The 144,179-nt window shown below is 39.3% G+C and overlaps 1 protein-coding gene and 1 non-coding gene across 2 annotated transcripts; one reads left to right on the top strand and one right to left on the bottom strand.

Annotated features, from left to right (window-relative positions):
- Window positions 1-28,333: 28,333 nt before the first annotated feature.
- Window positions 28,334-139,507, bottom strand: DCHS2 (dachsous cadherin-related 2). The gene is made up of 20 exons (XM_027676882.1): window positions 137,690-139,507; window positions 91,987-92,178; window positions 85,058-85,289; window positions 72,224-72,460; window positions 69,886-70,905; window positions 68,399-68,574; window positions 67,871-67,970; window positions 62,283-62,440; window positions 60,489-61,329; window positions 59,343-59,582; window positions 55,349-55,483; window positions 54,893-55,102; window positions 52,811-53,668; window positions 47,056-47,166; window positions 43,679-43,890; window positions 42,078-42,229; window positions 39,323-39,453; window positions 37,537-37,820; window positions 33,675-33,813; window positions 28,334-32,230 (listed from the first exon to the last, which is right to left on the bottom strand). The coding sequence occupies exons 1-20, from the start codon at window positions 139,505-139,507 to the stop codon at window positions 29,604-29,606; spliced, it is 9,873 nt and encodes a 3,290-aa protein (XP_027532683.1). The 3' UTR covers window positions 28,334-29,603.
- Window positions 35,857-35,962, top strand: LOC113964670. Its single transcript, XR_003533254.1, has one exon. It is a non-coding gene; the product is annotated as a U6 spliceosomal RNA (small nuclear RNA).
- Window positions 139,508-144,179: the final 4,672 nt, after the last annotated feature.

Below are 144,179 nucleotides of genomic sequence, written 5' to 3'. Positions count from 1 at the left end.
GAAAGGCTGTGACAGGCAGAAGAATACAGTGTCTGTCTTATTCTGTGGGTATTCCATCATGGCATATGAAACGCCTATTTGTTGCTCTGTTTATACAAAATTAGGTTTATTGACTGTCACAGACACACACGAATAACACTGTAGGCTGAAAAGACATCCAGAAAAGTCTGAGTCACAATGCAACTACATTGCATCCTCTGAAGCACACATGGACCTTTAGGGCATCATCCAGCAAAGCACTTAAGCGCTCTACCTTTAAGCATGTGATCAGACCCACCGATGTCTATGACAAACAACATGCTTCCTTGCACTTCCTCTGCATGGACATGGGAGATGATGTTTTACCACATCCGTGTATATTTTGAATAATAGGTAAAATAGTATCCTATGTCCACATTTGTGCTGTTTTCTATCACTGATAAACTCTTGAATTCTTATAAACAGGTAACTTGGCACTGAGCATATTCCTCTCTGAGAACTAGATGCTCACTAGGCCTGAGGTTTTAAACCTACACCATCCTTCAGTCAGTCTTGTACAAGAAATACAGTGATTTTTATTTTAATGGGAAACTGTTAACTGGATTTTCATTAAAGTTTCACATATGAGAAGTGTGTCATCGCTCATTTGGAGGGAAGGACTTCTAAGCTCCTGCAACTAAAGTCTTCAAAAGAAAATGCCATGCAGAAATATAAGCAGAGTGATTTCAGCATCATTTCCTGGACATCAACAGTAAAGCAAACTGTGACCATTTAGATAACTAAAAGATCTGGATTAATGTGTCATGATTCCTGTAAATTTCTCCTATGAATAAGAATGCTTTCAGATTAAGAACTGGTAATTTATCTCTACTTGCTGCTCCACTGTGGTTACTTCAGCTACACTCCTACGCTAGGGATCACAATAGGGGGTGATTGCTGGCATCTGACATCCACTCCCCCCCCCCCCCCAAAAATAAGACAATTTTTTTACATGGCGAATGGGCAGGAAAGAGAGGAAGGAATATAATTGCTAAAACATAGGCTGTACTCAGAAATTGCTTTTTTTTCCCTCCAAGTAATATACATTGGAATCTCAAGTAAATGGAGTGTATAATTCTTTGTGAAATGGACACAGAAACAAATACTCTGAAACACAAACCAGCACATGCACAGAAATGCATATATATCTGTGTTGTACTCAGACACACAGAGAAACTGTAATTCCTTTTATCCACTTAAGTATATGTCTTCCCCTAACATCTTACTTTCTGTACTTTCAAAGTCTTGTTTTTTAATTAAGAACACCTAATTTATTTTTTTTTAATGACAAAGCCACAGCAGACTTGTGGTAGGCTTCTGGAGCGTAATTACCCGATTCCACAGCACCAGTCCCTTTTCTTTTTGGATGGCAGTCACAGACTCCAGATGCCAATGTACTGAGGCTAATTTTTTCCATCAGCAACATTTAGCTATTTGGCAGGATGCTCTAGAATTTTTGCTGGCTGCCTCAGAGCAGTTAAATGGCAGCACTCTCCATATATTGCCTGAGAAACTGATTTACCTGGGTGGTATTTTAACCAGTGTTTTGTCTTACCCATACATTTTATGCAATAGCTTCCTACTAATACACATGCCTCTGAATTATCTTCTCATTAGATTTCCACAAAGACATACTTTTATTTGTAGTTGGACTCCTGTGCTTAAATGTTCTTTCGTGATTCACAAGATCCTGTGGTCACAAATCCAGGGTACCAGGATTCCTGAACTCCTGTGCTGAGGGATAGTGGAAGCCATGCAATTAATTTGCTCAATTCACCAGCCAACCTGAGAGAGACAGAAGGGAAATGATTTCAGCCTGATCTCAATTTCAAATTGTATTTGTTTCATCAGCATATTTCCCTTCTCAATGTTACTTCCAGTTGACTAAAACATTCTATATGGTTCAAAACTTTTAGAACAAACTACCTTCTAGGTGAAGAGCTATTAAAAATCTATTTCTTTTCTAATTTGCCTAGCAAATGTTGAAAAAAAAGGTACTGTTCTTGGTTTGTTTTTCCTTTTTTTTTTCCTGACCAGAAGCATTCATGGAGTTTTCTATGAATTCACAAGAAAAATTATATGCCTTGCAGCTTCATTTCTTATCCATAATATGTAATGAACTTCATATTATATCATACAGCTTATATAAAAATAAAATATTTGTGCTAAGTTCACATATATATGTAAAAACACGTAAGTACATACATGCATGTTATCAGGAGCCCAACTTGAAAATATAGTTTACTTGAAAATATATAATGCCTAAGCTGAGTGACATAAAACTGGACCTCAGTAAAGGCAAGTAGAGGGCAAAGTTCAGTTGGGAGAAGGGCAAGACTGCAAGGAGAATCGAGTCTCTTGGTGTCCATGTGGTCATAGATAACGGGACAGAGCTGCACCTGGGGATGCTTAGGTTAAGCACCAAGAAAAAAGTTCTCATGATGATCTAGTTAAATGTTGTCCAAATGTGCTTGTGGAGGATGGAGATAGTCAAGATCAGACCCAGGAAGTGCCTGTCGGAAAAGGTTTGGGAGTAGATGATGTTCCAGGGTGACAGGGGAGAGCATCTGTCTGGTCCCTGAGCCCATACCTCCACCACAGCTCTGTGAGCCTGTGACTCCAGCCTTGCTCTCCTGGCTGTCCTCACCTCTTTCTTTCACCAGAATTTGACTCCCTTGCAAGAGACAACAGGCCATTGCTTACATCCCCTACAATCAAAACATCAGGCACTTTCCAGGGAACGATGAACGGTTGTCTCTCCTCAAAGGAAGCCAACAATCCGCTGCTGTTCAGCTGAATGCTGGATGTCTTTCCCATGAGCTGTCACAATGATTAAGCCTTCTGCGGGTTTGTCTATTAAACCTTTGCATTTTAATTAAGGGTCTGGGAGGAGGCCTATTTTCTTTGGAAGGGGAAAGATGTAATTTTCATTTTTTCCCTCTGGTGCTCCCTCCTCTTGGGAAAGTTCCCCCATGGAGCTTAAGTGTGGATAATTTGCTTTCTGCATCAGAAAAAGCATCATCTGCAGAGCACATATTCCAGTGGACAAAGCATCCCTTGGCTTCAGGACACATGCTTCAGCGCAGGCACATATCCATGGAGTGGCAGGTAGCTCTCCTCACTGCCCTTGATGGGAAGCTCTTGCCCTTTCCACTGCCTGTGCACTGCTCCAAGCAAAAAAGGAGGTCTCTTATCTGTCACTGCACAACAGGTGACTCTCTGCATCTGTGCTGTGTGGTTGCAGAAAATGTCAGGTAAAAGCACCAGTGACCTGCTGTTCATGTGCACTCAGAACCGTCCATGTCTCTCCAGAGTGATGGCACTGCTGGGTTGGCTTTACACTTTATGATGGGCTTTCTCCACATGAGAAACAGGTTCTTCATCACAGGACTGTTCCTTCTGTGCATCTTTTTCTGCAATCTCGGCTGGTTTCAGTGCTGTCAGAGCCTTCACAAGAGCTGTGCCTACCTCCCCTGGAGCTGATGACAAGCCACATGAATGACCACAAGAACATTTTGTCTCATTGCTGTGCCTGGAGTCTTTCTCCTCTCCACCCCAAACCACAGACTTACCAGAGCTGAGGAACGAAGCTGAAAAATTAAACCACGTTTTGCTCTGTGTCTGAAAAAAACATAGTAAGCAGACACATTTTGTAGAAAGTAGTAAACAATCATTTTTTTTGGTAGGACTGAGTGCATCTGAATGACAAGAAATACCTCTTGAGCTTTCTCTGAAGTTAGATTTCGTATGCATTCCTGACATGGTAGTATACAATGTCCATTTTTTCACCAACATACCATACTAGGAAAAAGGATGATGACTAGAAGTTACTGTAATTTTTATTTTAAATTTATGGAGGGCAGGTCCTCTTTAGGACGAATTGAAAATCTTCTTTCTGCCTTCACCAGTTATTCAATTTTAATGAGCTGGACTGTGCCCAAGTGTTGGCAAACCACCTGCAGATTGATGCCTCCTTGCTGCAGTTGGAGCCCTCAGGGAAGAGCTGGCAGTACCAGGGCTCCTGCTGAAAATCCAGAACAGCTGCTCCATCCATTGATAAGTTTCACAAGGAGCCTGCCACTAGTTCTGGGCACCTACATGCTCCTGAAAATCTGGCTCCACTGCCAAATACGACTTCTCCTTATGGTGTGAAAAGTGCATAACTTTCTTCCTTAGCAGAATTTAAGAAGTCTCATCCCTGTGCCAAATGTGATATTGCAAAAGTCTAAGGAATTATATATAACCTGCAGCCTGACTTCCAGAGCTACTTATTTCAATTTCCATTTAGCTCAGCTGGGTCACTTCATTCTCCAGTGCCCTTGGCTCAGTTACATTGTCTTACAAAAGATACAGTTACAGATGGAGACCCAAGGGTTAAATTGCATAGGGTATAAGATCAAGATAAACCTATGGAGGCCTAAAGAAGTAATGGCTATATATCAGCTGTTACCTCATGCTGGCATTCTTGGATCATGCAATAATGTGAGTTCTACATACGTGCTCTGTCGATACTGTTATTTGTCCCATGAAGTGTTTCTCCTTGGCCAGCAACAAGTCAGATCCTGGGACATAAATCCCATTGCTATTTTATCACCAGCTGCTGCCATGTGGAAGATAAAACTTGCTATTTCCCCTGCCTTGCTGTCAGCCCATTCTCTCTCAGCAGCTTGTCAAATGCCATTCGCAGATTACACAGCTTTCATCTACCCAGCAGTGGACGCCTGCCTGCTGTGATTCCACATGCTCACAACTGTAGGTCATAGGGAAGACTCAACACCATTCACCTCCTGATGCAGCTGATGATTGCTCCATCGTGAAGCCCATTGGTGGGCCACTGGGAATAGGAATATCCAGTGCTCCTGGTGAGCAGCAACATTGGTGTTGCAATGCCATTGCGTAAATTTCAAACTTGAGGCTGCAGCTTCTTGTGTTCTTAGCCAGGAACAGTTTGACAGCCGCCTTTGTACCAGCTGAGCTCCAACTCCACAGGGCTTCACCTTTACAAGACCAGCAACAGTGGAAAGGAAACACAAAGAAATTGCAGAGAACGGTGTGACAGGTGGAGGGCTTTGCTCAAGGGTGGCAGTGCCTCATCCTTCATTTTTACTGCGTTATCTGTTACAGATGTCTGTAGGCTATGGCTTCCCAGAGTCCTGTAAGATCAGGCTCTGAACAGGAGAGACCAGATGAAAGTCTTTAACTGAGTAAGAGAAATCAATTACCATGATAGATGAGTTGTAGCAGTTGGAGGTGAAGAAAAGAAAAACAGCTAGTGAGCTCTCCTACAGCACACAGCAATAGTCCATGTAAAGCAGCTGTAGTTCCCCTTCAGGAGGTGTTTCCAGCCATATGAAACACCCATGGCCAGCAGAGTAAATGCCCACTGCCAGCCAAGTGTAGTGCCAGGAGCAGCTCCTGGCTGACTCACAAACTTCTGAAAATAAAGCCTTGAAGAGATCATATTGGTTTTCACATATTTGCATGACTTGGTGCTTAGAAAGTAGTCATCCATCAGCAAGGAAAAGTGGTGGTGAACAAAAGATTTTTTTCCCCTTTGATAAATCTGCTGATTTACAAATTTTTTTTCATTATTTTTTCAATGAAAGTGGGTAAAATTAAAAAAATAATAGCACTGAGTGTATCACATGAGAGGTGTTCACATGAGAGGCTCTAACAATGTCAGGTCTTCAGAAAGCATCAAGCAGTAGCCTTCTGAAAATGAATCCTTTCGAAAGTTATTTGGTATAGGTATCCAAGAAATTTGACCTCTAAAGTAATAGTTTCTTTTAAGAACTCTTTTTATAAACCAGGACTTATTCCACTATAATTTTGATGTAGCAATAATTAATCAAATTCTGCTAGATATTTGTATATATAGTCATATACGAGATCATTACTTTCTTACCTCTTATTATGCTAATGTTAATATTCAATTGCTTGCATAGAACAAGTTTAGTCATTATTTTAGATATAAAATAACTTGATTTTGTACTAACCCCCTTGCCTATCTCCTATACTTTCTACACAACAGAAGTACTGAAACATAGCACGTTTTAATATCAAGAAAAATACTATATCTGAGGTGCTTTTTCAGTGATGCTTTTTCAATGAGAAAAACTGGCCTTGCCAGATATCAATAGTGGCCATGTGTTAGATGATGGAGTTAGTTTCAATGAGCTTGTTTAATTTGCAATCATACACAAACTTAACAGTAAACAACATCAGCAAATAATGAGCAATTGATGGAGAGCATTTTTTACTAGGGACAACAAACATGAAAGTCAAGATGAATCCATTACTTCAATTTCATGGACAATGGGAATTAGAAACAGGCTGCATACATTCTGTTTTAACTTAGAGAATAAAATGTTTTCATTGTCTAAAATCTAGATTCATTTTCAATAAAACTCAAAACTTATTTTACTTCCTCCTAGTGGTTTTTTCAAAAAGTCCACAAGTAGGGATAGCTGTCTTAAATATGGCAAACTAATTTTTTTATTTAGATAGATGTGAGACAGCAAACAACTTTTTTTGCTATTAATTGACAGAAAAGATGCAATGGATCAACTCAGCTCAGATAAATCTTTTCATGTTTAACATGTGTTTTGAAAACACAACTTTGCAACTGATTGATGTGAATAAAATTGGCTACACTTTCCTTCTTCCGTATTAGCTAGAAACATCTATATTTAACACCTAATATACTAATTTCAATGCCTTGTGGCTTCCTCAGGCAGGTTTCTCCTATGTACCAGCCCCAGCGCATATCTAAAGGTGCCTACAGGACACCACAGTGAGAGTGACAGCTCGTGGTATTTTCCTGGTGACAGAGTAGTAGGTGGAAGCCCCATTTCCATTCTGCTGTCACACCTGGCAGTTGAGTGACTTCAAGCCACCTCTCCATATCTCCCTGCCTTTCCATCTCCTGCAGGAGACAACAAGGCTCACCACTGCACTCTGTGCTCCATGACTGCCTGGTGCCAGCTCAAGGAGCCTCGCTCGGTCCCTCTGTGCCCCACACTAAAGCAATTACACCAACAGACTGTCAGAGAGTGCAAAAAAAAGATGCAAAATCCACTGAAAACAGCCAAATGAGCTCAAGCATTCAAAGTAACAACTACATTCACAGAATAAGAAAGAAAAGGCTGCAGCATAAGTACCCCCACAGATGTCAAATGTGCATGGGAAAAAATAACACAGCTCAGCAAAGCAAGGGAGAAAAGCACACTAGGAAGAATGTAGGAGCAGCAAGAAAGGTTTGCCCTCAAAGATAAACAATCAGGAGGATGGTAAACAAACCCTGGAAAAAGAGAAAAAAGACAAAGAACAGATGGTGGTGAATAAATAAAGCCAAAGACGTAGCAAGGATTACAACGATTTTTTCTATAAACATCAGTAGAGGAAAGAGCTCATAAGAATGGTAAAATATTATTTATTAACTCACAGTTTGTTCATTTTATGGTGCCCGCCTGATGTATTGACAGGCGTATAAGCCCCGTTCCCATAAAGAAAACTCACTTTTCAGGTGCACTGCTGCATCTGGAGGGAGGTGTTTTGTATTTGTTTTGATGTGGATTTTTGCCTATATCCACAGGCTGTCATTTTTCTGAGAATATCCCCAAATGCTGCAGGGAAAAAAACTACCACAGGCAGTTCAGTTTGCAGCTAGGACCAAGCCTCTCTAAAAAATTATGTTTTCTCAGTTCTTCAGGGAGGATGACTGTGGATATCACAGGTGGGACATTCAGTTTAGAGGACTGAATTTCTTGAAGCAAACAAATGTTTGGGGAAAGCTTGAGCTCTCTGAAGTTGGAAAATATTCTTGGTCTGGATGAAAACAGAGGAAACAGTCCATCCTTGGTATGCCAAATATTTCTGCAGCAGACATGTGCTAATAACTACCTCACCTAATAGCTATTATTTATGAAACTGCAAAAATGTGTTATTTTTACCAAAGTAACAATAGTGAGACACATAGAAGGACAATACATCCTGGTGACTGATGACTCCACAGAGGGACATTGAGACAGACATCTACCCTGCAGTACAAGCTCTGTGTTAGGCCATGGGCAGAAGTTGCGGCTGAATCAGGTTATCTTGCACCCTGTGGTCAGTTTGAAGGCTGAGGTCAATGAGAAATCATAACTGATAAGTTAGACTGAAAGAGCTAGCCGAAGAATTACATTTACTGACCGCACTGGATCCTACAAAGGCTATTTATTACCTGCCTAACTAATTGAACTTACCACTGATGGCATGGCCAGCCCCTGCAGTGCCTTTTACTGTTGTCTGGACCTGATGTTTCCCTTGCAAAGCAGCTGTCAAAAAACTGAGTCTACTTCTGTTGGCAGTTGTGCTTTCTGGTATTTTACGTGTTGTGGTTACCTTGTGCTATTTGTGTTACATTGTTATTGACTTCTTTCTGTGGTACCCCTCTTGTTTTCAATAATTTAAAAAATCCATTGTAAATGTGTTGTGTTCTGAAAGGACAAATCACAGTGGTTTGTTGTTATTGGGTTTAACCTTCATCAGTTCCTATTGCAGCCTTGCTCCAGTTTCTCTGGCCTCAGTTGCCACAACACAAACTCTAGCCCTCAGTTTTTTGTCTTAAAAATATACATGAGAAGCAAGGCTATGTTACTGCTGTTCTGACATTTCTATATGGATTAGATGTGCATAGATGGGTGGATAGATAGATAGACAGATAGAAAGATAGATTAGACAGACAGATAGAAAGATAGCTACATAGATAGATAGATTAGATAGACAGACAGATAGATAGATAGATAGATAGATGGATGTGTGGTTCTCTTCAGGAGCCATTGTATTATTTACTAACATTTTTCCACGCGCAGTGGATTGAGTACAGAAGAGGTTACTATTTACATATCCAAAACTGCACTTCGTGACAGATTGACTAAAATCATGCCTCCTGTCTGAAAAGCGACACATTAAGTATTGCATGAGCACAATAAAACCTCAAACGCTAGGTATGAAATGGATAATATTTAATGATAAATGATAAGTTGTCGAGTCATGTCTGACTAAATTAGATGCAACCTATTTCTGTTTAGCTATGTTCCACTCTAGCAGGGGGACTATGCTAGGGAACTATAGCAGTGGATTGACAATACCTGTTTAAAATGAGAACACAGTTTTTGCAGTAAATGTCAACTGAGAGAAACTTCATTCACCTCTGCCCCGTTTGAGGGCAGGGATTTTTGCTGGTCACCAACATTAGCTCTTTCATTTACCAGGGTTTGTATCCTTGGCATTTGTCATCAGCTTTATTGGTTTCATCTATTCTTTTAAGGAAAGAATGAAATGGCTTTCCTTGATTATATGCTTTTGAATTGATTCAGACTTATGATTTTGAATATGCTTTCCTTCATGCCCAAGGAATCACCCACCATGCATCCTAAGAAAGTCCTGAGTGGGACAGGTGGGAGGTGTAGTCCCAGCTGGCCTCACTATCAGCTTCAACAACTTTCTAAAGCATCAAGCCCGAGGCATTACTGGCCACCCCAGCCTGTACTCTCTCAGGGACCAGACATTTTCACAAGGTTTTGTACATCCAGCTGATGTGTACACTTCCTAGTTATTTTTCTCAAATGCTGTACAAAATCCTTCTGCAAACACCAAACCTCTTCCATGCCTGTATTCAGTCTCTACACATCTGTGTGTTTGTCATCTGGAGGTGAGTGGAAGGAATTGCAAAGGCCCCTTTTGGCAATGTCAGGATGTTATTTGTGCCAGTTAACATGGGCTTCCCTCAAATAGAGGCATTAAACCTTTAGCTCCACAGCCACAGCTGTCTTCTTTCTTTAGAAGTTTTTTTACTATAAAACACTCAAAAGTGTTTGTTAGTGTCTGCAGTGCATAACCTGCTGATTTAATGCTTTAGGTTTTAAATCAAGTTGACACATATATCAGTCTTAGTAATTCATTTGTGGCTGCATAGAAATATTCCCAAACATACACATCACCCAAAACAATTCATTCTGAAGAATGAATGAAGAGAAAGAAGGGCCTTTTCCCACACAGAGCATAATGATATGGTAAAACACATCAACCTTACCACATGGAAACTAGAAGTTTAAAGGGATAAAAAAAGAGATTAGGGCAATTAACAGAAAACAGGTTAGTGCAGTGGCTCCTGAACACCATTCTACCCATACACCTTGCAGCTTACCAAGTGTCATGGAGGATGCCAGGCCCCACATGGACAATACTGTGCTGGTTTTGGTACTTTTTTTCCAGGCATCCACTGTTGACCATGGCTGGAGCAGGACATGGGACGGTTGATATGACCTTCACTGCCTTCTTTAGGACCTGTGGATACAGCAAGCCTTCCTGCATCTGCCTCTGGAGCAAAGTTATGACACTCTGGGAAGAGGTCACCAAAGCATTTGAGTTGTGTCCTTGGCAGCAGATACTCTTTGCTCTTTCTTCTGATGGTACATGCTCCAACTCCAGGACAATCACAGAGTAAGACTGGGCTAAGTGTGCACGTGGATGCAAAGAAAAGAGAATCTTTTCAAAGCCAGATATTATCAGTGTCTTTCCACTCTGGGACTATGATGAATGTTTATGCTCACAGCACTGACTGTTCATTAGCAGAAACTGTCATTTTTTCATCTGAGATCACTTAGCTGAAGTGTTTTGCCAGTAAATTTCTGGCACCTCTCTTCGTGAGGAATGCCAGACAGCAAATTGCTCACCAGCTGTATCTACACTTTTAAATAATTGACAATTCCATTTTGTTCATTTTTAGACATTGATGTAACTGACAGTTCCTTAAGAGATGTCTCTGTGCTCAAACTGAAGGCATATCTGAAGAAACAGCCACTGGAAGTGCAATATTTCTTTTTCCTCTTCCGCCTTAATCTAAATACCTTCAGCTTGAAATGTCAAATATTGGACTCTGTCATATTCTTTATCTCTGTATGTATAATCAGAAGGAAACAGATTTCCAAAGATGACATTTTTATTGTGAAATAACCTGTTGATTTTTAAAATAATGTTTTAATTTCCTCTTCATTTTCCCAAACTCTTCACAGTCTACCCAAACTAGTTTTGAGTTTTCCAATGCTGTCCATCATTGAAAAATAAATAAATCTGAGCGCACATTATTGAAATTGTAGCATTGGGACCTTGCTACAATCTCTGACTTGTTTCTTTCTAGAGGAAAACCTGGTTGAGAAGAGCTGGAGAGAGAGATTAACTGGAAAGGGACAAGGTTGACAGGAGGTTTGGAGCCAAGTTTTGTGAATGGCAATTCTGAAGGCGGGAAAGATGTTGTTGTGCTTCCTCAAGGGGGCTACTCTCTGTGCTCGCCTGATCTCTTCCAGGCTCTTGTGACTCAGCCATCATACAGAGCAGTTGGGTGTGCTGGTCTGCAGTTGGTGGCACACAAACTGGAATTCAACCTTTCAACGTAGCTGGGACTTGACTGATCAACATGGTGGAAGACGCGGGTCTAAGCCCTGAACCAGAATCCAGAGCTAAGAGACAACTGAAGGAGTTGAGCACAGGCCCAACCTGCTCACCATATGGAGAAGGCAAGCAGCCACATGCTGTAATCCCACCCATCCTGTCCAACAGTCACATATCTAAATATCCTATTAGACTCCACGGCAACAAAGAAAATTAGAACAAAAATGTAGAAATCTTGCAGATCAGTAGATGTGCTCTGAGCTCTCGAAAACTTGGATTAAACTGTGTACCTTCATAATGTTGGTGGGGCAGGGAGGGAACTTTGGCCTTAAAATCTTTAATTTATTATCATATCTAAGCTCTTGATCACATTTTTGATCATATATATAACTCAAAAGGGTGTATCATGGACCCCCTGTGATGGGGTCTTTACATAGTTTTGCATAAGAGATTAATGATTTTACTTGGCTTGTTTATAAGGTTCTGTTGACTCGAAAAGTATGACTTTTTTTTTGGAAGAAATGCTTTTCTCTAAAAAATGTTTGTTTAAATCAACCAAAATTCTTTGTGATTTGACTGATATTTTTGGCCAAAAATAATTAGACCTTCAAGCAATTCAGAAGTTCAAATGTTTTGATTTTTCATTAACTTGAACTGTTTTGCTTCCTGCTTTACTAAGAACTTTTTAAAAATAAAAATGCTTTTATTAAACTCTCAATCCATTTTAGGTGGTGGTCATGATTTTACAATGACACAATTCATTGAATCTTTTTCACCACTTCCTCTAGTTTTAGGGGTTGTCTATCAAACCCAAAAGCTTATTGTCTTACCATCTCTCCCATTCAGGCAGCCAGGGATAACCATTGGCCCTGCTTACTGAAATTTAGAAATACATTCTTAGTGAGACTTGATGCTGCAAAGCATTTATACTCCCTAATCCATCTGATCCATAAGGAAAGAGTTCATAGGCAAAGTAGCAATGCTGAGAATGCTCAGGGAGCTTATGATCAGCTTATGCTCCAAACCTATGTGCACAATTACCTTAGTTTTCCTAAAGCTGGTCTGTTTTTACTTACATGAGACTGTGTGTCTAGAGCTTCTTTTATTTCATTAATTATATCACACAGGAGGTTATTCCTCTTAAAGCCCTCTTGGCTCTACTTCTCATCCTAGTAGAGGCAGCTTCTGCCCTGTGAAATGTGCTCGTGCTACTGCCTCCTCCTAGAGCTTCATTGTTTTACAGTCAGCAGTCACCTGGGAGGTAAAGGCCTTAATCAGCAGTTTAGAGGCCTTTCTCATCTGACCAAATCTGGATTTATTTGGTGGCCAGCAGGAAAACTTCAGCAGAGGGGAATGAGTGTCACTTAGCGAGGCTGTTATCACTCTCATAGCTCAACTCTGACCCAAACCTATATTCAACACACTTTGAATAACAAGTACCAGAAAAGGATGGAGTTTGCACAGCAGTCATTGTGCCAAGTACAAACATGAGAAAGTCCCCACACCATGTAAGATCTCCTTGATTATAGATGCAAGGCTGAAGACTCAGCTCACATTTTCTTAGAGAATTGTACAGGCATATTGAGTTAATCCATTAGCCACCATGATTTCTAGCTCTTTCCTTGGACTGCAGAGTACTGACAAATGTGGCCAGCACTGCACCAACACAGAATGCCATACCAGAACCAAAAGTATCTAACTGACTACTTTTCACCATAACAAATCCCTTGATTGCTCTTCATTCACTGGTCTCTAAGTTAACTGCCACTTACTCTTCAGGCCATTGATAAAAGGTAGCAAACTGCACTGATGCGAGATCTGATCCTATTAATTTCATTGATTAGGTTGTAGAGATTTTATACTCCTTTCATGTCAAAACTAAAATGCAGCCTGGAAAAACAAATAAAATACCAGACAACTCATATCAGTACAGCAATCACTAGCAAGTAAATTCACAACCTCATCACAGCTCTATCAAATTAAATTAGTAAATTATCTTTTCTCCTACCCCAAGTCTGTATCAGCCTTTGTGAACTGGCATTATGTATTTAATTGCTGTTTAATTCCCTCTTGAGTCACATCTCAGCCTTTCCAGTGTTTTGTTCAGACAGGCTGACCTGAGTAGTGACTCTGGTTGTTTCTATTTCAAGATTGACTTAATATTTAAATTTATATGAGTTTCCCAGGGTGTGGGAGACCACCTCATTTAAAAAACAGCCTCTTCTCAGGTAGCTCTTTACGAACTCTTATGATCTAATTATTGAGACCTGTAGGTTAACCTACTTGACTATGTCAGTGGAAGGCATTGCATGATCAGCCAGCATAAAAGCATTGCTTGCTTGCCTCTTCTATCTGTCACTTCCAGTCTTTCCCTGACAGGAACTTCAGAGCTAAATCTTTCTGCTTAGCTTCATCCACTGTGGCTGACCCAGATGGATTAACAGCTTGAATCATTCAGCAGCAGAGCCAGCTGCAAACCCAAGAAACAATTCCCAGCTTCTTGTCTTCACAAAGCCACAAGAAGGCAAGACCTTCCTCCAGCCGTTCTGTGCAGAAGCTCACTGAGAACAGACGCAGCATGTCCGTCTCACTCTGAAGCGGGATGCTAAAAGCACTCAGGATATTTGCAATGACAGCAGCCACAGTGGGAGGGCTAAGCCTGTGTTTTTTTCCATGGAACTCAGGACAAAGCAGTAAACACTTAATCTTCTTGCAGGAAGCCTCTTTTCATGCTGCTGTTGCTTTGTTCACCCAAGTTTGAGTGTATTGGATCAAAGGTCCATCTAAACCAGCAAATCCAGTTTTTCCAGAATATGTTCCCAAGCTCCAGCCAGTTGCAGTTGAAGGATTTCCTGAGCCAGAACCAATGTCTTTCTATGAAGATCTCTGTGCAGGGTTTTCTCCCACAGGTTTTTGCAGGTCCTTGGCATATATACGTGGCACACTTTTGTTGCTATAGATACATTAATTCAAAGCAGACTACGTATCATTGATAAGCAAAATGATTATTAGAATGGCTGCTTGGTAGGGGCCAAATGGTTGCATAAGCAAAATGAATTCAATTAAAAGTCCATTTTTCTCACAACCACACTCTTCTGAATCACTCATTGTTCAGGCTGAAGTTTTCCATGCCTAAAGAGAGGGGTTTTTTTCTTATCCCGTTAAAGTCAAAGCAAAATCCCTGCAACCATTTTTAGGTTATGGGAGAGTGATTCTAACCAAATTTTTTCCAGAAGAACTACAGTAAAAAAAGATGAAATTTGAAACTCAGCCATGACTGAGTAATCAATGAAAATTAGTGCTCTTGCATGCTCTGAAAGTAATTGGCTTTAATTTAGCAAAGTTGTGGCTTTTCACAAACAGTGTGCTGTATACCATGTATACTCATGGCTGAGATGTCTACAGGTGGATGTACTGCAGGGGTCAATGAGCACAAGATCTCTATGTTGCTGTGGAACCTGCCATTCACTGAAGTCACCCTGTAGAAAAATTAATTCTATTTTATGGGTATGTAGATCTGAGCTAATTCAGCCCTTGAATTTCTTCCCATCTCCATCAGGTGTGAGGGCTCTGTGCTCAGACTGTGAGAATAGGGAAGCACAGGTGAAAGGGAATGAATCAATAAACCAACTATATTTTCTAAGAGCTTTACAACATTTGAAAAAATCTTCTTCTTACTCTTTCCCTCTGGGAAAGAAAACCTTGCAGCAGCTCATCTTCAGAGGGGAAGGGAGAGTCCTTCCTCATAAAAACCCTGGTGGTTAGGGATGCTCCTGAAATACAAACAGTGGTGATTAGGACCCCTTAAGATAGGTCTTACCTCATAACTCTTAGTTCTTGGATGAGTCTTTAACTCTTTTGCAGTCAGCGAACAGGATGAGTTCTGGGTGAACAGAGGCCATTGGAGATTCCTGCTGTTCTCTGCGCATTCTGTGAGACACTGATGGTGGCCAAGTCATTTTCTAACCATGACCAATTTCTTTAGGGAGTCAACAAAGTTAACAGCTCATTGCTCAGCAGCACACCTCCAGAGGCACCTGTTGCCTCAGTAAGGAATTCACTGACTGAGTAAATAATTCAGAGTAGACAAGAACCCTGGCAGGGCCAAATGCTTAGAAAATAGTTAGGCCAGTGACCAAGGCAGGCTACTTGAACCTCCCTCTCTGCTTCTTGGAGGGAATATTTCTTTTAATGGGGGCCACATCTGATTATTTTTAAAGCTTCATTGTGCTTGAAACAATACAAGAAATCGCGTAAGACAACAACCAGCAAAGGAACAAACAGAAAACAGCCCCGGGCCTCATGCAATGACATTTTCTGAGAGTTATTCTGAAATATCTTGATATACCTAGGCATCACTCATTTACACATCTTTGTTTACTTTACATGAATAAATGGCTCCCACAATGTCTGAAAGGTTTCACTTCTGGCATTAATCTTCAAAGAAATTCTTACAAAGCAATTTCCTCCCTTTCAATTTTTAGCTCTTTTAGCTCTTCCTCTTCTGGGAATCATTTCCTTGGACAACTAATTACACAAGAAACCCTTTTTTGACAGAATTTATAAATGCAAGAATAAAGAAAGATAACACCATTCCGAGTCACCTGAAAATTGCTATTGTGCCTTTTTTTCTATTTTTGAAGTCTTTAAAGCATATGGATGATACATGACAGATTACAACCTTGAATTTATGCACCACCAGGAAATGCCATTATCCATCAGCCAATACTGAAACACAAAATTCTAGAGGTTATTTATATGATTTACACCCACTCTATATTATTTTTCTTTTTCATCCAGAGCTCATCAGTTTAATATAGTTATCTACTTTGTCCTTCATCAAAGCACACAGTGCCACGTTCTGAACCCTTTGAGAAAAAATGTACAAAAAAGGTTGTCCAGGTAATATCACATAGAAAATTATGCAGGAGTATGATGTTAAAATCCCTTTAATATTAAAAATACTATTCTGGATGCCTGGAGAAGGGTTAGGTATGAAGAAAAAAAATTTCTTCAATTCTGTAAAATCTTAGGTTTTCATTGCTTTACAAGTTTCAGTTCTTTTGCAAAGTTGCAGCTATAACTGAATAAAAACTTGTTACACAAAACCAAAGACAAAATATCCATGGCAATTATTTTTTCTTTAAAAATACAGAATTCTTTTTGATATTAATTTTAGCAGTATTCAAGATTGAAGTATAATAAGTATCTCAGAACAAGCAACTTCTGTGTTCTTTCCAAAACATCAAAAATAGTTTAATGCTGGGTTAATCAACCTCTAATTACCAGTGAAGAAAGGACTGGAATACTCTGAAGCATCTCAGCATAGGCAAGCAAGAACCTAATGAGACCCAAGAAAAAAGTCAGTTTTTAAATCCTTTGGCAACATAATAAAGTTGTTTCTGTTAGAAACCCTAAATTTCCTTTTCTTTTATTGGCTCCCAATCCCACTAGTCGAGTTTTTAATTTTTGTCACTTGCCATAGAAAGACTTTGATCATGTGTTAAATGATTTTACAGTAAGTGGGCAGGACTGCAAGTAGCAAGATACAGAACAAGGAACTTATGCTCAAGAGCTTCATTTTGATGGGCTGCTTTTGATCTCACAAAGACCAGATTACAACTTTGAAGTCCATCCTAGCAGTGGGTGGATCACCTCAGGAACCGACCAGAGAACAAAGCACATTCCAAAGGCAAACCTGGCTTAAAACTTTTGAGCCGCAATTCAGGGACTTCACCAAAAAAAGAAACCCAATGCTTGTGCCAAGCCATCTAACAACCACAGAATCTGGGAGAGTGTTCAACTCACTTCCTTTTTTATCTGTTTGTCCAGTTGCCAGCTTTCCCCAGGTTTGTTCTTCAGCAGCCACTGTCAAAGAGTTATTTCTTGAATTGTATTCTGTTTTGCCTATACCTTGTGCAAATGACAGGAACTGCTTAACATTTATGGGAATGTAACAGAGAAAAGAATTTGAAATGCTTCAAAACTGAGGAATCGGAAGATGAAAAAACGTAAGAAAAGCATTCAAAATGTCTACAATAAAAGAAAGAGAAGGAAAGAAAAGAAGTTAAAGATTATTTTTCCTTTGGTGAAAGCCAGCTAGGAATTCTTGAAATTCTTCAAGCGACATTGAGCTACATCTTCTAGATCTAAATGTGAAACAGGATTTAAGCACATGCTTACATAGATATTTCAACCACTGACAATTTCTGTTCCCACAGGAAGACTTCCTCTTTTCTTATCATTTCTCTACATCTTCAACAGTGTCTTCATTAAAGTTGTTTCTGAGTCATAAATTTGGTTTCTGAGTAGGGAGTTTTCTGAGAATCATGAAGTGTTAGATTTAATGCAGAGGAAAGCATAAAATGATGTAATTTTTCATGTTGTGAGCACTCTTCCACGTATTGAAGAGATCTGTCCTGGGTGTGAATTCCCACTGAAGCCCTGAGGGAGAATTGGATTCAAATGAATTATTCCCAGATGGCTAAGTTACATTTTCATTACATTTATTGATATTGAAAACAAGGAAAATTTGTGAATAATGTCAAGAGGAAAAGATGTTAGAGAGAAGAAAAGGAGTGGTACTTCTCTCTCCTGTATCCCCTCTTAAAACAGGCTCCTGGCTTGAAGGCCACTTAAGGAAGGACACTGTTTGTATTGTGTTTGCATTGCAGCACTGACCAAGAGCAACATCCATAGGAAAAAAAACAGTTAATTAAAACACCAGCAATCAATTTAAAACAACAGCAAAGCCTATTGGGAAAGTTCCTGGGAGGAGATACTACTCTTGTATTTCCTCCAAGATTTCCACAGAAATACATAATATCCAATGATTGATTCAGCCCTTGAGCTACAGATAACACTTTGCAGACTATCAGCTGATAGGAACTTGGGATCCAGCTGTGGTAACTTCTTTCATATGCACAGAGGACTCAGACCCCAGTCCATGAGAGCAGGGTGACACCACAAGTGTCTACAAGTGACTACTCTCCTCTCAAAATAAACTATGAATCTCACCCTTGGAATTAGCCTGCCCAGAATAAAAGCTACCAATAAGCTTAATGACACTCCTAGGTTGCAAACAAAAGATTTAATTCCATTAAAAAGCCAGGAAGTCTCTTCCTACCTAACTGTTTATGGTTAAAAAAAAAAAATCTCTGTCTGTAGCTGATCATGAGATATTTTGCTTTAAGAGGCATGCCAAAAGTTCTCTCATTTTTAGAGGTTTCTAAATGCATTATTTATAAGTTCCTTTACTCTCACAGAGTTCTTTACAGTTGGAATTGTAGTATTAACGGAGCTTGGCTTTACAGGCAGAGACAGAAATAGAAACAATAAAACTTTAAAACTTACTAAAATATTTTATGAATAAGCTCTTGTAAAATATCAGGCATCTACAGAGCACATTGTGGTGTGAAATACTCCAAAGGCCTTATTGTTGCTTCTTGGAGACAACATGTATCACTCACTGACAGCATCTTCAGTCAGAAATACTGAATCTTTCCAAATACACACTGTGAAACTTTCTAAAACCACATTCCAAAAATGTTACAATTTTTAAATATATCCCATACACATCTTTCATACTTCCACATCTATAAAATGGAGTGAGATGATTCAGTAATACAACATTTAATAGCAAAATGTGCTTTCAGTCATCTGACTACAGGTCCTCAGTTTGAGTTCAAATCCCAAAATAATTTTTGGCAGGAAGAGATATTGCAGGGTGGGGAGAAAAAGAGGCAGGGAAACAGAAGAAGGAAAAAAGGTAGATTCATGAAACTGGAAGCTTAGTAAAATGTGCCTGCCTTTGAGTTTCCATGCATTATTTATGAAATGTGAACATCTCTATTAAATTTCAAAATACCTTGATGAAAATTCAAACAAAATATTTTTAAATATTGGAATCCCTGGGCAGATTTTGAAACTACTCAATTGGTCCCAAACTCACATCAAGAAATGGCAGTTCTAGATAGCCTAATGGATTAAACAGAGTTCTGTGAGTTATGGTACTTTGAACAGTACTGAAGTCCATGCCAAGATCCTGGACACCACCTGAGAATCTCAGTACATTCTCTTTTGTACTTGCATTCATGCTTTATGCAACTTTTTCAAATGGTAGTATTTTCTTTCTCTGTGCAAACAAAGATAAATTCTTTCTTCAAATACAATTGTGTGAAGCACTATTAATTCATAAATGTTCAATACATCTTTCTGGTTTGTACTTCTGAAGAAACATGACAAACCTCCAACATTATTTAGGGACAATAAACATTGTCCAGTCCATTAGTAAGTGAAGGAATAGTCATGTTACAAAGGTCAGAGAACAGATACCAGGATGAATATGGTTGAATCAGCAGCTGGGGTACTTGGCATTCAAGAATCAAATAAAAATTGGCTGCAAATACTTCAGGTCCACAAATGTTAAGATGCAATTATTTTTGATATTTAAGAATACTGGAATAACAAATGAATGAAATGTATTTCAAGGAGCTGAATATGTAGCTTCTGATGAGAGCCACAAAAATTTCTGAAGGACTGGAGAAAATTACATATGGTGTGACAGTAGAAAAGGTTAAATAGAGATTAAAATAGATATGGTTACAACGACCAATCATATCAGAAATTCAGGTGCCTCTTAATCTAAAGCAGAGCAAGGTATTATAAGAACCAATAGTTGGAGGATGAAGTTTGAACAATTCACATATGAAGTTAATCCAAATTCCCTCTTGTACACTGACCAAGCTCTGTTCCAATCAGGCTTCTTTCTGCCACTGGCTCTATTGGAAATATTAAGCAATCCAGAAAAATCCATCTGTGAAACCAAGTCCAGAAAAATCTGTCTCTACCAATGATTTCACTCCAACTCTAGTTTTCCCTTCCAATATACTCTGCAACAAATGTATCACGTTGCAGTTCTAGAATCAACTCTTACTTGGCACTGTGTCAAGTGCTTTTCTGAAACTCAAATACATGAATTCCATTGAATTTATGTATTGAGCTGTCTCCTAAAAAATGCAGGGTTTGGGCACCTGACCTACCCTGAAACCTGAGCACAATACCATTGCACCTGTGTGTCATGATTTTTCTCCAAAGCTGATTCTAATCCAATGGAGTTAACTGTTCAAGGGCTGGGTGAATTTCCCCATCTTTGCTAGGGGGACTCCATCATGACTTTCTAGTGGCATGCTTTTATCCTTTTCTGTTGGGCATGCTAACTCCACACTCACATACTCTTTCACAATCTTAGGACAAGGACTTTTATTTCCCCTCTCTTTGAGCATGCTGTTTTCATCTCAGGCATGGTCTCTTTTCCTTCCCTGCTCTTACTATTACCTTTGTCCCGTCATTCATCCCATGGTCAACATCAACCTCATTTTCCAGGGTTCTTACTTTGTTTTTATGAGCAAACAGCCTTTGGCATTTTGCAGTTATTTTCTGAAGTCTATTCACTGACTTTTTGTAATCCTTACACTTTGCCCCCTTTAAAACATAAACATAAGGATAAAACATACTGGACAGTCCATACCCTGGGTTTTTTTTCCCTGAATAATGTTTGCTATCCAGACAGTTCCAACTAATGTTCACATCTTTAGCTGGATACAATTCCAAACTTCTTCAGAATTCAGACTGTTGGGTCCCAATGCCTTCACCTCTATATTTATTTGCTCTTTGAAGTCAGTAATCCTAGAATTTAGCTTACATGACACAGTAGGGAATATGATCAAACCTATTTTAGGGAGTGTAGCTATGTCAGTACAATGTTCCACTTGAGCTAGTAAACTGTGAGTCTGTTAGCTGGAGTAAAGAATGTGGCAGCACATCTTCAGATATTCAAATCAGCCCATTCAGAAGTATTTTGGTTCTCTTTTATGGGTAGATACTGTTGTGTAGACATAATTGTTAGTTACAGACCAATTCCTTCCTTTCATCAGAACAGGTGTTGGGGTTTTTTTAATTTAAACAAATAACTTTTGGTTACAGACATAAGCTTGTTTTCCACAGTTAAGTCTTCCATAACATACTAATTATTTATCAAAATAAAAATTAATATAGATCACCTGTTGTCATTAACTTTGTGAATAAATATGTTAGCTCTAATGATCCTAACATGATTAGCAATATTTGTTTACCAGATATAAATATATTATTACAGAGAATCATCCAGCAGTACAGTAACAGAAAATCTTATGTGTGCATATATACGTGTGCCTAAGCCAACCTTACAAGCCATAGCAGGCTCCGGAACCAACCAAAACCTGCTCTCCCTGGACAGCACAAATGCTTTTGATACCCATGTTCTAACTGTAGTTATTATACTTGATTTCACATCTTGCACGAGCAGTTGAAGTTTCACCGTGCTGCAAAGTATCTTTCTGAAAAACATACAGGAAGCTCAGTTGTGTCTAACCTCATTCAATACCACACCTGACCTTTCATAACCCACTGAATCATCTACCTTTTCACTATTATTGATGGTAACACTTCTTTCTTACAGTAACAGAATAGTTTAGGTTAGTAAGGACCCCTTGAAGTCTTTAATTCAACTTTGTGTAGTAAGGACCCCTTGAAGTCTCTAATTCAACTTTGTGTTAAAAGCAGTGCAAGCTTTAAAGTTATATTGATTTATTTAGGGCCCTGTTCAGTTTTGCAAACCTCCAAATCTCTTGTCCATTCCTCTTGCCTCTGTGATTCCTTTTTTTGTTATTGCCTCCTCACTCACCTGATTTTTCTCATCCATATTACAGAACCAACTTGAGGAACTGTGTGTGTCCTCCCTGACCTTCTCCATATTGTTTTCCCCCATTCTTTACCTCTTCTTGGCTGACCAGCAGAACTCTGCTGAAGGTGATTGTTGTAGTTTAGGGACAGTATTCTCCAGTTTAGTGCTCCTACTGCTCCACTGCTGCTCACTATCCCCTTCCTCCTGCGGCAGGATGAAGAGAGGAATTAGAGGTATAAAAGATAAAGATCATGGGTTGAGATAAGAACAATTTACTGGAAACATCAATGAGATAAGCAAATGAACAGTAAGAGCAACAATACTAGTGACAGAAAAGAAACTATTCACACAGAAAAACCCACCTGATAATAAACAACATCAGCCTCATTTTCTTGACCAGAAAGGAGGTGGTATGGAATAACACCTGTGCCCTAGCCATGCCCCCTCCCAGATACTGCAAAAAATGAACCCTGTCCTGGCTGGAACCAGGCCAGTCATCTAGGCTGCAAGGTCCTGAAGCCCCAGCTTTTCACTACTAGCCTTGACAGACTCAAGCAAACAGTTTCTTTTGTCATGAGGCTGCAGGTGAACAAAGGAAGCTTTTTTTTTCCTCAGAGTTTATTTCTCAGTGCCAGGTCTTTAACATGCAACTCTGTTCCTGGCAGGTGGAACAACACTGTCTTCTGGACAGCTGCACTGGCTAGCACTCAGTTCTTCTTAACAGGGAATCCTCACTAACAGAGATCTGCTCTGTGTCTGTATGTATCTTGGCTCTCCCTTTCAACTCCAGTTTATCCCATCGTCTCATCTCTGTCATAGACTTTTACATATCACCCTCTTTCTTCATTGCCGAGACTCAGAACATCTCTGCTTAAGAGATACACACAGTAAGCAAATGTACACACATTTCAGAATAATGTAATCAGAAGTCACTGGAAAGCTTTTGTTCAGATTCATAATTAATCTCTCTCTTAGGGAGAATACCCCAAAATCTGTCTTTTTGTTACTTACTTGTGGCAGTTTTTTTGTAAATTAAGAAGCTCAGCAGGTGACAGCTTCGATGGCATTGTACCGGTCTGAGCTATTGCAATAAAGGATCACTAATTCTGCCATGGGAATTGCTAGGCACTTTTGCTTATACCTGTGAGAATTATAATTGCTACAAAACATGAGCTGTAACAAAGGACTAGCAGGTCTGCATTTTACAAAGTACTACCTAGCAGTATTGACTAACACAAGATCTTCCTAAGCAGTCAATGTCTCAAGCAGGTGCGTGAATTGGATGCACCTTTTACTCAGTCTCATGTTTTAAAATTCAGTTACCAAGACGTTCTCCTTGCTTCATCATTTCATCTTTACACTAGTTGCAGTAATCAAATTTCCTTGCTGCTTTTTGTTTTTGTGGTATAAACATCACTACTTAACGTAAATCACAGGAGACCTCATTAAACCCCACACAGAAACTACCAGTAAGAGGAAGCTTGTGTCATCAAACCCTCATTTATCTCTAATAATGATGGAACATACCCCATTCTTTTAACAGGAAACATTAACATCTTGGTTCCACACCGTAACTGATTAGAGATCAGAATGCCTAATTTTCAGTTATTAAAACTAAGTTAAAAGAAATATATGAGGGATGAAAATGGTGAACACTGGAACATATTAGAGGGATATGGAAAAACTCTGAAGGAGAAGTGGGGACTTCAAACATATCATTGATCAAGCATAGTTTATGACCTTCAGCAACAAAGTTACATGTAGTTTACTGCAATTTGATCGCCAGAGAATAGAGTAAGCCACTGAAACTTATCAATCTCACCCAGTGAATGTGTGATCAGCCAATGGCACAAGATGCTCCACTAGTGTCACAGAAGACAGAATTCAAAGTGCAAAAGATATATGACTGTGGAGTTCGACTTAAAACTGAAAAAAACACATGCATCTCTCAAAAAGATCAAAAAACCCAACAAAACTCCAAACCCAAAAAAACACCAAACAAAAAACAGCTCCACAAAATCCCCCAAACCCTAACAACCACTCAACAACTCCCAAATCCTTCCTGGCTACCTTAACAGTTATTAGGATCATTTTGAAGATTAATTCTAGCCAGTACTTGACCTCAGGTGAAGTGCTTACAAAACAAAGACAAGTGCAGAAATTCCTGTCTGAAGGCATGATTATTCTGTGCGTTCGGTAAAAGCAGTAGCAAATCAGGCAGCCAAACGTAGTTTACATAAAAGTACAATGAGGAAACAGTAGGTGACCTTTCCCTTACAGATCTTCTCAGACTTCTTTAAAAGGCACTCCAAAATAAGCACATAAAGCAAGGTTTGCATCAATCACCATGAAGCATAGAGGAACCACAACTTCAGATCACAGCCCCTCACTGCATGCTGGTTCTACTCTCTTTTCCAGGCTCTTGATGTCTCTTTTCTTAATGCTGCTTCCTGCTGGTTCACAGCGCTTTACACTGGGGAGACAGCTCTCCACTGTCAGGGACTCTTGTGGGAGAACCAGGAACACACGTATGTTGTCGATTTCTTCCAGGTCCATTTTTTATTCAAGTCCCAGTGAACTCACTGGAAGAAGTCTTGGGGTGTTGGATCAGAACCCAGTATTTTAAAAGCCTTTGAAATTAAATGAACTCTACAGTTTGTTAAAAAGGAGACTCTAGAAATGAGTCTGCATCCAGCTAGATGGGGCTTGAGACATGACTTTCTGAGGTCAACGCAAACAAGTTTGACTTGCTACTCCTTTCTTTGGGTTATATTACCAGTAACACCCTTTTAGAAACTCTTTTGAATTTCCCATTTGAAAGTTTCCAAAAAATTATGGAGGCATGTAGATTAGGTAACAGCTAGTAAGTAGGAATCATGTGGCCCTATCCACTCTGAAATGTCACTTTTATACAATAGCTACTGCTAGCTGACCAGCTCTCACAATCAAGAGCTTAACTTCCATTTTCTGAGTTTTCTGAAAGTTTTTCGTAAGCAATTAACATGCAGTTTTAGGGCAAGGTGACCAGTAGGTGACCAGTACTGTGTAAATACCAACCTTCCAAAAAAGTGTTAAACATAAGATTATTTTCAATAGGATAAGGTTACACAGATGTGACCAACAGTTTTAAGTGTAGTTTACAGTGTGGAAATCCTTTGTTTTACACATGATACTCAAGAAATCTGAGTTTTCCAATTGTAATGAGATTTTCAATTGATATTTTGAATACCACGATGGATGCCTTCAGGCCTTTACTATGTCATCTGCATTTTCAGGCATGTGGCTTGGCATCTAATGTTTCATCCACTGCAGGACTTGTTTGGTCAGTCGAACGTTTATACAGTAACAAGTCAGCAATTGTGATTTTTATGACTATCATCAGCTAAAGGATTTGGTATTGTCTACATTGCTCAAGTAACCCATACGTGTAGAGAAGTATAATCATTTTGCAATTTTAGCGTACCCTGCTGCCCCTCTGTATTCCTTACAGATGCTCTTCTGTTACTTTTTACACATTTTAGAAGAAAAGCATCTGATGTTTTATGAGGAGTAGTCCTAGCAGCAATGTAAAGTGCAAGTCTAAACCAGAAAGTTTTAGATCTTCATTTTTCCCTTCTATGAGGCCCCTTTTCTTTTGCTTAGGCATCCACATTTTTTTCCAATGTTTTTAAAATGTTGCATGTATTTATGGAGGAATTTTCAAAGCCACCAAGAGGATTTTGATGTCAGGCTGCAGTTCTTCTGAATGAGATCTGAATATACAAATCCATACACAGACTGAATATACATTAGGCCTTCTATACATGCTGGAGAACAGTTAACAGAGCTAGCAACTAGGCAGCACCCAAAAGTATACTCAATTTGATTCTGCAACACTCTAGTTATTCCAACCAGATCATCTTGTGACAGATACTAAGAAGCAAGTAAAGTCATTTCACTAGCCAAGTAAGCCAAATTGTAAATATAAACCTCTCACCACAGTATATTCAATTACAAAGCTGCAACTGCCTCCTATTCCAATTAACGATTTTACAGGATTTTAAGGAACAGCACCTTTCATTCACAGCCAAACAGTGCAATTCCCTCACTGCAAGGATTCAATTCCTCTGTGTCCTTCATCCTCAGGGGCTGGTTTTCAAGGCAGCACTGCTGGGAGGCAGTCTAATCCCAATTGCCTCACATGCCTATGGTAGCCAACTGGATTGCCAATTGGTCTTTGACTCCATGAGCCGTAGAAGTATAAAGCCATATGGGCACAACTGTCAGTCTGGTGCTAGTAACACTTTTTTTGTCAGAGCAGCATGTTTGTAGTTTATACATCTCCCAAAGAGAACAGTTAAATATAGTTCTTCAGGAAGCTACATGTCAATTACAGAAAACAAGTGACATACAGCACAGAGAATGGATGACAACCAAATGTAAATGATAGCAGGAATTGTCAGTGCAATAGAGTCAGCAACAAGAGTTTATTTTTATCGGAACTATTTTTACCTATAATTGATTTAGGAACAATTCCTATCTTCAGTTGAAGATAAAAGACAAACTAAATATGGACTTGTGTAGGTAACTAGTGGTTTTAGTATCATTTTAGACAACAGGCATACATTTTTATAATCTGTAAATGATGGGTTCCCTAAAAATATGAAGGTTTTCCCCCTTTGCACAGAAATCTGCTTGAACATCAATATAATGATTACTACTGGTGGATGGAATTTTTATATCCATTTGGTAGTGATTTACACCAGTGTTTTCAAGGCTGCCAACAAGCAAATCCAGAAGGCAGGCAGCCAACATTCCAGAAGAGACAACTGTCTTTTATTTTATAGCTTATGCTTTTTGAGCTTAATATGATTTTCCACTAACAAGTTCTGTACCTTCTCCCAAGTGCTAAAACTGGTGTGCAGAATTGCAAAGTAACACACCCTCTTCAAGGCAAGCTAATATTAAACTCATGGTAAATTATAGAAGTTATACTGTTTACTTAGGGATAAAAACAGTAAGGTTTAAAAGAAATGTACATGATTTATTGCAGACACTTGTTTCAATGGTTGTACTTTTAAGTCTGACTACAATGTGTTGTTTCTCATTTCATAAAAAATTAACTAATACATAAGAGACAACGAGAACATTGCTGTTAACACTTAATAGGAACAAAAAGTATGCATTGGTTATATAATGTGTTTGATAAATAGGATGCAAATAATATCAAATTTGATTAGAAAGGCACCAAAAACAAGCTGTGCAAAAAATGCATAAACAGAAATAGTTTTCACATTTTTCAAGAACTCTTGGAGGTGGGCAAGCATTAGCATGGTGAGGGCCAAATAGTGTCCTAAATATGATGACTGATGCTTTCTAATGATTTCTAATTCTAACAGCATTAGAACTCTTGCAACAGCAATATTAGCAAAGAAAAAGCTACTCATCCATTAGCCTAGACTCTATACATGAAAGGAAGTCCTAGTTACCAGCTTCATATCCATCAATGTGAAGGATGAAATACAGTTTTGCTATATGAAGCATTTATTCTTCCACTGATCACACATTGGAAAGATGATCCCTGTCAGGATGGCATGTCCTCATTGCTCCTCAGGGCAACAGCTGCCACTTGCCCATGAGCATCTGAAACTAACAACACATTCGCTAAGTTCTTGACTTTATAGAAAAGGTATCTTTGTGTGCCTCCCGAAACTATAACTGCACAGAAGTGAACACCCAAAGAACACCTTTCATTCTATTAGAAATTACTGTACAACTTAAGACACGTAAGTCAAAAGTAAACAGGCTGTAGATGACATAATGCTAGCAAGTGGAGAATAATATTCATTCTGAAATAATGTCCTTAAACTGATACCCTATTATTCCCAGTTCAGATTTGAACTGGGAATCAGTCCTCTTTTTTGCTTTCCTCTCCCTGGCACAGGTCTGACTATAAAACTTACCATTCTGTCTTCTTTCTTAGTAAAATTTGTCTATCCCAATGAATGCCTAAGCTATGTCTTGTTTCCTACTCCACAGCAGTACAAAGAAAAAATGCCAGTTTTAAAAGACACTCTCTTGCATAGCAGTATGGATCCTATTCTATATGCAGGGTGTACGCTGACAGTTTAGCCTCAGAAATAGGATCTTATTCAAAGACAGGTTATGAGCCCACAGGCTGCAAGTCTTGACATACACAACTGAGGAAAAGCAGCCACTGCACATCTGATGCTGATTCCACAAAATCACTCAGCCTAACCACACTATGCTTTCCCTCCACCTGTACAATGCATACTTCTGTACACATCCAAGTCGTAGCAGATTACCAGGCACCAATTAGACACTCCCCTATAGCTCAGTTTTAATCCACGTGATGCAAAGGACTTTTAAATATACATTGAAGAAAACCCAGTTATTCTACATGTATTTTCTGTGTATTTTATTGATCTGATACAATATACAAGCATACACAGCATGTGTGTGTGTCTGGATATACATACATACACAAAATGCCAAATGTATGATACATACAACAAACATGTCAGATTGTCTGGTCTTGCACAGATCTTTGGTCTAACACAGGACCAAAGACCAGGGTGGACACATACAAGACCTTCAGAACTGTAACACTGTCTGTGCTTACAGCTGCCTGAGGACTAGGACAGCTTCTGTAACAGAACAGAAAGACAATAGGTATCTATTTGTGATGTAGTAATAGATAAGATGGTTGCTTTTATCTTATGGTTATTCTGTTTTCCAAGGGTGAACCGTTATTCAGATGATTGTGACTTGCTGGCTTTGAACCAGGAGATAAACAAAAGGTGCACAGAAAGTGCTAATGAGTTTCCACAGCACAAAGATAGCTAATAAAGCCCAAGTAAGTAGGCATAGCAGATGATGAAACCACACTAGGCACAGCAGGTTGTTGGGACCCAGGGGCTGAGATTTGGGAAGTCTGGATACACACTAGAGAAAGAGCTCTGTAGGAATCCTTGCTCTATTCTTTGCCCACCTCCAAACCTGCTGTACTTACACATCCCTCTAGTACCCTCTTCTAATACCCCTATAGAAGCAGTCAGAACCCACCAGCATGCTAATGAATGTTTGCCAAAATAAATAATTACTTCCCTTTATTTGTTATTAATGTATTTTATGAGAAAAACAGTAAAATTGGTCAAGTTGGTTATCAGGCACCTGGCTGTGTGTTTTACATATGAAACCACAGGTGAGAGCTGAAAGAGGAGAAGCCTCATGGTCTCACAGTGTATTCTAGGAAGAATAAGGTGTACAGTTACCAAGTTCGTGGTTATTTTATATTTTAACTGTTACAGCTCATGGAAACAAAGAATACTGGTGACATAGCTCTGACAGGCATATTTTGCTGTTAAAAAATAACAAAATATATTTTAAGCCATATTTTTTACCATAAAATATGTCAGCTAATAACCTAGACCTGAATTTCTTCCTCTGTTGCAAGTTCACAGCTTGGATCAATAAGACATGTTCCTATCATTTTCCCATCAGATACTACTGGAGAAGCAGTAGGTGTCTGCATAGTAAGTAAAGAGAGAGAAGGAGAAAAACTTGGGGTCATGGTTGGTGGAGGGTATCCAAGATTATGGATAATGGGAGAATGAGCGTATTTATTAAATGCTTGCCTTGATGTTATATTTGGCATTCTTGGTGGCACTGTCCTTATGCCAGGCTGTGCTACTGATGTTATCAAGGGAGGAGGGAAAACAAGAGATTTCTTCTCCTTGGGGAAGCTGTGAATGTGTACGTTTTCATCTTTCAGTTCTGCAATATCATTAAACACTGAGGCAAGAGATTGAAATCTGGGTTCCCAGCTGAGTACATAATTCCGGTTATAACTACGGGCAAGATCCTCACCAGAGGTGCCAACAGTTGCAAGTGAATCACACCCAGAGTCTTGCCTATCTGACATCAGGACACATTCTCTTGTGAGGTCTGTCATTATACCTTTCTCTTTTATTCCAATTTTCTTAAGCGTTTGAGACAAAATTTCATGTGCATAGGCTGTGTCAGAGGCTTCTTCTCTGCTTTCTCCTTTAATGGTCTGCATGTTCTCCGTGCTTTGCATGGTAGCCACGCCATCCATTTCTCCAGACTGATAGGAGAACTGATCAGACTCTCTTGGGATCCCTGAATCTGGCATTCGCGAGCTGTACTCGCTCAGTGCTGAGCTGGTGTTTTTTCTGCAAGGATACTCATTGATCCTTTTTATTTCCTCATCCTCTGCAGTTTCTCCTTCAGCAGAACCATGGCCACTGGAGTCTGAATGCCTGCAGGGTACATCATCATCCTTCCCCTCTCCAATTCTTGCTAGGCTCAGCCATTTTGCTATAGCACCCATGGGAAGCATACTGCTCTCAGTACTTTGGATTTTCTGGCAGTCCTTATCTTCTCTTGCTGAATTCACATCAGTAGCTGAGGAGGAAACTGCTTCTTTTTTCACACAAGCATTCATCAGATCTTTTCGCTTATGTCTCACAGTAAGTGCAATAAGACCGACCACAAGCAGCAGGAACACTATCGATGAGATGGAAACACTAATGGTCAGGCTGTGTGCTGATGCTGTGAGATCAATATCAGGAGAACTGGAAACATTTACAAAAACAGTGCATATTGTGAACTTTGACTCAATTTTTGGGCTATGAGCTCTTACCAACAATTCCAGACTACCATCATTCTTTTTGATGCCATTTTTCTTTCTGTGAACAGTCTGAGTCAAATAAATATTACCACTGGTTTGATTCACAGAAAAGAATGGAGAAGATTTTAGAAGAGAGTAATGAACAACTCCATCCAGTCCACCATCACTGTCTGATGCTGTCACTCTGCCAAGTAACTGGCCTGCTTCGTTCTTCTCGGGGAGATTAAAAAAATAACGTTCTTGTGTAAACACTGGGTCAAATTCATCTCTCCCCTCAATATCTACCTGAACTGTAATGGTAGCCAATGAGTCACCTTTGTCTTTTGCTTGGATTATGAGGCAGTACCTATTCTGACCTTCATAGTCAAACATTTGCTTTGTATGAATATCTCCTGTCAAAGGATCAATGAAGAACATGTCATGGTCTCTAGGAGCTTCACGATGAGCCAAACATGAAGACTGAATGGAGTAGGTAATGTGCCCGTAGGAGCCTTTATCAAAATCTAGTGCACAAACAGCGCACACAAAAGAAAAGGTAGGCATATTTTCACTGACAATGCAGTTCAGACTGGGAAACAAAAAAAGTGGGGCATAATCATTGTCATCTAGGACACTAACAAAAACAACAGCGAAAGCCATATTTTTTACATCAGCTCCTCCATCTGTGGCTTGGATGATCAAAGTGAACTTCATGGTATCCTCATAATCCAGCATTTTCATCAAATCCATTGATCCTGTTTTCCCATCCAAGCGAAAATGTCCCCTGTCGTTTCCTGAGATGATAGCATAAGTGATCTCTGCATTAGTGCCTGCATCACAGTCATTTGCTGAAACTGCAGTGACGTGACTGCCTATAGGGATGCTTTCTTTGACATGAACATGGTACTCCGGGCTGCTAAATACTGGAGCATTATCATTAACATCCAGTACAGTTATTATTACAGTAGCAGTTGAATTCAAGGAGGGTATTCCACAGTCAGAGGCAAGGAGGACCAAATGGTGAGAAGAAGCTGTTTCCCTGTCAAGAACATTGCTCAAAACCAGACTGCCAACAAGTTTGTAGGATGTTTCTGACCCCATGACACTTGTTTCTATGGAGAATAAATTCTCAGCATTGCCCTCAATAATAGAGTATTCAACATACGTGTTTTCATGGGTCCAATCATAGTCGATGGCTGAAAACATGAGGATGCTTTCTCCGACTGAGGCATCCTCACTCACGCTGAGATTGTACAGAACCTTTGTGAACTGAGGGGCATAATTATTTACGTCTTCTATGTGCACCTCTATGGAAGTAACTGCAGTGAGAGTGGGACTGCCACCATCCATGGCTTCTATCAGAAGATGAATAGTGGAAATATTTTTGAGCTGCATCACTGGTCCTGTAGCAAACACTGAACCTGAAAATACAAAAGAATTAACAAAAGGCCACACTCCACAGGCAAGTAAATGAGATTCCAAAAGCTGAATCTAAACAGTCATATTTGGAAACAACTCAACTGTAATGGTTGCACAAACCATAGTAAATCTCTTGCATCCTGAGAGTAGTGGGTCAACAGCTCAATGGATGGACACTGATGGACATCACTGACTAGTGGTGTCCCTCAGGGGTCTGTACTGCGACCAGTACTGTTTAATAGCTTCATCAGTGACACAGACAATGGGATCGAGTGCACCCTCAGCAAGTCTGCATATGACACCAAGCTGAGTGGTGCAGCTGACATGCCTGAGGGATGGGATACTATCCAGAGGGAACGTGGACAAGCTCAAGAAGTGGGGCCTCATGAAGTTCAACAAGGCTCAGTGGAAGATCCTGCACATGAGTTGGAGCAACCTTTGATACCAATTCAGGCTGGGAGATTAGGGGTTCAGAGCAGCCCTGTGGAGAAGGACTTGGGGATACTGGTGCATGAAAAACTGGACATGAACTTGTAATGTGTGCTCACAGCTCAGAAGGCCAACTGCATCCTGGGCTGTATTAAAAAAAATGTGGCCAACAGGTTGAGGGAGGTGATTCAGTCCATCTACTTTGCTCTTGCTGGAGCCCACCTGGAGTACTGTGTCCAGCTCTGGAGTTTTCAGCACAGTAAAGACACAGACTTATTGGAATTAATCCAGAAGAGGGCCATAAAAATTATCAGAGGGCTGGAGCCCCTCTCCTGTGATAAAAGGCTGAGATAGCTGGGATTCTTCAGCCCAGAGAAGGGTCCAGGGAGACCTCATAGTGGCCCTAAAGGATGCTTATAAGAAGGATGGGGACAGACTTTTTAGTAATGGCTGTTGTGATAGGACAAGGGGTAATGGTTTTATACTAAAAGAGGGTAAAGCTAGAGTAGATATAAGGAACTATTTTTTTTTTATGAGGGTGGTGAAACACTGGAACACATTTCCCAGAAAGGTGGTAGATATCCCATCCCTGGAAAAATTCAAGGTCAGATTGGACACGACTCTGAGCAACCCGATCTAGCTGAAGATGCCCCTTCTCATTGCAAGGGGTTGGACTTGATGACCTTTAAAGATCACTTCCAAACTATTTTGTGATTCTAAGAACTCATAGCTAACACTGTGAAGTCAAGGCCTCCCCACGACAATGAAGTATCAAACACACATACTGCAGCTAGAGCAGCAAAAATATGCATGGTTCTGGGACAAACTGAGAACTCCAGTCTTTGATGCAATCAGTTCTTCACTGATAATGGCAGATTTAGCCAAAACATATGCATGGACTTTGGCCACCAAAAATTTCCAGAACTCAACTAATTGCTGGCAAGAGGTGAGGAAGCAATAGGACTCTTCAATTTACACTATAAAAGCTGAAATAAAAAGCCATGCTTACAGACTCACCATTCTTGTGATCAATGGAAAATCCCTCAGAAGAAGAGAGGATTTTGTAGGAAATCATTCCATTATGCTCAGAATCTCTATCTGTTGCAGAGACTGTCAGAACAGAGGCATCCATAGAAATGAGCTCTGGCAAGTTCACCTGACATATAAAGCAAAAATAGAGCTTAATAAAGTATTTGAAACATTAAAAAAATACATTTGCCTTTATTTGATCTTATTAGAAAAAAACACACACAGTTCCCAGCTTTGGAAAAAGTTTTACTTACCCATTTTCTTCTGGGGCAAAACTATGAAGAGCTGAGATATTGAAAACTATGCCTTCAATACAGCCAAAATTCACAGTACACTTTAAGCAGTAGTAAAATCCATCTAGCTCATTATGACAGTGAGTTCAGAGAATAAATGAATCACTTTTTTCAAAATTACATTAATGGACTGCAACTAAAAGCTTTTCTTCTTGCTTTCAAAAACACCTTCATTTCCATACATGGAATACAGTCTGCAGTCTCTGGCTGGAATATATATGCTTGACCACTAAAGAAAATCCAACACATGCACCCTGAAAATTCCAGCACTAGAGCACTGGATTATTCCTAGAATTTAGTATTTCAAAATTCTCCCTTTTTTCCTCTAGGAAACCATGAAAGTCCATTCCCTTTTTAACAACTTTCATTATTTGAAGTCCAGATACAGTACTTTTGTGACCAAAGTTTCCTTCCACCGTATAAATCTAATTTCAAATGAACAGTATGATATAGCAGCTACCTCTGTCATAACTTGAAGTGTTAGTTTAAATAATTTAAACAGAGAGCTTATATGTATATAATAACCATACATATATATTAAACTATATATGAGGAGTATAAATATGAAAACACTTGAAAGGACAATAAAAGGATAAAAATACAGGATGATGAATAGGGAATTATACATATCATTGACCAAAAAGCAGCACTTTATCTTGCTCTCCAAGCAACACATCCAAACATAAGGATTGTGGAAAAGAGAAGCTCAGCTGTTTATGTTAACATGGTCAATAGAGTTACACTGTTTTGCATCAGTTAATAATGCTGCCTATAATGTCTGCTCCAATCTACAAAAAAATTCCTAGCACTTGCAGAAGAAAGTACTTGCCTAAACTATTATCCAAAATCAGACACATAGGAGGGTTGAAGAAAACTAAGATCTAAAAATCACTTGAGCATTAATAGTGCATTTTTTTCCAGAATGTAGATTTATGAGTACAAGTGGGAATTTTACACAAATCCTGACAACCTGAAAGTTTTACAGGTATCTAAATGACTAAACCACTGCGCCTGCACTTGGTCATAGATTGAAAATTCTTTACTAAGCCAAATGTTTGCACTTATTTCTTGAATAAATCTGTCTGATATTTATAAATGAAGCATTATTCAATCCAAGTCTTCTGTTGTGCCTCATATTTTTGGCTCTGAAGATGTCCACCACACACAAAAAGCACCAGATCAAACAAACAGCTCAGTTCACAGGATTGCAGAATGGCTGAGGCTGGTGGGCACCTCTGGAGGTTATCTTGTGCAACCCTTGCTCAGAGCAGGGTCACCTACAGCAGGGTGCCCAAGACTGTGTACAGATGTGTTTTGAATATCTCCAGAGACAAAGACTCTACAACTGATCTGGGCAACCTGTGCCAATACTTAGTCACTGCTAGAGGTTTAAAAATAAAAAGAAAAAGGTGTTTCCTGATGCTTAAATAGAATTTCCTATACTTTGATTTGTGCCCACTGCTTCCTGTCCTGTCACTGGACACCACAGAGTGGAGTGTGGCTTGCCCATCTGGCTTGCCCATCTTTACTCCTCCCCACTATTATTTACACAAATTGGTAAGACTGAGCTTTTGCTTCTCCAGGCTTAACTATTCATGCTCTAGGCTCTCCTGGGCCTCAGTCCAAGCTGCACAGGCCTAGTCCCACACCAACAAGTCCTAAGGAAACAACTGCTCTGGCACCCAATTTCTCCTGTGGCAGTTTTATAGCAGCCAACCTTAACCTGAAGCTCCAGGCTTTGTCTCTCTCCCATCCCAAGCCCTAACTCCAAGCTGTTACCTGTGCTGAGCCTTAGACCATGCCCCACAGTCCTACGGCTGATGAAGTCAGGGCAAAACACTTCTAGCAGCCTACCCTTGAGAGTCTTGTGTGATATCACGCTCACTTTGGCAGCACATATACTAAAACTGCAATGATACAAAGAAGTTAGCATGACCCCTGTGCAAGGATGACTCGCAAATTTGTGAAGCATTCCATACTGTTTTAGGGATCTGGGGTGCTGGTTGGCAGCAGGCTCAATGTGAGTCAAGAGTGTGCCCTGGCTGCAGAGGCAGTAAACTCTACGCTGGGCTGCATCAAGCACAGCATCACCAGACAGTCAACAGAGGTGACTGTCTCACTGCATTCAGCCTTGGTGTGGCCTCACCCTGAGTGCTGTAGGCAGTTCTGGGCCCCACCCTTTTAAGAAGGTTCTTGAATGTGTCCAGAGGAGGACAACAAAGCTAGTAAAAGGGCTGGAAGGCATGTCTGATGAGGAGTGTCTAAGGACTCTGGGCTTGTCTCATTTGGAGAAAAGGAGGCTTAGAGGTGGCCCCATTGCTCTCTGCAGCTTCCTGAAGAGAGGAAGTGGAGAAGGAGGTGCTGAGCTCTTCTCCCTGGTAACCCAGTGACAGGACACGTAGGAATGGCTCAATAGCTGTGCCAGGAGAGGTTCAGACTGGATGTTCAGAAGCACTTCTTTACCGAGGGGGTGGTCAAACACCAGAACAGGTTTCCTCAAGAGATGGTCAATGTCCCAAGCCTGTCAGTGTTTAAGAGGCATTTGGAAAATTCCCTTAAAAACATGCTTTAGCTTTTGGTCTGCCCTGACTTGGTCAAGCAGTTGGACTGGATGATTTTTAAATGTCCCTTCCATCCCAAATTATTCTATAACTCAATGACCCTGAGATTAGCTCAGTTGGCTAGAACATGGACTAATAACACTAAGGTTGCGGGTTCAATCCCCATACAGGCCACTTATTTAAGAGTTGAAATTGATGATCCTTGTGAGTCCCTTCCAACTCAATATTCTGTGAAATCTGTGATTTCATTTTATACATACTCTAATTTCTTTAATCATCTCAGTGGCCCACAGCTGTCCATAGTCACTAAGACTGCTTTGTTTCACTGCTAGACAATTTGATTTCTACAACAGTATAGCAGTTCAAATGCTTGTCCAAAAGTCCAAAAGCTGAGCTCTGCACCCTCCTCAGTCCAGTAGGGGTAGCTGGGGAAGTCAAAACTCCTATGCCTCACTCCCTAGATGAACGCCATTACTGTTAGGCAGGGTTACACATTACAAACTATAAGTGCATGAACTACCATAGGGGCACACTTGCTACACCTCTGTGGAGCTGTGTAACTGAAAAGGAAGAAATTCGTGCCATAGTAACAGGGCCAGAATAACTGTATCAACTTCTTTAACATTCTCTCAGAAGAAGGAAGTTCTGAACACTGAACCCTGCTCCCCACTGGTTTGGATAATATCCCGTAACTCCTAGTGATGAATGCATGGTGTATGGAATACAGCTAGCATTCACACCACTTGCCTTCTGAAGTCAGAAACCACAAATATTAAAACAGAACAATTCCCTCAGTTCTTTTAGCAGAACTCTTAGGAAGGGGCTGGGGTTTCCCAGAAGAGCTCTGCTCTGTTTCTGCTCAGAAATAGTTTGCAGAGACCTTTCTTCTCGGTGCTCAAATGCATTTTTAAGACAAATATAAACAAGCACTCCTACTATTTATCATCATATGTGGAAAGATATCACATGTTTGTTGTTCATTTGCCATGTTCTCACCTGATATGAATCCTGAGTAAACACTGGTGGGTTATCATTGATGTCCAAAACAAGGATGGTGAGTTCTGCTTCTGTTTGATGCACAGAATCTGAAACTATGATTTTCAGCTTATAAACAGCAGTTTCTTCAAAATCTAATGGTTCCACTACTGTGACTACACCAGTGTGTTGATCGATGGCAAATTTAATTCCAGGACTATCATAAATAAAACCAAACCGAAGTGCTGGCCTGGAGTCTGCGTCACTTGCTGACACCCGAGTCACTATAAAACCAGGCTGGGCATCTGAAACAATAATTTTGAGAATAAGTCATGGCTAAAAGATGATGTTACAATTTCTGAGGATTTTGCCTATTTTGTAATATTGAATCTTTGATATATGTAAACTTTCAGTATAGCTTTTGATGTATTTTAACTTTGTGTTTCACAATAAGCACAGTATCCAGAAACGATATTGAAAGAGTAGTGGATTTCTTCAAAGGTATGTGCTGTATCCCAGTTTTAATTTGGGTTTTCTCTAGACTTTCTCAGATCCAGTGTAGTCATAACTGTTTCTTTGCTACCAACAGAAACTTACATGGTTTTCCACGAGCATTTAGGTGACATGAATTTATTGAACAACGTTCCAAACCTCCACAAGAATATTTAACTGAGGCATCAGAGACCCCTGGTCTGTGTAGAACCAGCAAATGCAATTCTGAAGCTTTTCCAAAGGAGGAGGCCACTAGAGATAAAGGAGACCTCCAGACAGACCTACATGGCACAAAAATATTAAGGTCTATCAAGGTATAATCCTATGAGGTTGAGAAACTGGATACAGACAGCTTTGTCATGGGCTAAGTTGACAGTACCGGTAACTGCAAACTGAACCTATCAGTGATCATTTAACAAAACCTGGAACTAACAGAAGCTAAACCATTTCCCATTTGCATGCCTGCGGCATGAGGTCTCAAAAATACTGTGTCATATCCTAAAGCAACTGTTCTTAAATGGCATACAAAAAGCTAAATAAGTAATTACTATTTACAGCTGCTGTGCATCCATGAATTCTGTACTTGTCATTACCAGTGGGAGCTAAATTTAGGAAAGGCTAAAACATATCACTAGAAAGACAGCCTTGATATCTTTTCTTAACAGAAGTACTGGGGTTTCAACACCTAAGTCTTTATAAATTTTCTGTTGTGTATCTTAACGCATTCACATATATGATGCCTGTATTTGAAAGTTGCAGGCTTAAGACTCAAGATCTGCCAATGTTGAGCTAACAGCACACAACATACCAGATGTATGCTGGGATGAAAACTCGGGAGGTCCTGGGTCCTCCTATTTATGATCATCAACTGGATCAAGTTATAGAGCATTTTAACACTTCATTCAAATTTACAGAAATTATTTCTTTCATCACAATGAAATTCAAAATGTCTCATTTCTAGCAATGCTAGTTTTACCACCAAGCATTTTTATTGGAAAAAAGTGGAAATTGAAGACATATGAAGGATATGATACTGGAGTCCAAAATGAACAGATTACAGTTGTATTTCTGCGGATTTTTTTCTCTTTCTGAATTGCCTATGGTTTTGTTCCAAACTATTCCTAAACACAATGTCCAAAGATTAAGAATAATGCCTCTGAGAACAAAAGCAAACCACAATTAATTTTGATATTTCAGCTTTAATACTATCCATTACCCTTTTTACTAGTTGTTTGGTTACACCAATCACCAAAAGCACTACCGTTATCTCACAATTCCCAGTCTTAACAAAACTTAGCTGTACTATCACACTTACTTTCTGGGACCTCCACTTCATCTAGCAGTTGGACAACTGGAGCATTGTCATTAACATCTAACACTTCTATCCTCACAATACTTGTAGCAGAGAGTCTGGGGTTTCCTTTATCAGCAGCTTGTATGACCAACCTACAATGAAAGGAAGCAATAATTGTCACTTTTGGTCAGAAATCACTGAATTATCCACCAATGTTATAAGCAGGGGAAATTTTAAAACCAAAAAGATCAGCCATTTCTGTTCCTCATTGCAACTCTGAAATTCCATCTTTCTTTTTGTAAGGTTGACTGTCCAGAGTTTTATTTTTTCATCTTTGAGCAAAAATGTCCAGGAGATTCTACAGTGCAAAAATATATTAAAATCATACAAAGAAAAGGAAGTGTTTTTCTGTATTCATTTCATCCAATTACATACCAAATGCAGGTGGTTAAACAACTCTTTTAAATAAGACACAGTTTTTCAGTTGGTAATTCAGAGCAGGAATTAAAATGTAAGTACTAAATTATCCTTTGGAGGAAACTATCTCTCTTCATTGTTTATAAAGGGACAACAGGGATGTGAAAATGGGGTAATACAAAAACATCCAAACCAACATTCAGCCAAAATGCCTGCAGACACATCGAATAGTCCTTCTATTACGTTATAAATGTAAGTGATGAAGTGAAAACCCTGAATACATGCACCATTTGACAATGGCAAGGTTCCCGCTGATTTTAGCAGGAGCGGAATCTCACTGCCAGATTAGAAGAGTTGGCCTGTACACTTCCATATTACACCTGCATAACGAAGGGTAATAAAGATCAGACAAAAAAAAGAAGCTACGTGAAGGGATATACAAGTCAAAGCTGGGCATTTCAATTAAATGTTTTATACAATAACAATTGTTTACATGTCACACCATATTGCCTGGGTCTCCCTGAAGATCTTTTGAATGCTTTATTTCTCCTTCTTTCCTCTAAGTCACAGTTTCTGTTTAAAGTGTCAAATAGATGTTACTACTTAAATGTTCACACGATAACATGGAATACCAAGGCTGTAACTCAAGCTGTGGATTGCAGCACTTCCATTCCTGAACCACATCAGCTCTGCTCTGGATGTCCTTGTGGTTTTTGACACTGACAGAAGACATAATTTGAATTGCAGACCAGTATTCAAGTGATCATGCAAAATCCCATACAGAAAGTGTATTTTTTCTAGAATGAATATTTTACTAAAAATAATCACTTTCTCAGGTTTCAGGAAAAAAACCTCTCATAAAAACATCTTAGCCAAGGCATTAAAATTCCGTCAACACTTCCATTATAAGTCCTATTATAAGGGACCTAGAACTTCTGGGGATGCAAATGTTTAATTTAGATAAATAAACAACTCCTTGCAAATTTGAAAGAACCGATGGTAACATTTTGAAATCAAACAGGAAAACAGTTTTGAAAGCTTCTTTTGCTATTCACTTATCACCTAACAATGTGATTAATACAGATTAATAAAAATGTGATTAACAGATTAATAACTAATTATAAAGAGAAGGAATATGAAGCTTCATATTCCTTGAACATACTGTCAGTTTGAAAGGCTAGAATTCCAACATAAATGCTGAAATAAATCAGGTTCCCAGTTAAAGACAGATATGAGAATTATTATGCTCATATGCTCAATATTTCACCAACAGCAAACATTCTTCCTTTGAAGGATTTATTCAGGTGTTCTTTTAAAGTACCTAGTTACAAATAAAATGTGTTACACTATTTAAATTACTAAAAATCAGAACTGGTGTTTTTGATTCAGTGAAAAACTGAAAAATAAACTTCAAGTTAAGTGTCCTATGTATTATGTTAAAACAACATATTTTTTTAGGACATTATTATTAAATTACACTGATACTAAGAAAACTCCCCCACATACTCTCTCAATCTTTTTGATGTCATTTTCTACAAGTTATTCTCATACATAAGAATTCTTATTGGATGTTTAAAACTTTGAGGTCCCAGAGGACAGGAAAACTTGCAAATATTTTAACTGATGTCACAACCATATGTAAAAAAACTTGTAATTTCTACTGACACATACAAGAAATCACTTTTTGCAGAGACTGTCATACTTAAAAAGGGTCTATTAATGAATCTGCATACTCATATTTGTCTTCAAGGCATGATTTATTTGCTTTCTAATTCCAATTATGGCATGACCTGCAAAGAAAAATTGTTATGTCCACTTGACCATGTTTATTCACAGTTTCTTGAAAAACAGGAAAAAATATTTAGTGCAAAACAGCTTATAGTTGGAAACAGTTTACAAAAGCATCTTTATCAGATTATGGAGAAGAAAATTTAAGTATATTCTAATCTAAAACCAGAATATATCCCTATTTCTTGTATTTGATTTGATGTTTTCTCTGTGTCTTTACATATTTATAAAGAATGTTCCCAGAGAGGGAATGGCTGTACATTTCTTCATAAATTAAAATCCAGGAACTGTCATTGTTCCTTAGTGAATCATCACACTCACTTATGTCAGTAAGTGTTGCCATTAATTAAACAAGACTGTATTTCTTTCTCTAAATTTGATAAGTATGCAAGAATCCATAGTACAATTGGGCAGCTTTAGTGCTGTTCTCAGTGCTGTCTGGCTTGCACCCAGGTTCTGAGGGTAATGGATATCAACGGGAAACTATGAAATATGAAATATGTAATATGAGCATTTTCAAGTTAGAGTGAACAAAGAAAAATACATTTTTATGAGAACCTTGCATACAAACCTGTAAGATGAAGTGTTTTCGTGATCTAGGCCTGTATTAGTCGCTAGAATTCCTCGTGCTGAATCAATTAGAAATGTTGCATTTTCATTACCAGATAAAATTGAGTATTCCATTTCTCCATTCAGCCCACTGTCAAGGTCAGTTGCAAATACCTGTTTGTGAGCAAAAGTGAGGCTTAATTAAAAACTGCAGAATGCAATTTCAGAAAGCAAACCTTATACTACAGTCAGATATTTCTGGTTACTTTCCTTTCAACTGCACAGATTTAAATAAATCATCATCTTTGTCCCCAGCATGAGTGTCATGTGAGGTCACAAAATCTGCTCATGAACTGCAATGGGCTGCACATGAATGAGTAATTTGAAATTCAGCTACAGAAAGTGTTAGGGTTGAATATAATCATTTTACTATTAGGTTGCTGTTGGAATGCTGTCCCTGCTTAGTACATAAATATGCACTTTCTCAGTGGTACAGGACTGACCTTAAAGTATTGCTGCTATACAAACAGACAAAGCATAAAATAATTAAACTATTAAGTTTTCGGATCTTTCATGGAATAGTAATTACCTTTTAAAAATACAAACCAGAAAACATAAAAAGGGGAGAAGCAATCTATAAAACCAACATCCATCAGCAATGAACAGGTTTCTCAAAGACTCCTCTGACTCTTTGAAGAGTCATCTTTGTATTTTTCTGGTTGCTGAACAAGCATTATAATGAGTATGGGATCCAAACCACAGCAGAGGCAACCAGTCAGATTGAATAAAGGAAACATAATAGAATGTATTCTGTCATAAAATTTTGATTACACATCTGGCTTGACTGCCTTTTGATTTTTCTTCATTCCTGGACATATGTTTCTCTAAATACAATGTCCATCAGTTTCTAATCACTTTGCCCTGGAGGCATTTGTAGCATTCCATTTATTTATTCTCTAGAGAAAGAATATCTTTAGTACCAAACATGACCCTCACTGTGACCTGACTTGCAATGCAAGAACATACACTGAGGAAATTATGCGTTCTTCTAGACCAACTGATGTATTCTTTTGCTCTAACATGGCCAGATGGAAACACTTTGGGAGAATGGATCCATTCAGAGGAAGAAGTGTTTGCACATTTAAATTAAGACAAGCTGCTCTTTAGGCATCAGATTTTAAATTGAACACTTGGGTTTGACTCTACTAGTCTAATGAGTAGAAAGTATTCTTTGTATTGCTATAGCCCTTTCAGTAGATGCATTATTACAAGACCCAGTCTCTATTGTAACCAGAACCACAGATTTCAATAGTATTTTTCAACTGCTTGAAGATAGAAACAGAAATTTTTTAAAAAGAGAATTTAAAGTCCAGCTGCACAACTATCAAGAAGACACAGAATTCTCTTTCAACTTAAACCTGAATGAAAGATCTGAAATGTCATCTAGAAAAAAAACTTAATTTAATATTATAGATATCCAAGCAAAGTAGTAGCAACATCAAGAACCCCATTCTCAGTTTTTAAAAGACAGTGGTCCAGAACAGACCTAGCAGGATTGTAGTCACGAACAGATCAGTCAAACTTGTTTTTAACTACAGCACTGGGCTTGGAACTTCCACTTACCTGTATGATGTCCATTTTGGGACTCTGGCCTTCCCATACTGACGCTTTGTAATAGCTTTGTTCAAATTTAGGTACATTGTCATTGACATCTTGAATCAAAACTGTCACTCCACAGAGCGCTGAATTCAAGCTATTTTCAGCCAGAACTGTAAGATGCATTTTACACTTAACTTCATAATCAAGAAACTTTGGCTCTTTCACTGTGATTGTACCTGGTTTATTAAAAGAAAAATAAAAAATCTCAAGATGTGACATGTATTCAGGGAAAAACATGCACAAATACAGTTATGAAATTCCTAACATATATGGTCACCTCCACTGAACACATGACAGAATTCCAGCAAGCTCTCCATCATGTCCTTCGTCTATGTAACATCACCCCCTACACATGCACAGCTAAGTTTTCACCAATCATCGCCATGTTGGCAATTTCCTAAAACAAAGCAAATTTACTGGTAGAGGGATAAAGTGGCTGTGTGCTCCTTGGCACATGACAGTAAGACTGCCATGTCAGAAGAGACTCTTGTCCCTCATCATCTAGCCCTCCATCTACATCCAAATCAGGCAACAGCTGTAGCAATTTATGTATCTGACTGACACACAGGTAAAACACTGACTCTTTCTGATGCAGTGAGCTCCCTCACCCCAACTATTATTCTATCAAAAATAATAAATGAAAATTATTGAGACTACAAGCACAACTAGACATCTCCACATTAAACATGAAATGTTCTTGGAAATCTGCAGTCATTGTTTCAATGTTCTAGGTAATATACTCATAATTCTCCATTACATCTAAGCATCAAACATACTTAAGTTCTGTATTAATTTAATTGGAATCCAAATTCAGTTTTCTATGGACTTTTCAGTAACGATGCCATGACTATCTATATCCCAAACTTGGGATAGCATAAGTGCTTTTTATTTTTTATTTTCTAAGATAAGTAGCAAAGATTAACTCTTGTGTATCAATCTGTGTCTTGAACATAAGGATTTCAAAGCTGGCATGTGGTGTCTCTTTAGCACAACACGTAAAAATTATCACATTCTGTATACAGAGGAATAAAAACAGACACTGGCAGAAGGAATACACTTCAAGATGACAGAGAGTAAACTGAAAGACTCAAGTGTAGAGTGGAATAAATAATCAAGTTTGAGGTACACCAGCTAGGAGGAACATATGAAAGAACCAGAGTTGCTTATTATAAAGAAGTGCACGCGAAGAAGAACCAGGATAACAGTCTTCAAATATATAAATAATAGGGGGGTTGCCTTTGTCTTATGTCTATTGTTACTGGGTTAAGAAGTAATAAGTTTAAAAGATTTCAGCAAACATGAATATGAATAAAAACTTTCCAATTGCCAAGACTTGTTCAGATTATTGAGAGGGTTTGCAGAATTGTTATCCCTGATGGCTTTTAAGAACATTACAAACTTCTGTCAGATTTTGGCACAATTGATTCCCCTTCTGTATCAGAGGACAGACTAGTTCATATCTTTGAGTAATTTCCTACTATACTTTGAAGGGGTTAATAGCGGGTCTATTAGCTCTCAGGATGGAGATATCGACTGGGCAAACTTTTGGGTATATCCTTGATGATAAGGAAGTCAGTACGCAGCCCTAATGGAGAAAACAAAGGCAGACTATAAAGTTGGTAACCTAGGATGTGGGAACTGCAATAAGGCCTTGAGCTTTGCTAAATGTATTGCCCATAGATCCTAGCCAATGAAAACGCTGTTGCTTGCTTACCTAAAATAAGGATACTGCTGGTTGCTAGCAAGGGGTATAAAAAAGCAGATGAGAAAATAAAGAGGGAAGACATCTTTTCTGCACATAACTGACTCCTTGTATCTTTATCGGCCGTCACGACTCTACACTGACAATACTTTCTATGATTCTACAACAGAATAAATCCCCTTATAATGATTGAAAGTCTTCTTTAAAGTGTGGTTAATTAACCTCAGTGCTTGAAAAGACAAGTAGAGCACACCTTTGGCTGTTCAGAATACGTAACATAGAAAGGGCATCAATACAGTTCAAAATACTTTTGCTGTAGAAGCAATGGATAGAGAATTACTGGTGTCAAAATTATTCTGATGTAAGAGCTGCTCTCAGAAATTCCTAAAGGCTACACTTCAGTTAATGTTTTCTAAGAAACAGAAGAACAGTTTCAGAGGAAAGAAAACAGAAGAAACCACAATGGCTCAAATGCCTCAAAAGAAGACTTGTGACACATTCGCTACTATAGAAATTCCACTCCTGTTTGTGAAGAAAGTGCTTATGAGACTCTTCAGAGCATCATGTAACAATTTTTCAGCCTAGCTTGATGAAAAAAAAGGAAAATCCCATTTGATTTTTTTTTTTTTGGAGGTGATACTGGAGAAGATTCACTTTCTTGGGGATAAACTTATCTGGGTTTAAGATATTCTTTAAGACTAATCTCTCTAGCTTTATTTCAGTGACATAAAAAGGACTTGAAAATCAAGAGTATGCACTTTAAGTGCCCCTCATCTAAACAAAACAAAATAATTTTAATTGTCCATCAGCATCAACCATGATAAACTTTACAGTGGTATGCCACTTGATGCCTGGAGACATCAGGATAAGCAGATTAAAGCTGCCAGAAACTGAGGGAGAAAGCCACTCGTTAAGAGTACAACCTACATTATTTCTGAGGAAAACTCCTTACATTGTCTATGCCATCAGAGGAGGAAAGACTACAGCTATTCAGAAGGCAAACTCTATTCTTGCAAATGTTTAGGAGCTGACAGGCAACAGAGTAGTTATGCTGTCTTATGAACCTTAGATGACAAACACGTAAAGACATAGGGGGAAAGTGCTGTTACCTCCTGCACCTGAAATTCCTGACTGAAGAGCAGCTAAAAGCAGACCTGCTGCAGAACACAAATACAATCACAAAAAAAAAAAATGAACTACTTTAAAACATGTCAAGGTTTGCCTGAAACAAAGAGCATTAAGCTCAACAAGGTTCTAATGCTTCTACATTAGAAGTGTTATGAAGGATTTTGTTTATTGAGTTTTCAGGCAACTTTATGATGAGAAACAAGATGGAATTTCAGCTTGGATCGCAAAGCAGTAGTTTATCCACCCCCACATCTGATGACCAAAGTTAATCAGAACGGAGTGTCTTAAACAGATATGCTGGTGTTCAGTGTCTTTTTACATCAAGTTTACAACATTGCAGGTCTCTCCATGTGCCTGGATTTACTGTGCCTGATCTATTCACTGTAACAGGAGAATTACCTTAAATACTAGGGAGTACTCTTAAGGTATCTAGCTCTTGTTCTTGTGGTAGGAACTTGCTAATGTTCTAAACTACACACAGAGACTCGAAAAAAACCCTGTAAAAACGTACCTGTAGTGGGATGTATGGAGAATATGCTCTCCTTGTCACTGAAGATGCTGTATTTTATGTCTTCTCCCGTAAATTTGAGTTCATAAGCTTCTACTGTTAGAAGTGACGTACCTATGGAAGTAATAAGACATTTTCATCATGTCCACTTTAGAAGGTTTTATTCTATTTTTATATTACTGATATTAATAGCATATGCACAACTATGTACCAGGTTAGGTGCTTCTTCATGAAATAAAATAGTAGACAACAAAAATATTTCCCCCATGACTTTCACTGTTTTACAAATTCATAGGCAAGGTACTGTCTATCCCTCCTTGCCCAGTAAATTATGCATCTGATACCAACTTCCTCAGCCGCTTAAATAAAATTATGAATTTTAACTTCTTCTAATAGCAAACTCACACTAACCAATGGAATTCTCTCTTACCTGAAGTCATATGTATTCCTTTCATTCAGGTTATGCTGTCTTTGGTCATTTAAATTTCACCTTTTCATGAATGCTTTTAGGTAAAATAGTCTTTTTTTTTTCCCTGTGCATTATGTTACCCATGAATGACCAGGAAGAGTTTATTTTTGCCCCACTTATCAGAATTCAATTTGGGTTTCTGAACAACACTCTAAATAAAATATTTTAATTAGCCACCTTTTGACAAAGGGAATGAAAGGATGAAACTATGTGCATAGCTATGTGTCAATTCATGGAGAATCCAAATTTCACTAAATGAGCAGTAATTTAATTATAGAATGCAAGAGACATGAAATAAAAATCCTGTTTGAAATAGGTTTAAAGGGAATATGTGGAACTGAATAAATTATCCTGCTCAGAATCATCACATTTAACAAAAATGTAGCAAGTATTATAAAAATTTTCAAATAATTATTCTTTTCAAGTGAGTGAGGAAATTGTTTAGCATATATAGCAATTGATTTTAATGGTTTTAATTACTTAACTTAATTGTAATTGATTCCATGCAGCTGTGATGGAGTGAGGCAACCTGAACTCTTCCAAACAGCATTAGAGACAACTAGTTACTTTATTGCATTACAAAGGGCATGCTGTTCATACACAGTGTCCTGGATGTTAGAGGGAAAGATTTTAGTATAAAAAATGAGAGGAAACATTGCTCTTATAACAATCTGACACATTTTTATTTTACCATTGCTGTGTATTACATTATAAAAAACAGACTTTTTATTTTAATGGTTTACTATTTGCTCTCAAAATGTACCTGTCAAAAGCAAAAATATGCTGATGTTGACAGATGTAATTTTCTGTACTTGTCAATATACTTTTAAGATATTTACTAGAAAAGTTCTGAAAGTAAAATCCATCTTTTCAATAGGTAAAAAGTGATATGAATGCTGCACTTGGGTTTTTTAGGAACTAAAATAAGGGGCTATATGTTGGATTGTCATTGCCAAGCAACTTTGATTTGCTACAAGTTCCTGCAAGGGCAATCATTCACATTACTCAAAACATAGTTAAAGCTAAGAGAAAAATGTAAGGTCTGAAGAATATCACAATTTATCTTTTAATGCTGTCTGCAGTCCTTCTCTTTGTTTGCTTGTATGTTTAAGGAGAAAAACCACCAGAAATAAAGGAAGCAGCAGCATTTCTGCTTGAATCCTTGTTTTTCAAAGGTTAGGTTAATAAACTGTTGTTCTGGGTTCTCAAACCCTAATCCTTTAAGCTTCACATTTTTCACGCAGATAAAATTGTTTACAACTTCTTTCTGTCAGAGAACAAATTTTTTCCTGTTTCTGATACCTCTCCCAGAAAACAATTCTTCCAAAAAATGAATTTTTACAGCTCATTGTCAAAAAAGTATGACCAAACTCTGAGGTCTGTTGTGACATAAAGAGGCCCTATACAAATAAATAGCAAAAGCCAGTGCCCATTGAAACTCGCAGTTTCAATCATACACAATTCAAAGGTTGCCTCAAGCAGAGGACACAATATGTAATGCTTAACATTGAGAAAAATAAAGGAAAGGTAAGCTTTCTGCCCACAAAGCACATTGAGGATGAGATCAGCACTGAAGCCAGAGCAAGGAAGAAGGGAGATCAGGATCAAAGCAGGAAGCAGTCAGATTGGATTTAAATGCTATGCAATTGACTTCTGAATTAGTTAAGAATATTAAAAGACATGAAGTGTGATTGAGATATTTCCAAATGAAATCAGATGATTAAACTGAAAAAAACCCTAAATACAAACATTTTCAAACAGTTTTATACAGCCTACACCCCAACCTTTGCTTTATGTCTGTGGATTTGAAACTGAAAAATGGCAGCATGAACAGCATTTGCCTATCTGGCCAAATCAGCTCCAAAACATTTACTGTGTTAGGACATATATGTTATATATATATATATATATTTATTCTTTCTCACATTCATATGTATGTTCATAAATGTTTACATACACACGTATGTCCTAACACCAGCATTGCACTGAGCTATTGTGTTTTTGTATCATTTCCTCTCTCTTCAGTACTCATTATAGTAGTCTCTTTTCCTGTCCTTTGCCTTCAAACCTGGATTCATCTTTGCCATTATTTCTTGAGACCTCTTAATTGCCATGAAAAGAAAAGCTACCTGAGCACAGAGATGACTATTCAAGAACCGTCTGGATGCAATCCTGTGCAATGCGCTCTAGGATGACCCTCCTTGAGCAGGGAGGTTGGACCAGATGTGGTCCCTTCCAACCTGACCCATTCTGTGATTCTGTGCCTTACAGAGTAAGAGCCTACATATTTTGTATCTATTAGGAAAAAAAAACAAACAGAGGAATCAAAAAGTCTTACTGGTGAATCTTTCTCCAAGGAATTGTTATGGAAACAACCATTCAACTGAAAATTTGGTGAATAATAAAGGTTTCTTACCCTCTGAAGAGCACATTGACTTATTATTTATTGACTAGCTTCTAAGTGCCTGCTGTAATGCAGTTTATAATATTTAAAGACATTAAATATTCAATATTAAACAAAATATAGAAAAATGAGGTTTTCTGAAGGTTGTTAAACTCGCAGGTCAAACACTTAGAGAAAATCTGACCACAGGGATCAGTTCCCAAGGCACTCACCCAGTTGACAGGTTTAGACTACCTTAAAACTAAGGACACTTGGCTTTGGTTTTTTTTGTTTATATTATTCAGATTTTTTTATTCTTTTTAAAATAAACTTAGCGTTTTCCCCCTCTATCAGTTAAGGCAGAAATAAAATTAGGAGGAAAAGCCACATTTATTAATACCAGATCTACAAATAATCAGCATGTAATGTAAGTCTCTCCTGGATTGAATACACTGGTACTATTCACATTCGTAGGGGTCCCAGGATCACATATATCCTATAAGCTAACTTCCATGAGAGTTTTAATTATAATCATGCCTTTTCCCCTACTGAAATGTAAAATATTTAATATTTATGTATGCTTATATAAATAAGAAAATACCATAAACAGTGACAAAACAGTATTAGTATTTGATAAAATCTCTCATATTCTTAAAAGAATTTGATCTTCTTAGCAAATAGACTTATTATTAAATACAAATTTGATTTTGTGATCAAACCCTCCTGTTTACCCTGAAGCTTTGTTAAATTTCCTTTAATCAAAACAACTTAAATTGAATCTTAATTATATTTTCTATAGATTGAATGGGAGAACACTATGGCATTCTGATACCACAGTTCCTTGGGGCATTTCTGTAATTTCAGGCTGGATTTTCTAGCCTGACCCAGGAACATATCTACACTTAGGAAAATCTAGGATCAGAGCAGTTTACCTATTGCCATAAAGCCCTGATCCTTCTTTTCTTTCTTTAAACTTAATAAAATCTATCTTCCCTCTTTTCCTTTTTCTTAAATAGAAAGAAATATTAATGCAGGATTAATGCAGGTTAATTCCATCTCCCATCAAAAGACTGAAACCCCAGAGCCTTGACCTTACTCTCTTGGGAAGCCTGACAAACAGGTTCTCACAACACTTTCTGAAAAGCCGAGCCTGCTGCAGCAAGGAAGAGACAAAACAGAGATCAGAGCTAGCCTCTGGAAACAGCCTGGTCTCTTGGCTGTCTGGCCACTTGGGACAGAGTGCCCTGTATATCACCACAATTGACTGCCAACAGGTAGATCAGTCAAAAGACAGAAAACCAGAGATTAACACACAATGCTGTGACATCAGAACTGTGTCGTCTGGAAGTAGCAATTTCCCTAGGGTATCTTTCATATTTCAGGAGGGTGCTTTAACCATCAGGCTGCTGTACATTCCACTCTTTCCTGTTGGAAACCTTTCACTTTTTCCAACATTCCATGTTTTTAGACAGACAGCGAGAGAGACAGAAGGATGCTCTAGCTTGGCAGTTTGATTAATCACTCATCACAACTTTTTAAAAATAGCCTGAAACCAAAATATTTCCTCTATGGTTAAAAAAAAGAAAGTCACTTAATTAAAAAAAAACAAACCTTAATGCCTATTTTCAATCTGTTAATTAAAACAACAGTAATACTCACAGCTTTATCTTTATCTTAAAATACACTGACTTGGCTTGTAGTCCCAAACAGGCACAAACGAATGGCTGAATAACCTCAGCAGTAATTACTGCAACAGCCATCTTCACCCTTCATTCTCTATTCTGTTTGCAATCATCCAAGAATATTGATTGGTTTTCCAAAATTACTAACACATTTCTTATTTACTGATTCCTAATCCAATATATAGGCTGTTACTCAAGATCCAAGAATTCACTAGTCTCACAAGACCCTTAGGATATAAAAGAGTACTGCTTTCATTTTACTGAGAGAAATTTAAACTATAAAGAACTACAAAGAGGATAAATTACTTGTTCAAGGTGAACTTCATGAGGTGTTTGAATCAAGAATATAGTGCAAGTCAAATCTCTAAATACATCTGGCCAATTGTATGGTGAGATTTGTGGACAGAAAAATGTGAAAGGCACTCCTTTCTGCCCTTCATTAGAATGAAACCAGTCCCTGAAGCAGGAGAAAATACTTACCATCCCTAATTGGTTGGAGGAATAACTACTATTATTCTTTGAATGATAAAAAGTAGAGCAGTATTTCTCATCATTACACAGAACAAACCCAAATAAATCTGTAAGCACCTTGTGACCGAAGCTGGTTTGTCTATTGGTAGCATTCCATTAGAGAATAGAGAGATGCTGTAGAAGCCTGTCTGAGTGGCAATGTACCAACAGCCTCTGAACTTCTCTACCCTTCCCCTCACCCTACCTCCCTCTCTCCTTCTTCTGCAAAATCAAAAACTTCAGTATGGTTTTAGAGTATTTCTGAAAGCTACTACAGTTCATGAAGGGTATTGCCAAAATAAGAAATGACACATTGAAACTGGTTCCCAATGCTCACCTTATCTATGCTTGTGAGCATTGGCCAGGGAAACAAATAAATGCTGTCCACCCACCATGAAAGTCATTTTGCTAAAGGAATGATGCTCAGGGCTTCCCCAGCTCAGGGATAGAAACATACCACCTTTGCAAAGGGAGCTTTCTATTTGATGTGAGCATCACTGCTGTACAAGGGCAGCAAACTTAAGAGTCAGACAATGCCTACATTCTTTTTAATGCTGGTGAACTGGAAAAGGGCAGGTGGGTATTTGCTACATCCACATTAACTTTTCCCTGCTGCTGCACAGAAAAGAAAGGTTTTCCTATACTATTCATTACAATTACTCTTTCAAAAGGAGGGGAGATTGGCAACCCCAAGAAGAGGGATTTCATGCCCACCTGCTGCACTGTTCTCAGGCACGCTTGCTTCATACAGGCTATGGCTGAATGAAATCTCCTCCTCTTGCTCTTCTGTAAAGATAATGACCATAGCTGTGGCTGTTCGAGGTGAGATACCTTGATCTGAAGCCGTCACTAGCAGCTGGGTACTGAAGTCCTTGGAAGCCAAGGGCTTTCGAAGAATGATGTCACCTGTCTTCACATCAATTTGAAATACAGTTTCTGCTATCATCAAATTAAAAACAATAGCTCCATTTGATCCCAGATCCACGTCCTCTGCTCTCACAGTGGCTACTATCTCATTCACAGGGGTTTCAGCAGGCACAAATGCCCTGATAGGATTCTGCAAAAAGACGGGATCATTGTCATTGACATCCTCAATGTGCACCACAACACTGACAGTAGTGCTCCTTGGCAAATGGGTGCTACAGTCACTTGCTACAACCCTAAATGTATACTGGGACTTGGTCTCCCGGTCCAGTGTTTTTGTAGTAACTATAGATCCTGTTACACTGTTGATGGCAAATGCTCCAAAGGTGTCGTCAATGAGGGAGTACATAACTTCACCATTCAGACCATCATCTTCGTCAGAAGCATAGAGGTCCAGGATGGCTGAGCCTTCCTCTAGGTCTTCTGTCACAGAGATTTGATACTGGGTCTTTGCAAACAATGGGCTGTGGTCATTTTCATCCAAGACTGTTAGATAGAGCTGTGCAGTGGAGCTCCTCGAGGGACTGCCTAGGTCATGGCACTCAATCACAAGAGTGAAATTGCTGATGTCTTCTCTGTCTAAGCTACGAGTGACCAGCAGTTTGCCTGAAGTGTGATTTAGTGTGAAGTATCCTCCAACATTTCCACCTTTCAAACACATAAAAAATAAAATTATCACAAACAACTATTTAAAAAAAAAAAAGAACCCTTTGTGATGGTGCTACGTAAATTGCAATAACAAGATCCAATTGCTCATACAGCTGGTGTGCTCATGTGCCTTTCACATATTTTATTTCTCTTACACAAATTAAAACCTGTATTTCATTTAAATCAGTGGGTGGCAATGACAGTAAGTGCAGAATGTTGTATCAATTTACAGAGTGGCTATTTGAACAGATGCATGTCTTTTTTCCCAAACCAGCCCACCTTATAAAAAGCTCATGCATCTATGCTGTTGCATGAAGTGACCTCTTCCCAACCTTGGTTACAAATTCCAGAAACCTATAAAGCATTGCTGAAAATTGTAATTACTTGCTCCTTGTTCTCTTTTACAAACCTGTCTCTTGGAATTGAATAGTTGTACAAGGTCTTGATTTGGGAGGAGTGGGAGATAAATCAACTGAATCAGTCAACTGAAAAGTCAGCATTTTTAATAACAGTGAATGGTATACATAGTTTATAATGTGTAGAAAAACCAAAGATAATTAAATTAAATATCATAGAAAATTATGAAAACAGAGGAATTCATAACTTCTTCAAAGAAAAATTGTTGGTTGTTACCACAGTAGTTCTCTGACTACACTTGAGCTATTGCTGAGAGCTGCAGACCAAAGTAAGCGTAGCAAACTTGTATTTGTGAAAAGATATTACAGGAGGCTTTGAACAGCTGTAGAGTTTATATTGGCATAGTGGACACAGGGAGAGTTTGGCAAGATGAAAGCTAAGTATGACATTACTAATTGCTGGGTGAAAGAAGCTCTCATAAAATAAAATTAAATACCATTAAATAAATAAAATTCAATTAGTTCTTGCACTTATTTTCAAGGGTATATTTACATTCAGACTTCTACAACTATAACAGAAAGGACAAAATTATGCCCTCATGATTAATTCCTCCTTCCAGCATTTGGTATTTTTTGGTTTTCTCTCTGTACTATTTCAAATCCAGAAAGCAGAATGAAAGTATGCCTGGGAAGTGCTTATTAATGCTGACAAAGGGGTGAAAAATCTTTTTCGTTTCCACATAAAAGAAGCATGCAGACAAGATGGGAGCTAGGGAGCCTGGTAAAATCAAGACTAGTCTAAAACTTGGATCCTGCTGTTTATATACTCTCTGATTTATACTAACAAAAATGATGGAGTGTAGCTTACCAATTATTTTGTATCTTAGAGCTCCATTATTGCCAGCATCCATATCTACAGCCTGGCTAATGTAAACAACAGAAGGCTGTTGGTTCTCTGGGATCCAGATTTCAGAGGCGGGAAAAAGAAGTGTGGGCGAGTGATCATTTTCATCCAGCACTGTGCAGATAACTGTCACCGTGCTTGATAGCGACGGGATTCCACTGTCTTGAACCAAAACTATGATCAGTAAAAAGAAAGCAAATTTTATTCAGTGGTTGTGGGTGCAACAATAGATGCTCCTTAATAATATCAGAGTAGGAGAGTTATTTGTGCTATGCAAAAAGCATATACACTTCTGTACCAGAAAATCTTACCACTTGTACCTAATTCAGAAGGCATGAAAAAAAAGTAATGCTGATAGTAACACCACACCCACTCTCACTTTCCACTGTAGAGGCACTCACAGATATTTCACACTGTTACCTGTAATGCTGAAAACCTCCTGGGTTTCTCTGTCCAGTGATGCAGTTGTGACGAGCTCTCCACTGCTTGAGTTCATCTTGAATTTCTCATAACCAACTCCTGGTAAGATTTTATACCAAAGCAAGGAATTCAGTCCTTTAAAACAGAATGGAAGTCTTAGTAAAACACTGCCACTCTCCTCACATTCAGGTCTACAGATTTGTCTGTTTTTTCTGAATGACATTTCCATACAGCTCCTAATAAGACCTTCCATTTGTATATAGCATAGGGATTTTAGCCTTTCTGTCTTTCTCTAGGAAACAGGTTAAAAGTGTACAGGCTTTTAAAAACCTTTCCTTCAAGTTGCATCCCTGAGTTGAACAAGAAATGTGACTCCACACTTTTACCTATTATGGTTATAAAATTATTTCTGTCATATTTCTTCTAGTTTCAACACCCTCCTGAGGAAAGTATAATGTCATCTCCATCACACTTATTATTACCTTTAATGAGTTTCATCCTACATTATACTCCGAGGGCTTGTACTACTGTACTCTTTAATTTTTTTTGAAAATTTTCCGAAGTTTCATTTAATCCTTCTGTGTTTTTTCCAACCAACAATCAGTCCTTTAGTAGGGTAGGAACAGTTGGTGCACCTGGAAAACTACAGTACTCCCAGTCATACAAAAACCACTATTCAGAGTCAAATACTGCCTGCCTGCTCTCATCTGCTGCAGTCAAGCACAGATCACAGTCAAGCAACACATCTGCACTGGAGTTGATGAAGAAACACCCATGTGAGAGAAGAAACAGAGCCTACAGTTTTTAACATCCATGACTTCCTTTGTTTGCCTTTTAATAGCTTTGACAATGCTACTGAAATGTGATTAAGAGAATTACTACTATAAATGCATTTGTACCTAACCTAAGTCAAGGAAGGGACATATTCATACAATATATAGTATATGCATGTACACATATAGGTGCCATCTGAGTTGAATATCCACATAATGTTGAAATTAAAACTTTTAGCCCTTAAAAGACACAGATATGCAACATTTTAATTAACCTTCTTTCCCATATCCAGCTGCTAGGAGTGTACAAGAAGCATTAGGACAAAGCTGCACACCCTGCCCAAGAGAGAAGTGTGATGACTTTACACATTCTCATACAAAAGCAGAGCAGCTAGCACATTTGCACTCAATCCAACCTGTTGGTTAATTATTCAGTAGCGCCAGTCACATTTCAGGGGCTGAAATTACAAGCTGAAATGAGAAATAAACTATTCTTCCTGCACATCACAAGCTGGAAGAGGAAATAAACCCATTTCTTGCCACTGGCTGGTCACAAGAACCCCTTTCCCTGCTGGTCAAATGGCAGGGGGGATGCATGGTGCCTGAGCTGCAGCCAGGGAAAACCTTCAGCCCCTTTTTCTGTTCCCCTGCCAGAGCATGGGTAGTCCCTGCACTCCTACAGCTTGTTGAAAGCACCAGGAACCGTGGAATTACACTGTGGCTATGCCTAAGTGCCAACACCGGTGAAGAAGCAATGGGAATAAATGTCCTCCCTGCCCCAAATCTAGACTCAAATCTCATCCTTATAGGACTTTCTAATAACATCTAGTGAATAGCAATAAGCCCTGTCTCATAACTCTAAGTCAGTGGTCCCTATTAACCTTTTGAAATTTTTCTCCTAAGGCTCCAGACATAACTATTGAGCCGCAGAGGTGCACATCAGCTTAAAACAGGCCTTGACAAATGGTAGTTTAGTCCATTCAGAGCTTCTGCTAAGACCTGCCTCAAGACAAACCCCCGACCTATCTTAAATATGCTGCTGGTATCTCTGCTTTCCCATTCATATTTTTTAACATTCACCTGTATTACATGTGTCTTTTACATTTGCACTTACTGGTGTTAAGCTGTTAGATGTCAGCTGGGGGAGCAGGGGGACACAGAGGGCTCCCAAAGTGAGGCAACACAGACATGCAGTAAGTGCAGGTCTTGTGCATGAGGGAGTTAGCTGAACAAGAAGTTTCATGGATATTAATGGGAAAGAAAACCATTCCAATCAAAAATTTTAGTCATGACTTCCCCCCAAAAAGACCCTATTCCCTCACAGAGACTGAAGTAGAAAGAAAAATAAAACAAAAAGTTGAGAATGGTTGATATTGTTAATAAAAATTATTCCTCCCAGTGGTCAGTCAGAGAATGTACGAAGGGAACAAAAGAAATGTGATGGAAGAAAGTCCTCCACTGAGACTATGCAAATATTACTGGGATGTGAACTGCAATTTAAAGAGCCTATAAAAATAAAGTAAAAAGTATGATGTAAAAAAAAAAGAACACCATGAGAATAGCATCATTCAAAAAAACTGTATTCCAAAAACACAAGAAAAGTGCATAGCATTATATTTCTATGACTCCTATATAAATCAAGTCTTCTTACATTATGAACATCACTTCAGTATTTGTACGAAACAACACTATTACATATGCATGACATGGGGCCAAATAAGGCAAATGTGAGAAAAAGACCCAACAGAAGGACTGTGGTTACTGGAAAAAGTACTTCAAAAAAAAAAGCAGGAAGGAACAATCAGCCACAACAGTGCTCCAACCCAAAGTGTCTGCACAGGCAGGCGCACACTGTGCCACCCAGTACACTTGGAATGCCCTTCCTCTCCACCCTGCCAAGCCACCCCGGCTCCCTCCTCCTAACTTCCCCTGGAAGGGAGGAGGGAGAGGAATTCAAGCAAATTCTCACTTTTTCTCTATTATCTTGCAAACATTTTTCTCCAAATACCACCTTTTTTATATAGTGTGATCCCCAAAAGAAAGAAAATACTCGGAAGAGTGAGATACAGAGGCAGACTGCAGCACTGCTCAGCTGTCATGAAGATCATCACAGACAGGGATACCTACCCATTCCTAATTTCTAAATGCTTTATAGATTTGTGGGGAAATGTCTTTTTCTATATAACACCTCTATTGAGCTCAAATCCACTTTTTGTAATCAATATGTGCTCTACATTAAAATGACCAATCTTACTGAATACAGAAAATTATTTTGCTAAAAAGTTCTAAAATCTACTTTTTGGATGGTACAATCTTACACAATTCTAAAGATGTACAGAAAGTGAATCCACAGTAAAAAGAAACTCATGCACAGAGTTGAGACCATCTTTTGGGCAAATGCAGCAGTATTGTAATATTTAGTTCTCTTTTCTGATTTTATCTTTACTGCAGACCAAAAACTCTGTGTAACTGCTCCAGCAGTTACATCAGTTACATATGATGTAAACATCATATGCTATGCATTTTAGATATTTCAAAAGAGCAGGTAGTTGAAGAACTAAAAGGAATTTCTTGTTGCTTAGACTCTCTCAGGTTTAGTCCTCACCTGTGATTCACAGAGCAGATGAACCACCTACCAGCCCCCTTATTCATCTTTCTGTGTGTGGTTGAAAAGCAATGCATTAACATCTTTTGCATGAAAAATCCTATTTAAAATCCAGAGCGGCTTCCACGACCCGTTCACAGCTCAACCAGCCGAAAAATCTTGGATTACAGTGCCCCTCTCTGGTCAGAAAAGATGAGTGCATATTTGCCGGTTCTTATACAAAACGAGGGCTCTTGCCTAGTGAATTGCTTTAAAACTGTTCAAAACGCTCCGATCCAGAGCAACAAAACATTCAGATACTAAGTTTAACTAAGCTGAACACTGTTTGCTAATTTTTAACCAGCGCACGTTGGCTTTCTTCACATGAAAGCTAAAGTAGGCCGTGTCATGCAAGCACACATTTTACATTTAATATAGCAGTCAGAGCTGAAGCTACCCCAGAGAATACCTCCAAGCTCTGAATAAAGGTTGAGAGCCTGAATCAAAACCCATGTTTTGAAACTCAAAACTCATACATTACCTTGGAAAAGCACAGCGGCTGTACACACACGGCAGCAAGATTGGATTGGTTTACTATGGTCCACAATTAAATCAATAGCAAAAGGACACAAATTACCTGCATCTCGGTCCACAGCTTCCACTTTTATGACAAACTCTCCTGGATCTCGGTTTTCATGAACTGCAGTCTCATAAAGTTGCTTTGTAAATATTGGGATCTCATCATTCACATCAAGAACAACGATGGTCAGAACCTGCGTGGCCGAGAGAGCTGGGCTTCCATCATCAAGAGCCATGACTGTCAAACTGTAGCGCTCCTGAATCTCATGGTCTAGAAGCTGGGCTGTAGTTAAGTGTCCTATTATAAAGAAAGAAGGTATTAAAAAGTATTCTGGTCCAGGTTAGGATCCTAGTTGTTACAGCACTCACAGTTTCAACGTAGCATCACTGTGCCACTGCTGCAAGGCTTCCAGACTTTGGAATCATTCATTACCTGTGATTCCCTTTAGGGTGCTAATTGGCCCAGAATATTCCTTTTGACATTAAAGGGAACTGGGATTCATGGAAAATTCACCTAAAGTTCAGGTACTACTTTTCATATGACTTTGGGATTAAGTTTTTAACTTTATTTAACATAAATATGTCTTCTTTCGCACATAAGTTATGCTCTTAGGAGCTCTACAAATTAGCGTCAGCTGCATCAACTAGTGGATTCAAAATCAGAATAAGAACCAGAACATATTGCAAGTATTAGGGTGATATTTGCATTTGCATTAAGACAGTTAATAGTCAGGAACCAGAGAATTTCAGAGGACTGAAGAATAAAATGCATCAGCACTTTGGGCCTTCACTTAACATGTTCCACTCACAGTGGACACACTCCTTGATCTTGACTTGCCTTCCCTTGTGTGTACGTATCATAGCGTGTGTGCACATGCTTTAGGTATGCATCATGCCAAAATCAGAATGGACTATTTCACTGCACACACTTTCTTTCCACCTTCCTTAATGCACTATTGGAAGATGCTCCAGTACACCTAAACAACATGGTAACAGTGTCATGCCAAAGTTTTTGAGCTGAGTCTCACTGCATGCAGTACTGCCATGTTTGTGCAGTGCTCTGCTCAAGGTAATCACTCCTGAGGACAGTAAGTCACCTGGGTAGAATGCCAACAGGGTATTTCAGTATTGCACTGTATTCATTCTCAAATATTACCCTGAGAAGCACAGCACAAGAAACTCCAGAAAACAGAAGTTACAGTACCTGTGATTTTATCCAATACAAATGCTTTGTTTTCATTGCCTGAAAGAATGTGATATGTAACTTGTCCATTTCTTCCCTCATCAGGATCTTTTGCAATTATGTGGTGTACAAGGAAGCCCACCTCCACATCCTCCATGACATAGGAAAGAGACGAAGATGTAAAATTGGGACTGTTGTCATTGATATCTAAAATAATAATTTTCACAGCCAGGGAATCCAGCCTCCGATCAGTCAGATTTATCGCCTGGTCTGACGCAGACACTGTAAAAATCACAAAATGAGTAATCTCCCTGTCTAGTGGAGAAGCTGTGGTCAAAGTGCCATACAAAGGGTGAATAAGAAATGGATTTTCACCCATGTTACTAATTTCTAGGGAATACTGTATTTTGCTGTTCAGAAAACTGCCATCTCCATCTTTTGCATTGAATGTGTAAACCAGAGTGCCAACAGGTACATTTTCCTCTATGCCAATCACTACAAAGTCATCTTGAAAATATGGAGAATGATCATTCTTATCTTCTATGTCAATACTTACGAGGACAGTGTTATTTTGTGGGGGATTATTATTATAATCCTTTACAATAACTTGCAAAAGAAAGTGTGAAGCTGTTTCATAGTCAAGCTCCTTGGAAAGAAAAAGGTCTCCTGTCAAGCTGTCTATTTCAAAATGAACACTATCATCATCTTTAGCAATACTGAAATGCAGTTTCCTGTTAATTGCTAGACGATTATCAGGCCACTTCAGAGAATCCAACACTTGTGCAGGTTTAAAATTTTCAGGTACAACAAAATGCTTGAAATCTTGAAAGAAGCCAGATCTCCCATTGGGCAGCGGGATTACCTGCAACCCAAACACAAAGACTGTTGTATTTTCCCATTATTATGAATATTGATATGAAAATTATTTTCCTTGATTGAGAGTTTAATAATTTCTTATTTGTGACTACATTTACTCTTAGTATGCTTCAAAGCCAGAAAACAAACTCAATATGCTACATAAGAGCAAATAGCCCTTGGCCAGTCATTCCATAATCCTTTAATGCCACATTTAAAAAAAAAAAAAGGGACAAAACTGTCTCTCACCCTCTAAATCACAGGGGTCCAAAGAAAGACAACTTGAAGACTTCTATCTCTGCCTCTATTCTGAAGCACTTCAACTGTCTTTCTTCATAGGACAGCACCACAGGGACAGATGTGACAAAGAATGCACGGTACGTTACGCAGTTTGCCAAGCGCAAACAGATGGGTTTTTTCAAGGATTGTTTATGTCGTTACAGGATTTCATTCATTATGGCTTGCTGCAGTGTTCCAAGTTAATGCTTTAAAATGAAAGAATCTCAAACTTGTCTTGACCGAAGCATATTTTTACAAGCTATCCAAAATTAACCATCTTTTGGGTGACTTGAACACAGCAGCCTCAGTGACATTCAACCTCTGATGGAGGAGTGCACAGGTGGCCTGGACAAAGCAACCTTACTCTGTCTGGATGAACAGCAGGTGAAATGAGCACACAGTGGATTTCACAATGATCTCCTACTAAAGCACAAGCATCATGTATTTGCAAGACAATCCAGAATGTGTTGTGTATTCTTAACAAATCAAAAGGAGTCTGCCCTCTCATTTCCTCCCTCAACAGAAAACTGGCTAAAGAAAATTACCATGAGACAAGGTGCTTACAAGTTTGAACTTCTTCCTTTCTTCAGTTCATTTCCTTACCTTTTTCCAAAATTTCTTCTTTTCAAAGAAACTAATCATCTAATATAACTCTTCTATCTGTACAGTGTAAATAAGTACCTGGATGTAAACAGTAGCATGTCCTTGAAGCGAAGGCATTCCCTGGTCCCTGGCTGTGATCATCATTCTATAGTCTGATCTCTCAGCATGTGACAGAGACCGGGTTGTTCTTAACTCTCCACTGACAGCATCAATCTGGAAGTATCCTATATCCTTTTCTATGGGGTAATAATGGACATGTGTTATTGTAAATCAATTCAGCTTGCCTCCATAACACTGAACACTGTGATAAACACTGAAAAAGAGCGGGACCCAGAGGAAAGGAACTTGCTGCACTCATTTGGATCTCTGGCTTGTTTCATTCACTTCATCTTCCTTCATTAAGTACATAGTTATTATAAACCACTTAATTTGGATTTAGAAAGCTACAGAGAGAAATGCCATGGAGTACTAAAGCAACTGCCCCATTTTGTACCAACATTACTCACATCAATGGCACGTGCATCAGGAGAACAACAGATACCCCAGGACTGGTCCTTCTGTTTCCAACTTTGGCAGGCAGGACCAGAGAAGGAATTAAGTGTTAGTCTCTGAACGAGCACAAAGGGTCAAGTATCTGCTGCTGGCCACACAGCTCGTTCCTGTGCCTTGCCAGACCATGGGGTCAGCAAAGAGCCCTATGGACCCCTAAGACACTGTAACTGCAGTGATGCTGCCTGCCCTATCTGTGCTCTGAATCAGGACCTGTTTCAGAGCAACATGTGAATATTGGAAATTATGCTTATAACCTTCATTGAGGACTGGTGGCATTCTAGTAACAAGCAACTTTTAATTAAAATTACTACTTGCAGCTACATCATATTACATTTATTCTAGCGCTACAAAGAATAATTCTACCACAGATGAGTAAATAGCTCTTTCTGACTTAGAATTATAGAAGCATTTAAGTTGGAAAAGACCTTTAAGATCATCAAGTGGAATCTTTAACCTAACACTGCCAAGTTGACTTAACCATGTCCCTAAGTACCACATCTACATGTCTTTTAAATACTTCCAGGGATGGTGACTCCACCACTTCCCTGGGCAGTCAATTCCAATACTTGACAACCCATTAAGTGAAGAAATTTTTCCTAATATCCAATTTAAACCTTCCCTGACACAACTTGAGACCATTTTCTCTTGTCCTATCACTTTGTACCTGGGAAAAGAGACCGACACACACCTCCCCCATTTTCAAGAAATGGAATCAAATTACTCTCAAATTTTTAGTAAGATGGAAAAGTATCTATTACTTCATATACCTCACCAGAAACAGAGAAAATCACAATTGTCATAACTACTTCTCTCAAAATACTATGCAAACAGCTTTTTGTTACATGAATTTTTAGTAAGGTGTACTAGTGGCTTAAACAAAGTCATGCAGCATAACAGCTGCTATTCTAATAAGCATCTGTGGTGAAAATAAATTCACTGCAGATGTAGTACACAAAACACCCATAAAGGACTGTATTTCCATAGGCACCTAAGTGAGCATGAAGCTGTTTATGTTCTCCAAATCTACACATGCAAATTAGTTAGCTGCACATATAGATGTTCATTTTTGTACCCAATCACCTCATCTGCACCTGTAAAATACTTGCACCTGTAAAATTTGAAAAACCACTGAGCAAACTAGTTAGAAAACTGGGTTTTCACAACCGAAAAATAGGAGGTTTTTTTGGTGTGGTTCTGCTCTTTTTGTCTGACTATAGGTTCCTAATTCTCCATGAGTCCCTTCTGGGTTGAGTCTTGCTGTCTGGAACATAATGAGGAAATAGCCAACAAAAGAAAACAATATGTAGAGACAAATATATTGAATATTTTGCATTTTTCATGATAGTTTCAAAATATTAATGGTTCTATATTACTGTTCTCATAAGTAGCTTTTGGGTTACTTTCCTGGTTTCTGTCCCAACAGAATGTCTACATTTACAGATATGCCATTTTGTTCCATATAATGCTTCATGACATAAAATCCCAGCTAAGCAAAAGACAGAGGAGATATGAAAAACAGAACACATAATGTGAATTTCACGCATATATTTTCAGTATTTTGCTAAAACTTACATTTATAGTTTCATTAAAATCCAAATATTGCATGAAACATTCAGGTTTGTGCATATTTTGGTGGCAATAAAGGTAACAAAAAAGTCTGATAATATTGGAAAGAGATATTGCATGGAACCAGAACCCGTTGGGACTTCCATTTTGTGTTGGTAATTTTCTTTTTTAATCTAGTACTACTCTATAAAGACAGCCAAAACTGAAATATTTTATTTCTATTTTTCTGATATTTTTATCAACCTATTTTTTTAAATTTATTTTTGGAAAATTTAAAAGTGTAACCATTTGATTGTAAATCAGAAAAAAAGTTTTACACTCATAGAGCATGTCAGTCATTGCTGTAAAAGCTCATGCTCCCTGCATTTCCAGAAACAGTTGCTCAGCTTTCATCTCGAAAAGTCACTTGAATTAGGCAACTGCTGCTTATATCATGCACCCTAAATATGTCCTTTTGTGCACGAGGGGAAAAGGAAGAAAGTATAGGAGAAATGAATAAGAAATAAGGAAACTGGAGAGAGCAGATGAAGCATGAAACAGAAAAAAAGTAAATCTCTTGGTAATTTGACTTTTTTTGTGCTTGCAAAAGTAACCTGCCAATAAACTGATATGTTTTTACAATTAAATTTTTCACCTCTGCCTTGTCCAACCTGTTGGCCAGACTTTCATTTACATGAGGTTTTCCATGGTGAAGGCACTTTCTCATCTCTGTGGTCTCAAACATGATCAGAGAAATTCCAATTTGGGACAAAAAAAAAAAAAAGACGGCCTGAGAAACCCCCAGGAATATGTTACTGTGAACTATGGCAAAACATTCAGGCCTTCCACAGACTGGCACTTCGGCAAAATGGCCCAGAAAGCAGACACAAAGTAACACTAGAGATTTCTCAGGTATCAGTGACCTCAGAATTTAGTGATGATTAGCTGTATATTTTAACCTAATTCCTGAAGAACTGTACCTTTCCTAGGTGTTCAAATACTTAGTACCTTGGCCATCTCATTCTCTTTTGAGATGAAGAAAAAGTTGTTTCTCTTAACAGAAAAGAGGAAGGCAATGCCATGGCTCCCCAAGAACCTGAACATGATGGGGCTTCTGCAGAAACGCAGCCCTCTGCAAGTCTAGGAATGTTCCCTGCACACTGCTTGCAATTCATTCTGAAGAACAGACATACATACAACGCTTGCCAATTCGTGTGTGTTAGCAGTGTAAACTAGGCTTCTCCTAGCACTTGTGTGGCCAAGCGCTAATGTCGTCTTCACATAACTGGTCCAAACATAACTGTAAAAGCCTCTGCTTTGCCAATGCTAGTCTTAACACACAAAACAATACTTTAACATGCACTAAAAATACACACTAATTTTTCTTGTAAATGCTATACTATATCCTATTGGCAGTCATAAAGGAGGCCAGGCAATACACTTTGCAATTGCCAGCACCACTAAGGAACAGCACGCATAGCTGGGATTCACCTCTCTCTGAATTAGGTTACTCTTTCAGTGATAACATAGAAGTGGAGGTAGGGTCATATGACGACCCACTTCCATACACATAAATGTTCAAGGATGATGTGCTTTGATTTTCTGGGAAGAGGGAGGGGAATTTTGAAGGAAACACCTCCCTGCAACCCAAAATTCATCTGGCATGTAAACCTCAGTTCTTTTATAGATTTTTCCTTATGTAATTTGTTGGCATTTGTCATTAACCCTCCTGCATAGTTTAATCTATTGCTGCTATCTTGACATTTCTTCAAGATCTCAAGAACATTAAAAATTACCCAGTGACATTTACAAGCTTAACAGTTGACACTGACACTCATAGCTCTTCATCTTGTGGCAGTTCCACAACTGTAGAAAAGAGCACTGGTCTGCATGCAGTGCCCCAATTAGCCTGCTTGTCTTTGTGTTTAACAAATATGGCTGTAAATCAGCTCATATTTCTTCTTCACATTTTAGTATTGAACAGTGTCCCAGAACTAGAAAATACTATTTTAAATATAAACCAGGCAAGAACTTCACCATGAAACAGAAGACCAGATGTCAAAGGCAGTGAGCCAACTAAGAACAACAACAACAAAAATTAGTATCAGAGAAACTCAGCTGTTTCTGGATTTGTTTATCAGGAAAATATCTAGTTCCAAGGTTGGAAGGGCTTTTTTAGTGGTTTGGGGTTTTTTTTGTTTGGTTGGGTTTTGTTTTTTTTTTTTTGCTGCTGTTTTTATCCTTTTGTTCTTTCTAGAAACAGATTTTGCAAGACCAGCCATATTTTGTGTTGCTAGAAATTTTTATAATTTGAACTTTAACTTACTCCTCTCTGGGGCTCTACAGTGAAATCAGTAAGAAAATCCAATGTGCTTTTTGAAGTAAGGGGATATAGTTAGATACACAAACCGGCAGAGATCCCTGAAAAGCACTTCCTGTGTTGCCTGGCTATCACATGTCAAACAAAGGGTTGCACACTACTCATTCCCTTTTTCTCAAGGGGGATCATTTTGTGCAAAATGTTCTTACTCACAGTGCAGAAGTCTTAAGGTTCTCTCCAATTCCCTCTGGAAGCGGCAGTCATTTGTATTCAAATTAAGGGAATAATACGTTTTCTTGCTCCAGCCATACAGTATGCTCTATGTGCAAATTTCCACAGGCTACAAATGCCACACTTAAAAGCTACTGGTTACACTAAGCTGGTAGAATGGAACAGGTATCAAATGGAAAGAAATAGTTCTGTTCCTGGCAGCTCTTACTGTTTTGAACCAATAGTGAAACAAAGCAGGAGGAACAGACCTGTTCTCCTCCCTGTTTACAGATGGAGTTCTCACTTTTATGAAAGTATAGCAAGTAAAAACGTGCAGTACAAACAGACATCACATCTATGTCTCTTACCAGTATTAATGCCCCAGTCCCACTCATGTACTAATTTAGGACTAGTCTGTTATTAATTTCTCTGCAAACGAAACTGGATCCTACAGCTTACCCCAAAAGTGATCTACTACATGTAGGAATTATGAGGAAAACTAAAAAGAAGTGTTTTAAGTGGCCATGCTATGTCAGGTTAACACAGTGCTAAACAAAGGGTGAAACGTGAACTAAAAACCACAAGCCTCTTGTTTGCCCAGATTATCTGCTGATCCCTCCGATCCCTGTCTCAGACTGTCGCAAACTGTTATTTTAGTAAGAAAATTTTCAATTGGTCATGGGAAAAGGGAGATCATTTTTCCTTTAAGATGTTAAACAACTGACTGAAATACTAAACTGTACAGTACAAAATCATGGCCCTAATCTTTCCTGAGTGCTGTTTGAACCACTCTCTGGTCAGCCACAGAAGCAACCAAACCCCTGGAAAGATGGCACAGAGGGGGAAGGGAGGAAAGGCAGCTGCTTGCACCTCCTTAGGTACTTCATAAGACACATGATGGTCCTGATTCCTATTTGCACAGGCACCTTTATTTTACCAGAAACACAAAATAAACACAAAATATATGTATACATGGCACCTCTAAAATTCCAGTTACCTTAATGTATCTTTTCTTATTAATAACACTTTAAATTCTTACCTGATTCTATTGAATATAATACAACACTGTTGTTTCCAGAATCGAAGTCTTTTGCAAAGATGGTTGTAATAAGTGTCCCTGATGGCTGCCCTTCCAAAACCTGTCACCAAGCAGTTTATAAATAATTTGCAAGTACACGTGGACAAAATGAGTTTTAGAATAAATTCCTTGTCATAACACAAGAGTTTATCTGTTGCTCTGTTTTCAGTTTCAGTAATATCTACAGTCGGTGCAATGAGCATTTCAGGACATGGTTAAATAACAGCTATTTAAGCAATGCTCCGTTACCGTCTGCATAGATCGTTAATTCAATCTTCAGTACAGAAAACCGGGAGGTCGAAAATTAAAAGAGATTAAAACCCACCGCATACATAAATAAAGTTGTATACGTGTATCCTTTATATTTGGCAGCGCACAAGGCGAAGAAGTGCCACGGTTTGACAAGACCTGAGGTTCCCCGCTACGCCCGCGCCGCGACCGCGCCACAGGGTGTCGCTGTGAGCCCGGCGCTTCCCGGCGTATTCCCACCTGGAGGCTCAGCGCCGGCCGCGGGAAGCGCGGGGCGTGGTCGTTGCGGTCCCGCACCGCGATGTACACGGCGGCCGTGGCGCTCCGCCGAGGGGACCCCTGGTCGGTCACCAGCACGGACAGCTGGTGGTGAGCCTGCTTTTCGCGGTCTAGCGCAACCCAGTTTATGATTTCACCTGACGGCCAAAGGAAAGGAAGGAGAAATGGAGTTAGGTATTTACTGTATGCTAGCACTCGTCTTACTGCATGCAATTATACATTAAATTTAACAAAGAATTTTAATTTATTTTAATTTAACATATGTGCCCTCTGATACACCCTTCCACTGATATTAAAACTTTAGCTTTCCAAACTGCATTGTGTAGAAACATTCTGTCAATCACAGTTTGCACGTGTACTTTAGTACCATATTACATCCTTTAGTGTACAGTGGATGCCCCAGAGCAAAGGTATAAAATGAACCAATCCACTGACCTTCCAAAGAAATCCATATGGCCTGTTCTTCAACACACTTCAGGACAGATAATACATGAACACAGGATTTTAACTGCTGACAAAGGGCCTTTATTAATTATGTACATTAATCAGAAGCCCTTATGTCTCCTATACATTCTGGTAAACCCAGTAAATAAATCTGACCAATCTTCTCTTCGTCTGCTCAATATAGCTGTAGATTTTTGGTTGACAAATGCCCTCCACACAGACAACCACATAGGTTTTTTTAGATCTTGTTGGTTAACTCCTAGTACTCTGCCTTTATACTTGCATAAATGTACTCAAAAGGAACCTGCTTTGAAATGGCAATTTTATTTTGAGATTCATCCAGAGAAATTCTGGAAAAGCCTATTCACTCTCCATGAAGACTGAACGTCTGGGAATAGGAATTTTAAACAGCAGATCTTTGCTCACTACATATTGTTTTGCTAAACTGGATTATTTACAATGCCTGTGTCCCTTGGAGGATTCCCTTCATCTGGGCTCTCCGTGCTCTGGTCTGTGGTGTTATACTGTGTGGACATAATATCTATTACTCAAGGCATTTGAGACTCACTGCAGAGTACACCCTGTGCTGTGAAAAATGTCTCTCAGTCAATTTGACTTCTGTGATGCCATGTACAACATTAACTCAGCTTTGATGTAAATTACAGAAGTTTTCACAAATATTTTAAATCACTCTGTCTGACATTGTAAGTACTTTTATAGCTACTTATGGCTATCTGTACTTTTCAACTCTACTTGATCACAGGCAATTAAATTCCCCATATGAACTACTGAAGCTATAACGTAAAACTTCTTCTTTTAATTTCTTGCAGTCAAACACTGAAACTTATGACCAAGTGACCTGAACAAAGTCATGAAAAAAAAAAAAATCAAATCCTAAAGGATTCACAGCAGTTCCTGAAAGCTTTATACTTTACTTCAATACCCTTAGGGAGGGCTCCTTTCTAAAAGCAATATTAGGCAGATTACAAATCATAAAATGCTACCTGTGTTGGAATTCATCTTGAAATACTTTCCATCAGACAAGAGGAAATAGGAAAGCTGTCCATTTCTTCCTGAGTCTCTGTCAACAGCTGTAATGGTGCCAACCACACCCTTGGGAATTGGATTTTCCTCAATTTCAAAGAAGTAGCTCTCATGCATAAACATGGGAGAATTATCATTTTCATCCAGGACATTAACTATTACAGATGTACTTGCATTTCGCCTGAGGTTTTCATCCTCAGACGTGCTGACCAAGGCTCTAAAACTTAGTATCTGTGCACATTCATAGTTCAAATGTTTCCGGAGATAAATCCAGCCAGTATCAGAGCTGATTCCAAACGCAACAGAATCAGTGCTAGGCTCTAAGTAATACGTCAGATTGGAGGTAATGCTGTGTGGATCAAGCAAGTGGGCTTGAATCTGAAGGATTCGGGCACCTGGAGAGGTAGCTTCACTGACTTCTACTTGATACACCAAGTTCTGAAAGACCAAAGTAGGGCCCATCTTCTGCTCTTCAATAACCACCGTCAACATCAGCAAAGAAGTTAGAGGAGGACTTCCACAGTCTTCAGCTGCTATGTGGAGAGTATATTCCTGCTGCTTATCTGCAAACACTGTCCTAGTAAGGTTTACCACTCCAAGACTTGGATCAATGCTAAATGCATTTGACTGCTTGCTTGCAATACTGTATTTGATTGCCCCATTTAGGCCACTGTCTTTGTCTTCTGCATGAGCAATATAGACAGCAGTGCCAGGAGGCTGGGTATGTGAAATAGTTACCTTATCAGATTTGGTCAGAAATACTGGAGGGTTGTCATTAATATCTATCACAGATATGTTGACTTGAGTGCTACTGTAGACTGGGGAGTTACCCAGCTGGGACTGAATGGTGAGCACCACAGCAGACTGAGTTTCATGATCAAGCTGTTTTTTGGTGCGGATAATGCCAAACTGGGGATCAATAGAGAACTTTCCATGTGGATCACCAGAGGAAATTCGGTAAGAAACCACTTCTAAAGAATCTAGAAATGGAAATAACAACAAAAAATATAAAAAAAAATATCTGGAAGTGATAACATGAATGTTGGTAAGAACATCTGTGAAGAATGCATGCTGTTAAATTCAGTGGAATAAATGTAGGCTACACAGATGTTTGACATTCTTGGGCTTTTTATGCTTCCTTATTCCTCTCCCTGGAGCTCTTCAGTAAAATATGAATGTATACAGTTTGTCTACTTCTGCACTGTTTGATTTTCATCACACTGCTATTACAAAACTCTATAGAGAAAATGGTATAATAGCCTTTTGTTTTTCCCTGACCTAAAATATAGAAACAACACTCCTACAAATTAGTCTTATGGGAGCAATTTCACTACCCACAGGCATTCACTATAGCAAGGAATGAAACAGATTGCAGTTCTCTGAAAGAACTGCATTTTAATCAACTTACTGTTCATGGGTGACCATTCATACATCAAATGCTACCTAAAGCAAAAGCTGTGTAATGATTCAGGTTTACTATCAAGGCTGCCCCACAGATGCTACCTCCACCCTGAGGACAGTCCTTCCCAAAAGAAGGAAATGGGAGGACCTAACTTGTATAAAACTTGTATAAAACCTCAACCTCTACCACTTTAAATTTACAGATCCATCATCAACCTGTTATGTGAACTCCTGGCTCCTACTGCTCCACATAGGAACCAAATACATATGGCTTTTAGGACAGGGTCTTTTATGACCATGGACTGGCAGGAGCTAACTCTTTAACCCTTTACAGAAGATTAAAAAACCAGATGGATTAAATACATTTTTAAAAGGTCCCATAAACATTCATCTGGACTTCTCCACCTAATTTGAGACAATGTGGGGCTGTGTTTGGTTGGCTGGGTTTTGTTTTGGTTTTTGGAGCACTTCATACAGATGCTCTGAAACTTATGAATACTCTCTGATTATGACTATCGCTCTGAGATGTGTCTTGCATGCCTAATACTTTAGCACAATTCAGACCATCACACAGACCCTTCCTTACACTTTCACAACATGCTTCCCATCCACCCATTTACATTTATAGAAACCCATTTTGAAGAAAATGGAGGCCATTGCCAATCCCCATGGACCACCAAGGAGAGTACCAAAAATCTCTCAACTGTTCTAAAGAGTATCATGATAAACCAGTGATTACACCAGTTGCTGTAAATACCAACAGTAAATTCTATTTATTGCTTGACAGACTGAATGAATAACATAGAAGTTTAGAAAAAAAAAAGTAATCTACAGATATTTGCAGTTAATAGTCACAACAAAAATGCAATGTAATCTCTGACTGAGCATGCAACTTACTTGGAGGCTCTCTGGCCCTTACAGTGCCAATCAGGCTGTCTTCAGGTGCACCTTCTGGAACAGAAAAGGTATACCGGGATCTCTCAAATATGGCAGGGGCCAAAACAGTCTGAAGGATGTTTACTGTGACAGCTGCATTGGTGGCAGAGGGAAGGCCACCCCCATCCCGTGCAGAAACAGTCAGGAAGAGTGCAGAATGTGCCAGGTGGCCAAGAACTGAGACAAGGTAAATAGTTCCTGAAAGTACACAGAAATAAAAGAGCATTGATGTAAGATAAAATTCAGCAGGCTGTCAAAATAGTTTCAACATGTGTCCAGTCTTCTCTTAGAGAAATGATAATGTGGACAAAAAGCAGCACTCCCAATTTGTTTTTTGAGAGCCAAGTTCTTTTCAAATTATATAGTCTTCACAATTCACAAAGATACTGAGACACATCAAGTTCTGTGTCAAAACACAGTGTCCATAATTCTGATTTTAGAAATGCAGATTCAGCTATTTCTTTGACAATATTAGGCAAAACACAATTTTACTAGTACTAGTCTATAGGAATTTGGAAGTGCATTGAGGGAAAAAAAGTACTTTATTGTTACAAAAGATTAATTTATCTTTGCAAGTGGTAAAGTTAACTTTATTTCAAACAGGCAACGGATTCAAACAGGCAACGGAGACATTCCGCTTAAGTAACTTCTGAAATAAAACATCCACACAATGGTTTAAGCCCCAAAATATAAACCTTAGGAGCAGTGCGCTCTGTGGAAAGTATCTGGGAAACAATCACTTGCTGTCTGATCACACATTTCTGGTAAAATACCCTTTAATAGTGAATTCTAAGTTCTGTTGAATTTGCAAGCTGCTACCAATTACATTTTATATAAACTCTATGAAGTAATTCTTTGAAAAGAAAATGCAATGCTTTGTCCCAAAATACAGCACTTTGGATGTGCCTTCCTCAAGATAAATACATTTTCATCCTTCAACTGTGATGAATGAGACAAGCTGTCTCCAAATACACACTCTTCTGACTGCTAAAATAAAAGTTTTTAGTATTATCAAATAGTTATGCCCAACTTCCAAATACTCTCTCTATAACTACAGAAACCTATATCTAACTATTACTACCTAAGATGGCAGAAAGAATGAACGCGTCAGGGATCCTGTCCCATCTTCTTCTACAGTAAAAGCCTGTATGAACTTCAAAAAAGCTTTGTTTGAATGAACAGTTCAGTCTCAGCAATGAGAACGACATCCCAACCGTAGCTCTCTATGGGCTGTTCAAAATGGTCTACAACAATTATCCAAAACTGATACTTGTTAATTGTTCCATAAGAGACAGTCATACACTGCCCTTTGCAAGCAAATTGAGGTTTTATAAATGAAGATATAAACTCACAAATAAATAATTAGCTCTCAGAGCATTTTGAAATGTCTGGTTTAGATAAAGTGAACATAAATGTTTAAAATCTTAGGGGTAAACACTAGATCACAAAGCAATACAGCAAATCACAGTATCTTTGTTACTTCATAAATTTTATAACTAAATTATAACATGAGGCACATAGTGGAAGATCAGGTGCTTTCAGCCGGGCAAAGAATGGAATATGGAAATGTAATTATGTCCTAGAGAGCATTAATACTGGTTTGTCTTATCCTTTCCAACATCTTCTCTATCACTGAGCAGGAGGAAGAACACTTTCACTTATTCTGAGGTGACAAAAGCCCATCAGTATTGTAAGACCCTTATGTGGTCACAGATTTTGCAACATTGAGAGAGTTATTTGTGAAGAAAGTTTTTCAATATAAAAATGAAGATGAAAGATGACCAAATGCAAGAAAATTTTTCTTAGCAATGAACGAATTTAACTAAATATACACTAAATGATAAAATCACAGTGCACTAAGGAGTGGGGCTGCATTAAATTCAAGTGATTCAACTAATAGGGACAGCCTTTTACATACCAACAAGGTATTTTTAAAAGATCAGCTATGATTTTTATAGAAGCTGGTGAAGACACAAAACCTCCAGCAGCTCAGTAAAACCAAACCTTTAAACTTTGAAGGACCTTTGTAATTTCCTGGCTCTCAAGATAAGTTTAGGAGGGATGACGTTTGTCATTCAAGTTGGACATTTAGTGGTCAGACAGGGTAAAACTAGAGTTAAACTGTCTTAGGAGCATAAGTGCATGATTCAATGACAATATAACTTCTCAAAATTTAGGATGAAGTCACACTACTATTTTGCTACAGTGCATTTTAAGCAGAATAATGGAAAACACATAAAATCCTCATAAATATTCAAATGTGCATGCATTACACTTTCCAAATATACTGCCAGGCCATTATAATAACAAACTATGTCTTAACATGCATAAATTGCATTAAAAAGGTCTTCAGGATCAAGGAAGAATGCTTTTCACTAAGAAAAAAGGGACACTTATTCCAGTGTGATGAACAACAGTAAAAGTGCAAGTGATACAGATGGATTCAGAATTCACTAGTGATCCAGCTCCTATGCCAACAATTCATGCAATTCCAAGAATAAACCTTATTTTGGCCTTTTTTTTTCTTTTTTTTTGTCTCTGATGATTGAGTTTTATGATAACTTAAACAGCTCAATGAAGGACATAAACTTTTGGCGTTACCTGAGGTAATCTGAGCAACTGTAGCTTGAAGGAAAAAGGTGTTTAACTTTTTTCCTCAGAGGTTAAACATATAGACATGGATTTTACATACCACTGCTGTCAAATGAAATTAAAACAATCAAGTGGACTGTATGTTACTTGACCAATTGGGTATTTTTCTATTGACAAGGACAAAAATATCTTGTTCTCATTTTGGATACTTCAAGATGTACGTGAAGAATTGAAAAACTTCTACAAAAAAGGATCAAATTGAAAATCTTACTGTCAGAGCAATAACTAATGACTTCAGAATATCCTTTAGCAAAGGGTGTAGCAAACAGTGTTCCACTCCAGGACTTGTGAAGACCTGGTTGAACAGAAATATTTCAGAACCAAAACTCCTTCTCTGCTGACCTAGAGAGACTGCAGCAGACTCCATGCCAGTTAGAAAGAAAAAAGAAAATTAATACAAGATTTTGCTTTCTTTCTTCATTTTTTCGCTGTACTATTGGGAAAAAAAGGGAATAGGCAAGTACATCTTGCCAACTCAGCTCTCTTTTGCAGGACCAGAGACACCCTAAGAACAATGGCAGATTCCAAGCAAAAAGTATGTGTTTGACATACTGTTCCTTCCAACCTCAAAAGCTGTAGTATGCAGAAATTTAATAACCCATTTTAACTTTTAATTACATACATTCTGTTTCTTTCAATATTAGTGGAACTGGGCATTAGCTTTGCATTTGGTGATATATAATCTATACAGACTTGAGATTTGAGATAACTCTACCATATGGTGGTGAACATGCCTCATCAGGCTCTATTATGGCACCGCATAATAGCAAAGAAGCTGTAGAAAGTAAGCAGCATCTGGGATTCCACTTTCTATATGGGTAGTAAAACATGGGACTGTGACTAAAAGAGACAGTCAGGACCACTTGGGTCAAAAGCAGCTGCCAGCACACCTCAGAGCAGGCTGGCCAGGTGTACCTGGTCTGCTGAAGCATGGTGCAGAAGATCCCCTAGCACTACACTGCAGACAGAAACAAGGGGCTAACTGCAAGGAGCAGGAACTGTCAAAGTCACACATTCTTTGTGTGACTTTGTGACATACTCAGCAGACATATGTCTTACTAAATAACAGGCTGAAGATGAATCATGATTTTCCTTTCTTCCCTGTTCCGTAATTAAGATAGTGGCTTATTCTTATTACTACCACAGTCATTTGCATCCTGCAGTTCATGCTTCAGAGAACTTAAAAGACAATTAGGTTGCTGTGGTACAGAATATATTCTTCCATTATGAAAAACAGTTTCTATAAACACTGACAATGGAAAGGGAATAATGAGACAGCTCCTCTGCAAGGAATGTTTTACCAAGACCGAAGCTCTCAGCAGGAGACTGTATGGACACAAGCACAGGTTCACTTTAAGAAATTACTGTGTGAAAAATGCCACCTTCTTTCTTACAGCTTGGTTCCCCATATAAAAGAATAGACTTATCTGCTGCCTTTAAAAGCATTTAACTCCCATCTTTCAAATTTATTATTTATATTACTGCAGTGCCTTGAAGATTTTACCTCTGTTTAATTCCTCATTCTGTATGAGAGAGAGAGAGCTGGAATCAATTCTGCTTCAGAGGTGAACAATCATCTAATTACACACCAGATGATGCATTAACATCCAGCCTCACTGACACCTTGGCAATCTCATTTCCTCAGCTAGATCTGCATGGCTGTAACTGACTGCAGATTCCAACCTTTATAAATTAAAAGCATGACATACAGATTGCCTACTGCCCGGGTATGATCTGGATACACATTTTAGACAGAATCTGCAATGTTGGTTGCATATTAGCAACTGCCACTGCAGGTTCTAGTTTGGGAACAGCTCTGCTCCAAGGGAGGTTTGCTCAGCACAGCCATGCTGGAATTTACAGATGTTTTGCTGCAGAACAATCTGTGCTTAGTGGTTAGCAGAAATTGTTACAATGGTTTGGAGGGTTGAATGTACAGTGACAGCTAGTACTATTGAAGGGCAAAATCATGACTACCAACTCCTTCATCTGCTTCATACTTCCTCACTCACTGTAGGGCATGAACTTCCAAGAAGTCTTGCTCTCCACTTTGTGCCTATGACCCATGACAGGTAAATGAAGCTAATATTGGCCCAGAAAGTGCAAATGCATTAATGAAAGACAGGACTCTGCATCATCCGCCATCCTCTGGCAATGACAAAATTTCTCATGGCATTTTTGTTGTTCTTATTTCTGTGTAGGTGCACCCTATTCCACAAGCAGGTTAACTGCTAAGTGCTGTTTCTAAAGAGTTAAAGGTCAGAGACAGGAATCCAGAAGTAGTTCTTCAGCAAACATTTCTTCAGCAGTATTTCTTCAGGAAATATCCTAGGATGGGCCAGCTGGCATGATCTGACACACAGCTCAGACAACAAACAGATGGCAGAGGTACATATGGTTCATCACCCCAGTTCACCTTCAAAGCTGGCCACTGAACCTGCTGTTCCATACTCTGTAGGTCAGTTAATCTGACATAATAGTAACTCAGAGCATGTTTGCTGTCTGATTACATACAAAGTGAACACTCTTGTATAAACATGAGTTAAAAACCCCACACCAGAAATCAAAGCATACACCACTAAGTCGGCAGGACTCTGTCCCAGTGAATTGCTGTATTTTCAAGGACAAAGGCAGAGACTTCCCCACACAATCTGCACAGCTCCAGCCCTGCCGCACCATGCCAACAGGTCACCTTTGCTTTCTTAGCTTATTGAAGTTTTCCAGAAACAGCTTTCTAATCAAGGACCTTTTCAATCAAGCTGCCAGTCTCTAAATCCAAAAATAGCTCAGTGCACAACCTGGTAACAAAACTTGACTGCCATGGTAACCAGAGATTATATTTCTTTGAAGGCACTGTACCAGGACAGATATAGAATGAAGCCTAATATAAGACAAACAAAATATATTTGCTCTTCTTATATTAAGAGTATTATGAAACATTCCTGATGCTCATCTTAATCTTCATGAACTGATTTTCTACTATGCACACTCCCCTGCTTTGCTCATTCTAACAACAGCGCAAGGGCATTTTGCCATGGCTGTCTGCTCTCTTGGTGTGACCTGTCACCTTCTTTTCTCCAGGTTAACTAAGAACATGAAGTACATTAAATACATCTGTACTCAAAGAGCCATACAGTCTCTAGCAAAGAAAAGTGTTGCTTGTCTGAACTTTACCGTACAAGTATCACACATTCCTCTCCTCCAAAATGGGAGTTTTGGGCATAATTTTTGTCTTTTCTCCATTTTTCTTGTTATCAGCCCACATCACCTGTGCAATGCCATGGAAGTTCACTCTTCTGATGGGGTCTTCTGTTTTTGAGATGTAACGGTGACTTAACTGTGAGAAAGGGGGAGTGGGCAGGAGTATTTTTGTTAATGCTTTGCATTCTGTCATGCACAATGAATCTCAAGTACACACGTCACCCCACCATTGTATGGTTAAGCTTTTGGCACATGGTTTGTAGGAATTTTTCTCTTTGAAGATGGTCGATTCTATTGGACTTTTTCATAGAGAAAAAAAGAGACACATACACTAAGAGCTGGCAGTATGGACATTTTTTCATGCTATTCTGCTACACAGCTTTCTTTCAGGGCCAAAATCAGCATGCTTACAGTTACTACACCAAATTTTTTGTGCTTCTAGGACAATATACCATTTCCTGTATTCTTTATGTTAGATTTCTCATTAGATGAGATCTCAGTGAAGGTAAACATCCACAAATTACTCAGCTAAGACCACTAAATTTTCCTTCTTAACTCAAACAAAATTCTTCAGAAGTGAATACTTACTAAACCAATGTCTCTGATTTGCAGCATATCATATGAAAGATGAGAAAAACATTAATTGAAGAAACTGCAGTTTAAAAAAACAAGTGGCCTCAAAATGTTCCAAAATAAAACACTCCTAATTTTAAATGTTATTTATGTGAATCTCTTCATATGTTTAGCAAATGTACTACATGCTGTAGGAAAATGCCAAAAGTAGTTTAAAAATAAACTATTTTTTCCTACAATACTATATGAAAACATCATTAATCATCATAAAAATGGCCTTGTTTTCTTTAGAAAGGATGCACCCCCATTTTACTTTGATGCCTATTGCAATCTGCTATATATTAAACATTGTATAATACATGCAGTTAAGCAAAGTTTGGATTTCCCCCTTCCCCTCCCATAAAAAGAAGAGATTTCGGTATTTCAACATTACTTTTCAACCTGTATTGCAATAAAAATAAAGCAAAACTTTTTCACGCAATTAAAATCTCCTAATATGTGACTGTTAAAAAGCATTTTCATTTTCTTCAATAAAACAAAATTTGTCAGCATATTTAACTGGAATGAAGCTATTCGGAACGAAATCAAAGTTTTATTTTAAGTCAGTTTGACATTAAATTGCATTTACATATGGTGCCATGGTACAGCAATGGAAGTAGTACAGCACTAAAATACACACAAAACAAGAAACATATACCAGTGGAGGGACTATTCTGCACAAGCTCTGGACTTAACCCCTCCTTTTGCATCCATTACCAGGCACTGTTAAAGCGATAAGATGCTGCACTTAAATCTAGCTTTTGGTTGATTAATTCTCACATTCTTAAATTTGCATGATCTTTAGGTGTATTCCTCCTCTTACTTTTCTCCAACAGACCAAGCTCCTAGATTGCTCTACATCTATTGTGTGACATTCTAGTCACACAATGCCCTATGCTATTCAGTTAAAAAGAAATCATAACACATCCTAAAGGAAATGTATTCATTTTTTAGGAAGTCAAAATTTTCTCAGAAGTATGTTCATTTTGCAGAAGCTGTATTTCTTAGCTGAAAAACTTTTTTAATGTCCAAGTACTGACCAGCTCTTGTAACAAGGCTTGTCTGTTATACTCAATACGTATCTTTTGGGTTAAATAACTAACAGAAGGTTGATCCAAGTATCTTCAAGTCAATGGAGAAATCTCCAAATCTCACTGTACTGGGTTTGTATGGCAAGGGCTTAGTAGCAGGGGGGCTACAGGGGTGGCTTTTGTGAGAAGCTGCCAGAAGCTTCCACCATGTCCAGTGGAGTCAATGCCAGTTGGCTCCAAGATGGACCTGCCACTGGCAAAGGGTCAAACCCATCAGCAACGGCGGTAGTGCCTCTGAGATAACAAAGTTAGGAAAGGGAAAAAAAAACAACAACATACCTGTGCAAAAGCAATTGCAGTTGGGAGAGAGGAGTGACAGTATGTGGGAACAACATCCCTACAGACACAGAGGTCAGTGAAGAAGGAAGGCGAGGAGGTGCTCCAGGTACCAGAGCAGAGATTCCCCTGCAGCCTGTGGTAAGACATGGTGAGCAGGCAGGCTGTCCCCATGCGGCCCATGGACATCCACAATGGGGCAGTTACCCACCTGGAGCCCGCGGAGGGCCCCATGCTGAAGCAGGTGGATGCCCAAAGAATGTTGTGACCCTGTGGGAAACCTGTGCTGGTGCAGGTTTGCTGGCAGGACTTGTGACCCCACAGGTGACCCACACTGGATCGTTCTGTTCCTGAAGGACTGCACCCTGTTGAAAGAATCAATGCTGGAGAAGAGGAGGAGAGCGAGGAGAAAGAAGCAGCATCAGAGACAACCTGCAATGAACTGTGTAGTTCCCATTTCCCATCCTCCTGTGCTGCTGGGGCAGGAGGAGATAGAGAAAATTGGGAATGAAGTTGAGCGCAGGAAGAGGGAAGGGTGGGGGACATTGTTTTATGATGTAATTTTTATTTCTCATTACCCTACTCTGATTTGATTGGCAATACATTAAATTTATTTCCCCAAGTTGAGTCTCTTTTTCCCATGACAGTAATTGCTGAGTGGTCTCTCCTTGCCCTTATCTTGACCCAGGAGCCTTTCATCATAATTTTCTTTCCCATCCAGCTGAAGAAGGGAGTGATAGAGTGACTTTGGTGAGCACCTGGTGTCCAGCCAGGGTCAACCCACCAGGTGCACAGAAACAGTCTCACTAAAATACACAGGAGGAAAGTCATAGGCTTTGTTTTAGGCATCTAATTTACATAGGAATCACAGAACACAAACCTAAATATCTTATACAGTCGGAAGAAACAGAAGCTAAGATACATGTTTATACTGCTGTAATGTACACTGTGTGAATGATACTTTCTCTCCATCCTTTTCATACTAGGTTTAAATCACAAATACCTTCAAATGAAGATAAACCACTGCTGCCTTTTACTTAGCCTTCATGGGAGTTTTCTCTGCTCGCAGTGACTAGCTAGGGAATTTGTTCTAAGACTATGAACAGACCATTTACCTGAAGACTGACACATGAAGTCACCCTGGTCCAAAACAATTTTCAAAGATTATTCTTAATTTTTTTTATTTGAAACAACTTCCCTGAACCAGAGCTACAGTAAGAAAACCATCTTTTTATCCATCTCTCAAAAAGAGCATCACTTAGATCAGTGGAAAAGCATGCCCTTGGGTGAAGGAAAATATTATTGGCTAGTAACATAATGAAAGGTTACAAATTCAGTTGTTAATTCCAAAGTCTTAAAGTTAAGCACTGCATAGGTTTTCTGCCACACTTACGATTGTATCCTGTGACTTACATTTTTAATTACCAGCTCTGCCATAACTATAAATACACTGTCTTTCAGATAGCTTGTTAGGTAACAATGGGAAAATAAACAAACATAGCTGAAACAGTTTCTTAGCCAGAAGAGCTCTTCAACTTGCCCTGTTCTAATCAATTCACAAGTACTGTTCATAGATCATGCATGGATCAGATATCTACAAAAGGCAACATAATGAAGCCAAGATGTTGTTTACACCAACACTAGAAACAAACGATAGGAAGAGTCACGAACTAGCAGAGGAACTGGTTTACAGTTCCCTACCCATACATTTTTCTAGTTACACAGCTCTTAAAGTGGTTTTTCTTGTGGACAGTCTGTCATCAATCAAATGAAAAATACTTCAACTTTTTCACAAGTGGAAACACAATAAATGTTATTTATGAGTACAAGAGCATATCACAAACAATAAATGCAGTGTCTAAAACCTAAAACAGCAAACAAATATAACTAACAAAGACCCGTTTAGAATTCAAAAAACTTTTCAGTGGAATGTCTATCTGGTCAATGAAGGATATTCCTTCTCACTGAATTTATCTATATACAAGATTCATGTGTCAGAGTGCTTGAAACAAAACAAGGATCCCCTTCAAAGAGCTTGGATGTGCCTCAACCTCATAATATCTATGTATCAAAAGCAGTATTGATATATTCTATATAGTCAGTGGTTGACCAGATGATAGGATATCCTGTATTGTGAACACAGCTCACTGAAAAACTATGAGCTTTCTTGATATATCCATACAATTGCTTTAACAAAGCAATAGCCAGAACCAAGCCATAGCAGTGAAGAATTCAGGTTTCAATTTTTATTTTACTGTTTTATCCATTTCTCTTTAAAAAATTAGAAAGAGAACGGGGGAGAAAAGTGAATTTTTAGTGAGTATTCTAAGTGCAGTGCTCAAAAAAATCCCCAAAGAAAATTACAGTGAGATAAATTTTCAAATCCAGATGCCATATAGATGCCACAAAATAGAAATTACATATGTCACGAAGAACGGCATCATTTTGCATATGATTTTGATGTATCATAGTGTAAAGTGACAAACTGTTAGCTACTAATTATTTTAAATCTCGTAATACTGAAAATATCTCTGTCCACATACACATACAATGCTAAGGACTATAATCAACATAGTAAATCAAAATTACTAATGCACTGATTTTCATTCCTCCTTTCTAAATGCTCTATCAGTGAGAAAAATAATAATTTAAAAAAAAAAAACAACTTATCAGTAAGGCAAATCCACAGAATACTCCAACACCATCACTGTGCCTCCTTTTAGGTCTTCTAATAATAAAAAGAGCAGATAAAACAGAATATGCCATACTGCAAATTGGAAAACCTGCAGAACACATCAGTAACAGACTGCACATCCACAAGATCAGAAGAAAAAAGACCAAAACTGCAATGTGATCTTGTTTGGCTTACAGGTTTGGAGATTCATCTCCTGCGGAATGCCTATTCCCTGATATACTCGTCCATTGTCCTCTGTTCACAAAACACAGGCCACATAACTAGATGAGGTTCCCCACATAACCTTCAAAGAGGCACATATAAATTAGGCCATATATTAGAGCATATGAAGACAGCTTTAGCACAATGAACACTGGAAAATGTCACTGTTCTAACAAAAAGTAAGGAGGAAGAGCTCAAAATCTCTGTGCTCTAACAGTGAGCCACTTGTGTCATCTGCCTCTGAATACTGAACAGCTTTTGCAGCTATTCTAATCCACAAAGAGTGAAAAACTTCTATGTGACAAATTGGCAATTTTAATGGGTTTTTCTTGTTTATAATGTTTATTTTTTTGAAGAGTTTAAAAATCATTCTGCTCACCAATGACTGAGCATAAGCATTACTGTTGGTAGATGTGGAAGAATATAAAAGGAAAGAGTGTATTCAGAAAAAAATCCCATACCATTAATATTAATAAGTTAAAATTAGACATAGTCTAACCTTGTGAATTACCCAGGAGATCTGATTAAGGGCAATCAGATTCCAAGCACTATAATGTTGGGAATACTGTCTCTGACCTAAATGCTTTTATCATCATGAAATGTCAGCAGTAATGACCTCAACCAACTTCACCTTGTATTTGGTCTGCCTTTGATAAAACACCATGATAGATCCACAAGGTAATAATAACTTACAAACTTAGAGAGTCTTCATGATCAAGCATGACATTTTTCCTATACCAAATGCCAAACTGGAAAGAGAGGCCAAAAGGTCACAATCCAAGGAAAAAGGTCCTTCAAAAGGCTTCTGCGAAGCCAGTGCTTCTAATGTGATCCACAGGGGTTCTCTCTGACAAGCCTGCTGGGGCAGTTTTAAAATAACCAGTTAAATGCCTGTGGAGAGCCAGCTCCCTAATTATTGATTGACCTATGTATTTTTGGCATCAGTTATACCACAGAGAATCTGATTTGACAGGTAGTTAAAAGTCCACAATTAAATAAATTCTGAAAAAGCCAAGACAAGCAGACCAACTTCCTAAGCAGATTAGTTTCTTCTGTTCATCAGAATATTTTGGGAACTGTGTAAAAATAGACATCATTTTGAAAGAATAGAGCCTTGCAACATTTTGTATGCCAAATAGCTAATATATACACACATGTACCACAGTCCAAAACAATCTTCAAACATATAAAATAATCACCTGTGCCATGACCATCTGTTGATCAGGATACATTCATATATATGGGCTGGCCCTCAAGAAAAATGGTAGTTGCAGTTTAGTCAACTACTCACTGAAAGACAACATGGGTATTTGTAGATGCAATACTCATGTTCTTTCCAGCTGATGTTCACAACTATTTTAAGGTCAGAGAGCTAACTACAGGGGCTGCTGTACAGTAATTCAATCTGTGACATTCAACCCGTCTTGGAAAAAATTCACAAAAATTTGCTTTTGCCATAATTGTTTTCCTGCTCTTGTCATCACTCCTTCATTGAACCTCTCTCCAGAAACCAGAAGGAAGAGGTGTCATACCAGGAAGTAAAAGGCAGAAAAAGACACTTACAAAGCTAATCATTGAGTCAAACAGGAAGGTGATGAAGTACTGTAAGACTGTGAGCAGAATGGGGACTTATCCTAACACAGAAGGGGAGAGACTAGAACAAACACAGAGAGATAAAATGAAAGGACAAGCATCTTGAAAGTTCTTTTATTGCTCCTCAAGAGTAAGACCTAAACATTTCAGGAATTCAGATACTGTTTTAAAAGCCAATGTTTTGATTGTATCTTACAAGGATGAATAGACTTATGGCTGAAAATAGTGGATAAGTGGCATGCTGCTTGTCCTTCACTGTACTGGCATGTACTATATTTTCCATTCTTCTCCTCATTCCAGTGAATGCAAAGGTTTCATGGTAAACCTAAATCCTCCAATTTACTCTCAAATTATTTTCCATCAGAATCTAAGTTTCAGCTGTATGACATGACTCCAAATCAAAAAAAGCATAATCAGGGAAAATATACATGTTGTGTAATTATCACCTTTCTGAATCTCAGATTCATACAGTACCTGTGGATGTGTCCACTGTGAAAAAAGAAGAAAATTCTCCTGGGACCAGTTCGTATGTGACAAGGCCATATATTCCTGAATCTCTGTCTGTGGCAACAACATTGATGACTTCTGTTCCTGGCTGTGTGTGACTGCTGATACTTGTCACATAGATGTCTTGTTCAAAAATAGGTTGATTATCATTAATATCTTCTATCTCGATGCGAACAAAAGCTTGGGCACTCAGTCCACCCTGTTGGATAAATCAGAAAGATAAAAACAAAAAACAACATCAATTTTAAAAATAGGATGATGCACAACTGGCCTCAGCCTATCCTTAGGAAATGGAGCATGCTGCAACAATATTGATCAATGAAAGCATCCATTAAAAGCAACTTACAGTATCCACAATACCCCAAAATACTGCAAGCAAGCAAGCAAGCTACATGCTCAGCAAACTCCAGTGGGCTGACTGAGTACACAAAGAACTGCAGCTTCTCTACAATGGTGACGCCTGAACACAAACTCAGTTTTGTTAATACTAATGAGCACAACACATGTCAAAAACCTTACTAGTCTAACCTCACGTGTTTTTACTGTTATCACTAACACACCACTTATTCCTTCACAGATAAAAGTCAGGGCTTTCTGTCCCACAAAACACAAGCCCCTCAGGTGACTCTGGTACTCCAGTAAAGCAGGAATAACTCCTATCTGTGAGTCTTTCAGATTTAAAAGCATGACCATCTTAACAGTGAATATGGGCTTTTTCAACCATTGATCAGGGACACAGACTAGGAGCAGTGCAGGACAGCCAGAAGCTGACTTGTCAGGCTGCTGCCTGCAAGACCTATCCTCAATTTACCACCCTAGCAGGTTCTGCTCATCCAGCATGTGCCTGTGTCTAGACATTATATATATATATATATATATGTGTGTGTGTGTGTGTGTGTGTGTGTGCATCTAAATCTCTGTATGTGTGCACCTGTGCTTGCCTACATACCCACACCTTCAGCTGGTGTACACAAGACAGAACAATACCAAATTCACTGAAGGACATAACTGAAACAATATGTTGATGTAAAATTCATAACTGATTACATAAAATTGTTTCCAGTGCATTTGTGATTTTGCAGAGAAGGAAGTCTCACCATACTTTCTAGGGATCTTGGCTCAACTTCTCTGCTCTTGTTTCTTTTCCCTACAACAAAGAGCTGGAAAAAGAGCCAGACCTTGGTTGCAGCTTTGGCATCATAACTTCTTCAAACCCAGCAGCTCTGCTGTTCTCCACACAGTTGAAGCTCCTTCTACAGGTGCCCTCCAAAAGCCCACGAAAATACCACATGGATAGCCATGGGACCATGTTTAGCCTTGCTCTGGAGTGAAACTGGAGAAGCAAGGAGCAACTGCAAGCTGGCTTATCAGACTACGCTACAGCAAAATACAAATTTGCTCTGGAAAAGTGCTGAATTTTGTGACAATGTGCAAAAAAAGTTCTGCGGGTGTTGAACTGTAGACCCCACAGGCCCCTGAGTGAAACAAATGGCAATTTACTTCTCAGAGACACTACCTCGTACTCACTGCAGACTCCCTCCATGAGTTTGGAGGTGTTCATATTTCCAAGATTATTTTACAGCTATAACAACTACAAACATTTCTAAAAGAAAGCAGCTCTGTTGTGGCACAGTTCACAGGCAGTGCTGGGGCACTGACACGTTCAGAGGCACAAAGCAGCACATATATAGCCTGCACATGCTGTATGCAGTACATTAAGATACAGACAGAGAAAGAATCCCGTGCTCTTCAAAGTCACACTGAGCACACTGTGCTTGTTGCAGTCACTTACAGAAACTGCTGACACAGATCAGATGCTGCTGCATACACGACAAACTATGCTGAGCTAGTCCAAACTTAATTTAACAGTCACAGTAGCTATAATATTAAAAAAAAAAAAACATAAACAAACAACTATGTTGCATATTTCTGCAATCTAATTGTTCATGTCAATTACTCTTAAACCCGACCTTTGTGAAACTATTCAATGATTCAGACTGGATATTACACCTTTAGACTTGCCCTGCCAGATAACAATCTCCCACAAACTATTTTTGAAGGTTTGCTTTTTTATCTCCATGGGTTCAGACATATTTTAGGGCAAAAAAATACTATCAGCATTCCCTTCCATGTTTTCATAGTGATTTTTGCTTTGTTCTGGTTTGGTTTTTTCTTCGGTGTTGTAATGTAACCTCTACTGGGGGGCAGTGACATTCCCAAGAAGGTCCAACCATGTGGAAAATTAAGATGATCTTGTGCATCATATGTCTGTGTTGCACCCACAGACTAGGAGATCTGGCCCACATCCTCCTGGTGCACTCCAGTTTTCTTCTGAAGAAAATCAGGCATGGCATGCTTCCAGGGCTCACACTGCTGCAGAGGCAGCCAGCAGCCAGGACACGTGCCTGGGGTCAGGACTCTGAAGAGTACTGGACCAGCATCAGCCCAAAAATTACCGGGACCACTATGAAACCTCATGCCAATACAAAGAAATGGAGATGTGCAGATCTAGTGGGCTCGCTGCCAACACCCTAAGTTCAGGGTAAACCTCTTCCCCAGTACCTTGATTTCTGTAGTAAGGAAACCCCCTACAGGAGGTAAAAGGGGGGGCTGGAGGAGGGGAGGGAATGTGCTCTGTTCACTGTCAGAAGATGCTCTGCAGCTCCACAGCTGTCAGGTACTTGAGAACAGAAATCAAAAATATTTTTAAGGGAAGAAGGCCATGGAAGAAGTGAGATCAAGACTAAAAAGCATCTGAAAAGACAGTTAGAACAGCATGAAATGAAACTCAGAACTTGTGTTAAATTCATTTCTTCTAAGTTTCATTATTGCTAAACAGACATGACAAAACCCCGACCCCACTCTCCAATTTGTATTTATGTTATGGAGTTATGTAAAGACTATGAAGTCCTTTGAAAGTGATTAATTCTAAGTATATGGGGAAGCATAATCTCTCAGAAGACAGACCAAATTTTATGATGGAGACAGAACCTTCTTTTCCTGAAAAAGCAGTCACACGAGTCAAGTATGATATTAGCTTATCAACTTACAGTATTAACTGACCCAGTTTTTGTGCTGGCTATTGAAAAATTTTAAGTATCATCCCAAGTGAGAAGGAACAACGTGCTCCTATTTCTAACAACATGGGTATACTTATCTACTCAAAAGCAAGCAAAACATAGATCTTGCAAAATATGAAGGCTGATTTAAATGAGTCTGTTGCTGACAGAAAATTATATTTGTTACAAGCAACAGAAAGCCACAGTTGTTCATTTTGAAATCCCTTATTTCAAATGTTCAAGTATTTTTAACTACTGTTGTGCTGTTTGATGCAACAAAAAGTCACAATTACAGCAGCTTCTTGTCAGAGTCCCAAGAGTTGTGACCCCTGTGGAACAAAAAGGGGGCATAAGAAACTACCATTAAGGTAAAATAACCACCAAAAAAATTTTCCTTACTTTGTCAGGACAAAATTTGTGTGAAAATATGAACCTATTACTACACCTCTTTATCATGTCTCAGAAAGAAAATTACCCTGCCTTTGGCAGGAGAGAGTCTTTGTCTTAATAAGTCGAAATGGTGCTATTTTGAATAGCTGTATTTCTTCATTTTGGAGTTGTAAAATGCTTAAAATTCCATCAAGATTTTCATTACAGCCTCCAGTGTTTTTGTCAGTGAACTGTGCTGTCAAATTTTTGTTCCAAACTAAACTGTTAGATACAGAATCTGACATGCAGACTTTTTTTTTTTTTGTAAACCTAAAGGATGTCAACTTGAAATTATAATGCTGTCAAAGTGGAGAGATGTCTCCATTTATTTCAAAAGCCTTAATTTCTTCAGAAGCTTTGCCTGTGAGTGTCAAGTATTTACGTTTCAATTGCTTCAGTGTAAAAGACAAAGAACATTGGATAAGCCGAGTGGTTTACCAAAAAGCAAAGGACAAAGAACAAAGTATCTTTCTATGCAGAAAGGCAGTAACTCACTAATACACCGGCTGATGGGGTACTGAACCTTTTGCAATGATGATGTAGCTGCTGAAAAACCCAACACCTAGCATTTCTTACAGAAGATCCAAGGATGTTTCTTTCCATCTTCGCTTAATCTATGAGAGTGCTCCCACAAGCTCTCATGGGATGCTTATTTAACAAAAGTTTAACAGAAGCTGTTTTCCATCTGCCTCTCCACCAGCTCTTGTGTGCAACTTAAGTTCACTCATTACATTTTCTGCATAATGCATTAAAGACACAACTGGCGAGCTCCAAAACCATGTAATGGAGTAGCCATGAACAGGTGGAGGAAACTGATAGTTTTGCTGTAAGATAAACTGAGCACCACCTGGAAAATACTTCCTTTTCCTCATCATTTCTAATTAACTGTGTTATTTTCTTTGCTTTTAATCTCTCTCCCCTCCTTTGTCAACAGTGACACTTCACTCTTGCTCTCTTTTTTCTATACACATTTCACCCCTGATCGTAGCCTCTACTTTGAGCCCCACAACTAGCATCATTAATCCATCAAAACCAGCAGCACAGTGTCAGAAGATCAAATAAATATTCTACTATAATTCTGCTGTAAATGTGGAGAGTGACTCAACACAAGTTCAGGTATACCAAAAATGCTGAAAAGCTAATATTGAATTTAGGTGCTTTAATATTTAGGCGTCAGATGGGCAAATTTTTAGAAGATAAATCAATGGGATCTACAAAGTGCTGACTTTCAGTAAAAAGATCAAGTCTTGCCTGTCACAGACAAGGTAATCAAAAACTGAACCCTTCTCCCCATTACTGAACTTGTGAAAACACAAGGTCCCTAATGAAGATAAATGAAAGAACAATCTGAAAATTAAGGACTCTATAGTTTCAGTGCATTGGCTGTTTAACTTTTGAAATAAGACTCATCACTAGAGCAATAATTTAACTAAGAAAAATTAAAAAATGCATCAAGTTTTTTTCATGGAAACATATTTCCTTTCAGATTTTCAAAATGATATTCTGTACCAGATTAAGTATCTTAGAAACTTGTCAAAATTTCACTGCTATTGTCCAGCTCTCACGTAACCTTTATTAATGACTAATCTTGATATTCCAGCTATGTGTATGTTTTCCTTAAACTTATACAGCTTCAAAGCATGTTAATCAGAGGAAAACTGAACTTTTTAGGTATAGAAGAATAGATAATTTTCTGCCATTATACATTGCAATACTGACTGCTTTACTCTTCAAGGTTTGGATATCTGTACAAAGTACAAATTTTGAAGACAGAAATCACAAATCAGTGAAATTCCAAAATGGTTACATAGACCTACCTCTGCTATAAGGATTGCAGGTACTGTCCTAAAAATACCCACCCTTATATCCTTATACTAAAATCACAGAATCATAGAATTGTTTGAGTGGGAAGGGACCTTTCAAAGGTCATCCAGTCCAACCCTCCTGCAATGAGCAGGGTCAAGTTATTAGACATTCAAATAAGATGAGTCAGGAAACAAACATACAAATATATTTATGTAAATGTTTCTCCTCTAAAAAAATCTATGGGGAAGAAAAGCCATGTTGCTAAAGGCACTATTAATAAAAGAGAATACTTCTGTAGCCTCTGAAATAAACACTGAATTGTGACAGCTAAAGAAGAAAAATCAGATTTACTGCTTAATTATTACACATATATCCAAATTCAGAATAGAGACCCTCATACTGCTACATTCTTAAAATGCAATAATTAATACCAACCGTCAACTGCAGCTATTTAAATTCATATAGTCATGAATATGGAAATCATAGTTCACAAAGTTTTTTTGGTGTACTTTAACAAAAAGCACAGGCATTTTAATGAAAAATACAGTATTACCAGCACAACTGCATTAAAAAAAAAAATTAGATACACTTAGGACATTATCTTAAATGCAAGTTTAATATCCAAAGTATGAAATAAAGACAGCATAGCCTGAAATAATTGAATTTCAATGTTTTTAAGCTCAAATTTTACTGCAAAATGTGGCCTGAATAACATTTTGGAAAGTGTCTTTATGTTAATTTTAACATTTGAAGCCAATCAGTATCCTTTTTCTTCAGCTTCTTCAGAATTCATTACTAAAACTGATGAAGGTGAAGACAAGTACAGGCTGGGACTCCCATTACAAATCACCTTTGGATATTTTCATAACAAAATGAATATTTTGCTGTGAAAATAATGAAATTAATAATTTTCCTTCAGTGTTTTTTGGAAGTTGCACTACCAAAATTTTCTATTAAGTGGCATTAGGTAGACAAGTGTTCCATGTGTTCCTACCACAACAAGTGTGTCCTCACCCTCCTTGCCAAACAGAGATCTGAAATGGATGATTTCAGGCAAATACATCTATCCTGCTCTTGCTGTACCACAAATACCCACTTCCAGGCACCCAATCTTGTAAAGTGGGAAAACTCAGACATGCTGCTGCAGAGAGGCTGTACCCAGCCTCAGAAGCATCAATGGCATCAGCCAGCTAGAAAGGACAAAGAATTTATCCAGGAAAATCACTGTCACCAACAGTAGCCATGCAGTTCTACCACAAGTTACTGGTTTATTACAGTCATCTTGAAAGAAGGGAGCAGAAGTAACCTGGAGTCCACTGCTGCCAAGAGGAGGAGGAAAATCAGCAGGGAATAACACACCCTAGAAACGTTTTTCAACAACTTATCAGTAACTGGGAATTTCACAAGCCAATTTGATTAATTTAGGTCAAAATTTACAGTTCATGAAGTATTATTTCCTGCTCTCTTGAAGGATAGGACATTTTATTCAAATTCAAATTTGACATTTTATTCAAATTCATTACATTCTCATTTAAAACTATACAGCACATCCAAATCTCCAAGTGCATTCACAAATCTGGCATATGGAAAGGTGAAACTTACCCCATCCGTAGCTTTTACTAAGAGATCATAAGTGGTTGGATCTCCTTCTCTGTCAATGTCTTGAGACACACAGATCTGACCAGTTCGTGGGTCAATCTGGAAGGCTTTGGATTTTTCATAAAAATGAAATCCATCATAAAGAGAATACTCAATTTCACCAAACTGGTCAGCATCTGCATCTGTTGCTTTGACCTGCAGGTAGACAACAGAGATAAAAATGAAGCCAATGAAACTATTACTCATTAAAATGAGGTGTCCATGATTTTTGAATGAAAGTTACCTGTTTGTGGTGTAAAAGCAAATGTGCATACCCACAAAAAATACAAACACGCTCTGCTACCTAAGCTATCTGTCTGCAGTTCATAAAATAACTCAGGTACTGACTGTGTAATTATTGCAACCAGCATATAAGTTCCATTAGACCTGTCTTTAAAATTACTTGTGTATCTGTCAACAATTTTCTCAATCAAGTAAACTTCCCAGGACTGGAAAAGCCATGCTTATTAAGCCATGACTGTAGGCCATACATTAAGCTGCTTTCCCTTCATGTTATTTTTACCAGTGGAGGTAGGTCTTACGAAAATATGTCAAGTGTAGATCAGATAAGTGCTGCAGGACATCCTTACCTAATGTATTTTATAAAAGACTCCCTAGAGCTTAATTTAGTTTTCATTTGAGTGCGAGCTTGGTGGTACTTATGCTCTTTGGACCAAAGGTGAATTAATTTAAAATGTATTTGATAAAGATAATAGTTTTGTACACTGCACCTTCAATTTTATTGCCCTAAGCTCTCTGATAACAAGTGTTTTGTGCACAGTTTGGCTCTTCTCGGAACGTTCCATTGTGAAAGCTTTCACTCAAATTTAGAAACACTTCAGTAGAAAATAATTTATAGAAATATGTATACATTAAGAAAGCCAGTATTTTCAGTTCCCTAATTTGTCATTATTGGAAATACATACAGAATTTTTCCTTCTCAATTGGTTTCCTTTTCTACTTACTCTTTGAAAATTATAAATTCTGTGTTTTTTACATCAGCCTGTCTACACAAGCACAATGTCTGAAGACCTTAACAGAGCTTTGGAAACTTTAGTATCACAAAGCCCAAGAGTTAGAATTGGTGGGAGCTCACAGAGAAGACCTGTGCTAGCCATTGCCTGCACCTGACACAGGTTGGTAAGGTGAGACCCACAGTCATCAACTACGGGCAGGGCAAAGGTGGAGGTCTGCACATAACTGCCTGTACAGAAAAACAGCTGGCACAGTTTTAGGTATAGTTTCAAAAAAAAACAGGCCCAGCCAGGGCATATTGCTAGCAGTAAGTTTGGATTAGGTAATCCTGTTTTGGGGATGTAAATTAATTTAGTTGCATGGACACAAGTTGCGCCAGGTCATTTGGCCTTGGGACTCAGAACAGCCTTTGGCTGTTGCTCCTACTGATACAAACGTGGCCATAAAGACAAGTCGGTGCCTTCATCACAAGCTCACTTCTTCGTCTGCACAGGAATTGTTTTGGCACTAAGATACTGAACTGGGACTGAATTAAAACCAAATGAACAAAACATGTCTTGAGAAGGGTGAAAAGCGTGGAAGTGGGGAAAGGGAAGGAAACCACATAAAAAGTGCCAAGGCAACTTATAAAGCTAAAACTTATTCTAGATTAGTTATATCCATCAGAATTTCAAAGTGACAGCCCAGAAGATACATGTGTTGTTTCAATTACTATTTTTTCTTGTTGTGGTTTCGTTTTTGTTTGTTTTTAAGACTTCTCCACTTCTGCACAGAATGCTCAAGATTTGCTGTATTTCAGAAGTATCACTGTGACTGCACCAGATACTCCAGAACACCTTTCCTCTCACAAGATGGTTTCTCACAACGCCAGAGGTTATTATACCAGAGTTTCTGGTTCTGCAAAAAAGAAAGCTCCTTTAGGAGAACCCTGTGCTCACAGAGCCCTTCACTCCCCTCTCCCGCCCTTGCAGTTTGCATCCCATGGCTGCAGCTCAGGGTACAACATGCAGCCACTCCTGACCTCAGTCCAACCACTCGTTCTGGGTAAGTTAAAAGGAAAACTCATACTCGTGCAGCAAAACAAAGATCCGGCCCTAAAAATTCCTTACAGCTGTATGTAAATCAAGTCTACAACATGTATATTTCTCCAGCCTTGTACTTTGTTATTTGTCGTAAAAGCAAGAACAGAACATACGTCCAGTGTGCTCTCAGTACTCCACCATTATAATGTTATGAAACAATAATTCACTTGGCCCTTATAAGAAAAGAATCTCCATTTATTTCTTTTGCCTGAAATCTAACAGGGGTGACGATACTGAAAGGTTCTGTGTGCCTGTGCCTGCATGCAGTTACACGCGTAAATGCTAACATTTGTGCCTGCAATTGAGCATGAGTGATTAATTACAGGTAAAATTTGAGGGTATTGTTAGAAGTTTTGCCCATTATGTTCAGAGACTTGTTTTCTTTCTTGTAAATTATGCAATCCTCAGACTTTGAATAGCACATGCAAAGGCATAATGAGTGATGAATTTAAATAAAAATGTTTCAGTTCAAAGCAATACAAATTTAAAGGTCCAATTGTGGTCAACTTCAATTACTATAATCATCTCTCAGGCAGCAGAACTAAGTGGCATCAACTTTTGCAGAAAAATATGATCTTTCTCCTTGTTCAAATCCCTCACATCCATTCAATTTCTACCCACTTAATAGTCCTCTTTTTAATCACTCACCATGAAACCTTTGATCTGAAGAGGGAAGAACCCGGAGTTAAAAATGAATGTCAGCAGACAGAGCTGACATTGAATGGCACTACAGCTAGGGTCAGGGAAGCAATTAACTGTGATCATGGAATCAATTAACTGTGATCATGAAATCATTCAGGTTGAAAAAGACCTTAAGATCATCAAGTCAATGCAAGCTGATTTAGAAGAAGGAATTCAGTGAAAGCATGCTAACAAATTCAAGTTCTGATACAATTAAGAGACGAAGTTATTGAAGACTTTAAAAATTAAAACACATGGTAGTCACTGTCCAAAACATGTTGAGTTGTAATAGCATACTGTGTGAGTACCAGTCCTACTGAGGATTGCAGCCGTTAACTGCCTGAGAGCTGTGAATTACAGGAGGAAATGAAGGCAGCAGCAGGAATTTTCACAGTGGATTGATCAAGAGTGTTGTATGTTGGCAATATCACGAAGGTTATAGAGTTGAACGGATTTATGTGCCTTGGAGAAGTGGGAGGCAAGAGAATACCAAATACATAACACCTCTGACAAGCCTAATATAAGATTGGGATCTAGGAGGAAAAGAAAGGGGAAGAAAAGGAAGTGTTAGGCCCATAGGACCTTTCTTTCACTAAGCATGTTTTTAATAACTTGTATCTTTAACTTAGTGTATTGAAGAGTGTAAATTTGGAAATAAGTACACCGGAAAGTATTCCCCCAAAAAACATTTTTAAAGGCCAACAAGAGTCATGGTATGGAGAGCTACTGGCTGGATTTCTCTCATCAATCATGCCTTCTGTAGCCTACATCCTTTGGTCTGTTTGTACACTGTCTAGACTGCAAATCTATCAGAAATAAAGAAAGTTTCTTTGGTGCTGTTGATACTATGAATAACATAATAAATGGTCAGACTGCAGACATCCCCTCAGGAGGAGAAGAAAGGGGGACCTAGAGAAACATTACGGAGAACAATTAAAAAAAAGATGATCCACCTGTGTGATGCTCAGATAGACAGACTACTGCATGAGGAGAATAAATAGTGTGAATGTTCTTAACAACAAAGGGTGTAAAAAGATAAATAAAGAAAATTCAACAGTGTTGGAAGTGCAGAAATAATCTTCTATTTGCATATGGAAAGGGGATGATCTCAAAGAATCTGTGAAATTAAGGATAATTAACCTCGCTTAGATGCGCACTTTAATCCATTAACACGTGAAAGTTTGAATGGAGAAAAAAAATGCTGGCAGTACACATAAAAAAAAGGGAATAAAACATATTTTTAGTGCTATGCTAAAGAGAGATTTCAGAGCTTACAGAAAGCAAATATTTGGCAGATCTTTTGCTAGTTCCATTCACTTCAGTGGAATGATGACAAGTCATAGCAATGGGCATATGTCCCCATATTTTATAGGCATTAAATAGTGTAACCAAAAAATTAATCATAAAAAGATTAAAGAGAATTATATCACCCACTAAAGTCCAGACTGATTTAAACACTAAGCCATTTTAAGAGAAAAGTCCCCCCTTTTTTTCCTTTCCTTTATTTCCACTCCTTTTTGTCCTCAACAGATTAAAATAAAGTTCCTGTGGTTAGATTTAGCTTTCCTTATGTTTTTTTCCTAGGTATTATTACCTAACAACTGAATATATTTTGAAAAGCAGGGCATATATTCTATGTTATATACAAAATGGGAGAAATGTCTTGTGCACACAAAACCACATAAGAAAAGACAATCCTATTACTTGCAGATCAAAAATTCAGGACCTATGTAAAAATCATTTTTAGGATTCAGAGTATGCAGCCTTAAAGCTGAGTGCTTTGTAATGCTAAATTTACATGTGAGTGACCAGGATTAATTTTATGGCTTTCAGATTGACCGACTAAAAGTGGACTACAATGGGAAAGAGCAGACCATTCAACCAAATAAATCATGACTGTGGTCATCTCTAATAGCAATTAAATGAGACTAAGAAATATTAAATCAATTTTTCATGGCATAAGAATTGCTCCCATACTATATATTTTATCAAGTTTACTCCATTTGATTTCAGCTTACCAAGATATAGCTTTCATAGCTCATAAAATTTGTTTGGTCAACTTAATGTCAGAGTGTAAGACAGATTTTTATTTTGTGCATAAAAAGTGTGTTCATTCCTTTCAGTTGTATTGATATTGTGAAAGGCAAGTTAATTGCCAGCAACCAGTTCTACAGAAAATCAGAATGTTGGGTAAACAAAAGCCTACTCCACTACTCAAGACAACCAGGGGATCAGGCCCAGCCAGCATGGGTTTATGAAGGCAAGTTCTGTTTGATCAACTAAATCTCTTATGAGCAGGTGACCCGCCCAGAGGATGAGGGAAAAGGCTGTGGGTGTTGTCTACCTGGACTGCAGCAGAGCCTTTGACAGCGCCTCCCACTACATTCTCCTGGAAAAGCTGGGAGCCCAGAGCTTGGAGAGATGCATTTTTCATTGAGTTAAAAACCGCCTGGATGGCTGGGCCCAGAGAGTGGTGGTGAAATGGAGCTGCATCCAGTTGAGGCCAGCCCTGTTTAATATTTTTATTGAGGATTTGGACAAGGGAATCGAGTGCACCCTCAGTCAGTTTGCAGGTGACACCAAGCTGGGCAGGAGTGTTGATCTCCTGGAGGTCAGGGAGGTTCTGCAGGGGAATCTGGACAGGCTGGATCAATGGGCTGAGGCCAATTGTATGAGGTGCCAGGTACTGCACTTTGGTCAAACAACTCCCTGCAGCGCTATAGGCTGGGGGAAGAGAGGCTGAAAAGCTGCCAGGTGGAAAAGGACCTGGGAGTGCTGGTCAACAACAGTGTTGTATGAACATGAGCCAGCAGTGTGCCCAGCTGGCAAAGAAGGTCAAAGGAGGCTCAGGGAAGACCTTATCACTCTACAACTGCCTGAAAGGAGGTAGTAGGCAGATGGGGGTCAGCCTCTTCTCCCAGACAACTAGTGACAGGATAAGAGGACACAACCCCAAGATGTGCCAGGGGAGGTTCAGTTTGGACATCAGGAAGAATATCTTCAGTGGGAGGGTGGTTAAGCATTGGAACAGGCTGCCCAAGGAAGTGGTGGAGGGTGGAGTCACCATTCCTAGAAGTGTTGAAGAAATGACTGGATGTGGCACTTAGTGCTCTGGTTTAGTTGATATGGTGATGTTCGGTCAAAGATCAGACTTCATAATTTTGAAGGCCTTTTCCACCCTTAATGATTCTATGATTGTATACGCCACAATATTCATCATCTTTAAGACAGGACAAAATACACAAAATGGGGAAAACTGCCCCCCAAACTACCAAAAACTGGTGAAACTACCAGGAAACTGAAAGGAAGAGGTTCAGTGGTATAGTTAGGTTGCTGATGAACGGTGTAAGCATAGTCCTGTCCTGCAGACATCACCAGCACAAAATGTAGCATCCTTACGATTAACATACTGAAGGACAGCAGGCCTGTTCCCTGCAGTATAGCAATGCCTGATGGCTAACCCTTACCAGATGAGTTCTGCAATTCCTCACGTAGGCAACCCAAATACCACTGGAATGGCTAACTATCAGTACTGTGGAAGCATTTTTTATGCCTGACCTTCATGCCAGGTCCATGGCCACTGGGGAAGAGAGGAGCAGCCTGAGTTGGTGGCATGCTATGAGTAAAATGTGACTGTAGAAATACTGGTAGTGAAATTACTGGTAGTTGATATTCTTCAAGTCACTTGGCTGTAACTGTACCTGTCCCTGTGAGATCAGTACATCAGCTGCCACAATCACACATTGTCAGATGTCTTCAAGTTAGTGCTCTTATAACCCTGGTTAGCAAGCAAATAGCATATAAAATACAAACCAATGATATTTACCTCATAGCTGCCTGAGGCAGTGTTGACAATAATCATGAAACCAAACCTGAAGAGTGTAAAAAATATTTTTTTTCTTTGGATTTTTGTATATCTGCCTCAACACCCATGATTACACCCCATCTCCCTAGTATGGCAGGTTTAACACACAGAAATGGGAATAAGCTGCAGATTTACTTGCTGAAGTCCTAAAGGCATGAGCTTTGACTTCAAGAACAGAACTTAGCAGTCAGTCCTTGAACAACAACTGGCATTGACAACAAAGCCCCACTCCTCATCCTCAAACTGGGCTGCATCTGGAAAACCACAAATCAAATTAGTAACTGGAATTTAAGCTGATCATGCAACTGGCATTGATGCTCACTTTGCCAACCACCACAGGTACCACATACTCAAAAAATCCACAAAGAATAACAAAATCCTTCATCCTCATCCTTGCTTTGATGCAAAATATCTCCACTGCACTGGTCAGGTCAATAGACTTGACTAATGTCAATCCTTCCGCATTCTTTTCATCTGCTATAGAATGGAGACTACCACAGCTGAATAACGGACAATCAGCACTACACAGATACAACCTTGCTGACCTCGCCTGCAGCTGATGCCAATTACCCCAGGTCAATCCAGGAATCATCATCAGTTTTCCAAAGGTGCTAGTAAGAATCAAGTTCCATCAGAAACAGTTCATAATTCTCAACAGCCTTTAAAATGAAAATACAGAAGCCTAAATGCAAGAAGAGAAGAAGGATGGACACCCTCTATGCTCAATGACAGCACATGGACTGTAACCTCAAGTAAGCATTACATTTCTTAATTATGTAAAGGCTTTTGGGTTTGATCTTTCAAACAATTATAAAGTGGTTCAGCAAGTGCATTTTGTGCTTATCTGTTGTGTTCTTTTTTGCCCGCACAAGTTGTATACAATTTTCCAATAAGCTACATTGTTTTAAAATAAGATAAAACTAACTCCATTTCACATATGAATCTCTCATAAAAGATCACACTGATTTTTATCTTTTTTATAATACACTGGGTTTTTATACATTTTATAACCTTCTGCATCTTCCCCACGGCAAGTAAATGAAAGGAAAAGTCATTTACTTGATGAATTAATATGAGATTTTAGCTTTTTGCCTTCTCTGCTCTTCTGTGTATATAACTGCTGACCATGAACAAACCTGGCAATAAAAAATATTGACAGATCTTTGATTTACTGCCTTCAGTTAGACTATAGAAAGCAAGAAAAATTAAAATCACTGGAGGAGAAAACAGCCTAAGTACATTACACCATCACGCTCTCATTCTGAACACCAGACCTCATCCAGCAAGCCAAGTCCAGATCCAGAAGAACTAGGCATTTCATTCCGTACTGTAATCTGCAATACCTGCTCTGATGCTAGCCAGAGCCTGAGTTCACTCCTGTTTAATCCTGTTAAACTGTTCCTGACATGCCTTCAGTTTTGCTGCCATGCCTCCTACAAAACAGCATGAGCAGCTAAATCCCATTGATCCAGAGGTGTGGGAGGCAGGTCCTGACCTTATCACTCTTATCACACTGATAGGATCTGGACCATTACAAAATACAATTATCAATGTCTGAATTCACAGCAAGCAGCAGTGCTGCTAATGCCTACATAGTACATGGTATGATAGTGGTTATAAAATGTGTTTTGGGAGCAGGAAGCTTGAGTTCCAGCACCAAAAATATCTGCTAAAAGGACCATCTACTCTGTCAGACTACTTGGTCTACACTGCCTTCCTTCTTATTGTGCAAATGTAACCAAATAGACCATAATTTATTTCTATTGTATATGTAAGCTGAAAGAACTGAAGTGAAAAGAGAATATATTTCTGAGGAAGGAAAATAAATTTTCATAGCAACTAGCAAATATTTGCAGGACTAAAGCCTTATTTAATCATCAAAGTCCAGACCCCTACTTTTCAGTGAAAGAAGCTTCATCCATTCATTAATGCTGCTCGCATACTCTGCTATAATTTTAGATTTTATAACATGCTAAAACCTTGCTATGCACTGTTAAGAGTTTGAGTACAAATCCATTTTTATTCATTAACTTTATTAAGCTACAGAGCTCCAAGACTGAGCACATCTGCCAAGCAACAGCAGAGCACAAAAATTTGCCTATTCTGTGCTAATTACACAAAACAAGGGGTCACAGGTTTAATAATCAAGAATATCTATCAAACAAATAAATATTTGTACTGAATATGCTATTTTAATGATCTTGCATTGGAGCATGTTTTAACTTTTGGTGGCAGGATTAATTTTAAAATCATATTTAATAAGTTGGTTTAGAAAGCACAACTGGCTATCTTATTTAGGATGCCTTATTATGAATGACAAATCTGTAACTTAATTTTTATTGGCAGCATGTATTATCACATTAATAAAAAATAATTCTATTTTTTGCCTAGATCAATCAACATAATTACTATATTTATAAAGCTGTAATATGTTATATTATTTAACTGATCCTAAATGATCAAAATACATATCCTGAATGCAGAGTAGGTGGGTGACCTTAAAACAGAACACTAATAACAAAGAAATCTTTTGACTATACTTGTATCTCTGAGAAACAAATTGTAGGGAGATGCTACAAAGGAGAGAAAGAACTGCGTAAGTAGAAAAGCAACCTTGAACCCAGCTGCCCCTTCCTTTTGGCACAGTTTTGTGGAACTGGATTTTGAGTCAGATTGAGGAGATGATCCAGTAAAAGCTCATCATAAAAACTATGTTATTGGTGCAACACTACATTTCAGCCAAGTCAGTTCCTGATGCAGCTGACCCTGCGGGGTAAATGGCAGGAGGGTGGCAGGAAAGTACAGTCCAGGTAGAGCCTAAAAGCCCTGTCAGCAGTGGCATGGACTTAAGACAGGCTCAATATAAACACTTACATGTGTTTGTGCAAACATGTTCCAAGCCCCAAAACCAGTCCAACCTGCTAATTCTGCTCACAAGCCACAGTACTCCAAACAATATTCCTGGCTAGACGATACAACTATTTATGGAGCCATGTTGTGAACAATATCACTAAGAGTGGAGCTCCATTTAAAGAAACAGAAAACAGAATTAAACTCAAGAAGCTTTATTCATATAAAGTCAGATTGTGGAAAAATTCTTTTCCTAGTTCATTTCCGAGTCCCATTAGTGAGTATCAATGAGCAGCCAAGGTAGAAATCTCTTAAATTTTGCTGTCAGCGTGAAAGGGTTTGTTATCACACCTTTACAGGAAGCAAAGACTATGCAAGCTCCCTAAATTGCCACTCACAAATACACTTGTAAATTGCTGCACTCATTGGGTAAATATGGTGGTTTAAGACAGGGGAAAAGGTGATATGGGAGGCCAGCTGGCAGCCTGCTGTCACTGGGGGAGAAACCTTTGAGATATCATTACCTGTCCAAAGAGCTCTAGCAGAAGGTTAATTTAGAAAATGTACAGCTTTGTTCCAGCCCGGAAATGGTGTCAGAGAGGGTCAACCCAGAGCCTGGTCCCCCCCACACCTGTATTACAGCTGCAGCTATTCAATGAATTGCACGTGGGTGTTTGCTAGAGCAGCATGATAACTGGCCACCACCTTTCCATAAATCAGGAAGGAGTCCTCCTCAAAAAAAAACAACCAAACCCAAAAGCTAGATCAAAGCTAGACAGGTTCTTTTGCATTCCTCATGGCATCAGCTTTTGATCTGCTGTTTCAGTTTATTTATTTCTTCAATTAGTAGTGAATTAATTTCTTCCTACTATCTACTTCCTACTTTTTTTTTTACAATTATTTATATCCTTTAGACTGCTACCTGAGTCAATTAATTAAGTGGCAATGGATTTGTTTAATTTACCTAGTCATCCACACACCCTTGAAAACCAGGTATTTTTATTACATCCATTAAAAATCACGTACAATGTAAGTCAGATAAACAGCAACAACATTATCATCCTCATCATCATCATTTGTCCCATTTTATTTTGATCAGCATGGTAAGGTTCAAGAGCACTACTTCAAGACAGGCTTTGCAGGACACATAAACAAAGGTAGGCAAAGGTTTCTATCGCTTTACACATCTAATGTTCTGAATCCAAATGCTCATTTTAACAGACTGCCAAATATGAAGAAACATGAAATGCCTTCTAGAATCTCTTCAGAAAGCTGGCCCCTTCTGCCCTGTATCATGAATATCTGTTAATGTGCTTATGTGCAATAATCACACTATTAATAACATCTTCTAGCTTGGCTCTCAGAAATACAGCCTGCACTACTTTCATTTATTCCCCGTGAAAGTTGTGTCCCTAAGCATTAAAAAGAAGAATAAACTCTCTCCTAAGGAAAGCATATATTTTGTGTAACTGGAGTCTTATAGATTATAGCCAATTTATATTTGGAGGACTCTCTTAGTTAATTTCTGCTTTTATGGAAAATTTAAAACACAGCCAAACTCACAGCTTGAATACTGTATTCATAGCACTTGAGAAAAATATTTTCATATTTTCTTCATTGTAGAGTAAAAATTAGCAAGGGATCTATACATCTCCTAATAATTGGTGCAGAAATGAAGCCTGACACAAAGTATAGAGACATCTCTCCCCTCCTTCTTTTTCTAAATCAATTTTTCATATACACACCAATTTTTTTCCTCTCTCTCCAACACTGCATTTCTAGCTATTTTTGCTCTACGCAACCCTCACACACACGGAATTTAGGGGCTACCAGAATGCAATGTGCAACAATAAGCAATCATCAGAAAGAACAAAAATTACAGAATATGCAAATCTTAACCTCAATTGCATAACATGAAGCAAAAAATGTCTAACAAAAAAAAATAAAGAACCGTTTAGTAATTTATTTGGTCTGTAATACAAAACGCACTGAGTGCACAATAAATGTAAGTAAATCAGCAAGTTCTTCAATTTAAGTCAGCTATGTACTTTACAAATATAATTCAGATGGCCCAGCTTTGAATATGGAGGTGGTAGAGCCAATCCAAAAAGGTTGAAGGATATCACCTATGATCCATGTTTAAGCAATGACATGCAGAAACATCACAAAGTCACCACCACTCTAAATTTAACACAAGAAACAGCTTTTTAACACTCTCAATATCTAAAACTGAGCTTACCACAATTCCTGACCCCAAACTAAAAATCCTCATTAGAATTACACTTATGCATAGAGCAAATACTCTGTTCAGTGAGGGGCTAGTGAAATTTACCTGCAACATATTATCATGCCAACTAAGCCATACACATCAATAATGAAAACAACTGTGTGTACACACTCCTTCACAAGCTGCAGATCTTCAAATGAATGCGGTAACATCTATGTCATTCACTACATCATCTCAGAATTATGGGGCCAGAAATACCTCTATCCCCTTTTCAGACCAGTCTAGATGTCTAAATGAACGCCCTTCCTTCTACAATTTGTCTCTGTTCATACAACCTCTGTGCACAAACCCAATGACATGACGGCCACAAGACCAGCATGTTACATGCACACAAGTCATGTAACATGCATACACAGCCAGATGGAGCACTGTGTGACAAATGTTTCATTTGTGTCAATGTGATAGTTGCACCTTCATCAAATGGGGACTCAGGTGCAGACTGTCCTCCTGAGCTACACATGCCACAAAGAAATGACAAGTTACAAAAGCTCCCAGGCCACAACAGTCCAGAGCCAGCTAACAGGGCCAAAGAGAAAGGAGTCATGGACCTGCAGCACAAGTGGATCCCAGCACATTACAACAGATGCATTACAAACTCCGATACTTTATTCACCAATACCTCTTGCTGCATGAATTGAGAGCTTTTAAATAGCATGATCCAATACCTGACAAACCTTAAGCCTTCACAAAATACACCCCCTAACAAAAGGAACAATGTATGAGGGAATAGCTCAAGCACATCTACAAGCACAGAATGTGGCTAAGTTTCATAGTTTAATATTTAAGGACAGCACACTGTGTACTAGCAGCAATATTTAATTAGTAAAAGTGGATTAAGTTCCGGGAAGGAAATAAGAGAGGCTGACAGGGTATAAATTGGCCACATCAGTGATACAGATGGAAGCAACTCTTTTTTCTGATAAGGAATTCTCCTACAAACAGGACACTGGAGTCCTATACTTCTTGCAAAGCAGAAGTCAACTGCTTTGAAGTGGGAGATGATGAAAATCAGATGGCTAGGTCCATTTGCTCGGCTCCAGAATTCTCCAAAGTCTTTTGTTTTCTCTTAGGAAAAGGAAATGCTCTGTTCTGGAAACTGGTTCTGAACATTTTGGATTTAGCCCCTTCAGTGATCAAAACAGTTAACTGGAATGAATTTCAGCTTCAGCGATCAGAAGAATGAGATGGTGCTGGCAAGTAGAGGAATTCTTCAGTATCTGCTCTGCAGAAATAAAAATTAAAAACATAGAAACTCCAAAAAGAAGTGTATGTCCAACTTGGTGTATACAGAATTTCTACATCCATATGTTTAGGGAGGATTGAGGCCTCCCTGAATATTCAGACAATATGTCTCTAATACTGAATCACTTTATCACATGTGCTACTCTTAGATGATCCATGTCCTATTTCCTCATTACTTTTTCCTCAAACTAATGGATGAGAGCATTTCTAGTATGGTATTTAAACTATAAACAGAACAGATATTCTTATTAAACCAAAAGAATCCCAGCAGTTTTGTCACATCTATGTGCTAAATTTGTAGCCCTTTAATTTTCATTGTTGTATAATATTCCTCCATTTTCTGGAGAAACTAAAAAGACACATTAGAAATAGCAAACTGCTATAGCAAACTGCTGAATAATGAGATTCTGCTCTCAATTGCTTCCATCTCTCATGCATACTATTGGTACCTGTCCATGATGTTAGTTAATCTCAGCTGACTTTACTGGAGCTTTTCACCATATGGCCAAAAAAATGGCTTGTTTTTCCCAACCTCTGCCATGCCATTTCATCCCTAGACCTGGTCCCATCCTTTCCCATACCTCCTCAGAGAGTGACAGCTCCCCCCCACCAGCAGCTATACAGCAGACACATGGCAAGAGCCTTTTAACTTCTTAAACAGTTTCTTAGTGAGCTCTGGCTCCTGTTAAACAACACAAGTGGGAATCACAGCAGCTAAAGTTTCACAACAGAGCTATTATATTTCATCCATACAAGAGACACTGGAGAGAACAGAGTAGAGAGATGGGGATATCTGGGCTACAGTGTGTGCTCTTTCCACTTTGTACCATTGTTTTCCACTTTGCTTGTAAATACGCCAGCATATTTTATTCTCAAGATCTCAATCCACTATACAGAATCAGAGCTTGTTCTCTAGTTGGTCTAGCCACATAACCTCATTTTCCCCCCTTTCCTTCCCAAGTGAAACTGTAGCTTTTGAAGAAATGTTATAAAGATATAAAACTCCCAGACTGGAGCATAACAACTGAGTCTTTAATGCAGGACCTTGTTACTGGACAATGGCCAGGCCCAGGGTCTGAAGAGTAAGATGCAAGAACCCCACAGTCAACAAAACTACTCTTCTTCTCTCCTTTCTTCTTGTCTCCCATGAAGGGTTCAACATAAGTACAATAGTTAAATAGGCTAAGGTCAGGGGTTTATTCTTTCTTTAAGCTTTTCTGAATGAACTGTCTTTTCTTGCGTTACATGCATAAATGTCCAACCTTTCTCCAAGGATGTTAAACTCCTTGCCAAGACAAGTCATGGTTACAAATTTTCTTCACAGGAAGAATGCTACCTCGTTGTTTTTTAATTTATGCTTTTTCAATGCTAGACAAGGAGTTAAAAACTCATAATATCTAATCTGAACTATACAGTATTTCATAATTTCTCTGCTTAGTGTCCCTTTGTTCATTTTCTGGCCAAGATAAACAAGTCCAGTCTTTGTTTTCTATTTCCCACTTCTGAAATGTGAAATATTTGACGTCAGTCACAGCTTGCGTTGAGAAGCTGGCTACTGTATCTGCAGTCACATCATACAGCACTAAAAAACCCCATCTCCTTGACTGAGTATGAAGCTGACATTGGTCAGCACTGCAGAAAAGGAAAATCTCAGTCTCTGACAGTGTCCTAGAAAGTGATGGAGCAGAGCCAGTAAAGATCTTCCTCCACAGATGATGCTCTAATCCTTGATGTCTCTATCCATGCTTCTGTCCACAGGTTGCAGTAAGGTCTCTTGAGCCCATGGGAACATTCGTAATAACTAATGACTAATTGTTGCTACTGATCACTTACTCATGAAAGGTGAAAAGGTATGAAGTGATCTCTTAAAGGAGCAACCTCAACTAATGTCCCAGAGTCCTCCATCAAAAAGGAAAGTGGAGTTGGTTGGTCTGCCTTCTTCAGATCTTTATCATGGTTGGATCTGGCATCAACAGACACCACTGCTGCACCTCCACAACAACTTCTAACATTTAGATTCACTTTACCATAAAGTATAGAACTTGTTTAACTAAAAGATGTTTCAAATTTGGAAATTCACCGTTTACTGGAACGATAGAAGCCTTCAGTGTGCTGACTGAAAGGCAGGATGCAATAATGGTGCAGGGAGCAGAATGGAAATCAACTCGCAGAAAGGTTGAAGAATACAAAGTGACATTAGGGAATAATGGAACCCTATTCCCTAATGTGGCCTAAAGCAAGCATGGTACCAGTGCAGCTCAAAATTTACTCTAGTAGAAAAGTGACGGTGGGAAGGGGCATGCAGTTGGAGGAAACCCAGTGTCTTAACTGAAAAGGTTAAAATTAAACTTGATATTTTAAAAAAGTCAGTTCCATGGGGGGAAAAAACCCAAAACAAACCATCATCAATATACACGTGCTACTATCAAAGAAATACTTTCCAAAAAGAGCTGAAAGCTGGGAATGAAAAAAGAGAAGAACAACCTTCACCAAAAAAAAAAAAAAAAGGCAGGAAAATAACATTTTAAAATGTGATTCTTCCTACAAGGTGTTAAAAAATACACTTCAGAAATTTGTGAAAGAATTAATTATGCTGAGTGATGGGGTTTGGTGGGAAAGCAACTGCTCTACCACAAAGTAAGTGTAGTCCATCTGGCCCATCAGTTCTACACATTCACGCTTAGAGAATTAAAGAAGCCTGTGCACTTTAGCATTCAAGCCCTGTATTTTGCACATGCAGTTTTTTGTGACAGGAAACAGAAACACAATCTCCACATAGCCATCATGCTCTGTGCTCCATTACAATTCACAACTCTGTCATTTGAGCTGCTTTCACATCTGTAACCTAACACTCCAGCAGCCCAGCCTAAACGCACATCTGGTAATGTCGTGCACGTTGCATGCACAGGGACCACAGGTGGGGTGATATAAATTGAGTCTGTTTGGAATTGAATGCAGAATGGATTGGAAGTACATCTAGAAATAATTGAACACAGTGACCATAGCAGTAGCAGCTGAAGCTTATGAGCAGTGAGATGTCTAATAATTCTTGGTAGAGCTACTTTACCATTAACACAAACTCATAAGTAGCCTACACTGAAGAAAGAAACTGCTTCTTCTTGAGAGCAGCTGAGCTAAACAGGATTGCCACAAAGCAGGCAATGCTTGCCAAGCACTTCATTACAATAATTATCTGCTAGGCTGTGCAATATGCTGAAAAATATTTGTAAGCAAGGTAAAGAGATTCACAGAAAAAAATAAACAACAAAATCAATACTTTGTATTCTGATTACAGGGCAAAACTTTCTTTGAATTTACTATACATTCTCCATCAGCCACAGAGGCAATCTCTAAATGCACTGTAAAGTGGAACAGTAAGATTTACATTTATTTTCTTTCACTAATGGCAACTGAAAATGTTTTGGTTTTTTTTGTCTCTGATAACTATCCATAGAAACTGTAGTATTCTTTACTCATGAAAGATTGTCATTATCAGGAGAAAATATCAGGCAAATAAATGCACTGCTTCACACATGCACTACTACTACTACTTCTATACTTTGTATTATAAAATCCAAGCTGATAAATTAAGGAAAGGAAGGGTCTTTTGCCTAGTTGTGCTAAGAACACATAATTACAGTCAATGGAAGTTGACTGTCTTTGCTCCTGCAAACTATTTCAGCAGTCTCCTATAAAGTCAAAGGAGATAGATTCATTAGTTAAACATAAATAATCCTTAAAAGACCCATCACATCATCTCCTGATTCTTCTGTCACTTGTCCAGTGCCAACATCATGGTCTCATTTCCCGCAGCCTTCTCCCTCTTACCCACTTCTCCTCTGCAGGATTCAGTCTGCTTCTCCACAATTAGCCACACCACTTAAAGAGTACAAGTTCATAACAGTGGCTGCGCAGTTCCCTGGGCCAACATTTAGTGTGCTGAATGCACAGTCACTCATGAAACACCTGTCAAGTTTAAGTCTTCTGGAGTGCCACATATCATATGCTATTGCAGTTAGAATGGACAACAATACAGGCAGGTACTGAGAGCCAGTTCATCTATTCTGTAACAAACTGAATTTACTTTTCTTCTAATCAGAAATAAAGGTGAGAAGGCTCAGTTGTCTCATCTTACGAGTAACAGTGGCATTTTTGGATCACCAATGGTTCCCACCCCTCCTGTGTCACAGCAGTATAAAGGCACATGTCACACTATACTTAGCCTGGAAAGACATGACTGAAGAGTGGAAAAAAAATGTTTCCTTTTAGTTTCAGAATAAAATCTAGAATGAAAATAAAACTACAAAATGCAACAAAAATAAGGGGGTTTTCTCCAATCTATTTTCTAACCTCTTTTATGATTTCCTATACAATTACAAAAGGCTATTCTATATACCAGTTCAAAAAGCTGGAACTGTAAACTGTTTCTCTACTAAATCCTGTGGCAATTCACCATCTTTACAGAAAAGAAGTTCTTACTTCATTTCCACTTAGTCCTACAGATATCTTCTACAGGCACTGTTTAAGAAGCTAGAGAACACACCAAAATCAGGAGCAGGACATACTTTGCAGGACAGACCAAGATCTGAATTATTATGACTAGTGATAATGTGGATTGAGCACTACAAAGCACAGTGCCGTACAATTTTATTACAGAAGCAGAAAAGGATTAAAGGGGAAACTCAGAACAAAACCTCAGGGAAATGAGATTATCAGAGAAATCCAGGTCTTCAGCCTCTAGAGAATGCAACAGATACACAGCACGGCTACCAAGTGATACAGTCCTTTGTGCTAAAGCTGCCTTCAATAATAATACCATACTGGCTACAGCATCTGGCTTTTCACAGCCACAATGCAAAAGTCTTTCTTTTCTGACTCCTTGAAGATCCACTTGCACCACATTAGAGTAAAACACCCATTCACAGACAACAACATTGATTACCAAGATAATTTCAGAGCCAAAAAATACTTTTCCTGAAGTCACTGAGGCTCCTCCACCTTAGCCCACCAGCAGGTAAAAAAAAAAGTGTCCTGTAAAGACATTGACACCAGCATTATTCAATGTTCTTGCTTGCCACAGCTTTTTCAGGAAGATGTGCAGCTTCACACACAGCAAACTTAAAATCCCAAGAGCAAATTAAAGTTCATATTTGATTTGTAAATGTATGGCCACACACCAATATCTTTTAAAGTACATAACATACAAGAAGGCAAAGGAAGGACAGGCTGAGAACAACTAAAGGACAGTAAGAAAATTGTAGAAACTGTCTGAATTAAAAAAAAAAAGTTGAAAACACTTGGGTAAACCATGACACAGAATAGGAAAGAAATGCACTTTAAGGTGGGGTTTTTTTCACTCAATTCTAAGAAAAGGAAAGAAGTTCTAAAATTCCACTATAAAATTAATATAGAATTATACTACAGAGATAAAAATGACAAAACAAAATTAGAGATTCCATAACAAAGATGAAAAAAAACATGGCAACATTGCCCTGAATTCCTACTGTTCTGCATCACAAAATAAACAGGATTTTAGTAACAGTATCACAGTAGCATGCAAAGGCATTTGCAAAATGTATGGCAAAATCAATTTCCCAGCACAGGCAGTATTCTCTATTACTACATGAAATCCAGATGGACTGATTTGAACTGACCACGACTGCACTCCAACACATTTTGAAACTAACCCCACTGCCACCACCTGTGGGTTCCAGACAAAAGAAAAACCCTGGATGCAGGCCAGTATGCAGAAAAAGGTCTCTTTCTCACCATTATTTTCCTCCCTGTAAGTATCTCCTTTCTGTCCTACCATCTAATCTATAATCTGATGAAAAATAACTATTTGCTCTAGCTTCCCTCCAGTCTAAATGCCTCCTTTAATTACAGAATACATCTGCAGGGTTTCAAAATTCTTAAACTAAATTTTTTCACAAATAGAAAAATCTTATGCAATTTCTTCTTTATTACGGAATTAATAAAAATATATTTAACACGAAATTCAAAGCAAACTGTGCCATGGTATATTTGCTCGCCTTTAATAATCTTTCCCTTCACAAAGACTTCCATTATTTTTTAATATAGTAGCCATGGACTGGGAAATTTCAGAAAAATGATCACTAGCTTTATATCATCATCACCCTGGCATTCAAAGGAAAAGGAATGCAAACTCTGCGCCTTTATTAGGCTCATTTCACACCTAGTATAGAAAATAACACCACTCCGTGGTAAATAGTATAGTAATGAAATGTGAGCAAAGTCATGCTGGCATGTACTCATCTTAGTCCTGTGCCTTGAGATAACTTGCCCAAAGACAACAAAAAAGTTACTACTAAATATCGATAATGTTTTGCAAAACAAACACAGGGATAAAGACAAATTATGGGAAGCCTGGAGTGATCAGGTCTTTTGGACTGCAGCTTCATGAGAGCCTTCTGTTTCCAGGCAGCTGCAAGCAGGTGTGACTGCTGCTGTGGATAACAACACTATAGAGACCTTGGCCACAGCTCAGGCTACCAACACCCAAATATTGAATGCAACAAGAAAAAAAAATATATTTCAGGAATTAAACAAGCTGTACAATTCATGCATTAAGTGTAAAAAGTCTATTCTATGGTTATTTCTGGACTTCCAGCAGTAAAAGCAAAGAGAGTATGTCATTACTGAATGGGATAATTTCATGACAGAAGTGAGAAACGTCTCTTGCTGCGAAATACATTGGGAACAAAATCTCTTCAAGCAAGTAAAATTGGCACAGACCTTAACAAAATAATTAAATCCTTAATGAATACCTGCTCATCAAATCAGTGTGCCTGTCAGAGTAATCTCACCTTGAAATCCAGCTCATTAATTAAAAAAATCAAGAATTACATGACATCAAGTGATATAACTCAAAAGATCAAGTAGAAAACTACAGCCTTTAGCGAACAAATCCTGTGATAAGAGTGTTTGCAGCATGTCTGTCTGCTTTACTTTACATGCAGCTCCCCTGCATTCTTTGAGGAATTAGCACTGCTGATGCTAACTCCAAAGACCATCTGGCTTATCCATGGGCCTATTGGTCATTGATAGACACACTGACAAACTTTAAAAGCTTCTCACCTTCACATGCGTTACCAACATCAGCTAGGAAAGTAAGCTGCTTCTGCTGTTTTGCAGATAACAAGTATCTACAGTTTTGAACTTTAAACCAATGGAAATGAGAAAAACCTGCTTGCTTAGTGCCAAGACAAAGTTCTGAGGTGAAACAGCATTTTTTTACAACACTTTAAAGTATGAACAGTACTGGATCCTCTCTGTTGCATGCAGAAACAGCTCATGTGGACGCTGTCTCTGTATGAAGCTGTAGCAGCTGTCTCACATTAACATGCTTAACATAAATACAGTTACAATATAGATGCAAAACTATAAATGAATTAATTTTAAGCTAGTATATAGTTGATATAAGTTCAGTAAGCATCAGAATCCCATAAATCTCTGCTACCATTGAGGTCTTGATCCTTATTTTCTTTGGCTGGATAACAGCTAAACAGATCTACTCTCCCTCTTTTTAGGGCTTTAGTCACTCAGTAAAGTAATTATTATTTTTTTGTCTATTGGGTTAACCTGTCCATAATTACATACTACTTTTATCAAATTTGAAAGGTCACACAGCAGTCATTTTGTGTGCTACTAAATAATGTCATGTGAATTGCATTTGGAGGTTTTAATGTAAACAAGTGTAATGAGACTTTATGAATTTTGTGGGAAACTGAAATATTTCCTTAATATACATTTGGTTCCCATAAAAACCCCAAACTAACAGCCCTGGCAAAATGAAAACCCTTCTCTCCTCTGACAGGGCAAGTTCCTGTTGATGTGTATCAGCACCAACCACAAAGGAACACACTTTTAGTACAGAGGTTTCACTACCTGTACACTTTTGGACTTTTTGTTTTGTTTTGTTTTTGCTTGGCTGCCAAAAGGAGTAGTTTCTCTTATAGGGGTTACTGTGACAAAGACAAACGAAGCAGCAGTAACCAGCCAAAGATATCCAGTCCCATTCATGAAGGCTAAGAAGGAATAAAGAGTAAGACTATTAATTAATAACATGATACAAAGTTGTTCCTAACAAGCTGGGCTTGTAAGATAAGGGCAAATTTAACTTTTCCTTGTTTTTCAGTTATGTCATATTCCCTTTTAAAAATCTTTTGAGAAGCACTTTGAAGCACACCATATTTGGCTATCCATTTATTCAACTCCTCTATTTACTTACTGTCTGTAAACTCCCAATTCTTGAGTAAACCAAATGAGGCACATGACAAGAATTGCCTCAAAGTCTATGCAGGAACTGCCAAGAAGTGGGATTCCTCCCAGCTGGGGATGTTACTGCCATAAACGCCTCGCATGTGTTATGGGCCTTGTGCTGAGATGGTTTCACAGCTCTTTTCAGAAAATCATAAAATATTCCTGGCTCTTCCTCTACCCATAACCACTGGGGAAAAATCAAATATAGTGGCTTATGTACTGCTAACATCTCTCTCTGCTATCATGTACATGAGCACTATTTCCCAGGTATACAAGATGTAAGATATCTAGTGGATACTAGATACTGACTGAACTCTAGCAATCCTAAGGTTATGTTGGTGAAAAAGAAAAGTTGTTAAAAAACCCTACCACCTTTCAACTATCACCCATATCCAATGTAATCTCCCTACAGAACATTAAGCTACCCATTTTGGTATTCATCTGAATTTATCATTCTTCCCAAACATTCAGAAGGCCAGAAGAGCTCACAGGGTTCCATTCCTGCCACAGGTGGACTTAATCACAGTGATCACAAGCTCTTTCACCTTTAGGCCTCACAACTTTGACTGCAATGGAGCAGATAACTGAACACACCACAGCTTCAAATCCTGGAAAGGCTTCTACCAAACTGAAAGACAGTACGGCAGTTGCTTAGCAGCCACAGTCACTCAGCACATCTCTTCTCCATCTATTCTTCTCTGACTAACTCTCCATTAAATAACAGGTCAAATTCAAGGCTCTCATCCTTATCTTTAGACTTCTTCATTGGAAATGTCTCACCTCTGGAAGAAACTGCTTTTCAAAAGTGACAGAACCATTGGTTTCAAGTTACATGTTTCAAACTCATGTTTCCATGATGAACACAAAAAATGAGGATCATTTCCAGAAGGGATGAGGACAGCAACAAACCTTAGATTTATCAAAATAGAAGGCAAAACCATTTTCCTAAACTACTCTTCTGACAGTAACAGATAAACCAAAATGCGCCTCACTCTCAAGTAAGCAGCATTAGGTCAGCAACATCGAAAGAAAGCAGAAAGAAACATATCTGTGTTCCCTTAGGCAAACAAGCACCATGGCCAAAGGCACCACCAGTTTCTGCATGAGACAGATGCATAAGTCCTTCCCTTGCACAAAATTAAATTTATTCCAGACGACTACAGAACTTCCCTTCTTCTCAACAAAGCAATGAACACTGAAGTAGCTGTTCAGTGGGAAGAATTTTCAGCTGTGGTTCAATGAGGTCCCACATTGCAAGAACAGAGAGTTTCAGACACAGTGGCAGATTCTGGAGAACCTGAATCTGAGGGACTCTTGGTGATACCACAGGTACATAAACAAGGAGAGGGAAAGGAAAGAACAGAATCACTGAAGGGAAATTACAGTAAAAGAATTACTATTATTTGGGGCTGAAAGAAAATACATTGCTGACATCCATTATGGGAAGGAGATCTGATGCAATTTTGAGGAAGTGGAGGAGCATTGTCACATTTTCAACACTATTTATACTATTCTATCTATTAAGTTCATGTATTCTTATTGACAGACATAAAAACCCCTTCACTTTCAAACACTATCGAACATAGTTGATGAGGAGATCTTAAAGCTTATTAAGATAATACTTCACTACACAGAAGGTCAAAGCACATCTTTTCAATATGGCCATTTCAACAAGCTTAGCAGTTATGTAACTAAATGAAAATCACAGAAGGATGTATTATGAAAACAATATTGTTATAGTATCATTATTCAATATGCTTAAGAAAAATAGATTTTTTTTCTTACAGTAACAAAAGCCCAGTACATTGCTGAGTTTTCTAAATTAGACTGTGTTCCTTCTACGTAATTCATGTTACACAGTAGTGCCTCATTTTACACTTCAATTATTTCTTTGCCTGTATCATCTGGCAGTGCCAAGCTTCAAGTCCAAGGGTCTGAATAAGGAGGTGGCACCAGAGCACTGCTCTATAAAGACTCTCAACTCCCAAGAAGCATCAGGTCAGCTACAGTCTTCTTTTGTCCCAGAAGATAATGCATACAAAACTCCTTTACTGTAACTGCATCTGCCATGCATCTAGTGCCAGCATAGTAAAAATACTTGTTATGGTTTATTTCAAGTTCTGCCCAGTCGAGTTTTCTTCAAGCTTTTGTGATGTAGCCTCCAGAACAAAGTTGCTTGTGAAAACAAGTCTACTCACACCTACTCATCTACAGTCACAGTTGAGGATAAGCAGCCATGGAAACAGTCATCACCCTGGCACAGAGAATAATATCCAGGCAAGTGGAAGGAATGAGAGTATTTTCAAGCAGTCAGGTTTCTTGCAGCTTAAAGACAATGAACACAAGTCTCATGGAAGCATGTGAGCCCCTTCAAGAGAAACTAAGAGCAGCTGCTAAATTTCTCACTCTGCTTTGAGCACTGATTTCACAGTGAGGAGTCAGTATCGTATTTTACAAAGAAGAATGGGTACTTGTTCCTTTTTCACGACAGGACTTGACCTATTGGTTCTGTAGCTCCTCAGATGAAGGCACTTGGACACACTACAGCTGCACAGCTCTGGAAGAAAGCAAATTTCATTCTGTAACAAAATACTGCCCACAGTCATTCTGAAGGTATAAAATGTGAAGCTTTAAATTTGTTTGAGGACAGTTGTTGATGAACTGTATCTGAGAGGTATGTAGGCTATCTACACAGCTGGGGTGGAATTTTTCTGCAGTAGAGACACCTGGAAATTTGACAATTACTGTCAAAATAATCTCACAAAGTTTTTAAATTCCTGATGAAATAGTGCTACCAAACAATTCAAGCCTTATCTTAAATATCCCTGGACTGTCTGTGAAATCAAATAGCTCTTCATTTATAGATGCATCTAAAGACAGACTGCAGTGAATCTACGTTTGTTCAAAATTGTGATACTCTTCACAATGTCACAGAAATGTAGAGAAAAAGGCACAGTAGCAACAATTATAAAGTAGAAAACCTCGGAAAGATAACTCAAAACTATAAAGAATTTATACCATAAAACTAAGGAAAATAGACCAGTCAGGTTCCAGAAACAAATAGAAATCTAAATGGCAGGGCCAAACACATTGAATTTTGCTGTTCTTCATGGCTGGTAACACTGTGGTCAATGAGATAGCTTAAATTGTTATACAAGTAAAATATCCAAAGCTAGCTCTGAAGAAACAGGAACAGTAGTATTATAATAACAGACATCAGATGACACATAGTGACAACATTAAAACTTCTCTTCCTATTTATACTTACAGGCTAGGTGACTACATAATTATAGGTACTTAGTAGTAAAGCCCTGGGTACTGGACACTTTCAAGTGCTTAAGAGAGGAATAGACTGAAAGATATATTTTTTTCTTTCACTTTAAAACTTTGGACAGCATTGCCCAACAAGGGTAATCAACAGCTTCAAAAGAAGACACTTGCCTCTTTTCAAGTCAGACAGTACTAAAAAAAGAAAATCAAGAACAAAAGCAGGAAGAATAAAAAGTCAGAGAAACTATTCCTGAGTGCTTCTTTTCACCCTATTTTTACCAATGAAAGCTTTCATCTTGAAGGGACAAGGAATTCAGAAATAGAACTAGATACTAAACTCCACAATTACTGAACTAGAACTAAAGAATCATCATGGCCAAGAAAACAGGAGGAAAAAGATACCTTTTGACATAAATATATAACAACACTGGCAGAACCAGAGAAGCCTGACAGTTAATAGACTAAGCTTTGAAGTTTGGAAAAGTTTGCCAATGCATGTCAGCAATTTCCCACAGGAATGAAACAGACTGACCACTATCTGGGGCAAGACTGTTTGAGATTTACCAACCACACTGCAGAAAGAAAAAAAAAACAGAACTAGGTCTTTCATTGACTGAATTAGAAAAACAGAAACGCTGCCACATACAAAAAATGCCTCATGATAGGACTAAATGTTCCACATTTGTCATGTTGATGTTACTAAAGTGTTCCTTACTATTAAAGCATGCAAATCCAAATGCTTCTTACAAACAAAATCCAATTGCATTATTAAAAGCATATGTAGTGGGTTGACCCTGGCCAGATACCAGGTACCCACTAAAGCCACTCTCTCACTCTCCCTCTGCGACTGGACAGAGGAGAGAGGAAAAAACCAGCTAAGAATTCATGAGTAGAGATAAGAGAGAGAAAAGCCAGTGATTGATTACCTTCATGGGCAAAACAAGACTCAAAGTACTTATATTTATTACTAACAGGATAAGAGCCAAAGAGTGAGAAGTAAAACACTCTTAAAAACACCTTCCCCCCACCCCTCCTTCCTTCCATGTTCTCCCTCCCCCCCCCAGAAGTGCAGGAGGACGGGGAATGGGGGTTACGGTCAGTTGTTGTTTCTGCCGCTGCTCAGAGAGAGGAGTCCTTTCCCTGCTCCCGTGGGCTCCCTCCCACAGGAGACAGTCCTTGATGGACCTCTCCAGCATGAGTCCATCCCTTGGGCAGCAGCTCTTCTCAAAGTGCTGTCCCATGGGTCACTCCTCCATGGGGTGCAGTCCTTCATGAATGAGCTGTACTGACATGGGTCCCCCACAGGGGCTACAAGTCCTATCCGGGAAAACCTGCTCCAGCATGGGCTTCCCTCTCCACGGGCCGCAAGTCTCTGGCAGGACCCTGCTCCATCTTGGGCCTCCCACGGTGTCACAGCCTCCTTCATGCATCCACCTGCTCCAGCATGGGCTCCTCCATGGGCTGCAGGGGGGTCTCTGCACCCCGATGATCCCCCATGGGCTGCAGGGGCACAGCTGCTCCACCAAGGTCTGCACCACAGACTGCAGGGCCTCAGATCCAGCACCTGGAGCACCTCCTGCCCCTCCTTCTGCACTGACCTTGGTGTCTACCTTGTTATTCCCCTGTTCTCACTCTGCTCTTCCCTGGCTGGAATTTCTTCTGCGCAACAATCTTCTTTTCTTAAATATGTTATCACAGAGGCGTTACTATTACTCCTAATTGGCTCAGCCTTGGCCAGTGGCAGGAATTCTGTCCTGGAGCCAGCTGGTATTGGTTCCACCAGACAGGGGAAGCTTCTAGCAGCTTCTAACAGAAGCCACCCCTGTAGCCCCCCCGCTACCAAAACCCAGCCACAGAAACCCACTACAGCATGTTTTTCATATGAGCAAGTTTTCTAGCAGCACACAGAACAAACCACCATCCTGGTTCATGCTATGAAAAATTCTATCATTCTATTGAGCTGATAAATATTACAATGCAAAAGGTTAACATGAACAAGTGGAAAGAAACTCCATATAACTTAAGTCTCTTTGTATACTTTGAAACATTATTTTATTATAATCAGTCTTTGAAGTCTATATATCTGCCAGTTTACTAGGTCTAGGACAGAAATATTAGGCACTTTGATAAAATATTAAAAATACAAAATAAACAAGATTTTGTAGTTTGTGGAGAGGATTGGGAGAAAAGAACTCTCCCTCCCATTCTAATTTAAGCACTATCAATCAAGCTGCTCACTGCTCAGCAATACCGGCTTACCTGAAAGCACAGCTGCAGAAGAGCCTATGTAACCTGAGCATGCTCCATGTTCTGTATTGCTGGGTTTAGAGGACAAAAGCTTTACATGAGGCTAGATATTGTTTAGAGCTGGACCCTGGCATAGGCAGGAGTGGGAAAAGTACCTATTATGACTTTTAATTCCCTTTATTACAAGCATCAGTGTCACCAAGAAAATTCAGCGTATCTTTTTGCACTATTGCTATGAAAAATACTGATGTCTAAAATCCAGTAAAAGATCTGTTTCAAGCATCTGCTGGACTTCTGGAAGTTTTCTAGGTACCACCTCTATTAAGATGTTAAAAACCCCTAACTTTTGCCATGAAAGCTCACGACAACCTGATATTTATATGTAAAGGGGAACTTTCCAATTAAATAATAAAGCTTGTGAGTGGCAAAATAATTGATTACTTCCATGTGGTAGCAGGCTAACGGTAACACATTCTCCTAATGATCTCTATAGTTTAACCTGGGGATTTGAAATTGGCCATGCATTTACCACATCTCAGTATCTTAACAATACCTTTCATATTCCAACAAAATGCATAAAGACAAAAAGGTGACAAAGAGATCTAATTTCTAATGGCAGGGAACAACAGCATGAACTCTAGTCAAGCAGAGTTCACAAAAATGCTATCCTTGTCAAAGGAAAACACAGTCTGTAAGACTTTCAAATACCTGAAATTAATAAAGACTTCCCACATACAACTACCAAAATGGAAAGCTTTACGTTCAATGGCCATTCAGGATTCTGCCTAAACTTATTGAGGTTTTAATTGCAACACACAGGTCTAAGTTTCCAGTAATCCATTTTTCCTGCTCACAACACATACTAACCAAGGAAAGACTAACACGTAGTAAAGAGGTCAGTGATATAATACTCCACTAAGTGGCAAGTGAAGGCAAGGGGCACATTAAATGCTGAACAAGTGAAATTTCTAGGGAATGGGAATGAATACATTAATAATCTGCCCTGCAGAAATTATTAGAAATCTATTAGGCAATTAACTGCCTTAAGTGTTATATCCCACTACAGGGAATGGAGCTGAAACTGTCACTCTTTAGATTGTTAACACCTGAACAAAGCCATTAGGCTCTGAAGTAACTCATTACCATTCCCTGCAAGTACTCCTGCAGAAGCATTTGTTAAGACTTTCACATTTTTATACCCATTTCTACAACTTCACCCCAGGTCCCTCATAAGTCAACCACTGATATTGAGTGTTCTCCGCTTTATATTGAACTAATTAATTCAAGGTAATTAAGTCAGGCTTTCAGGATTAAAGAGGCCTCTGGGGGAAATAAAACAACAGCAATGAAATGGTGTGACTACAAAGAAAACTGAAATTTCACAGTAACCTCTCCTTTATGAAAGAGAACCTTGCTTTACTGTCCAGCACTCTCTTTCAACTTTCCTCTCTTAGGTCTTATTTCCACAAAATGAATTCCATGTTCTGGTTTTCTTGTCATCAGTTCCCTAGGAAACATCCTGGCATGCTACAGTATCTCACCAGAATAATATCACACTGATTAAGAACACCTTCAAGACTTGAAATGTTTTCCAAGCACAAGTCTACGGCTGTGATTGTAGAAAATACATTCTAAATTGTGTCTGGTTTTCATGATCAGGAAAAGCCTTCACTTATAGATATCACACACCCATCCCTTTACAGAAAAATGGGAAATGTGAGCTTGATTTCTACCTCAGTTCCTTTATGAGTGAATTAACAATTGAGCTATCGGTGGGAAAAAAAAGAAAAAGAAAGAGAGAGAGAATATTTACTTTATTAATTTCTTTGCTTTCCTTAAGGATCAAAAATCTGATTTATTTCCAAAGGATGTTTCATTCAGCCTGCAGCACCTTGTTAATTTCATATTTAATTTGAAATAGAAGAAGGCAATTGAACAAATTTCAGGTTCATCCTAACTGGAAGCCTCAGTGTTAAGTGTTAATCTCTCAGCTCAGACAAGGTAGGATAAGATCTAAAGCACTGAACCAGAATAAGTGTGATAAAAGAGCTAACAGAAGTCACATCTCTGGGGATTTGAACCAGAGAAGATATCAGTAATAGCCTAATCCTGCTACTACTTATTTTGTGCTGCTGGTCTAAATGTCAAAACCATATGGATGATCCAAAAAATCCATCTAAAAGAACTTCTGACTAATGGCACTGAAGTTACTTTATATTGATAAACTACCCCAAAACACACAGTTTGAAAGAACAAATTAAAGATGACTCTATCAGATTAATGTTAGAAATTTAAGTTTTAGAATAATATATCACATAAAGATCATCCATATTATTGGTGCCACAGCTAGAAGTGATCAATGTACTTACAGCTAGTAACTCTCTGAAGATATAAAATCCTCCTGGAATTGTCACAAATACACATAATGTTCCTAATATCTAAATCTGTGTACTACATTACAGTTTCCAAGGTCTACAATGACTGTACATATGAAGAGGATGTGAACTAATCCAGTGAGATGAATAATTCTAGAGGAGTTCTATGCAAAAAAAAAAGTGTTCTTGAAGTTCACATTTTATCCAAGAGTAGTCAAATTACTAGAACTCAGCTTACATTTCCATATCAGATGGAATCTCATTTTCATTACATTTTAAAGGAGAAGAAGTAACACTACCACTTTATTGATGCAAAAGAATATGACAAGAATCTTGAATGGACAGATTACTGTATGCTTGTTAAAATCATTCAGATATCTGAAGAGAAAAAATTATTTCAGGTGTATATGGCATTAAAGGGGGCTTTGAGCTTAACAGTTAGCTCTAGAAATGGACTTTTTACAGCAAGAAACAAAAATAGGCCAGCCTGCCTATCACTTTATCGGCATGTCCCCTTCTATGGTTTACAACAAAAGTATTTACTATTGTCATGGTTTAGAGGAAATCTCTCCCCAGAAATTTGTCAGTGTCCTTTTCCTCATCCACTGCAGAAATTGTTTTTAGATCGCAGTTTGATACACAGTGAAAATCTGTATCAAACAGAAGCCTCATATACCTCAACTCTTACATTACTGTGTGTTAAATGACTAGAATATATTGAGCACACACAGTGCCTGTAACTCCAACTGTCTTCAAAAAATGCAGCTGCAATTGATGGTAAGTTCCTGTCTCACACCTAAAAGAGTGTTTCTGTGAATCAATCTGGAGACCAGTATATCTAATGCTAAGCATATGTAGCTTCATGCCATTGTAAAACCATTTGCACAAATCCTTAACTTTGTAACACAGATGTTCTGGGTGAGTGTCCTTCACTCTGATAGTGTTCAATTAAATACAAAAGGAAAACTGTTACACCCTTTTGCTCTGAAAGCTTAATTGAATTTCTGACAGTTTGCAGAACTCTGCTTCAGTCCTATCAACCAGGTGGCACTCTCACAACAGCATTCATTCCCAAACTAAAATTCTTCCTTTTTACCTTTCAAGTATTTTAAGGACAGTAATCACAATACACGTGCAATACAACTCACAGAAATCTAAACACTCTGCAGGACTCTTTTCAGAGACAATTCATTATGTTCTCTTTGGCTCCGCTCATCTTTCTCTTCCAACCACCAAGTCATAATAATGACAAAACGCCTTTTTTTTTTCCTGGCTACTGCTGACAGCAGCTTAATATTCCAATCTCATCTCAGTCTCTATTAGTCTGCCTCCTTCTTATACCTTACAACTGTTCTTATCTCCCATCAGTACTTTAGTTACTTTTGTTTTCTTTTCTCCCATTTCGTACATGCAACAGCAAAATTATAAACAAAAGTAGGCTGAAATATAACCACAAAAGATTTTATGCTTAAGAACTTCACAGATGCAAGAGAAATAGGACTGAGATGTTTATTCTCCACAGTCAGAGATCCTATTTTTTGCTTATAGGGATGCATCTTCTTTAATTCAATGAATATTAATTTTAAAAGGGAATATACACATTCTAAATATTCAGAGGTCCTGAATTTTCAAAGCATCTTTAAAAGTAGGATGAGGAATATGACAGATGACTGCCTGCCTCTTGAGGCTCTCTGAAGGCTTCATTAACAATTCCACTCAAGAAAACCAGTTTTAATACTGCATGGTGAGAATATCCACACTCACTGTGACAGTTCAGGAATCTTCCCTGTAAACAACTCCTGACTTTTGTCTGACATTTGGAAATTGTTTTATAAATATTGTTTTTTTTCATTGATTAACTCTCATACACACCATTTCCAACCCTACCACTCCAACCAGACAGAATGACTAGCCATAAAGAACAACAATTTCTCCATAGGGTTAGGCTGTTTAAAGTCAGGTAAGGGTTTTCTCCTGCTTGTTCATAAGGAGGAAGTGGAGAGAGCAGACAATACCCAAGCAAGTAAAATTCACTGAGCAGATAAAACACAAACGTAAAAAGACTTGAAAGAAGAGCCTACATAGGGGGCAATCTCAGTAATTTTTGGAGAGGAGAAAGAAGATGTGGTCTTATTTAGCTGGAGACACATAAGATTCACATGAGAACAAAATGTCAGAAAAGCTTTGTTATGAAGAAAAGCCGGAAGATGCAGAAGCCAAGAGGAGCTGGGCTGAATCCCAACAGTGACTTGAAAGATTTACGGTAACTCCAGAAGGTGCTTAGAGACCCCACAGAGACGCAGATTCCAGGGGCTTAAAGAATGAACAGCCTAACGAAATAAATCCCTAACACATAAGCCAGTGAAATGTCCCACCAGAGGAGGAGGAGGAACTCTACCATCAGCCCCAGTTAACCCACATTATTAAAAACAAAATCAAACCACAATGAATTCACATGCAAGTCTATGAGCCAAGAGAAACATAGATGGTTAGTCCTCAGAGCAAGAAGATGAGATTTTAACAGCTGCAAAGTGTTGAGCTAATGTTCAGAGGATATGCTGTTTGGTGGATTTTTTTCCCCCACATCACATGGAGTAAAGCTGGGTATCTACTATAGGTCTCCTTGGCCCCAGGGCTAAACTTGCAGATATACAGAGAGAATTACAATACGCTTGGAGAAAGAATATCACCAAGAATCACTTCTTTATGAGGAGCTTTAACTTCTAAGAGACTCACAAACCAATGAAAATAAAAAAGTAATTGGACATGAATACTTCAGACCATGTAATTATCCCTTAAGTTTAAATTAAATGGGGGAATAAACAACAGTTACTCTGTATCTCAGAGTTTATGTGATAAATACATAATGTTAAAAATGAGCAGTTAGCAAAGACTGAAAAAAAAAAGTGGGTTGGATATGAGAAAAGTCTAGGACTTCAGTCAACCATGATAAAAATATATAGGTATTCATGGACAGAAGAGAGTAAGCAGAAATGTGAGTACCAGGATGAAATGAGAGCACGCTGTTAAACTTGGCCATTGTTCTAGAGCTGAAGGAGTACCTTCCTCACTTCTGCTATCAGCAATGATTATAGCCAGTGCAACCAGAATGAGGACACAGGAATGGAAGTCACATACCTTAAAGTTAAAATTCAAACAGCACTCAAAGTGGGAGGATCCAAAACAGAATTACTATAGAACTGAAAAATCAAAGTACAAACTTGCAGCCACAATCATTCTAGATCTTAACAAAACCACCTCTCTTGAAAATATTGAACGAAGGGACTACATTTAAAAAAGGAGAACAACTGAATGTGGGAACTACAATCCTATCAGCCTGGCCCAAACATGTAACAATACCAGAACACCTTCCAACAAATAAAGAGAAGATAGAAGAGAAGATAAAACATTTGCCAAGTACCGCAGTATCCGTTCAGTAACAGATTTTTCTAGACACACAAGTAAGTTGATCTTGATTTAGTAAAGCAACCCATAGAAATCATATTTCTTTACATTTGTAGTACACTATTACTGAGAGAATCATATGGTAAGAAACTAGGTAAAGAAGAAATGAAAACAAGATGTCTTGAAAAAGAGAAGTAATGAATGTGTTGGTTGTATTGATAACCAGCTTGTTAAGTCTATTAATTAACTAGAAAAAAACCCCAGGTCATAAGCACTTCAATAACATTCAACAGTTCTTGGAACTAGAAAGCACTGTCAATATAGGAGATCAACAGTATCTTTATACAGAAAAACTAGACAACTGAAATAATAAAATATAGAATGACAAAACAATGAATTCCATACCTAATATAACTAATATTTTTGCTGTGAGCTGGGAATTTATTAATTGGAAACTGAAGAGGAGAAAAACACCCAAAAACATGGATGACTATAACTCAGAGTAATCCAGCCTAATAGACAGGCAAACTAATTTAGGTGAGATATTACCAGATAAGTATTCACATTCCCCTGCAAATAACTTGTCAGTTTCCATTTGGAAAATACTGAGTATAGATGATGGGACAGAGAGATCCAGTGGCCTGGCTAGAGCCAGAGACTTGATGAAAACACCTGCCTGACTATACATTTCAGAAGGCACAGCAGTTCTGATACACTTCCCAGAAATGCGTGGTAGGGGAGGTGTAGTCACTGGGAGCCTTCGGCGGTGGATGGTGGGTACTGAGATTTGCACCTGATAATTCCTACCAATGTTTCTAACTTCCATCCACACTTTCTAGGAAAAATTACTAAGATTTAGTGCATGCTCACAGGCCTAAAACATGGTTTCCATTAGGAGAAATTAACAAGAATAATGGCATAGCATAAAATCAAAGTCTCAAAAAGTACACTTTAAGTGGCCTCCAACAAGATATAATAGACTTGGAAAACATTTATGTGTCCCGGAGATTTCTGAACACGGCATTTTAACAACAGAGGTTTTGAAACTGAGGGATAACTTGTGTCCCATAACCACAGGGTTCTGGAAATGTAACATATGTTCTAGTCTAACTCCCAAATACTGGCTTGGGTCCTCCCTTCAGACAAACATTTCTCAAAATTAAAAGCAGTCAGCCTTTCAAGCAGTATGTTTCAGCTGTCAGGTCTTTCCCCCTCCTCAGACACAGACAAAAATGGAGATTAAAATAAAAAAAATTATTTATTAGTTCCATGAAAATTTAAACATTACTTCTTTAATTGAATATTACGACCCTAAGAGACTTGGGGTTTGGCTTTTTCAATGGGAAAAAGCAGCCTGGTATCAGAGCAAAATCATTATAAGACTGTACCACTGCCAAAATTATTGCTAAAATCATCAACTTCAAAGACAGCTAAAAAAAGAAAAGGAACAAATTCCAGGATATGGAGTTTTACTTTAATAGTAACAAAAGGGAGGAAACAAACAAGCAAACAAGAGAGGCCAAATATATGGGAGGTTGCCATTCTTCTTTCTTTTTAAAACCAGAATGCTCTCTCTTAGATCCTTTAAAAGTTATACAAATCTAAAACTAAAGGGAAAAGAATTTTCTAAGTTGTGACTTTGTTTTCAAATTAAACATTTCGGGAAAATAATTATTCTACTATTACTAGTGATGGCAGCACATATTGTTCTAAAATGTGTTACACTAAGAAGTTGTTCTGTGCTCTGGGAAAGCAGGTCACATTTGTATTAGAATGTGTTTCATCCCTTTGCTCCTACAGTGTCACGCATATACAGCACTCTCTCCCCCTCAGAAACCCACAGACACACATGAAGTTAGCTGGGATTTTCAAAATGCAGAAAACCTGAAATCCCCCCAAAGAACAAGTTGTGGCTGATTTCATTAGAGCTTATGTTCCTAAGCTCCCTGTATGCTTGTGCAACAAAAGCTTTTTTTGAAAAGGCCCTCCCAGTTCTCCTCACTGCTTCACAACTTGTGCAGCCATCAACTGGCGTGATGTTGTTGTATGGTATTACTACAGACCTACACAAAGCAGAAGGCAGAGGCAGGAATTACCAGGTTTTGTTATTTTTAAAATCCATCATTCACCGAATCTTGTGCTCCAAGGTAAACAGCCAGTCTTCAATTTAAGCAATTTCTGCCCCATTCTTTTTTTTGTACCATGAGCTGGAGATTCCAGCTGCAGCTGGATCCCCTGATGGGGCTCCAGACACCAACTGACCCTTTGTACTAATGGTGCTAAAAAGCTACCCCAGAGCCTCACTAGAATAACTACAAGTGTAAGCAGAGCATGCCCCAAGAAATCTGAAGTGCTTTCAGTGATTTAATTTCTCTAAATGCTGTAAAATTGAGGTCTATTGGATATCTTAATGAACAAGAGTAACAGTACAGTACACAAAACACTCAAAACAGGAACCAACCTGTTGAAAACTGAGCAAGTGCTGAGTTTTTACATTAAGGTTACTGCTTCCCTCCTCTCAAATTCAAAAGTTTAAATTCTATGCTGATACATTCTTGAGATTAACATATTTTCTAACAGTATGCCAAAAACCCCTAGTTATACAGCATGCACTTATGGTCCAATGTATGGCATAAGCATTAACAAAGGGATAATCCTTCTCCCAAAGAGATTATTCTCCTCCATTTGGGAGCATCTTAAGACAACTGAAAATCTTCTCAGAAGAGGATAACAGACATGCCTGTTTGAGTCCATGCCCATGTAAGCGCACATTGATCCTACAGAAATGTCATTAAGCATCATAGCGGTGAAAGTAGCAAACTGTGTCCATAAAATTATCTAATTAATCAAAATGTTGGGATTTCTTACAGAATCAAACTGGATACATGTCCAAGGGAATAGTCTAACAAACGATTAATGAAGTACCCTTAAGTAAAAATAATGTGTCTATGTAGCTACAGAGAATGTTTAATATGTAACCCTATGAATGTAAAGAAGCAGAGATAAAGGTATCAACATATCTGTGTCTGATAAAAGCCTTTGAGAAAACATAGTTTAATACAAACGATAGGTCAGTTATCAATGCCACACCACAGAAGAACACGTGGAAGGAAAGGCTTTGGTAAATCATTACTCTGGTGTGTCTGAATATGAGTTCAAAATTCAAAGCAGGAAAAACTGAATGTGCAGTACAAAATTGTATTTATTGGGGTTTTATGTAGTTGAAAACAGAAGGTCACGTAGAAGATAATGTACCAGAAGGTGAGTGCAGTCACCTCCAGCAGCTTCTCTGACTGGTAAAATACATCCAGTTCCTTGGACATTGCACTAAACCATATGTGTTTGTTTACAACTGTTTAAAAAAAAGGGCATACACAAGTTGTTTGTCTCACATATGTGTAGTCAGACATCAGTTAAAAAACTGCCCTTCCTGTTACCCCTTCCCCAGGACCAGATGTAGGCACAAGCCGGTGGAAATGGAGCAGACATAAGCATGACAACCTAATTCTCTGCATGAGGGAAGTAGCTAGGGACAGGGAGGGGGAAGGGGAGACAAAAACACTTTACACAAGGTCAGTGCAGGAGACTGAGACATCTGTCAGGGCTGGAAGTTAGTACATTTGCTTTTATTATAGCAAATAATGTCAGTACCACAACAGTTTATGCTTAAAGTAGTGCAGCCTGTGAGCACAAGTAAATAGGCATGACAGTATCCTGATTTTTACTTTAAGTCATATCCAGCAGGAAATGGAGCTAGTAAAGTCTGGCATAAATGTAATTATTGTTTTCATTTAGTGCAAAGGACAGGAAGAGAGGGAATCTAGAGCTGTGTCTCTAATGTTGTACTTGCAGTTACAGAATGAAAACCCACTTCTAAACAAAGCATATCAAAGCATTCCAAAATCCATAGATTTGATCCATCTAGAGTAACACAAGTATCAATGGGAAGCTTGCGGAAATGAGGAAATAGGCACAAAAAAGAATTGCAACACAACCATCGTCCCTTAAAACATGTTCTGATAACTCTCACTGGCAGATGCTATGATGAACAGCAAGGCTTTGGGTTGTACTGTCAAGTTCACCCACACAAAGAAAGCCTAATTAAAACTTTCTTTACACTATTTGATTCAAATGGGACTAAGTGAGGAATAAGAACTGACAATACAAAACACAATTTCATCAGTAATCCACCTACTTTGGTACATTGTTCCTGCATTTACCCTAAAAACCTAACCAAGTAATTATCAAGAGGACTTGGCAGAGATTTTATATCCAACAAAGCTGGCCAGCACATGGGTATCCCTACTGCATTAGAGTGCATTAGTAGTTAGTGTAAATGCTTGCAGTTACTACATTTGGTCATGTATGTGTTAGACAGGATACAACTGTTTAATCAGCCATTATTATTTACTATATACAATATAAAATACTACTATATATATTACTATATATAATATAAAATTATACACACAAATTTAAATAGTGGAGTAGTTCAGTACAAAAAGCTGAGAAGTATCTGCACATCTTCTGTTGCAATGCTAAACACACCATCACTGGACACGTTCTCCAGGCATGATGTAAATCCCTTGCAATTCAAAATTCACCAGAGTAGAATGATTTCACCTAAGTGCCAATGAAATTAATGACATTGTACAGCTTCTCATTGAGTTGTCTCAAAGAGCTTAGAACTGATTGAATGAACTGTGATTTATAAGTATTATTTTAAAAATCCATTACTCCTCCTGAAAGAATTGCCTTTTTATACAGAATAGTAAGCTTTCTTCATAGACTGAGACCAAGGGCACTTTTTTTTATTAATTCTATAAAATGTGAACTTGCTTCTACTACGTTAGCTTTGTAAACAAGGATTAATTTTATATTTTCATCAGTGGCACATTTCAGCATTTGTCGTTCAAAAGTAGGTGCTGGCCAAACACTAATTTTTTTTCAGCTAACAAGAATGAGTACCGAAAATGAGATGGAGAGGTGATAGAACAGATGGGTGAAATCAGAGTATTTGGGACCGACCATTCTCTTTGTCTCCAGGTTGAAAGCAAAGGCGTGATCTCTCATGGAACAGGTAGCTGATTGGCACAACCATTGCCACAGCATATTGGGGCTGATGATATTTGGAAAAGCTGAGGTGAGGGCTAGGTAATTTGCACAGAAAAAAATCCATTCAGGGTTACACATACACAGAAACTATCTTCCTTGGGATGTCCTTGAGCTGAAAATGGTTGAACACCAAGAATCCATGAGGGAAAAATTCACATATGTTTGCCCTCTTCTTACACTCATCCAGGGTGCACGCTTTTAGCATCTATGAGAGGGATATGGGACTAAATGGGATACTGGCCCCATCCAATACATACACTAACTCTTACACATAACATCTGTGCCAAATGAACTGCGTGATATTATCCCCCAAGTGTTTTGTTGGCTGATATCTCTGTTTCCATACTGTTGTCACCTGCAGCAGGATTTGAATAATCAGTTAGAGAAAGAGCCCCACTGCTCACAACTGCAGTGTTCACATTATTTACTGTTCGACACCCAGTGTGGAGTAGGGATTGCTCACACAAACTCTATCATTAATGCAGTACAGAGCAAGTTTCTCCAAGCTATCTACATGGATACTGAAGCTCATAAAGCTTCTGACCAGGTTCTAAATCAAACTCCTGCATTTTAAAAGAGAAATGCAGACTCTGGAAATCACTGATTTTTTTCAGCATCCAATCAGAAGTTTGTTTTCAAGAATGAATTGAGCTGTGAAGCAAAATAATTCTCATTCTGCTGTGTGTCAATCTGTTCGCATAGAAAAATGGAATTTAAGAGATTCCTAACTCATCTGTTTCCCAATACTTTAAAGCCTTCCAGGAAAGACTAAGCCTCCTGCTGACATAGCAATTTATGAAAATCTATATGGATGATAAACTGACATCAATGTTTGGTAAATGGACATGCAGGCCATATCCAGACATTTACAGCCTATTAATAATTTGCTTGAGAGTATTATAAGATAACTGCTGATGTCAGCTCTTTGTATAAAGGTGAACACCAGCAAAACCCCTCCATTTCCATCTAAAAACGTAGTTCACAATCTACTCTAGAAGGTCAGTGGCTATGAATGAACTCATGCTGGACACTTAACTGAAAGTTTATTCATTATTTTGCATAAAACTATACAAACTTAGCAGCCAAATGTATTCAAGGACTCTATGTTTGCCAGTGGTGCTCTGAGTAGTCTATAAGCTAATATTTTAATACAGAGATCTCTGCAATATAAAGTTTAGGATTAAGACTATTTAATATCATTACTCCTCTTCCACTACCCCAAAGCTAGAGATACATCTAATTTCTCTAACAAGAATATCTTTATCATATATGCTTCTTTTCTTAGACCAACTATAGACTAAAGTATGCACCAACTTCAGACTTAGCCACACGCAAGCCTTCAAAATTTCACAGAATCACAAAATCAGCTATGTTGGAAAAAACCTCTGAAATCACTGAGTCCAACCCATGCCTGAACACCACTATGTCAACTAGACCATGGCACTGAATGCCACATCCAGTCTCTTCTTAAACACCTCTAGGGATAGTGACTCCACCACTTCCTTGAGCAGCCCATTCCAATGTCTAATTACCCTTTCTGTGAAGAAATTCTTCCCAATGTCCAATCTAAGTGTCCCCTGGTGTAGCTTAAGACTATGTCCTCCTATTACAAGTTGCCTGGGAGAAGAGACCGACTCCCACCTGGCTACAACCTCCTTTCAGGTAGTTGTAGAGTGTGATCAGGTCTCCCCTGAGCCTTCTCCTCTCCAGGCTAAACAACCCCAGCTCCCTCAGCCTCTCCTTGTGCTCCAGTCCCTTCACCAGCCTCATTGCTCTTCTCTGGACCTGCTCCAGCACCTCAATATCCTTCCCGAACTGAGGGGCCCAGAACTGGACACAGCACTCGAGGTGTGGCCTCACCAGTGCTGAGTACAGGGGAAGAATCACTTCCTTGGTCCTGCTGGCCACACTATTCCTGATGCAAGCCAGGATGCCATTGGCCCTCTTGGCCACCTGGGCACACTGATGGCTCATGTTCAGCTGCTGTCAGTCAGTACCCCAGGTCTCTTTCTGCCTGGCCGCTGCTCAACCTGTAGTGCTGCATGGGGTTGTTGTGGCCAAAACACAGGACCCAGCACTTGGCCTTGTTGAACCCCACACTGTCAGATTTGGGTCATCTATCCAGCCTGTCCAGGTCCCCCTGTATAGCCCTCCTACCCTCCAGCAGACTGGCATTCCCCCCCAACTTGGTGTCATCTGCAAATTTGCTAATGGTAGACTTGATCCCCTCATCCAGATCATCAATAAAGATGTTAAGTACCTCAGCCTTTTCCTCATCTTTGGTAACTACATTCCCCCTGCCTGCATTCAATAAAAAACTGAACTTTTTCTTGCCCCTCCTTTTGCTAAACTGTATGTATAAAACCACTTTTTATTATCCTTTACAGAAATTACCAAATTAAGTTTTAATTGAGCTTTTGCCTTTCTGATTTTCTGTCTGCATGACCCAACAACATCCTTAAACACTTCTTGAGTTGCCTGCCCCTCTTTTTTTTCCCTGAGTTCCTGCAAAAACTCTCTGTCCAGCTAGGCCAGTCGTCTTCCCCACCCACTCATCTTTCAGGACATAGGGATGACCTGCTCCCGGGCCTTCAAGACATCATTCTTGAAGTATGTCCATCCTTCCTGGACCCCTTTGTTTTTAAGGGCTGTTTCCCAAGGTACTCTCCAAACCAGCATCCTGAGTAGGCTGAAGGCTGCCCTCCAGAAGTCCAGCGAGTATAGCTTAGATGACAAATTTCTCTGCTGTTACTGTAGTTCAGTCTGGGGTTTGGTCTTCCTGTTGTCAATGTATTAGTTTTAAAATACAGTAGCATTTTAAGTCAACAAACAAAATCTGTCTTTTCTGCAGCTGACTTCTTGAAATTGAATGCAGTCAAAATTAGACCTGGAAAGCTCAAGAAGCAAACAGAGTAATGCATGGCATAATCTCTTCTAGCTTCTTTTTGGTCTGCCTCTAACTAGGATGAGTTGGATTTCATAGCTCCTTATAACTTACATGAGCCTAGTTTGCTGGCTTCATTTCTGCTTTCAGTAATTACAGTGCGGATTAAATGATCCAGAACAAAAACCATCAGGGAAAGGACTTTCCTTTTAGCTTCTTGTTTCAACATTCAAAGAAAGAAAAGGAAAAAAAATGCAGTTTGCAGCCAATGCTGCTACCTGCCTAGTGTCTCAATGACAGATTACAGTCTCTAAGTCTCCATCCCTCAAAGCAGTGATGTAACCTCTGTCCCTTTTTATCCTCTTTGTCCTTTTTAATTTTGCAGACGGTAAAGAAAAAATAGGAGAAGATGTATGTTTTAATTTCTGGTTTAGGACTCTCTCATTCTGCAAGTACCTCTTGGAAATGTGCATTTCAAGTAAGCATGAACAACTCTCAAATACACTAAGCACTTAAAAATCCTCAAAACCCAAGCATTCTTCTTACATATTCACCTTTAAATATGATTTTCTAAAATCCCACAGGTTTATTATTCCAGAATTTCTGGTATACCTAGATTAGCTGTAAGAGCTTTAAACAAAATCTTTATTTGCTGTCATTGCATTTACAAACCTCCCACAATCTCAGTATCAGAATGTCTGTTATTTTTAAATAAAAGGAATGGCAGAGCTCTAACCAGGGAGTTGAAACAGCCTCCTTAATGGACCAGAAAAGTGCAAGCTGTCATAACAGTGGAATGCATATGGGTCTCTATCATTTGCCAGATAACATATGTTTTTTCTCTTCCTCTCCTCTTGCAGAGATGATCCTAAAGCCAATAAACATGAATTTTCTAATAAACCATAAAAGAAAACACATTTACTAAAAAACTACTGACATGACTGTCATTAATTCATGGCAATTAATGTTCTCTTCAAGATGCAATTACAGGTAAGTAACTTGTTAGACTTTCAGTAAGAGTACATGTGCTGTATAAAGTGAATGACATTTACGCCACAGAGTACCCAGCACACCCCAGCAGTGCAAGAAAGTTTAACCTTCAAGCCCCAAACATATACAGAATGTACTGTGCTGTATAACACAAAATAAACACCTTCATTAAGTTCAAAATATTAGTTGAGCTGAGAGCTGTCACTGTCACCAAATCTTAACTATACGCTTTGCACAGCAGTCCATGGAGAATATGAAACAGACTGTGGAGTTTCCACCCCATCAACACAAGGCAAACTGGTGCCAACTTGATGCACTGATTTCCCTTTAGATGAAGTTTTAGCCTGCTCAGAGAGAGAATATTGCCACTTCAGCTAGAAGAATAAAAATCCTGACAAACCTAGCAACACAGTAATATAATTCACAGATAAATTGTACTAAAGCGAACTATAACAGGGAGTATTGAGAAGCATTGCAATCACCTAAAAAAAGCTTGAAAATTAAATTTGTTGTCAGAATTAAACCTCTGTTAGTCTATGGCAAAGCTTTATTCCTTAATTCATTCATAAGATTTAAGTGAATGGCTCAGAAGAGAGACACTTTGTCACACCTCATACTTTTAGGCCACAGAAGTGCAGTCATCAGAGAGGTATACATCACAGATGCTAAACCTACCTAAAATTGCCAAGAGTGCAGAAATAGGATATCCTCACCATCACTCAACAGTCATAGACATTGTAATCATGTTGGTCCTTGAGAATGGGATGAAACGTATGATAAAAAAAACAGGACAAAGCCCAATATGCTCTCACTCATTCCTCCATCTTATTCTATTTCTAGGCCATGCTGAAGGTCTTTAGGAAAACAGATTCATGTTATGCTGAAAGTTCATCAGAATAATTGAATAATCAATGCCATCCTTAAGGCCAGTGACCACTCAAAATTAACATGCAGTACCTCCACATGAAGAAACCAGGATTTTGATACATCTGCAAATATCTGCAAAATGTTACTAAATATCTGCAGACATCACATCACACCAAGAGTGCTTCTGCTGCTTCCACTTTTGTTACTGCAAATTGCCTTGGTCTACAATTTATCTCCAATTGTGTTCACCTTTTCCTCCTTGTACCTTTTTTTGTTTTGCTTCTTTTTAATCATCTCATCAGTAATGCATAAATTTTAACAAAGGTGTGTCTATAACAACTAGTAGCAAACCAGAAGTTCAGTATACAAAAATGGGCAAAAATGTGATAAAGTCTGTTAATGACTTCAAAATTCTTCTTACATCTTTCACTGCATACCTTTGCTCTACTTTCTAATGTCTGATAACCCATTATTTTCCCACTGATTTTCCCTTTTCTTCATTTAAACTTTATCCCTTTTGTCTGCTCAGATTTCTGATCCCACCTTTGTTATCTACCCCAGAGATGCAATTCAGGGCAAAACCACTGCCACAGTTCTTTCTTATATTAGCTGATGCAAACAAATTCCAGTTATTTTTCAGGATGTGGCTTCTCCCTTCCTGGTTAGTTTGCACTGCAAGGAAGAGTCTTTTGTCTACAAAGAAAAGCCCATACACACGCCTGGAATAAAGTGGTATTTCCAGAAATTGCTCAAAACTATGTCCTTTAAGTATACAGTCATTTCTTCTAATCGCTAAATTCCTACAGACTAGGAGAAACCAGTAAAACACAGACTTACATGCAAGTTGATCCATTTCATAAGTCTTGCCCATATTAAGGGTTACATTTGTGGAGAGTAGGGAAAATGAAGATAATCTAAATAATCACAGCAGAAGTAAAAGACTTCCCAGAAGGAAATGAATCTCCCATTAATCAACATGCAGTCGAGAATATAAGGGAATACATTGTCCAGTTATTTAGTGGCTGGGCAGAGGTACAGCAAAGCATTAAGGCAGAAGGCTCTAGATACTCAATGTATGAAGCGATGGTTTGTCACCAGTTAGTCCTCAAGCTATGGTTACTAATGAACAAGACTTCAGTAATGCCCTCCCTACTGCAAGAGACCCTCTGCTTGCAGAGGGAAAAGACTAGAAGGTTTAGAAGACTTCCAGGGACTATGATTGTAATCTAAACGTAAAACAAATGTTTATCACAACCCCCCAGGTTGTGGAGCAGAGGAAGCTATGATATGTGTACCCTCCTTCAGTATCTTGGTTTGTTTCCAGTTCTCCAGGAGCAGCAATAACAGAGCCCATGGTTACCTCTTTTTCATGCTAGCTCTGAAGTTCAACAGCCCACTTAGAGACAGCACTCATACCACAGATCCTGAAAAACAGCTTGGCCAAACCAAAACTTATTTTCTACATTCTTATCACTCACTGCAACTTTTAGAGCAACATAAACAAAGCTGCCTGCTTCATGATAGCCCTTCCTGCTCACAATCTTTGAGTATCAGGAAAATGGGGGAAGAGGTATGAGGATAATTTTAAAAGGTGGGTATGTTTAAAGCTTAAGCCTGCTACACAACACGGTATGAAACTTGGACATCACTATGATGATCTTGGATTCACCTGTAAGTAGAAACAGCTTCGTTCCCAGGCAGTCCATGGGATGCTCATCTGCTGTTCCTCCTGAGCATGTCCCTCATGTCTTATTCTCGTTCACCTTTGGCTTTAATATCCCAGGTTTGATCATTCAGCCACCAGGATGTAACTATTTATTTCTCTTTTCTAAACAGGATTATGGCAGCATGGTGACACTTGCAAAATTCAGTACGCCACGGATGATAGCCACAGGAACATGACCCCTGTGGCCCTAGAAAATCTCCACTATTAATACATCAAAACATACCAGGAAAAAAAAAATAATAAAACCACAATCACAGGTCACTTTCTTTAAAATATTCAGGAATCCCTCAGGAAGCTTTTGTCTAATTAAACCAAGAGCAAAAAAACGTTATTGATCAGCTCTAGGTGCGGTATCAGGCTGCGGCAGTGCACCCCAAAGGCTTCCGATCCGCTGCCTTTCAGCACCACGGACGCCCGCGCCCACGCCCGTGCCCAGGGGCAGAGACCGGGGCTGCCGCAACGCCCCTCGCTTCTCTCCCGGAGACGGCGAACTTTTAAAATCACGTTATTAATTTTCTTCCGGGCTTTCCTGGGGTTATCAGTTCAGAATGTCCTTCTTTTTTTTATTAGGGCTGTGCAAACTGTGTACTTTTTCAGCTTAGAGTGCAATTAGAAAAAGAGAAAAAAATGAGAGAGGAAAATGCTTTTTGTTCAAATAAACTACTATCAGACCCAAAATATCATCAATGACTCCTGATTTGAAAAATTAATTAATAAGGGCACCCGGAAATAAAGGCACAATGATTTCTCATCAAATGTACTGAGGAAACGCTCTGCAGCTCTCCCTAGGTCTCCTCTTTAATCACGTTTTCCCCAAATTCATGCGAGTTCTGCACAAACTCAGAAACACGTCTACATTTACCCAAGATCAACTGCTGTGAATTTTCCTCTGATGGAAAAAACTTTATTCAGTTCAAAGCTATAAATTCTGAAATGTCATTACAAGCTAAAAGCAAAAGGGCTCTTTGGCAACCCCTGGCCCTCCAAAGCCTCCATTCAATCTCACTTGCAAAGAATAAAGGGGGTTTTATGGACAAATAGAATACTTTGCTCTATTATCATTAATCAGTTTCTGTGAAGGCAGAGTGAGTTGATTATCCTCCTCAGCAGAGAGCTCAGGCAATATTACTAAGCCCCTGAAGCGCTCTTTGATTTCAGGCCCCTCTATGTTACACTGCCCTTCTCTCTCTCTGTTTCAGTTTGAGTCACGCTCACCCTCGGAGATGGGTCCTACTGGCTTTCCTCTAAGGACCACCTCAAGCCCTCAAAAGTATCACAGGCTGTTTAACTCCCCCTCTGGGGTTTAACCAGAGGTGATCCTTGGTTCCTTCTGAAGATCTGAGCTTCTGTGCTCACCACCCATGCTACAAGTTTTACGGGACAAGGACCACATTTCTGAGGGCCGCCGTGCAGAGGGCGGTACCAGGACTGCGCTGACAACTGCGCTGCGCGGCGGGCACGCGCGCTGTGTGACGGGCAGCGCTAGGCGCGCGCAGCCTGACGCGGGCCGGCGCGCGGCTCACCTGCACGAGGCGGCGGCCGGGCGCCGCGTGCTCGGGGAGGCGCGCGCGGTACACGGGTCGCTCGAACCGGGGCTCGTTGTCGTTGGCGTCCTCCACGCGCACGCTGAGGCGGCAGGCGGCGGCGCGCGCCGGGACCCCGCCGTCGCGCGCCACCACGCGCAGCTCCAGCGCCGCCTGCCGCTCCCGGTCCAGGCGCGCGCGCGTGGTCACTGCGCCGCTCCGCGCGTCGATGCGCAGCAGCGCCAGCGCGGCCGGGTCGCCTTCCAGCGCGTACCGCACCTCGGCGTTGGGCGAGCCCGGCTCGTCGGCGTCCGAGGCGCTGAGGCGGAGCACGGCCGTGCCGGGGGAGGCGGCCTCGGAGACGGTGGCGCGGTAGTGGGGCTGCGGGAAGGCGGGAGCCTCGTCGTTGAGGTCGGCGACGCGCAGCAGCAGCGGCTCCTCGGCGGAGAGCGGCGGCGCGCCGCCGTCCGTGGCCACCAGCCGCAGTTCGTAGAGGTCGCGGCTCTCGCGGTCCAGCGGCCCTGCCACGCAGAGGAAAAAGACACCAGCCCCGGCCGCTCGCAGCGCGAAGACGCCGTCGCCGCCCAGCAGGGCCAGTGCGATGCCGCCGCCTCCCTCCGCCTTGCCGTCTTCGTCGGCGTCCGAGACGGAGACTCGGGCCACGTAGTCGCCCGGCCGCGCCCCTTCGGAGACCCGCGGGCCGCCGCTCTCGGTGAGGTAGAGCAGGCGGATGGCGGGGCGGTTGTCGTTCACGTCCAGCACGGCCACGGAGACGAGGACGCTGGAGACCTCGGGCTGGGCGCCGCCGTCCCGCGCCTCCACGACCAGGCGGTGCAGGGCCCGCGCCTCGCGGTCCAGCGGGCGGCGGAGGCGCAGAACGCCGCTGCGCTCCTCCACCGCGAAGTAACCGTCGGGGTCGCTCTGCCGGCGATTGATGGCGTACCGCACCTCGCCGTTGGCGCCCAGGTCGGGGTCTGTGGCCCGCAGGCGGCAGACTGCGGTGCCCGGTGGCGCGTCCTCCCGCAGCCGCGCTCGGTACTCGCCACGGCTGAAGGTGGGCGCGTTGTCGTTCTCGTCCAGTACCCGCACGGACACCCGCAGACGGCCGCGGCGCCGCGGGCTGCCGCCGTCCCACGCCTCCACCACCAGCCGGTGCACCTCCGCCCTTTCGCGGTCCAGCCGCCGCAGCAGCACCAGCTCCAGGGGCTCCGGGCGCCCGTAACGCAGCTGGAAGAGCGGCGGCTCTCCCGCCTCGCCGCCCTCCTCCAGCAGCGCGTATCCCTGCGTGCCGAAGCGGCCGGCGTCGGGGTCGCGGGCAGCCGGGAGGCGGAAGGCGGTGCCGGGCGGGCTGAGCTCGGAGACGTTGAGCTGCAGGCTGTCCCCCGGGAAGCGCGGCGGGTGGTCATTCACGTCGGTGACCGCGATCTCCACCTGCACCACCTCGCCGCGCAGCGTGGCCGCCGCAAAACTGTAGCGCGCCCGCCGCTCTCGGTCCAGCCGCCGCGCCGTGAGGATGATGCCCGTCTCCGGCTGGACGTGGAAGTCCGCCAACACCGCCGACTCGCCGCTCCCCTCCGACAGGAGGAAACCCCCCGGGGACTCCACGCCCGCCGGCAGCCCCGCACGGATGTCCCCCACGAGCGTCTCGGCCGGCAGCCCCTCGTCCACAGCCAGGCTGAGGTTATACACCGGCGCCGCGCTACCGCCCGCCGCGCAGAGCCACAGCAGCACCAGCAGCGCCAGCGCCCTAGTGGGTCCCGTCGGGGGAGCGCTGCCTCGCTCGCCCCGGCACCTGCTGCCCCGCAGCCGCCGCGCCATGCTCCGCTAAGCCGGCATCGCGGGCAGGCTGCGCCCTGCTACTCGGCGCCGCACCCACCGGCGGGCAGGTGCCTTCGCCTCGCCGCCGCGGGAGAAAATCCCGAACGCCGCCGCCGGTGATGGGAAGGACGAGCCTGTACGAGGGGGCGGGAAAGCAGCTCCCCGTCGCCACCGCCCCGCGCAGCCCCCGCCCCGTCGCCCCCGCGCAGCGCTGGGGGGCCCCCGCCTGCCCACCCAGCGCCCGGTGGGCTTGGCGTCCCCAGCGCACGGACATGTCGCGCTGGGCCGGGGTGGCGCGGGGTTGCTCCAGTGCCCCCCAGAACCCGGAGAGGTCTTCGCCGAAACCGATTCCCCGGGAAATCACCTGGCTTCCTGCTGATGGGGGAAAGCGTGACTAGCGCACGGGCTGCTTCTAGTTGCAGAGGCATGCCTCGTGAAGGAGGAGAATTTAAATGAAACAGAAATCTACGAGGATAAACGGATAATTCAGCAAGGATTTTTCTCGCCTTAATATTCTGGTCCTCGTTTTCCTTGCTTGTTATCCTAGCACCAGGTCAGTAAATAGCACTGAGCACGGCAGGGAAGCCTTTACCAGAAGTAAGTTTTAAGTAGAAACTTCTACTAGCTCCAGCAAGACCAGAACGTCTTTCCTTTACCACTCTTCTGACTCCTGTATCTAACTCAGAGTGGTCTAAGAATGAACTAGTATTTCTTCAATGACACTGAGAATACACAGCATCATATAATTGCTATGTACCAACCAACCATTCATCCTTCCATGAAAGCTAAGTACAATGCTGCTCCCACTGATCCTTTACAAACTTAATTTCACTTTTCTGGCAAGTCTAGCAGATGCTCAGAGAAAAGTAAATTCATTCTAGGACAGACAAGTGAAATCAGGGCAAAGACAATAAAGTAGTAAGAGAAGTTACTGTAGCTCAGTCCTCTCCTATGAAGGGGCACTTCTGAGAGGGCAACTGTTTTACTATTTGCCACTTTTCCAAGTCGTGGAAGAGCACTGCCAGAGCATTCCCTAAGGAGGGAGCAAAGTTGTTGTAACAGCCCTTGATGTATGGGGATGAGAAGGGGAAGAGAATGTTTTTTCCAACACTGTTAGGACCTAACAATCCCACATATCCAGGTAAGAGGGAAAACTAGGTTCTAAAGTAAGTCTAGAAGTCTTAGTGCACATGTGTAGCTGCACGCACGGGAGAGGGGACGCACGAGATCATATCCAGTGTACCTGACTTGCCTCCTTACACACAGAGACAGGGCTGAGCAAAAGCTAGATCTTGCTAGATCTTAGGCACATTCTGAGAAAGTCTCTGTATATTTATATACTGTGATAATTACAAGCATAGAAGCAAGAAGGAAACGCTGAGGTCCTTGCCAGCTTTGTTCATATTCATTGAGAAAACACATGGATCCTCCCCAAGTCACAGATGTTCAATATGAAAATGCCTGAATTCCATTGAATCACAGCAAGTTTGGAAAAAGAGCCATGTCCTACGCAGCCCATGCAGTCACTAAGAAAACATGTGAATCATGTTCAATCAGGCTCATTCACTGAAAAGCTAAGCAAAACCTTCTGTGGACAAGGTCAGGCAGTGCCTAAAGAGGGAAGTTCTGTATTCAGATACAGCATGCATGAAGATAGCAGGGGAAAAATAAGATTGACGTAGTTATCTGTGGTTCCAGCAGTATTCATGTATTCTGTGAAACCAGGGCACTTAAACAGTTTTATGAGAAGTAAAATCATATGTAACCACTGCCCAACTACATGTTTCCAGAAATAGTACATCTTCGAGACACTATAGATGTTCTGCCTACTGTGAGCATGAGCCTTACCTTATAAGCGTTCCTCCACCTTTTTCATCCTCCTGGCTTCTATGAGTTTATTCTTTCCATTCCTTTCTTAAACTTTTTCTCTTCATCTCTTTTGCCATGTTCATGATCTCATTTTTTTCTTCCACAAACCACAAACAGAAGTTTCTAAATCTTGAGGAGATGTTTGTCATCTCCTGGATATATTTAGCTGCCCCTGCTGTTCCCCATCTCCTCCGTGACATGCTGACCTACACAGAAAGGGGAAGTAATATACGTAAGACATGGAGGGAAGCTGCCACAATGACATTATCCCAAAGGAAACAAGGTTTCAAAGTTTTAGTGCAGTAGCTCCCTCCTACATCCTCCACAGGTTGGTCTCACAGTGAAGACACTTGCCAGCTCCTCAGATCTACCAAGTCTTCTAGTGTAAAAAGTGGACAGGAGGATAAGCATAACATTATTTGAAGATGAGGCGTGTTGGTTAGAGCACACTAAATGCTTGTGCATTCCAGTTGAGAAGGGATCCACCTGTGTGTGAGCCAGCAGAAAGTTACTTCTCCACCTGTTCTTCATTCCTTTTCCTGGAGGTGGCCACCTCTGACTTCATAGGCAGGTGAACAACATGAAAATTCACTTTCAAACTGCTAAGGTTTCAAGCCGAGCCTCTTCAGGCAACCCTGCACAGGCATCCCTCTAATCCACTGTGCAAGGCAGTGAACTCTGGTGCTCCCAGAGCAGCTCTGCATGCCAAATTCAGCTGTCCTTGTGGCAGAGATCCAGCCTCCAGGAAAGGACCGAGGAAGGAAACTGGAAGGTGATAACTGTATCAGCTGCTCAAACTTAATCGGACAGTATTTGTAAATCACTATTTATTATCGTTTAATCCTCATTGGATTAATTGGAAATTCTTTTTATTTCAAGGAGAATTAAACTCTAGCAAACAAAAGCTGTGTATGATACTGGAGTATGAAAGATCACTGAAACAGAGATAGTGTTGTTACAACCATGAAGGTCTATCATGAACAGAGTTAATTCTACCCACTGCCTTGCCCACACAACAGCTGTGGCAGCTTAAGATGTGACCCTCCCATGGTGAAGACATGGCTGAGGTGGTAAAGCAGCATGACTACTTCCTTTTCTACAGCTCTCTGGCTCACTGCAAACCATCCTCAGCAGCAGCAGCAATTTAAGCCAAACCACCTGACTCGGGACTGACGCAGGGTGGGAGCACTACAGGATCCATTCCAGTACTCATTAGATGGGCGGTAGCAGCCAACTGAGGGCAGAGCATGGCTGAACTGCTCCAGACAGAGCTGAAGCAAATAAAACCTGAAAATCTCTCCATGAAGTTATTTCCTGTGCTGAAGGAAGACAGTATGGTCTCAGCTGCTCATTGCTGCCTTTTAGCCAGTGGGTACCATGCTTCCATTTCTGCCTACCAGGTGGTGTTCCCTGATCCTCTGTGGGTTTAGTTTAAGGACAAAGATTAGCTTAAACAATGCTCAAATAATGATTTCTGTTAACCCCACTGATTTTTTTTCCCTATGCTGCATTGCAGAGCACCCATATAAATCAGCTTTCTGGCAAAATTGTGGTGTGAGGAAGCACTAATATCTTCCACTATTGCAGCTGGATCTAAGAAAGGATGTCTGTCTCCAGCCTCACTGGCTGGGGTCACTACTGATATTCAGCCTGGAATATGTGATATATGGAGAAAGAGTTAACTTTGCAGAGCATCAGGTGTTTCATTATTTATAGTTCCCCAGGCTCACATATATTGATTTCAGAAACACCTCTTTGAAGGAGTGTCAGCTGAACAAAAGATTTGCTGGTGACCAAATGTAGGCTAGTTACAGTTACTATAATAAAAAGCTATGTGTGGGACTTGTCTCCTTATAAATGCAGTGAAATGTAATTAAGAGTGATTTTTTAATTCTTTTTTTCTTTTCTGGTAGCCATCCCTTCACTCTTAATCACAAACTAATTTGCAGAACTAATTTTGCTGTGGAATAGGTGAAGAATCTCTGATGAAGAATCATGTAGTTGCCAGAATCTGACAATATTGAAAATAATGTACCCGAGTCTGCCAACAAAGGTAGGAAAGACTTTCATACTGTTTATGGTACAGATAATAGTAGTGGGTTTTTCAGTTTCATTCCAGATATACCATGATGCCTTCGCTCTGTCTGTAGAGGATGTTGCTGCCGCCTTCTGTTGGCAATTATTTCAGAATTTGTCACTCAGATATAACTAAATAGGATTACCCAGATCAATATTTTCACATTAACTTTTAGTTCACTTAACTCATATGCTATCATCCAGGCCTAATCATCTGTCCCGATGTTGTGTTTTCATTTTATGGATCTTCATTAATCTCTGTGCTGTAAATCCTGTTCTCTTTCTACTACACGCCTTCCCAGCTGCAAACCCAAGTGTCACATCACTTGTCAAGATGATTGCTCAAATATATTTGGATGTGTCTGGAAAAATAGAACTCTGTGTTCTACACACATTAAATTTATCCCACTATCCCCTGCAGGATAAAGACATTTCTTGTTATGAACAATACATAACTGATTTTTTATTATGAACAAAGTTTATAGAAAATATTAAATAAAATATTAAAATAAATATGAATATAATTGAGATTCTACTACATAGATGTTCATTCAGATTTTGACATCCTAACCAGTTTTTTATCTATATGTTTAGTTTATAAACTTAGCCACAGATTTCATTAATCTGGCAATGACTTTTATCCAAGAGGCCCTATTTTTGATTGTTGTTCACTGCCTCGTTTGTTTTGCAATCTGTATAACAATTAACATGTTATAAAGCTATCTTT

Source organism: Neopelma chrysocephalum, unplaced genomic scaffold (assembly GCF_003984885.1).
Source record: "Neopelma chrysocephalum unplaced genomic scaffold, ASM398488v2 Primary Assembly neopelma1_42b, whole genome shotgun sequence".
Lineage (NCBI taxonomy): Eukaryota > Metazoa > Chordata > Aves > Passeriformes > Pipridae > Neopelma > Neopelma chrysocephalum.
The sequence above is the reverse complement of the archived record's forward strand: the minus strand, read 5'-3'. Positions and strand labels throughout refer to the sequence as shown.

Bases quoted from the DNA above. Each gene is read 5' to 3' on its own strand.
- DCHS2 (XM_027676882.1), bottom strand. From the start codon at position 139,507: ATGGCGCGGCGGCTGCGGGGCAGCAGGTGCCGGGGCGAGCGAGGCAGC. The intron at 37,821-39,322 runs GTAAGTGTGATA...TTATTGTTTCAG, and splicing joins TGAAGTGGAGGTCCCAGAAA to ATGCCCAGCCTGGTTTTATA. The intron at 32,231-33,674 runs GTGAGTCTGTAA...TTGTATTTTCAG, and splicing joins TTCCATTGATCACAAGAATG to GTTCAGTGTTTGCTACAGGA.